A 127593-nucleotide genomic window follows, 5' to 3' on the forward strand; every position below is an offset into this window, starting at 1 on the left:
ATTATTATTGTAGGGATTAGTTTGATGGCGTTTTTAATTATAATGGCACTACCTTCATATATTTTAAAATGATCAATACTATATTACCAAATATAAAAAAAGTAAATGTAAAAGAGTTATTCTTTAGAACATGAATGATTAAAAAATCCCTTATTTAAAATGTATGCAATGCATTAGTATAGTATATTGTTTGACATGAATATGAGCTTGCTGATAGAATGTCTAATCCTCTAAATTTACATTAGAAAAGATAGCAAAAAATTATCAATAAATAAGTTTTATTTGAAAAATAATGTCTATGATTGTATATAATAGAAAAATTTGGCCATGTTTAGCAATACCACTTTATTATTAATAGGTCTATAATAAATAATATTTTACAATATATTTTGCCCTACATTTAAAAATTTAATAGAAAACCTCCAATAAATTGAGCCTGACCCCCCCTCCTCCTCAAAAAAATTGGAAGCAAACTGTTCCTACCCACCCCGCTTATGTAGACGCTGATCATCATATGAATCCTGACTTACTTATTAGAGATGACATTGCCATAACTGTTCAATTAAGATTGATGAAAAGATAATATAGTATTATATTTGTATTCTTCAATAAAGATTTGAAATCCAATTTATTCTTAAGATCATGGGCATATTATCTTCCATTTTTACTCTGATTTCCGAACCATTTGCGATCTAAGTGCCTCTAATATAAGCTGTCAATAGGAACTATGATGTCTACTAATTGCTAGGTATCGCAATATGGTTCTAATACACATTTCCAACTATATTTGTTGTGGGATAGAAGGGGATGTTTTTAATTCTTAAAAGGAAAAGTTTAAATATGTTATTGCTCTTCAATAAAAAAATATTTAATGGATAATTTCCCTGATCAATAGGTGTATTCAGGATTTTGCCAATAAGGGGGTGGACCTGGTATTTTCACTATAAACTTTATTGTATGGTTTTAGTTCCAATCGCAGGCCTTTGACCAGGTTATATTTTTTTAAAAAGATATTGGTATTTAACTTTTTTTATTGTTTAAAATGTTTTTTTTAAAATAAAATCTTTGAATTATAATCATTATTTTTAAAAATTGTTAATAAATAAATGTTTATAGTGATTTATTGTGTACATTTTTTGAGAAGTTGAGATGGGAGGGGGCAGTAAAATTTTTTTAAAATTCGCTTTAAATAATATTTTTAAACCCCCCGCGTCACGCTTATGCCTCGGTCCTATTTTTAAAAATATCATTTTTAAGAAAATGTATACAATAAAATTCGGAGCTACCTTTACAGTTTATATAGGAGCACCGCTCCATATCAACATTAATATATTAATGATGGGGTATAAATAGAATGAAAAATATATAAATTAATATTATGTAATAATGATTTAAGAAATTACGAATATTATATTATTTAACAGGATAAGTTTGATGTAATACATAATATTATGACATGTAATTATTTATAAAATAGGTATCACAGATTTAACGTAATCTTGCAATTTGTTAACCATTATTTTTCCATCTTCCAAGGCCTATTTAATAAAATTATTAATATAAAAATTCAGTAAAAAAAATGAAACCATTAAAATAAAAAATCAACTATATATATTTAATACCTCGACATAGCTAAAACACTTATGAAAACAGGAATATGCTTTAAGATAATCTTTGGCCGAATAGTAGTAATAGCCCAAATATTTTAAGGCGTGAGCTTCTTCAGCTGTATTTGAAACCTTTTTAAATCATGCACATAGTAAAATTTATTAAGTAATATATTTTGTCTAAATTTTATTTGTTGTCTTGTAGTATTTAATAAAATTTTTGGAAAATAAACATATTTTATTTATTATTCCTTTTGCAATAGAATATAACAATAGTTGTCTAAATAGGCCAAAATCGGCCCAAAAAATTAATAATTTATTTAAATACACATTTTTACGATGCGGATGTAATTATTTAGTAGAACCTCCTTACTAAAAAAAATAATCCGCGTACCCCAAACTCATTCGAAAAATTATTTATAAAAAAGTATTTTCTGGCATATTTACAAGCCTTCAATTTAATCGTATTACTAAAACTCTAAGCTATCGCCTTCAATACTCCTATCCTATGCATGTGCCAAGGCCAACTCGTGAATTACTTCATATCTTATAACATAGTTTAAAATTCGCACTCATATCGTTTCACTTAGACAGAGATCAGACATCACTCAGCAATAAAATGTATCCAGAAAATATTTCTCGTTATCACTTCAACCAACATGTGCTGTGGGGCAAGCTGACACCGTGTAACAATAATTCTTTTATTATTAAACATTTGCTAAAGCTTTATACTTCTCCAATTTTGTTTATCAATTTCCTTTTAACAAGCGAGCGTTACTATTTCTATATTTTTGCCATAAAAAATAGCAGCACCTTATATCATTTTCAACATAGATTTTGGCATCTTTCCACTTCCTTAGCCCGGGATATGGTATATATAATATTATGAATAAATTAAATTGAATATCATTTATTTATGACAGTAATAAACTTTACAAGTATTAATATAAATAGGTTAATCTAAATTCGTTACTACCTCCACCTCCCACACTCTACATATCAACTCACATTTTGTTCAGTGCATTGACCACCATGTCCTCTTACTACCTAACATAATTTTAAAGAATATGAATTCAAACATCTTTATATATGTCAGAGACCGGCAGGGGTACCATTTGTAAGACCAAGGATTTTTTTCCCCAAAATTTTTTTCGGACTGGTTCGAGTTTTATATTTTCAGGCCTGGCACGGATTTTTTTTAAAATTATATTTTATCCATTCTTATAGCTAATAATGGAGTTTTAATATTTGGTTTAAAAATATACGAGGCGGATAATATTTTAGCCAAAAAAATATTGCCTAATAAGCCTCAAGATTTCGATAGTATATGTATAGACCTTTGTTCCTTCTATGAGCAAAATCTTCAGGTTTAGGTAATATTTTTCTAGACGAAATATTGAGTTAGCTGTTTTTAAAAATCGGCTCAAAACGAGCCGTTTAACAACATTACCTCTACTTATAATATGTCTTACAATTATACATTGATAAATATTTAGACCAATCATAGATCTATTACATTGAGAAAAATAATTAGAGGTGAAAACTTTTTTAAATTTTCTATTATTTGAATTTACCCAAATAATATAATGCACCAATATATCAACCAGTCCAGTGGCGTATCTAGGATTTTCTTATAGGGAGGGGGATTCTTCGCCCCCAAGCCAGCTTTTCCCCGGCATTAGGCCGGGTCTTATGTTTTAGCTATTCTATTAAATTATTCATAATTTAATAATAATTATATTTCTATTTTTAACTATCATACTAAATCGTGCTTATAGATATTACAAGCCTATCTTTTATTATTTCAAGTTAGGTATATTATATTTAATAAAGTTTTTTTAAATGTAAAGTTGAAATAAAGTGTAATATCATTTTTTTTATAAAATTTGCTTTAAAAACTAGCCTCAGCTTAAATTCTCGTACAATATAAGTAGAATATAATTTTTTTATTGAAAATCCTAATAGTAGTGTGTATAAAATATTGACTAGAAAATAATTAAATTAACAAGTTTTTTTTAACTTCTTATCAAATACAATATTATACAAAATATTTTCTATAAATGTGATTTGTAATTTTCTTGGGAATGTTGCCAATTCATCAAGAATTTCGTTTGTAGATGGAACCAAATCTCTGTGAATATTTAACAGAACCAACCCATTTAGCCGAGATTCAGTACTTCGTAAATATGTTTTCAACCTTCTCAAGTTGGAAAAAGTCCTTTCATTCGTACATGTTGTAATAGGCAAACATGCAAGAATATAAAACAACTTCAAAATATTAGGAAATTGAGCCAAGGTTTCTTTACACCGATTGAGCGAATCAATATAAGTGCTCAGGTAAAATAGCTAAATGTAGTAAATTTTTATACCACAATTCTAATTCACTGATTAAATTTATTTCAGTATCAATCTCATAGGAATAAAATTTTGCTAAATATTTAACTTTACCAATAGTGGCATTAGAAAACGAAGAAGGATCTCTGGGTAATAAAACTTGAAGATTGCTAAAGACTTGTTTTTTTATCTAAAAACCGTACTTTTATTTGCGATAAAAAAGTATTTAAGAATGGGATGAAAATGGATATTTTATAATATTCTTCAGTTGCCAATATTTATTTTACATCTCAATAATAGCCTAGGTGCTAGATGAGGTTTAATTAGTGTTATATCATAAAATTTAGCCTTCGATTCAACGTCTAAATAAATATTATGAAAATATTTATCTACATTCATTCTTATTGTATCTACCTGTTCATATATATTTTCCGCCAAATGAAAAAATAATTTATTAATGCAACTAGCAGCAATGATAAACTCTGATTGATCAATTGAATTCAATAATTTTATCACTTCTGACGACATATTACTTTTTTTCATGCTCAGCCTTATTTAACTTTTGTATTTCTATTTCTTCTGTTCTACAAAATGGAAGTAAAAATGAAAAATATATAAAAAATTATAGATATATATTAATAATTAAAATATTATTAAAAATACTTATTAATTCTAACTCACTAATAATTTTGAATTTAATAGAATAAATATATATAATAATAAAATAAATTATTGTTTGATTTCAATCTTTTTGACTAAATATTTTTCCATATTATTAATATTTTTGAATAATATGTTGGAAAATTGATATTCAAATTTTTGTAAAATTTTAATTGGGGGGGGGGGGGGGGGTTAAAATTTTTATTAGCTTAAAATGTTATTTATGAAAGAAAACAGTCAAATTTGCGATGGGCCATTGGTTACGCGCCTGAACCAGTCCAATTTTTAAAAAAATCAAAAAAGGGTAGGCTGCATTCAGATCGAGTTTAGAAACCAAATGAAACCTAATTATTTTATCGGCCATCTCTGTTTCGATGACCACTTTTTGAAAATATTTTCCGGTAGAACAATCTGAACCAGTCTTGTTATTAAAATATATGCAGACTCGGTCTTCAGTGAGGCAATTGCTCGATTTAATGTGAGTATTGCACGTGACAAATATAGCTCAATTTGAGGATGCCGGGATATTATTTTTTTTTAAAAAAGATAATGCTTTAATATAAAAATGAAGACATGAAAAGAAATATATAACCTTTCTGTTCTTGGCATCTTGTAAATATTTATTGTAGGCCAGGGCGGCGTTCCTGGTATCTTGTAACGCTTCACAAGCCCTGAATAACATTTGAAAAGAAATGTTTACCAATTTTTTTAAAAATGATATGATACATAAAATTTCAAATCTATAAACATATAAGATGGTAATAAAAGTATAAATTAAAATAAAAATGATTGAGACATAATAAAAACAACTAAACTAGAATGGATAAGACAAAATAAATAGTTTATTCTTATATGAAATATAATCATTCTCATTTAATTTCAAGAATTAATTTTTTTCTTTGTAAATATTTAGAAAATAAAAATAGATGAAAAGTAATAAAAATAAATAAAAATCATAGTTGATATATATATATATAAATAAAGGAAAATAAAATCATTAAATTTTAATAATATTCATTAATGTAAATATTTATGACTATACTTTGCCAATTTAAAGGTGGCGGTCTCTTCCAAGTCTCCACCAATAAGTGCTCTTTGATAATACAGTTTAGCTTGTTTCATTTTACCTAGTGCTTCGAAGCATTCACCGAGAGCCATCAATAAACGTGAATCTGTTGGGCTTAAGTTTTTAATTGTGTTAAAAAATTAATTGATTAATATTTAACTGCTCGGGAAAAATCTTTGTAACTTTCTTTTTAGGTTAAATTCATGACTAATAAATCTAATATCAACAATAAATATAAATTCCTTTTATTTAAATAGAGCAATTAACAAGTGTATGTGATCCTAAGTAGGGTTGACAAAAATAGTGATATTTTTATATTTAAATCACGATTTTAATTAAATAACTAATATTTCAATTAGATCTATGGGATTTAGATTGAAAAATATCATATCATTTTTTAAATTTACCTCAGTTTCAATTAAAAAGCCGATGATATGAATATAATATAAATACTATATCTGTTTATAAAAAAAAATCTAACTAAGCCTCAGTTAGCAAGGAATTTTTTTTCGGAGTTAGTTGAAAGATTTTTTTTTATTGTAGGAAAGATCGGGTTAAGGACAGGGGAACGTTAGTCCACTCCAATTATAATTTTAAACTATTATTTTATAAAATTAGAAATTCAAGCCTAATATAGATAATTAAGTCATACATGATTGGCTAAAAAAGATTTAGTGTTTTAATTTACACAGAGGAAAGTGTGTTTTAGCATAAAAAAAATAATTGCAAACTTTATGATTTAGATTTATAAATAAAGCTTTTAAGACCTTAATAAATTTATGGAAATTTAAATTCAAAATCTGACAATTTCCCAGCATCATAAAATATGGGTTAATGTGATTCTGAATGACATTTGTAAAGTATGGGCTAGATCATAGGATGGTTATTCATAAAATAGTTGGCGCTATTAATTATTACATATTTATTTTTTATTTTGATTAAAACAAATGTAAATAATTTTCAATAAATATTTATCAAATCTAAAATATTAATATTTCATATAATATAGTTTAAATGATATTTTATTTTCACAAAAATTCTTAAATATCTAAATTCAATTTAATTTGCTTAATTACTGTGAATTATAATATTATTAACAAATTAATATACTTTAAAACCTTTAGTATTACAGTGTAAACATCATTTTTTAAATATATTTTGTTCTCATTCAATTCGAACATCATTAAAAAAAGTCATTACCCTTATTTTTTTTACCATTCTTTCGAACAAATTCCCAGTTAAAGGAAATAATTTTTTACACATAACTTATAATTTTAAATTTTTTTTCTTGTTGTTTTAATAATATATGAAAGTCATAACTATGCAAGGATTTATACATTCCTACAATTTAATAGTAAATATTTTTTATCATTCATTTAAAAAAATATTTATAAAAAGTAAATATTCATTAAATTTTCTTATGCACATACTATTAAATTTTTTAATTAATATGCTTTTTATTATTAAACAAATTTTTAGTATTTTCTAAATGACCAATGATAGTCTTTTTAGAAAATATAATTACTTGATATAATTTTTTTAAACCTCCTTCATTAAAAGAATTTGATTCTATATTATGTTTTAAATCTTATAAGGCATAATTATCCCCGTAAAAAGGATATATGAGTATTCTTTTCTATAAAAAATCATAACTTTCTTTTTATTTGAAAATAAGTTTAAATATATATTCTTTTTATTAAAAATTATCGCTTATTTCGAGTATTTTATATTTTTATGTAAATACCATTGGTGCATAAAGCAAGAAATTAATTTTAACAGATAATTTATTTACAAATTTTTAAAATTCAGCTGATTTTTATTGATTAAATTATAAGTTTAATGTAAAAATATTTTTTATAAATGAGTCTATACTTTGAGGTAAACGACTAACCCAATATTTATGCCAAAAAATATTATATAAGCCTCGAGATTTGGTTAATAGATGTCCAAACCTTTTTGCCATCTATGATAAAAATCTGCAGGCTTGAGTAATATTTTTTCGTTAAAATATTGGGTTAATCGTTTACCAGCATATACTTTGAGGATTGCGAAGATATTTTATTTATTCAAATTAGTTTAATATTATTGGACGAAAATTATCCCAACCTACCCCGGTTTTCCCTACTTGTAATGAAAATTTTTTGAGATTTATGAAAAAGATATTTTAAAAATTATATGATTTACAAATAATTTGCATATAATTGAAATATATAATTTCACTAATATATTTAAAATAACAGAAAATTTCGGAATTACCCTTCATCAAAATATAAGTAGGAGAGATGTGGCATAAATGACCATGAAAACTGGCCAATAAATAGAATGTTCCCTTTTATTTTTTGCTTGCTAAACCTCCTAAATATTGGGGGGATGAGGGTATCCATATGATTATTTTAAGATACATTTGAAAATTATAAGAAAATGTTTTTAATCATAATACGAATACAATTATTCGATTCATACAAATATTAAATTAATTCAAGATTTTCATATCATTATTCGGCTTAGTTCGTTTTTTTTGGATAGGTAGAACAGTGTTTTAAAACTTAGTAATAAGAATTTAAGAAATATTTTTATAGTTAATTATACTTTAGCATATGAGCTCGTTTATAGTAATACAAAGAATAAGAAGGCATCATCATAATTTCGTAGGTCAGCCCAAAGCCGTTCCAAACCCTATAATCGTAAGGATTTATTTCTAAAAAATTATACATAAATAATGTGATTGTTATGGTGACTTAAAAATTTCCTACAAACATACTAAACTTCAAGCTATATGCACTAAATTAGTTAAAGGCCAAAGCCAATATAAAAATAAAGAAGGACTAAACGACTTGATAGAATGGTTAAAGATAAATTGATAAGTTTTTTATTATAATTTGTAGTGTTGCGAAATTGGCTAGCCGACTCTAAAAAGGCGTAAGCCAAGATTTTAGGTAAAAAAATAAGCTAAACCTAAAAATCGGCTAAACCTAATTAGTCAAAAAATTTGCATTGGCTAATCTTCTGTCAGCGTTCCTTATCTAGCCTAAATTACTATTTATATTTTTATACTTAATGTTAATAATATTTTATTAATATCAACAAAATAGATTAAATATTTTTTATTTATATTATATTATGAAATTAAAGGTAAGATTATGAGATTATGGTCTGAGCCATAATTACCATTGGCTATCTTTTATTTATTTATTTTTTAAAAAATACTTTTTTGTTGATTGATATTTTTATTATCGGTAACCATTGGTTAATTTTTACATATATTTTTTTGTTGAATGATATTTTTATTATTATTTATCCATTTTTCGTAAAAAGATAAATAAAAATGAGATGAACAGGATAAAATTTAAAATAGGGAGGGGCAAAATGGGTAAAAAATCTTATGGATTATAAAAATCAAATTTGTAATTTAGATACCTTTTCAATTTATTTTTCTTACTTAGATTGCATACTTTTATGAATTATAAATTTTTTTAACAGATTCTTCTTTCTCAATGGCCACTTATAAGCTTTATTTCTAATAATTACATATTATCTCTGAGCATAATAAAATTCAACCATCATATTACAGATAAATAAGACAATGGTAATTTTGGCGCACAAACCATAATCTTACTAAATTAATATGATTATGTTATGAAAATTGACTTATATTTATTTGATGTTTTTTTTAATAAAAATTTTTTATGTTGCTATTGTTATATTTATTTTGTTACAATTTATTAGTAATTTTTTGCCAAAAATTTTAAGCAAAAAAATATCTTTGGAGTTCAAATAGGTTTTTAAACATATTTTGATTTGATCAGAATTTTAAATCTTCTTTGTAAATAAATCTTTTTTGAGGAATTGTAAATTTTATAAAACAAACTTTGAGGTGAAATCTTATATATATTTTTTTATCATTTTTGTAAAATTATCTTTTTTTAATGTATAAGAAGTGTAATTTTTTTAAAATATTTAATTAAACTTTTTTTATGATTTAAAGATAATATATTAAAATGTCAATTGTATTCGTTAACATTTTTGACATAAACGGGTAAAAATATATGCATGTAAAGATGTTAAATTATAAATTCAATGAAGATGTTCCTTGGAATGGCAATTGTCATATCGGTATTTTTAAACATATTAGTTTTTTTTGATGCAAATGGTTAAAAATATTTATTTTTAACATGTTAAATTAAAATTTCATACAGATCTACTATGGAAAATTGACAATTATAATAATCGTTACTTTTAAATATATATGAATTTTTTTGACGCAAAAGCCAAAAATATGTATTGCTAATATGCCAATTATAATTTCACTAAATCTGATTTCTAATTTATTGTATTTTTTATTTTATAGCTTGCATTCCAAATTTATATTTTATTTGTTTTAATAAAAATTAATAGAATATTACTAATATGTGTTGTTTATGTGACTCTGATTTGAGTAAAAATGCAATTCCTTAGTCTATTCCTGAGAATGAAAACACATAAATTTAAATAGGAGTGAGACAGAAAATAATTTAAGAAATGAATTAAACTATATTAACAATGTTAGAACTAAGAGTGCCCAAAAAAATGTATTATAAATTAAATTAATTAAAAAATTTTAAAATAAATAGAACGCAGCGGTTGCTGCTAAATTATTAGGCGATGGTGTCGGCACGCGGTAGAACGCTGATAAAAAAATTTAAAAAACCGCCGCCGTCAATTGAGGCTTTGGGGCACAGGTCAACGTATATCTAAAATATATAATAAATAATTCCATTTCATTCGTTAAAATAATACAAATCTGTAAAATTATCAATATTAAAATAATAAGTTAATTATTTTTCTTTCCATCAGAACATGTATCGGAATGTTTCTTTCAATATTATACATATGTCTTAGTTGTTACATGTTCTTTGAGCCTTTCTTGTTTATATTTTTTCTTGTCCTCATCTTTGATACATAATTAAAGAAGATTGTAAGCTAAAGATTTTTCTATAATCTATATAGATAATCAGAATATCTTTTTAGCATAAAAATAAATACTTTCGAATAAAATATTTTTTTACAATCATTTGTTTATCCAGTTATTTCATTGAGACTGGCAATAAAGAATTAGCTTATAATGTTCTTGTAAAATCTCTAGAATGAAGTCAAAATTCTGATGTATCATCCAAAAATAGAAGATTAATATTTTTGTAAATTAGGTTAAATCATATCAATCATAATATTTCATCAAAAAATTTATTTTACTTTGAATTTACATTTATCGATAATAATTTCAAGTTCGTAGATTTACATTTTTAAAATTTGTAGCAATCGGGTTATCATATCCACATGAAAACTATAACGAATGCAATATGATTGAAATTTACTGTATTTTGTATTTTTTGCCGCGAATTTGCGTTTGAGCTAACTGTGAGGTTAGCCTATATAAAATCAATAATTTTTTCTCTTTTAGGAATATCCAATTAACGGAATTCTTTGATATGGAAATTTGTCCCTCAATTGCAAAAATTCCATCAATCATATTTTCATGCTTATTTTGAAAATTTTTCTTTCTAATTAACATTAGAGGTCCTCTATTTTGAGTAAGCTCAAAAATACCAGTATTTTTATATTAAGGTAGATCGACTTATGGGTTAATTGAATTAAATTTCTGCCAGAATCTCCTCTTAGATGAACTAATAATAATCTCACGAAATGGATATTCTCGATCATAAAAAAGCTTAAAAGGCTATAATAAGCAGACAATAATTAATTTTAAATATAAGATAGATAAATTAACACGGGCAAACATTTTGATCTTAGCAGAGTGGACAGATATCCAAATATAAGATGACAATTTAAAAACACTTATATTTTTCTTATAATTTATAAAAATTAAAATTCAAATGAAATGTCTGCCAGTTTTTGTTATCCAACCACTTCCATCGATAAATTAATATCATATATTTTATTTCTGTATTAATTAAGGATTTTTTTTAAGAGATTAATAATTATTTTTGAATTTTGAAAACTAATGTATGCTAAAAATTCAAGGGTGGTTAAATATCAATGAGGTGGGTTAATATTTTCATTTGGGAAATATGTCAAAAAATTGTTAATACGCAACCAGGGCAAATCTAGGAACAGGAACCAAATCATTTTATTCCCAGAGTAGATAATTAATTGTTCAAAATGTTGTAAGATTCATTTTTAAAGGGTTTGATTAAATTTGGAATGAGAAAATGTGTTAAATCCAAGAGCCGAAAGCAGACCCTGGAACATTTTATAAAAAAATCAAAACAAAAATCCTTAGTTTAGCTTCCAAAATCTGATAGATAAAGAACAGAAAAAAGGAGATTAATTAAAATATTTTATTTTATATGCCGCAAATTTTTTTTTAATAGACGCCCTTCGCATTGAGCCAAACCTTTAAGGTAATAATATTATACTTAAGTGATAGGTTTAATATTTCCAACCATTTTTATGCATGAATAAAAATTTAAAAAAATAAATAAAGAAGTTTAATTACTAGATGCTTTATGATAAGCGTATATGGCGGCAGAAGTATTTTTGAGCTCATTGTATTCGTGTCCTATGAGAACCCATGCGGAATAAAAATCAGCGTTAAGAGTTATAGCCCTTTGGAAATATATGATGGCTTTATACCGGTCTCCCTTGAGACTAAAGTAATTTCCTAGCCGAATAAATTTTGGAAATAAAAAATTTATTTTCTAAGTTGTTTCTTTACGCTTTGAAAAAATCAATAATTTTTTTGTCACTTAGGTGACTTCATTTATTTCCATTTTATATATAAATCATGTTATCTTATCATTAATAAGGACTAGGGAGATGCAAGAATTAAATGAATTTAATACTCTTTAAGTTAATAGGAAACCCTAAATTTAAACTATATTCTACAAGTATGATTTTAACTAATTATTAATATATAGCTTACCTATAACACAACAGGCTTCTGGCCTAAAAGGGTCAATATCCTGGCAATGTTGAGCTAAAATACTTAATTCCTCGTCTTTCTCCTATAAAATAGATTTTAAAAATAAAATTAATTTAATAGAAATAATTATGATACCGAAAACTCTTTAAAAATCTAAATTAGCAATGAACAGCTGTATGTGTTATAGCTTTTCTAACAAAATGACAAGATGGAGTCTTCGACATCAAGCTCTTGCAGCTTTTTCCTAGATCTAGAGGAACCTATTTTGAATGCTCTTGGAGAAATATCAGAATCACCAACACATTTTATCTGAAGCTTATACATTATTAAATTTAATAGTTTCAATATAAGGTCTTAAAAGGCTAAGAATTAGGCGCATCAATTATTTATAAACAGCAGAGTTTAAGGATATACTTCTCCAATCCTTATGTTCTTGGGATTAAAAATGAACGCGGGCCTGATTTCCTATTTATGGCTCGTCCGCTCATGGTGGCAAAAAAATTTTCGCCCTTTCAAGCCTATTGCTAAAGAGTATTAATCCGACTTGCCAAAAAACTTTATTGCTACTTTTACGCTTTTTTGAATTTATTCTATCATAGTTTTTTAGTTCTTTAATTCCATAAATTAATCGCCATAAACAAAATTTTTATTAAAAAAAGAAAGAATGTCCATATTTTATTATTTTAATTGTGTTCGTTTCCGCTAATAAGCATGGTTATAGAAAATTAATCTTTCACTGGAAGCCGAACTTGCCGGGGCTAATAAAATTTTACTAGCAAATTTTCTCAAAAAAGAAAATGAATTTTCCTGCTTTCAAAACTTCAAAATATTTTTATTGTTATTTGTTTTATGAAAGATGTATCTTTTAAGTTCAACCTTACAATTTTCATCGGTAGATGTTGTCGCCTCATCAGAATCAGAATAATCTAGAAATTTTTGAAATGTTTCATTTAGAATATGCTATTTTTTATGTGTGCAGAATAATTTAGAAAAGTTAAAAATAATAGTTGGCCTTGTCTTATGCATATCGTAGAATTTTAAATCATTTAGCATTTTTAAAGTTGTTTTATAATATATCTGCCTTTTCCTCGTCTGTTAAAAACTTAATACTTTTGAAATTTGGATTCAAAATTCCTTATGTAGTGGCTGCATAATAAATATTTACCTTAAAAGAGATAAAGGATACCATTGCGATATATTAAATAACATAATACAATATATTTTGATAATTGCATACCGGAAATGCTTTAAGTATAAATGGTGTAAAAAATAGTGCAATATTTTAAGCTAGCTAAGCCATTCTTTAAAGCAAAATATATTAACGAGATGGAACTCTGTAAATATTATAATACAATTTTTAAAAATCATATCATAAAATACAAGTTTATCTGTGTCATATATATATATATATCTATTTTGGGGTATTTAATTTTGCGTATTCATTGTTATTTTGTCAAGTCGTCATTATCAAGATTAATATATTTTATTTATGATTAGAGAAGATTATTAATAAATTTATATTTATTTTTCAAAATGTTCAAGATAATAAAAGACATTAAAAAAGGTAAAATCATCATTATATTATTTTATTTAAAATTATTATATTATTTTTCTCCATTTGTGAAATATTAATTATAAATTATTCTGTCGCATATATAAAACTTATTTGGAAATAATCTGTAAGAATAAGTAGTATCAATAAACAAATTATCTTAGAATTTAAATTGTGTGTCAACTTTATATATTTATTATAAGCGCGAAGGGTTAAAAGAATTACCAAAGTCCTCCTAAGTGAGGGTGCTGAATGTAAAAAAAAAGGGAATACCAAGGTCCTCTTAAGTGAGGCGGCTGAATATAAAAAAAGGGATTACCAAAGTTCTTTTAAGTGAGGGGAATGAATATAAAAACAGGATCACCCAAAGTTCTCTTATGTGAGGCGGTTTAATATAAAAAGAAAATTAACCGTCCTCTTATCTGTAGAAGGGGGTATGGAGAGACCATTTGCATTCGCCTCAAGAACGCTAAATGCAGTTGAAAAAATTATAGCCAAATAGAAAGAGAAGCTCTTGCCATCATATTTGGGGTTACAAAATTCAAAGAATTTATATATGGAAAAAAGTTCATATTACAAACAGACCACAATCCATTAATGAGTTTATTTCATCCAAGAAAAGATATACCAACAACATCTACTGCCAGAATACAAAGATGGGCTTTATTATTAGCAGTTTACCAATATTAAATAGAAATCAAAAGTAGTAGACAAATAGTAAATGCTGGCTATCTAGATTACCTATAAAGGGAACCAATATCAAAAGAAGAAACGCTAGATCAAATACAGATGGGAGAAACACCTTTAAATGCAAGCGAAATTGTAAGAAACGATGCGAGATTATATACTTTCTAAAGTATACAGATATACAATAGATGGATGGCCAATAAACTATGATGCATGTTTAAAAGAGTATAGCCAAAGGAGAGAGGAAATTATAACAGAGAGAGGTTGTTTATTATGGATAACTAAAATGATAATACCACAACAATACCGAAACAACGTGGACATGATACATCAAGGACATATCGGAATGGTAAAAATGAAGATGAGAGCACGACAATACGCATGGTGGCCTAATATAAACCAAGATATTATAATGCCAGGGACAACACGATATGCCTCAAAAGACAGCAATTCAAAATTGGCCAAAACCACCAAAAGCATGGCACCGTGTTCATATTGATTATGCTGGGCCACTTCAAAATCATTATTAGTTGGTAGTGATAGATGCTAGCAGTCACTGGCCAGAAATAGTTCCCATGACTAGCACTACAACCGAAAGCACGATAAAAATATTAAGAAATATTTTTGCAAGATTTGGATTTCCCAAGATAATCGTTTCTGATAACGGACCCCAATTCAGCAGCAAAGATTTCAATGATTTTTGTGAAAAAACGGGATTCAATTAGTGCATGGAAGTATCATCCTCAGACAAACGGCATGGCCGAACATTTAATTCGAACTTTTAAACAGAGTATGAATAAAAGAAACGAGAGGGATTTATAAACCAGTCTAGATTTTTTCCCTACAATTACAGAAATACACCAGAGACAGAAACTGAACAAAGTTCTGCTGAAATACTATTAAAATTTAAACCTAGAGGATTGTTAGATCAAATATTCGATCGGGGGAACAAAAAGGAGAAGTTAGAATACCACAATCAAAAATTCAAAATTAAGATATGAAGCACGGATATGATGCACGATTTTTGTTATATTTTTACAGTAAGGCCTGACATATGTATGCTGCCCGATATTTTTTATCTTTTTACAGTAAGCCTTGTCGCACACATGCTGCCGGATATTTTTTTACAATCTGCTTAACAAACAAGAATTAAATAGATAAGCGAACATTGATAAAAAATCATCCACCAGTTAGATATATTTTTATCACTATTCAATGCTCAGATAATCTGAGCCCAGATTCTCATCCCATTATAAATGAAGTTTATTTACGGAAACAAAAATTAATGAAATCTTATCAACCTTCAGAAGGTGACACAGTAACAAACCCTAAGAAATAATACAATGTCTTTTTTAAAAGAAAGATTTATTATGCAGCCACGACATAAGATAGGCTAAATTCCAAATTTCAAAAGTCTTAAGTTTTTAACAGAAATGTAGATATATATATAAAACAACTTTAAAAATGTTAAATTTAAAATTCGACGTTAAGCATAAAGCCAGCTATCATTTTAACTCTTCTAATTCTCCTAACCCATAAAAAACAGTATATTCGAAATGAAACATTTCGAGAATTTCTAGATTATTCTGATTCTGATGAGGCGACAACATCTACCGAAGGAAATTGTGAGGGTGAACTTAAAAGATTCATCTTTCATAAAACAAATAACAATAAAAATATTTTGAAGTTTTATAAGGACCTTTTTTGAGAATATTTGTTAGTAAAATTTTATTAGCCCCGGCAAGTTGGGCTTCCAGTGAAAGATTATTTTTCCATAGCAATTGCTTATTGGAAGAAACGATCACAATCAAAATAAAAAATATGAACATTCATTTTTTTTAATAAAAATTTTGATTTGTAAATTAATTTATGTTATTAATATGAAATATTAAAATTATGATAGAATAAATTCAAAAAAGGGTAAAAGTAGGAATAAAACTTTGAGAAATTTTGAAAAAATTAAAAACCGTGAATTTCGAGGGCGTGATTAAAGTGTATGGAAATGGCATGAGTTATCATAACTAGTATTAAACATTAGTGGGCTAGGTTAAATTTTCAATTGCTCATTAGAGTCCGTAATTTTATTGTTAACGAAAAGTCTAGGTATATTGTCGACTTTGAAAGAAGTAAATGATTTTAGCAGCTTTAAGGATCAGTGTATGGTTCTCTTATGTATAGTAATAACAGAGGAACTTGTAAAAATGCTACTCGTATGATTCTAAAGTCCATTAATATTTCTTATTTTACAATAATTTTTCCCATTTTCATTTTACTTTTATACCATAAGGATTTATGTATAAATAGCAAATAGCTAAAGACTACTTCATAAATTGTCTATCAGTCCGTGAATAGTTTTAGTCGTGTAAGAAATTCAATTTGAGACTGCGTGAATTGTATGAAGAGCTGGATTAAATTTCCTTTATGACGGATTGTTCGGAAAAAAATCTATTCCAATTTTTATTTTTCCACCGAAATTGTAAATAGTTAATTGTGACATATTTTTTTAAAGGATTCAACTCTATGTGATTCTTGGATACATGCAATATCAATGCGCGTAGCAGAAAGAAGAGTTTTTAATTGACTAAATTTGTTGTCATTGAGAGCTAACATTTAGTGCGACGATTTTTAGTTTTTCAGAAAATGATGATGGATTTAGTTTGAGGGTCATTATCTGCTTAAAAAGGTATTTTAGGATCAGGGAATATAGAAAAATGAGAAGATAAAATAACTAGCCTAGCGATTGATAATGGTAAAAGTTAAGTGAAAATGATTTATGAAAATTTAATTTCTAACAATCCAATTGTCAGAACTAGTAAAGTGAAGCTCTTGTACTTTTCCCGGGAAAATAAATATAGTTTCATTAAATGTTACATTTTTTAAAGACAATATATTCAATCATTCAAGAACCCTTTTTTAGCATTGATTTTGATGGCATCAAAAAAATCACATGGTGTAATCCGTTAATACGAGTATACTATTTAAAATTCTGGCGAAGATCTTAAGAATTGATGTTTAATAAAACATCATGAATGAACTAAAAAAATTGATTTCGTAAAGGTAAATTTGCAAAATAAAATTAAAATCTAAATGTAAAATCTTATATTGAAACTAAATATGAAAACTCCATCATATCGATTAGAAAATGACATAACACTTTGGAAGTAATACCCTTACCTTTTTGCTTGAAAAAGCTTTCATAGGTAAAAGACAACTGTCCATTGCTGAGTTAATATTTAAAAGGACATTTGATTCCATAATTCAAATACTTGGAGAGCTATGGGTTCCTAATATGATAGGAAAGTGCAAAGGACTGAATTAAGGAAGCCGAGGGAAATATAATCATTTTAAAGATATTAGATAGAAATATTTTTTATATTTTTATGATTAATGGTCTTTAGTCTTTTAACTGTAAGCCCCTAAAACCTAATCTTGCCAAACTCGGATAGGCCAGAAATTTTCTTGAACTGGGTCGCATATGGATCGTAATCTTAAAATTTTTCCGGATCATATAAGAATCGGATAAAATTTTTAATTATCTCATTTTTTTAATATTTTTTATTAAGAATAACATTTGGCGCTTAAAATTTTTTTCGATTTCGTCAAAATATCTTACTTTTTCAACAGTTCAAATAAAAAAAAGAAGATATTCGGATCGGATCTTTGAAAAAAAACTATTGGATTGGAAAGACAAAATTTTTCTCGGATCGGGTCTGACCTAAAGGTAAGTCAGATAGAGGGTTCTAATATACATAAACCACTGCTTTTAATTATATATTTTTTTTTACCAAAACATACAAAACGTTGGAATATATATCGATATTGTCTAAACAATAAGGGTCTGTGATTTGTAAATTTTGAAACGATTTTAAAGATTGCTCCATATCTTTAAAGTATATATAAAAAAATTATAAGCTTTTAAATTTGAAGGTAACATCTAGAGAGTACAATGTCGATAATAAAAGAAATTTCCACTGATTAAGTGAATGCTATATTTTACTTCGATAGTTTTTTTAAAAAGAATTTTTAAATATATCCCAAAACCTTGACTTAGTTAAAAATTAGCTATTAAGACTAGTAAAGTGTGAAATTATGGCCTTAAAAAGGAAGCTTAAAATGTCAATGTAAAATAATTTTTAAACCCTTCATTTGAAAGTGAATGTTAGCGACTTGGTTTCTAATATATATGCATTTTTTAAATCCGGAATCTTCTAGTAATTGGTAAATATTAAGTGCCATTTCCCATTTGTTATCTCTAACTAAATAACGAGAGACAAAGAAATATGTTATCCAATGCTTAGGTAATTGCATGGTAGTTATCTTAAATAATAAGAAGTAAAATAATGAAAATTACTAGTTTTTTAAAAAAAAATGTATTACATAAATATCAAAATATTTTATCAAATTAAAATTGTTAGGAAGACACTTATTTTCACTTAAAATACATTTAATATATATATCGCTTGTGTATGTTGTATTGGGATATGAAATTATTGGGGATTCGGAATATCTCATAAATTTGGAATGTCTGATTTGATTGGAAATGCATTTCGTAATATGTAGAGTAACTACCCTGTAAATATTAGACACTATTTTCCATCAAATTTTGTGTATTTTTCAATTTAAATGAAACATCTTTATAAAAATGAAGATAAACTAAGTTAGTTTAAAAAGTTAAACGCAAAATTGTCGGAAATACATTGTTGGTTCTAAACCTACTGGAATATTCCGGTTAAATCAGAAATATGTCTTCTAAAGTAATATACCTATCTTATTGGGATTTGGAATCCACGGGGTTCTGGAATATCAATATTTTCTATACTTGTTTATGTAGTTTGTAAATTTTGTTTTGATTGCAATTTAAAATAACTAACAAAAATACCTGTTTTTCAAGTAGAACGTTTTTTATATACAGTTTAAACCTTTTCATAGATATTTAATATTCATTATTAATACCAATTTATCATTTCAATATGCTAAACACGATTCTATACTAATTTTTTAAAATTTGAGCCCTTTAAATAGGGGTAGAGTAAGAATGTTTAGTTTAATAAAAAAAAATCGATAATTAAAATTGTTTAAATAAAAATTAATATTACCATTTTCTGAATCCCTTCGAAGATCTAAACATGAATCTGCATTCATTTTTTTAAAAAATAGAGAATAATTATCGAGGATGCGTATGGCTTTGTCGGGAATGCATATTTTAGTCATCCAAAAAGTGTTTTTTTAAAAAAATTTACTAATTTACCAGTTTTTTTTTAAATTAAAAATAATATCTTAATATTATCTCAACAAGCTAAACACGATTCTACAATAATTTTTTAAAAATCTGAGCCTTTTAATAAGGGCAGCGTAGCGATTCATGTTTAACAAAAAATAGGAACACGTAGTTTGGTCAAAAAAAGTGTTTAACAAAAGCCCACTAATATAAGAAAATTTTTTAAAATTAATATTATTGTTATTAAACAGCTAGATTTAGCTAATTTTAAATCTAGCTAAAATAATGTTATGTTAAGCCTAGTGGTTTCGTTAATAGATGTCCAAACCTCTCTGCCATTTATGAGCCAAATCTCCTTTGCGTAATATTTTTTGTCTAAAATATTGGGCTAGTCGTTTTTAAAAATCGAGCCATATAACAACACTGATTAATATTAACATTTTAATCAAGGTTGCGTAGGGATGTGTATTTTAATCATGTAAAAAAAGTATTTTTTTTAGGATTTCATCAATTCACCATTTTAATTAAAAAAATTTTTCTAGATTAACTCGATAAGCTAAACACAATTCTATAATAATTTTATTAAATTTGCGCTCTATAATAGGGGACGCGTTGTTTAAGGGGTAGCGCATTTTACTCATACCCATTTTTATTAAATTAAAAAAAGCATCTTAATTTTAAATTAAAGCCTTTTGGGGATTCATAGTTTAGTCCAAAAAAATATATTTTAAAAAAAATTAAAATTGTCTCAAAGAGTTGTAATGATTCTATATATTTTTTTAAATCTGAGCCTTTTTAATAGGGAATTCTTAGTTTAGTCAAAAAATTATGAATAACAACTTCTGAATTCTCCTGAGTAGTTATAAATGCCTCTCTATTCATTTTTTTAAATTTGAGCCTTTTTATTGAGGGATTCTTATTTTAGTGAAAAAAATTAATTTTTTAATATAAAATTTTAAAAAAGTTAATATTAACACACTGAATCCGATTCTATATTTATTTTCTTAATTTAAGTTTTTAATAGGGGATTCCTAGTTTAATCATTAAAAAAAATTTTTTTTCGTTTTTTTACTAATTTTTTTAAAAATAAATATAATATCTTTATTTATATTAAAAACTCGTATAATATATAAAACTATATTAAAATAACATGTAAAAAAATTAAGTAAACAATTTAAAAAAGACAAAAACAAGAACACTATATATTTTTTTCAAATATATAGAGGTGGGGGGGGGCTCTTATTGAGATCTGAGGAAACTAAGATTGTTGCCTAGGAATAATGTGATTAGAGTTGATTATAACTAAAAGATGATCCATGATCACCATTTATATGAAAATTGTTTTTACCTAAAATCTTTAAAAAAAAAGATAGCCTAGGGGGCTAGAGACCCATAAGAAATAACTATTGGGATAAAGTGAAAATCAAAAAAGTTGTGGTACTTTCTAATTGTTGACCTTTCAGTTGTAATAATTGGATCATTGTTTGGGTTAGAGGAAACTTGGGAGACACGAGTGGAATCTCAAATAAGATGTTTTCCTCTAAACCAAAAATGTTTGTGAGCCCATTTGGTCTTTTACCATTAGACAGGGATAAGTGAACAGGTTCCAGGAGGTTTGGGCAGTTGTTAGCCAACCCTAATTTGTTTAATATTATAGAGTTAATACCTCTATTCAACTCCATTTTTTAGAATATAAACAGATTAAACCATATTGGCCCTTATGATTGGAGTCTTTCTGGCAAACTTTACATTTATGGGGTAAATATAGGTCACAGCCAAGTTTATACCTTATGGTGACCCTCAGCTCCTAATTTACCAATTTTATTTAAAATTATAAAAAGCATCTTCTGAACCTTTGAAGAGTTATACATGATTCTATTTATTTTTAATCCAAGTTTTTATAATATAGGGGATTTTTAGTTTGTCAAATAATTAATTCAAAATATTATATTTTTGAAAAACATTTTCTGAATCCTCTTGAAGAGTTATACATGATTCCATATTTTATTTTATTTTTAACTTGAGGCATTATTAGGGAATTCTTAGTTTAGTCAAAAAACAAATAGTTTTTTTTATTATCCCACTTATTTAAAAATAATTTTTTTAATTAATTTTTACATTTTGAATCAGATTGAAGAGATAAACAGAAATCCATTAATAATTTATAGTCCATAATTAGCAAGGATACATATTTTAGTCATGAAAAATGTTTTTTTTTACCATTTTTTTTTAAATTAAAAAAAACATTTCCTAATTCATATTAAAGAGCTAAACAGGAATCCATATTATTTATATATAATTGCTTTAATATGAGATTCATAGTTTCTGGGGTAGCATATTTTAGTCATACCTAGACCTGTGCAACCGAAAATGCCGCCGATTTTCATGTCGGTGGCGCACAGCCGGCGCAGAAATTTCTTTCATTAATATACCTTTTTATTCTAATAATTGGTCAACATCACTCTTGTAATTTTTTAATGTCAATCAGGATTTTGATAAATTTTTATTTTCTACTATTTTAAAATCATAATTATATTGACTCATTATAGAATTCAATCAATCAAAAATCTAAAATTCTAAAAGTTACCATAATTTTATATATTTTTAAAATGGATGCATCTACATATAATAATTCTATAAATAATTTTATATCCTAACTCTGGATAATAAAAAATCCATAGTCTGGAAATTTTTTGCAAAAGAATTTGAGAAATTATTACTGCTCTAAGATATAAAACTGCAGAAGTTGAATTTTAATTTGAGGAATATAAAAGAAAATGTCAGTACAATAGATTTAACATCAGACATGTTAGATCTTGACAGCATTGATCCATACTCGGATACCCTTTTTCAAATTGGCAATTCCAATGATAATAATAACAATAATTTTATGCATATGAAAACCTTAAAATTAAATATCCCAGCACGTTGGCATAGTATATTAATTATGATAAAAAGCATATCTGGATTAAATAAGAATTTTTAAAAATGTTTTGAAAAGAATTGGGAAGCACTTTCTCAAATTATGAATCTGATCTGGTAGAAGAACTATTAGCATTTCTTTCAAAATTTAAGGAAACTGTGGAATTTCTTTCAGTACAAAAAGGGCATACTTTAAATTTGGCGTTACTTTTTAGGAGAAATTGAAACACATTTAATGATAGTTCTGAAATTATTTCATTTAAGGAAAATATACTAAAAAAAACTTGCATTACGATTTCCGGTTTGTAATCTGCAAATAATATTATATAAGTATATTCTTTTATTTTTTATTTAAAATTATCTAGGTATTGGCTTCTCTTTTAGATCCAAGATTTTGAAAATTGACAATTGTGTCAAAGTATTTAATAGAGCAAAATTGCTCAGCTTGAGAATTTATAATAAAACATCTTAAACTTATAGAGAATAATGATAAACAGGTAGTAAATATAGCTAATGAGGATGAAGATTATTAAATTCAAGTTATTTGACAAAATTGGCAAATAAACATTCAACAAATATAAATTCTGATTCCAAGTTAGGTGACTTAGAACAAGAATGCCACAGTTTTCTTGGATAACGACATTCACAAGATATGGACGTTCTAAATTTTTGGAGAGAAAAGAAGAGAACTTCCCAATCTTTCCTGTCTCGATAAAAAAATTCTTTGCATTCCTGCGACTAGCACACTCAGTGAAAGAGTTTTCTCTACTGCTGGATTGACGTTAAATTCAAGGAGATCATCATTATGTCCCGAAAATTTAAATAAAATAATTTTTATACAAGATATTATAAAATTACAAAATTGATTTTGGATATAAGTTTTCTATTAAATGAATATTAAAAAATATGCCGAGATATCTGTAGTATAGTGTATATTTATATGTTTTTTTAAAAAATTAATAAGCAATTAAAAAAATTTATGTTATAAAAATTTATAACTGCGCCGATTTACGCCTATTTTATTGACGGCGGCTAAAAATCGGTGTGCCGCCAGCCGTTGATTAGATTTTTGAAAATTGTGCCGGCTGCCGATAGTTTTGTCGGCGCACAGGTCTAGTCATACCCAATAAAATATATTACAAAGCAAAAAAAAATATATAAAGTTTTCAATCAAAAATTGATATTATATCAGATTAAATATTTATTATCTTATTGGAACTATATATTTAAGATTTTAAGTTGAATGTGAAATGAAACTTGTTCAAAAGTTGGTATAAGATCCACCATTTCAAGCCAACTTCCCCAGATATGTGGTTCCAAGTTTATGGATTCAATAAATATTTTAAGTGCTTCATCTCGGCAATTCATCTTAACCAAAATAATTCCCAGGCTTAAAATAATTGTTAACAATGTGTTTAGGTAATAAATAACTATTACTTTTACTAATTGAAAGTTTATAAAATATGAAAATATAACATATAAATAAAATATTTATTACATATACAAATGATACCCATCTGCCTTGTTATTTAAATATAAATCATTTAGTTCTTTATAGAGTGAATTATAATCATTTTTGTAGCCATTTAAATCATCTTCATATATGACTATATAAATAAATATATATATTATAGCATGATAATGGCCTTTACCATGAGAAAATTGAAAACTTGGGTTTGATTTAAAATTAAGTGCCTTCAATAAAGAATGTATTTAAGTTTAAAATGAATTATATTTACTTGATATTTAGAATAAAAATATATAAAGGATATCAGAGTATCATCCTTATCTCTAGCGTAATAGCTTGCTCTTTCATATTCTTTTACATCAAAATAGCCTTTTGCCAATATGTAATTTTTGTTAGATAAAGCTTGTTCCTAAAATATAACATAATATAAATAACCATTATTTTAGAGTATACTGTTTAAACTTTATGTTCAATATTTGGTGTTGTACTATCATCTATAGAGAATAATAACTCTGCAAACCTATGAGACATATATTTATAATCACATGAAACAATCAAAATACCATTGGGAATTTTTATATAGGCATCTATTTAATAATTTTTGATAAGAATTATATATTTCATCGGGTAGTAATTTTATATCAAAATCTAATTTCTTATTCAAAATTGAATCAGAAACGACAGACATGCCGAAATAAATAATAAGAAGCGTATGATAAACTTGATGAATTTCGTCCAATCTGTTTCAGTCAATCATTATCAAAAAAACGCAAAATAAAAATCAAGCTTAAAAATATTTTGATTTATTTTAAGATGTGCTAATAAGTATTTTTTTTTAAAAAGCCATTTGTTATAATTATTTATGATTCGCTTAATTTATGGATTATTTTTAATTATTATTATCAAGTTAAGATTTCTAAACTGTAGAATATTAATAATTAATTATTGAGATTTTAGGAATGTGGATCAGAAAAATATGTTAATTTTTTAAAAATAATTCATGTTATTAACAAAATCATGTAATATTTATAATAAATTTAATTTATATGTTATATACTTATTAATAATTAAAATTTATGAACATTTATAATTATTCTAGTTTAATTTTAGGAATATTAATAATTTTAAAATTTATAAATATAAATAATTAATCTAGTTTAACTTTAGGAATATTTTTAATTATACTTGAGAGTTAAAATTTAAGAATATTAATAATTATTCTAGTTTAAATTTAGGATTATTATTAATTATACTTGAGAGTTAAAATTTAGGAATATTAATAATTATTCTAGTTGAAATTTAGGAATATTAATAATTATATTTGAGAGTTAAAATTTAGGAATCATAAATATTCTTAAGAGTTAAGATCTAGGAATATTTTTAATTATGTAAAATTAAAGAATATAATTATCGAGATTTCAGTAATTTGGATCAGCAAAATAATTTAATTTTTTTTTACAATTTAAGTAGAAAAATTTATGTAATATTAACATTATGTTATTTATAGTTGTAATATTATTAAGATTTATAAATTAAAGTATATCAATATTTCGGAGTTTGAATTTAGAAATATTTATTATTATATAAGAACCAATGATATATTTATAAGAACGATGATATCTTCACTGCTGCAAACTTAATGGATACTTCTGAACTACGAGGTTAAAACCAAAAATTTATTTGAGCTATCATTATTAAAGGTATAGGTCGTTACTTGTAGAAATAGTAACAAGCATAGATGTAGCCAATATTTTCTTAGAAAGTGGGGGGATTAATAAATTTCAGAATGAGTGTGTGGGGGGGGGGGAGTAGGTGGTTCACGCCAGAGTCTTTTTTTGTCGGACCTTTGCTCCGCTTTTGCCCCTATGGGTTTTCTTAGCTCATATATAACTAAATATTTTTACAGGATAGGTAATTATAATGAAAACAACTTATTATAATGTTTTAAAATGTATTAATTGGTTATGAAGAGATGGTATCAAAAATATATAGGTCTGGAACAAATGAAAAATATATCTTTATTAGTATGTATAACATATATTTAAATCTATATATATAGATACATTGATGCAAAACATTTCTTAAATTATATGTTTGGTGTATCATTTTTTTTTAATATAAATCCTTTTTTCCAAAACAATATGAATTATAGTCATTTAAAAATTTATTGTTTATATTCTTGCTTCTAAATGTTTGTTTAAATTATATAAGCATACATTTTTGGGCGACTGGGACGAGAATGGGGCTAAGGGGGATATTTTTTATTAGCTTACGTGATACGTATTAGCTTAAAATGATATTCACAAAAATGATATATATCTGAAAAGGGAAATATCCCCTTGCCCCCCAACCCCGGCTAAGCCTATGCACTCAATGACTGGTAGATATGAATGATTATTTCAAAATTTGTATTATTAAAACATATTTTAAAGCATATTGAAGAGTTAAATATTATTCTATATTTAATATGTTATATATATAACTGAATAAAGAATCTAAATCACTTCATTTTTTTAATAATGAGTATTTATTTTAATTTAAAAGATTTTGCTTTTCATAATCAAAGTTGATATGGTGTGGATTGTAATAGCAAGGGATTAAGATCGCTATATTTAAACATACTACATTTAGTAAAGGTAATTTCAGTCTAAGGCTCGATAGCAAATTCATAGACCGCGTTAGCAGTTATAGGTCTATGCATGCTATAAAGAGTTAGGGGTTAAATTCAATAATATATTACACCAAACAATTAGGGTCACTAGGGTGGAGTTCAGGGGCTTGATACCCCTAAAAATTTGAAGAGCCTCCTAAAATTATGATTTTTTAAAAATACCTACTTAATTTTGATAATGTTAGCTAAAAAAAGTCATTTTGGATAATGTTAGCTTAAAAAAAGTTATTCAGAAAATAATTTTAAATTTTTTTTTGAGCAGGTTAGTTAGTGAGGCCTGTACTAAACCCACAACATAAAAGCGCGAAATCTATAAGTATCTTTTACGTTTTTAGCGAACTACGTTCAGGTTTCTTAATACCAAGCTCGTGAACCGCTTTGGAAATTATTTTATATAGTTTAATGCAATGGTATTAAATGTTATACTACAACATTATATATTTAAAATAAATAAATTTTTAACAACTTTAAAAAAAAAATTGTCAATCAATAACACCTTAATAATTTGTCTATCTCATGGTTTTTGATCATATTTATTCCATTATCAATGGTAGCTGTCAGTGGCGTAGCTACGGGGATGCAGGGTGTCGCTAGTCTTTACAATCTCAGGGGGCTCAACTAAAAATTTTATATGGGGGGCTTCGCCCCTCTTACTCCCCAATTTGCGGGCCACCGGACCTTCGGCCGGGTTATATATTAATATATTATACTTTTTTAAAATTTACTAACTCTAAATAATTATTCTGAATGTCATATATTATATTTTGCATACAAAATAAACTAACATATAAAAATAATACAAGACATTTCTAAAAATAATATTTTTTAATAGAAAATCTATTTATTACAGTATAAAATATTTTCGATTGTTGATATAAAATGATTTTGCGTCTAAATAAATAAATGATAAAAAGGTTAATTAATTCCTATATGCCTCAATTGATAATAGTTTTTGTAAACTAAATAATATAATATAATTTTTAGCAACTTACATTGACAAAAGATCATGAAACTAATATAACTCCCTATTACCATTTTAGACAATGTTTTATAGAATGGACTAATAAGAAAAAATTTAGAGACCTTACCAAATCTACAATTCTTGAAGAAGAGAATATAAACGACCAATCCAAATCATAAAACTATATGATGGTTAGAGCTTCCTCTTAGACGACATGATGGAAGCTAGATAAGTAATCGAGAAAATTTATGTATGATATTAAACTTCTAAAAGATTATCTTCCATTTTCAATGTTATATAAACGACTACACAGTTGACCTATTGCTTATCTAAAATGTGCGATCATATGCTCTCAGCATCTGTAGTAATAAACATAAATTACTAAGCCACACAAATAATAGATATTGGTTAATTTGCAGTACTATCCATGACACTCACGATGGTAAATCATCACAATTTATTCTGTTAGATAAATTGATAAAACAAAAACATTAAAACTTTTAGATGAAATTATGCAAATATATTGAAGCCTTGAGTTATTTACACGGCAAGGATGCCATATAAGAAATGAAACATTCTGTAACTACAAAATAAGAACCATAGTGATAACATGAAAGCAATTAAAATTTTATATAAAAGCAATTAAGATTTTATATATTATTGTCGCTACATCTCTTGTTGGTATATTATATCTTAAAATAAAAGTAGTTTGTAATAATATCAAAAATATATTTGTATTAATTAACTCAAATCTATTTCGCGAAGAAGAAAAATATAGCTTTACTAAAAATATGTAAAAAAGAGAAGAAAAGATATATAATTTATTACATCTATTGTAGGATGAATAATAATACGTTTAACTTTAATTATATTTTAAATAAATAGATGGCGTTAAATACTTGTAAGCAAATTGTTACTTATATTTATTATCAAAAGCATTTATTAGTAAAATTTTAAAAATATTAACTGTAATATATTATATAACTGTCAGATACGTCTGTAAAAGTGGCATTTTACCTAATATTTTATAAAAAATTATATATAATAGAGGATTATAAACTGTCTACTTACTTTTTATAAATAAATCTCTTATACTTATTTGGATTTGGACCTTGAAATAATTTTAGAAAGAGACATGATAATTAAATTTAAAAATCAATAGTATAGTTGATTAGTGATTTTGAACTCGGCTAAAATATTAAATTATTAATTTTCAATTAATAAATAATTATATTTATTAGGGTTATATAATAATTTAAATAATAAAAGTCAATTAAGCTTCAACTGTTAAAGCTAAATTAGTATTTAGTAAGTGATATTGTTATATTTTTAACACAGAATTTGATTGCAAGCTGACATAGTATAATTTATATGTAATAATCTAATCTAATAATTAAAATAGTATTCATTTAATAAAAATTAAGATAGTCTTATTAATTTTTTAATAAAATTAAATCTATATATTACTCAATAGAATTATAAAAGTAATTATTCAGAGGGCAATTAAAAAAATTTATTTTTAGCTCAAGGAGATATTAATGAGCAATTAAAAAAAAATTTTTTGCTTCAGGGGGCTCGATCCACTGCGCCCCCCTCCTTAGCGACGCCACTGCGGGGGTGGTTTTTGGGTTCGGACCCCTCCCAGAGCTAGATCTTTTTTCTAGATTATACGTTCAAAAGAATTAAATGTGACTTTATATTAAATAAATGCCATTAATATTTATGTTTTTCTGGTTTTGATGTTTGTGGAAGGATATTATATTACTATTGAAATTATTCTGGATAGTATTCTTATAAAGTCATTGAATAATCTACTAAATTATAATATCATATTATTGATATATATTATAGAAGATATGGTTATGATTTGTAAAAAGGGCCGAAGGCCCGTTAAAGGGGCTCCCTCTCTAAAAAAAATTCCTAGCTACGTCACTGGTAGCTGTATATTATTTTAGATATCTGGCAAAATTATAAGATTAATTTTTAATATAAGAAACTATTAATTATTAAATGCAATGATATACCAAGCGAATTTTCACAGAATAACTAATTAAATTTATTTCTAGATTTACCATCAAATACACTTGATTTGTTACAATTATTTAATCACAATGGATTCACATAATCATCATAAACCCATAAATAATTATCACCATCAAAAATTAACTATTCTATTGAAACAAATTTCTAAAAAGATAAGCACACTATTAACTAATTATATATTTTCTTATTTCTCTATTCTTACCAATAAACTATGCTAATTACTGTGAAGCTTTTAATAAAAAATTTCTAGAACATTTTATAGAAATTAGAATTCAGTGTTAAGGGAGAATTCAAAATAGTATACCATTCATATTATATTCAGAATCCTCTTCATAGCATAGTGGATCCTCTTATCCACAATAGGTACCTTCAATTAGGGTAAATTACCGCCAAACAGTGGATGCAAATTCATTGCACTGGAGATGCTCTCTATATGGAGGTGGAGTGCCCACTTAATTGTGGGATGTCTCCCAAGTGTATGATACCATACGATATTATTTTGGAACATTTTCATTTAATAAAATTAAAAAAAAGTTGTTCCTCTCATGATTTTTAGCTTGATATTTTCTTATGCTTATATTAATTTTTTGTCTCTAATAAATAAAAATTTTATTATATTTTACGACAATCTGGGTGTTTAAAAAAAAGAAATAAAAACTAATCACAATCCAAAAAGATAAATCTTGAATTTATAATTTTATTTCATTATATTAGCGTCAAAAAAAAATTATTTCAATTTTTAAATTTGTAACGTTTTAGATAAACTCCCGATTTAAATACGTGATAAAAGCGTTTTCGCCCTCTGGTTGTGGATATAACAGAGCTACGCTAGGTTTTCCTCAAAAATCCATCAAACTGGATAGTTAATTAAGGGGAGAAAAATGATGAGCCCAACACATGTTTGTGGTCAAGCCGCACATACTTGTACGCGCAACAGTCCAAGAACTGTTGCTTAAACGTCTATAGGCTAATAAACAAAAAGAAATGGGCAAAACAAAAGCCTATACCCAAGAACTGTAAAAATAATTTAATGACTTTAAGGGTGGGTGGTGACTAATTTTAAGTTTAACATCTAATGTAAGCCTTGATAATTACTATCAATAATTGAGAATGTGTTCATATCAATTGAGATTAGAATTTATTCATGAAAATAAGAAAAAGCTAATGGGTTTACCGCAAATTGTTTAAATAGATGAAAATTCCAGTGAATAGGCAAAAACTAGTCAGTAATAGGTTTAAGACTATCCAGCAACGAACACCACACAACAAAGGTTATTTTTTTCTTTTTCCAGAGAAACAAAATACTCTATGGAGTGATAGGATTATATAGCGAAAAAGGTCTTTGATAATGATAAAGATATGAGAGAAAGGAACTATGACGCAGAAATAGGAACCAGCTCCGTAAGTTTTAGGAAATGGAAAAGTAATTGTTGGCCAGGATCAATAAAAGGCATTATGGCTTGATTGTTATATAATAGTCTATCACTCACGGAAAGACTCTACTAACAAACATAATTTCAAAACCTCGCCACCCCCCTGTCGACTGGTTTCTCCATAAAAATAGATTCTTATTTAGTGATATTGGCATTTATGACTGACATGTTTTTTTTTACTGATATTGACATATTTGATTGAAGTGGGAGTTCGTTTAAATCAGATTTATGAAGAATCTATCAAGATCAATTGTAAATATTGCTGACCTATAAATTTTGCAAAGTAGTAAATAATATATCCTTCTAATATCTTAATTTAATTAATTTTAGATAAAGTATATTAAAACATAGTCAATTGCTGGCCTACAATGAAAATTATTTATATATATTTGATAGCATTATAACAACGATTAACTTATAAACTGGCATAAAAACCTATTATTCTACCAATACTCAACTTTGCAAAGTAAATGATTGTAATTTTTCTAATAATAAATTTTAGCAATTTTAATAGAATATTTATTTATTTTGAGTATACCTACTAATTTTTTATTTCAATTAAGCTATTTAAATATTTTCTAACTTAAAAAATTATTGCAAATTTACAATAAATTAAATTTTTGGATATGATCTTGGGCCTGATAATTTTTCATTCCAATTAAGTTTATTTAAATCTTTGCTAACTTAAAAAATATTGCAAATTTTTTCTATATGATAAATTTCAGTATTGCAAATAAAATGATTGCCTAAATACACTGAAATATTCTTTATTTTATTGTAATTAGGTTTATTTAAATCTTTGCTAACTTATAAAAATATTGTAAATTTACAATAAATTAAATTTTTGAATATGGTCTTAGCATGATAATTTTTCATTCCAATTAAGTTTATTTAAATCTTTGCTAACTTAAAAAATATTGCAAATTTTTTCTATATGATAAATTTCAGTATTGCAAATAAAATGATTGCCTAAATACACTGAAATATTCCTTATTTACATTGAATAATATATTTATTGTATTTAAGAAAATTTAAATCTTTGCTAACTTAAAAAAATATTGCAAATTTACAATAAATTAAATTTTTGGATATGATCTTGGGCCTGATAATTTTTCATTCCAATTAAGTTTATTTAAATCTTTGCTAACTTAAAAAATATTGCAAATTTTTTCTATATGATAAATTTAGAAAGAAAGAAAGAGTATTGCAAATAAAATGATTGCCTAATACACTGAAATATTCTTTATTTTATTGTAATTAGGTTTATTTAAATCTTTGCTAACTTATAAAAATATTGTAAATTTATAATAAATTAAATTTTTGAATGTGGTCTTAGCATGATAATTTTTCATTCCAATTAAGTTTTAAATCTATGCTAACTTAAAAAATTTTGCAAATATTTTCTATATGATAAATTTCAGTATTGCAAACAAAATGATTCTAAATACACTGAAATATTCTATATTTACATTGAATAATATATTTATTGTATTTAAGTTTATTTAAATCTTTGCTAACTTAAAAAAATATTGCAAATTTTTTCTATAAGATAAATTTCAGTTTGCAAACAAAATGATTGCCTAAATACATTGAAATATTCTTTATTTTCATTGAATACTATAAATTAAATTTTTGGATATGTTCTTGGGCCATTTATTATATATATATTTTTTTTATTCATTTCAACAGTTGTTTTTGATACCAAAATTATCCTTTGTTTCCCCAATCAAATGACGAAAGACGATAAATCAAGTAAATAAATTTTGTTTAGTACATTTCTATTCATTTTAATAGAATTGGATTATATCCTTACCAAAAATATCCATCATCTATGTCTTCCAATAAAGGCTTAAGATGCAATCTGCGAGTTCAGGCCTCGAGATATAAAATTTGTAAGGGTAAAATGCATCACCATTCTCATAATGGTGAAGTTCTTCAAATGGTTCACAGTGGATGTGATACTAATGTGTCAGCAATATCTCTTGCTGCCCATTTTGGTATCACCAAGACTTACAGCAAATTGGCTGATAGGTAAAATATATAAAAATTATATTATATGATCAATAATATATTTTTAAATATAATACACAATAATAAATTGTTTCACCATTTTTATAATAGTGAAACAATTTTAGATTGTAACAGAAGAGTTTAACTTCTTTAAAAAGTTATAGTGGAGTGGATGTAATACTAATGAGGCAAAATCTTTAGCTGACCATTTTGGTATCACCAAGACTCACAGCTACTTGACTAGTAGGTAAAATATTTCTGCATAATAAATCTATTTATTATATCATGTATTATATTTTTAGCTTCTGGTGGCCAAATATGAAATAGGATGTGGTTTATTTTGTAAAATGTTGTGATATTAGCCAGCTAGCAACACAAGATTTGACAAAACTAACAATGAGTTGCATTCAATTCCTATTCCAACAAAGTTATTAAAGTTGATTACATAACAAATCCTTAATTTGAAAATTTTTATAGTTTGGTCATTATAATTGTTTCTAATTTTTGTTTATGTATTTTATATTTTCATTTGTAGCCTTATTAATGATCTGTCCATTATAGCTTATATGTATGTGGCACTTGTTTTTATTAGTAATGTTGGTTTCATATATTGAACCATTTAAAGTTTATTGAATTTTTTTACAAGAAATATATCATATATTCATTTTTAGTTTCTTTAAGGTTAATATAACATTCCAAAATAAGAATATAATTTGCATATAATATAATAATTAAAACTTATAATCTGTAAATATAATAAATAAAATTAATATAGTCCCCTTCAATCTCAGGTAAAAATTGATTTTTATATCATAATTTCATTTTTTAGCTAATTTAGATTTTACCTCATTCTTTATTATTATGTTTTTTTTCAGCTGCAATCATAAATAATGGTAAGCAGCTTTACTTTATTACATGACACCTAACCTCCTAATGGAGTATATAATATAACAACAATCTTTTATTTTACAAAAGGTATGGACACAAATAGGTGTTGATTTAAGTGCTTTGTCTGAGAGTGAGGATGGCTATAAATACATTGCTGTAGCAGTTGATTATTTCAGAAAATATATTGTAGCCATGCCTTTAAAAAATAAAACAGCAAAATCGGTATTGCGCTTCCTTTACTCGTTACTATGCACACATGGTAGGGCAAAAGTATAATAAATTTGGTAATAAAATATTAATATTATATATAGAATCAAATTAATGATCAAGGACGTGAGTTTGTGAATGAAATAAGCAATAATTTTCACAAACTCATAGGGACCATAGGCAAATGGCATGGTTGAAAGAGTGAATAGGACAATCCAAAATGCACTACCAAAGTGTATTAAGGATAATCAATTAATTTGGACAGATGCCTTGCCTGGCATAATATTTGCCTATGACACTTTTCTACACGAATCTTTGAAATTTACACCATATGAGCTGATGTATGATAGAAAAGCAAAACAAGCTTATGGGGTATGATAAATCTCATTTTATAATATACTATATATTATGTCTCTATTTAAGATTGACGAGGAAGAAAATATTGATCCTTACAATGTACCTGAAGCAGATTTGGAATCTTGTTTTCAAGATACAGTTTCCAGGATTAATGATATTCATGAGATAGCTGCTGGCAATATAGATCTTGCTCAGCTTAAACAGCAGAGGGATTATAGAAGTCGTAATGCTGGTAGAAATAACAATTATTTAGTCAATGATCAAGTGCTTATTTGGAACAGCCGTCGGGCTGATAGGAAAGGTGGTAAAATGACCAGACCTTGGATGGGCCTTTATACAATATTTAGGATTCTTAAAAGTGAAATTTATCATTATTATTAAATTATTTTTAATATTTAGGCAATGTTGAGCTCATGAATGCTAACGGTAGCATTTTAAAGAGCAAAGAAAATATATGTAATATAAAACATTACTTTGCAAGAAAAGGTATATAATTATCTTAATTACTTAGTAATATACATATATTTTAGATGATAAAAACTCTGAAGTAGTGAGTTATAATGAGGAGTTAAATGCTCAAGTCACTTGAACTGTATTATTTATAAAACTCACAATAATTTTTTTAAATATTTAGTGTCAAAATTACTCAACACGATTATTGGGGAAGAGAATAAGAATTGTGAAGACCAAAAATATAAAATATTTATTATTATATGTATTTTTAAGATGATGCAGATTTTAAGAGGATAAAGATATTAAATGATGAAACGAAGATGGTAGAGCTTGGTAGCCATCGAGAAAATAGTAATATTTTTATAAATCGATATAATTTGTTTTTTAAATTATTAGTTATGCCTTCTAATCCTAATATACCAGCTGTAATTGACAAAGTAGGACTGTTTATTGAGAAAGGTATTAATATGTGTTATTATTTAATTATGCATATTTTTTAGATAATGAATTGACAGTAGAGACTGTAATTTCTAAGAAAGATGATGCAAATCTATTTCTTCCCACCAACAGAATATGGAAAATTTATCATTCTGAACGTTTTCATTTTGCGATCAAGAAAAGATATCCAAAATATGATAATGGTGTAATGGGAGATAATTTTTCTACCGAGCGGATTATTGGTGATGGAAATGGTCTCTTCAGGTATACATATTTAAAATAAATTATTGTTAATCATTATTGTAGATGTATAAGCAAAGAAGTTTGTGATGACGAATGCCAATACGATTTTCTGAGACAGCAATGCATTCTCTTTATGAGAAGCAAGGATATTGTTGAGCAGATGGAGGGGTTTTTGGGAGAACCCGTAACAAATATTTGGAGAGAACAGGCATGGCTCAAAATGCAACTTATGGAACAGACGTGGAGATAGTTGCATTGGCAACTATGCTTCAAACAAATATAATTATCCATACCATTTATAAATGGGCATATTACACGCCAATTAAAAAAATTAAGATACATTAAAAAATTTAATTTGAATATATATTTAAGAAATTATCGCAAACATTTTGACCGCATAATAAATTTTAATTAATCTTATTTATATCGTATATATTTATATCGCATATCTTATTTATATCGCATATCTTTATATCGCATGTCTTGTTTATATCGTACGTCTTGTTTATATTGCATATCTTTATAACGCATGTCTTATTTATATTGTATATCTTTACACGACAGTCATAAATGTCTGTATTAATAAAAATATTATATTTAATCTTTACATATCAGTCATAAATGTCAGTATTATTTAAAATATTATATTTAATCCTTACACGTCAGTCATAAATGTCAATATCACTAAAATATTATATTAAATCTTAACATGTCAGTCATAAATGTCAATATCACTAAATTGGAATTTATTTAAAACGGAATTCATTTAGAACGTTGCACCGGTGTATTATTGTAGAAACAATACCATCTAAAATCAATACGGTATTGATTCTACAATATTGTAAAAACAATACGGTATTGATAATTTATGACCGAACCTCAGCTTTTACGAATCAAATTGAAATTTTTTAAGAATACCGTATACAAATTGTTACTACCGTTTACAATTGAAATTTTTTAAGAATATTGTATACAAATTGTTACTACCGTTTACAAATTTTTGAATATCCATATATAGAAACAGGAGAACAATCAAATTGAAATTTTTATACAAATTGTTACTACCGTTTATAATTTTTAAATATCCATATATAGAAACAGGAGAACAAATTAGTACACAGGAGAACAAATTAGTATATTTAAATTATAATTATAAATTTATATCAATTAATATAGATACAGGAGAACAAGTTAGTACATTTTATTTTCTATTGCTATACTGTAAATTTTATTTGTACACACAATTAATCCTAAATCATGGTTAGACCTCGTATTACTCAAGGAACGTTTGCAGGGAATAGACCCCCTCTTGATACCGCTAACCTACCTCTAGGACAGAGCCCGAATTAGGACGGCACTAATCTCATTCTTACGCCTGACAATTCAATGGACGCTGTCCCCGTCGATCCCAGTACCCGTGCTATTATCTTAGCGATGAACGCCATTTCCGATCGCATGGCAGCACTTTCTACACAAGTAAACCAGGACCGACAGCGACAACGTACCCCGTCACCTAGACACACGTCTACTCCGAGGGAAAGAGCCCCACAAGTGATTGGTACACAGACTAACGAGGCGCCGCCACCGCCAGCCACACCAGGAGCACCGCCTACGTTGCCCTTGGTCCAGCTCGAACCGCCAGCGACATCCGCTGAGGCCTACGATAGACTTATGAAAGTTTGGGCAGGCTTACAGCAAGATCTCTTAGAGCCCAGATGCAAGGCTAACGACAGAGATCGTCACGAGATCAAGCACATCGCTGAAGTGTTGGAGCTCCTGTCGCCGGAATCCGACATCAGAATACTGAAGGTTCAAGCCAAAAGAATTCGAGTGCTAGCGCTGGCCATCCACTGGAACTGGAAGACCGCTAGAAACAATGATGCCTCGTATCAAGAGAAATTCTTATGCGGGGAAAACATCACCGTTTATCAGGACACCTTGCCCTTTCGAGACAGGAACCGAACAGGCCCCGCTACCTCCAGTTACCGTAAGCGCCCCGAAAGGAAGGATGCGGCCCCCGCCAGGGGCAAGAAAAGGAAGTAACGACTCGGTCGCACTCCCGATTCCTCTTCTATCATCTTCCTCCTCTTCTCTACCACTATCTCTTCTACCTCCTTCTACTAACAACCCACCGGTACATCCAGGGGTTACCGGTCCGAGCAACGGCCCACCGGCTCGAAGGGCGGGAACATCTCAGCCCCCTAGCTGGCTAACTATAGTAAATAAATTTCTTAGGGAGCTGAGGCATCAGATGTTTTCGCCGACAGACACTGACAGGGACAGTGATGCACCGGATTCCGCAATAGACAACAATCATACCCCTGTGTGCAACATCCCTGAAGTTAGCCCTTCGTCAGCATCGGATATTCCCTCATTCCTATCGGAGGACTCTGGAATACCCGAATGGTGGACACCCAGTCCCCTCTCTGACTCACTACCATCGAGTAGTTCGGCGGAAAGCAGCGAAGCTCGGTCAATCATCTCGGAACTACAAGACTCCGTCTATAGCACCGATGATGAACCTGGTATGCCCCAGGGAGGCGCCTCAAGCACACCCAACATTTCCGATATCCTTAATGGTATCGTTGTCGGGGGTCCTAGAAGTACCTTTTCGGACGAACAGCTAGCCGCTCGCCCTAGCCTCAATATTAGCAACGCAAGACTTACAGTGGGACCACTGATGTCACCCTTCACTAGAAGAGTTGCTGAGAGAGGATTTCGCCCGCGCATCGATCACCTTAAAATAAACAATAATAATAACATATACTTCAAACACAATACCCGCGCGGGCGTACACAATAAATACCACGACATCGTAAGACAACTCATTGTCGCCAATGTCATCGAGCCGGCTGACGGGACCAAATTGTTCCCCGCTTTTCGTGATTCCCAAAGGAAATGGGCGCCCAGAGTTATCAGCGACTTTTCCGAAGTCTCTAAGAACTTCCTGCACTACCCCTTTCGTTTGAGATCATCCCGCTTGTGTCAGCCACGCTGCAGGCGTCTTATGCCGGCAAAATGGACATTAGGTCGTCTACCCATGGGAGCATCCTTCAGCCCCTACTGCCTCCAATCCATAATCCTAGATGCATGCGCTAAAACCGTCAAGAAAGCCAACTACAACGTCTATTTGGACGACATTCTGATCTATGGGCCCAACGAAAATGACGTTAAGTGGTCAACTCGATCGCTACGCTGCACTCTCGAAGGCTGGGGTTTGCAAATAGCGCCAGAGAAATCAGTGTTGGATCCTACACCGCGGATCACCTACCTAGGTGTTCCCATTAACTTGACCAACAAAACTGTCTCCGCGGATACTGGTACGAGAAGAAGACTACTCAAGTGCCTAGAAGTCTTCCGGCGACACTCTTACCAGCACCTCGACATAGAAATTGAGCTTGCAGCCAGGGTCCTAGGGGTTGTCAATCACTACGCTTACACCATAACGGGTATGTCAAGGCTTTTTTCCCCCTACTACGTCACAATGAATAGCGGACAACTAACCCCAGTAGTGGACACCTTCCTAGCTTTCACCAAAGCGCGCCTAATCATCGATGTGTTAGCGACACCCATGCCCTTACATTACTATGCAAACTCACCCGTATACGTCGACGCATCTAATTCCCACATGGATATTAACTTCTGGGAAACCGACAACCTCTCGGTAGCATACAGTGAAGCATACCTCCTCTTCAACATTCCAATACACGCAATATCCCATATCAATGGCAAAGAAATTTTAGCGGTCGGCATGGGTGCAATTATGGCAATACACCGTAACAATGTACACCCAATGGTCTTCACGGACTCATCAGTGGCATACTATACCTTTAGGAAAGGAGGCTCGCGATCCCCATCACTAGAAATCATCATCACTCAGATTATGATCAAATTAGGATTGCCCAACTTCACTGCCATCTCCCAAAATATACAATGGATCCCCACTGAAGACAATCCAGCCGATCTACCATCGAGAACCTGGATGGCACCAAGGAGACACTTAGGACTCTTCGAAGGCCCCATATTGGAAGGAGCAATCTTACTTCAGCAAGACGACGAATCTCTATTCGGGCCCCAGTCTAGCCAAGATACCCCTTCGCTAATATCCAACCTATCGATACCTGATAATGACGCAACTACCGTCTCGTACAATTGGGATCAACTATCCATTTCTTCCCAAGACCTGGCCTGACATACGTCAATCAAAAATCACAGCAATAAACAACACTTAGCTAGAACGATTCATCCCTCAATATTTATTTACATAAATAGTTATTATTACGCTAATTATATTCATTGTTTATTTTCTATTGCTATACTGTAAATTTTTGATTGACTTATTTTAACAATAAAGGCCTTAGGGACATCAAAGACATAAAGGCCAAGATGTCCGGTTATCTCCATGTTTTGCCTGAAAGGGCAAAACATAGCAAGGAACCTGTAGGATTGTGAAAGCAATACCCATTGTAGTTTCAATACCGTATTGATATTATCATTGTAGATTCAATACCGTATTGTTTTTACAATATTGTAGAATCAATACCGTATTGGTTTTAAAATACGTTTTCATCGCTTCAAATATATTGGCGGCCATTAAAATTGTAAAATATTTATTATTATACATTTAATTATCGCTTCAAATATGTTGGCGGCCATTAAAATTGTAAAATATTTATTATTATACATTTAATTTTCGCTTCAAATATGTTGGAGGCCATTAAAATTGTAAAATATTTATTATTATATATTCTTTTCATCGCTTCAAAAATATTGGCGGCCATTTTCGATTTGTAAAATATTTATTTTAAATAGATTTAACTTTTTTGAAATTTTTTGAATTACATAGATTAAAATATATATTGTAAACATGTTAAATTAATTTCAGTGAAGATGTACCAAAAGTGACAATTGTCATATTGTAAAATATTTATTTTTTAATCGCGTCAAAAATATTGACGGCCATTTTAGATTTGTAAAAAATCTATTTTATATATTTAATAGTTAAAATATATTTAAATGATTTTCTATTCTTTTATATAATTTTTTTAAGGAATTTATATTTTACTATTCTTTATATCCTGTATATTTTTATTTTTTTTACTCATATTTAATAATTTTCTCCTTATGGTTAAAATGATATTGTTTGTTCAACTCCATCCTGTAGAAAATTGTAATTAAGAACAATGTACACAAATTTTCTTCATTTACCATCTTATTATTGGGATCAAGCCTTAAAATTTTAATAAACAAGCTTAAGCTAATCACAGATATGAGGGTTTCTATTACAACAAAGGATCTCAATCATTATCTCTATCACTATTATTATGCGATCATTGCCTGTTGGCTCATCTTAAAATCTTCATTCCTATCTCAAGCCTTAAAATTTTAATAGACAAAAGCTAAATTAAGTCAAAGCATCTCAATAAATATCTATTACTGAAATATGTTTTAATCATTTCCTGTTGGCTTCTTAATCGTCATTTCATTTTTTAGTTGCATATATAATTTTATTTCTATCTGATTAAAATTACATTTATATTTATGGAACACAAAATATTTTATAAAATCAAATTATGTTTTATATTATTCTTTTAAACTGTAATAACTATTTTTAGTTGTATATATATTTTTTATTGCAATAAAAGACTGATTTCTTAATACTATATAAATAAAAAGGATATATCATTTTATTTCAAAAATACAAGAAAAATATTATAAAAAGAAAATATATCCCAATAACGGAAACATGATTATTACAAATTGAGTATATATTATATTATAACACGATTAAAATGATCAGAAGTCGCATTTATTAAATATATATTTAAATTAAAATTTTTTATACAGTTATTTTTTAATAATGAGGAGTATGTAATGTATTTCATCTCATTTCCATTTTTGCAATATATAATGATAGGTGTTTGAAAAAATGTGGCAGATGCTACAATATCTAGTTCATCTGCCCACGTTCCAAGTTGATATTTTTTTGTATCAACTATATGTGTGATTATATCTTTTCCAATAAAATCACTAAAAATATCTTTATTTTCAAAATGCATCATATAAGAGGTAATAGACCCCCTTATAATTGCATGGTGATCTTCACTCCCTGAGATTTCTTTGCTTAAGCACCGATAAAAACAATTACCGTCACCAAGAACTATCTCAAAATTAGGAGGATAACTTAAATTTTTAGTTTTATCATTGCTTTCTGTTAATAAAGAATATGGGATGCCCAACCTCTTAGCATGATATTTCTTCCATGCATAATTGGTGGCAAGGTAAGGTAACGGAGAAGTATCAGGCTCCTTATATAATATTATCTTAATATCGGTAGAATCTTCTTTTGCCTCATCTCCGTTATTAGATTGTTGGATGTAGGGCTTAAGGTTACACCCGTTATATTTTTGCTTTAATGGAGTATTATCTTTATTACTCACACTATAAATATCTTTATCATGTATTTTATCAATTACATATGGACCAAGCCAAGGATCAGACATTTTTCCACCCTTTCGATCCGCACGACGGGAGTTCCAGATTAGGACCAGTTGTCCAACTTCATACGATTTCAAAACCTAATGTTAAAGGTTTTAGGAAATGAACAGACCCAGTGGATTAAAGTTCTTCCAGGTGTACTGTTTGCAATGAGAACAAGTGTACACAAATCAACAGGATTTACCCCATTTTATATGTTATATGGTCGGAATGCAAAGCTTTCATCAGACTTAAATTCCACAACTAAGCCTGATATTGTTAAGGAAATAAATAATGATCCTGAAAACTCTTATGTAAATAATATTGATAATGACTTTGACGAGAGTGAATTGTTAAATAGAATAATGAGCATGTCAGTCGTATGGAAAAAGGCGAAAGAAAATATAATTGTTGCCCAAGATAGACAAAAAAGAGATTATCAAAAAAGGCAAAAGGATAAAATATCGTATGAAGTTGGACAACTGGTCCTAATCTGGAACTCCCGTCGTGCGGATCGAAAGGGTGGAAAAATGTCTGATCCTTGGCTTGGTCCATATGTAATTGATAAAATACATGATAAAGATATTTATAGTGTGAGTAATAAAGATAATACTCCATTAAAGCAAAAATATAACGGGTGTAACCTTAAGCCCTACATCCAACAATCTAATAACGGAGATGAGGCAAAAGAAGATTCTACCGATATTAAGATAATATTATATAAGGAGCCTGATACTTCTCCGTTACCTTACCTTGCCACCAATTATGCATGGAAGAAATATCATGCTAAGAGGTTGGGCATCCCATATTCTTTATTAACAGAAAGCAATAATAAAACTAAAAATTTAAGTTATCCTCCTAATTTTGAGATAGTTCTTGGTGACGGTAATTGTTTTTATCGGTGCTTAAGCAAAGAAATCTCAGGGAGTGAAGATCACCATGCAATTATAAGGGGGTCTATTACCTCTTATATGATGCATTTTGAAAATAAAGATATTTTTAGTGATTTTATTGGGAAAGATATAATCACACATATAGTTGATACAAAAAAATATCAACTTGGAACGTGGGCAGATGAACTAGATATTGTAGCATCTGCCACATTTTTTCAAACACCTATCATTATATATTGCAAAAATGGAAATGAGATGAAATACATTACATACTCCTCATTATTAAAAAATAACTGTATAAAAAATTTTAATTTAAATATATATTTAATAAATGCGACTTCTGATCATTTTAATCGTGTTATAATATAATATATACTCAATTTGTAATAATCATGTTTCCGTTATTGGGATATATTTTCTTTTTATAATATTTTTCTTGTATTTTTGAAATAAAATGATATATCCTTTTTATTTATATAGTATTAAGAAATCAGTCTTTTATTGCAATAAAAAATATATATACAACTAAAAATAGTTATTACAGTTTAAAAGAATTATATAAAACATAATTTGATTTTATAAAATATTTTGTGTTCCATAAATATAAATGTAATTTTAATCAGATAGAAATAAAATTATATATGCATCTAAAAAATGAAATGACGATTAAGAAGCCAACAGGAAATGATTAAAACATATTTCAGTACTAGATATTTATTGAGATGCTTTGACTTAATTTAGCTTTTGTCTATTAAAATTTTAAGGTTTGAGATAGGAATGAAGATTTTAAGATGAGCCAACAGGCAATGATCGCATAATAATAGTGATAGAGATAATGATTGAGATCCTTTGTTGTAATAGAAACCCTCATATCTGTGATTAGCTTAAGCTTGTTTATTAAAATTTTAAGGCTTGATCCCAATAATAAGATGGTAAATGAAGAAAATTTGTGTACATTGTTCTTAATTACAATTTTCTACAGGATGGAGTTGAACAAACAATATCATTTTAACCATAAGGAGAAAATTAATAAATATGAGTTAAAAAATAAAAATATACAGGATATAAAGAATAGTAAAATATAAATTCCTTAAAAAAATTATATAAAAGAATAGAAAATCATTTAAATATATTTTAACTATTAAATATATAAAATAGATTTTTTACAAATCTAAAATGGCCGTCAATATTTTTGACGCGATTAAAAAATAAATATTTTACAATATGACAATTGTCACTTTTGGTACATCTTCACTGAAATTAATTTAACATGTTTACAATATATATTTTAATCTAGGTAATTCAAAAAAGTTAAATCTATTTAAAATAAATATTTTACAAATCGAAAATGGCCGCCAATATTTTTGAAGCGATAAAAGAATATATAATAATAAATATTTTACAATTTAATGCCGCAACATATTTGAAGCGATAATATATAATAATAAATATTTTACAATTTTAATGGCCGCCAATATATTTGAAGCGATGAAAACGTATTTTAAAACCAATACGGTATTGATTCTACAATATTGTAAAAACAATACGGTATTGAATCTACAATGATAATATCAATACGGTATTGAAACTACAATGGGTATTGCTTTCACAATCCTACACCGGTACCGTCGTAGACTTCTGTTTGATACACTACTTTCCACGAAAAATAGCTCCGTTACTAATTAGCTACCTTCTCAAAAAATAGCGATAGCTATTAAATTTTAAATGTATAGTAGCTATTTTAAAATTATGCCTGATTATTTCCTTAAGTAAGTGGTGAATCAATAAAATATCACTACCTCAATTATATATTTTTTTTATAATCGTAGTTAAATATATATTCGAATTTAAAATATTTTAATAATATTACATAATAAACTATTAATTATAATATATAATTTAATTAGTATATTTTGTATATTTAAAATATGATGTCTTTCAAAGTTATCAACTAACAAAGTTTCACAAAAAACATCCTTTGCCAGACTAAATAATCTCTACTTTTATGAAAAGTAGTTTTAAAAAAGGGAACTCTTTATATATTATGAGATCCAAAAATTTGTTAGATAATCAATTATTATTAATATAATTATTTTATCATCCTCATCAAAATTAAAAGAACATGAGATTTTCTCGTTATGTTAGGTGATTTTTTTCAATATTGAGTTTGATATTATAACATATATTCTACAGATAAGTTTATCTTTAATTATTGAGTTCATCTCTAATTTCTACCATGCCCAATTTATTTTAAAAATTGCAAAAGCATAGTGGTGATTATATTTTCATTATTATAAATATATCTTGAAATCTAAATAAAAAAATAGATAAAATAAATTTATATAAATTGAAAGCATTATTGATTAATCATACCTTTTATAAGGAGTTCTACAAATGGTTGGTAGTATTCTAAACCATACATACTTTAAAGTCTTAGGGATAGTTGAGATATTGTTGGGATATAAAAACCTTGGTAAATATAGATTTCCCCTTGGAGAATATAAAGACTTCATAACCTATAAAAATCCAGTTTTGTGTAATTCCATTTCATTGTAAATAAATCATAGGCTAAATCAACATTGTTAACTGGAGATAAATGAATGATTTTAATTTTTTTTATATCATAAGCATATAATATTTTTATTAAATAATAATCTTCATTGATTGATATAATGGTAGAATTTATTCATTTAAAAAAAAACTAATACTCTAATGTAGATATATAATATTATTTTTATAAAATCTAACAACAAATTTATTCGAAAGTCTCTTCTTCAATTAACTGACCAGAGGTACTAATATTCCCAAGAGATTCAATATATTTTGAATTTGATATTTGTTTCCTAAGTTCTTTATCCGAAATAACTTTGGCTACAATTTGTTTAGCAAAATCGAAAGGACTATTATCTCCAAAAATACATGATGGGTGTATGATTTCATCAACTTTAGCATTATCAGCCATTGGTTGGGTTTGCTTAATTTTTAATATTGATGTGTCCAGATGTTTTTTACTTATCTTCGTTTTTTTGGCATTCAATTCAATAGTTTTATAGATAGGCAATGCACATTCTTTGGATTTGGAATCTTCATCTTCATCGCTATTTGTGATTCCCAAACCCAATATTATATCATCCATTTCATGCTCCAAATTTATAATATTATTATCTGAGGGCGTTGGGGTGTTACTAAATTCTGTATATTTTAACGAGTCAAAATGTAGCTTTAAGTGATCGAACTGGAGAATAATACTTTTTTTGTACTTTCTATTTTTTGAAAAACTATGGCCAATAAGCGCACTTCGAATCTGCCAAAATTTCATGCGGAGTTTTAACACAAGCTTTAATTCGTTGTTCAACAAGGTCATTTTGTTTTTCATTTCTTCATTTAGAGACTATAAAAAAAGTATATAATTAATAGGTATAAAAAAAGTTTAATTTTTTTCAAAAAAATTTGATATCAAACTGCAGATTCATCTTCATCATAGGTCATCAAACTTGTATCTTGATACAGTGAGTCCCTACCTATGGTATTACATTCAAAAAACTAATGATAAAATGTTTTAAAAGGGGGAAAAATTATTGTTATAAAACTTGATCTTCAATTGAGTATTCTGAGGTAACATTTTTATTGATATATAATTCTGGGAAAAAATGAAGTAAATCAGAAACAACACTGTGTTTACTTTGCTTGTCGTTTTTATGAAGAAAACGTTCATGGGAAATAGTTTTAATAATCTCATTTTTCGATGCATCATTACTTCTAAATGCTAATATTTCATTCAATAATCTACTATTTATATTGAATTTAGATTTTAAATCATGTAAAATATTTGTTGTTTTAGAAGATTGGATATTTAATTGGCTTAAAATATTTAACCTATTGTGGGAAAAATTTATTTAAAGTAAAAGTAATAAATAAATATTAACTTTGCTAGATTATCTATTAAATTATATCTAAGGGCTTGTATATAAAATTTTTGAGTATTTTCTGATATAGTTAGATTATCTAATTTATTAATATCAATATCTGGTAGATCAAATACTTTTTCCTTGAGGTATCTTACATTTGTTTCATATTGAGTAATAATTTTGTTCAACTTATTCTTCAGGAAAATTCCCCTAAATATGCTGATCATCAATTCAATATAACTCATATTTGGGGATTGAATTTTCATATAAAAAATATATTTAAGATATTCACTTATGGTAAATTTATAGATTTTATACATTTGAGTTATTTGAACATGAGTTATATTTTCATTATCTTCAAAAGTAGAAGATTCTCCAACCATAATATCACAATTTTTTTTAATGTATTTAAATGTGGCCTGTATTAAAACATGTAATTAATTTTTAAATAGTTAAAAACTTTTTGGGATGGATAATGGTAACTTTGGTAAGCTAATAAATTAATAACTTGTTGAATAACCAAAATAAAATCTCTCTTCATATTTAATAAATAAAATTGATTGAGGGAATTTATATATTCTAGGTCATTTAACCTAAAAAAAAATATACAAGTATAAATAAATGAGAATTATACTTAGGTGCATTGTTAATTTTTTCAAGTTGCATTATAAATTGGGAGCCCACTTTAATTTTAAAATTTAGACTTTGCAAAAAAGTTAAAAGATTTTCATTGAATAAATAATATTTGTTGAATACGTAATTATATGTTAAATTATTTGATATAGAGTTAAGAATAAAACATGTGATTAGGAAAATTAGTATAATGTAGAGGTTTAATATAATTTTTAAATAGAAAATATTTTTGTTTATATAATATTTCAGTATAAAAAGGATAATAGCAATAAATCTATAAAATAAAAGTATAACATGTTAACATATTATTTCTTACATATTAACATATAAAAGATCCCTAAAACTAGTGAATACTTTTACATATTTAAAAAAAAAGGTGCTTTTGATCTATAATATTTTTTTAAAGTATAAAAATTCATTTATAAAACTTTTCTAATAAATGACTGAATCCAAATGCTTACTTTTACATTTTCATATTTTTCAAAAGGTTCACAGTACTTTTTTAATGGTAAATGCTAAAATAAAATATACATGTAGCTTTTAAAAAATATTCTACATCTATATCATAATCTTCAAAATTCATTAGATTTGAAAAAGCATATCCATATGGAATATATAGACTAATGATAATTTACGTCGTCTGACAAAATGAAGTTATTACTAAAAAATGACCACGTATTTGCGGTGATCAATCAAATTTTAAATATTATTTTAAATCGGTAAAAATTTTAAGGTATATATGAAGTAATAAGTGATAATCATAGCTAATGATTTTTGCTTGAACTAATTAGATGGAATCGCAATAGGCTAAAAAAGTAATCGTGGAAGAATTATAAAGGTTAAAAAAAGTTTTAGTTATATTAGACAATAACATTTATCCATTCTTATAATAATACAGGAGTTTTTAAATATGCCATCAAATATTTGGTAGGGAAAGAATGTAGCAATGCTTAAATTTATGTTAGATACAATGACATATAATAATATCTGCGACGATTCATTCATTAAAATGCATTTTTAAGCATCGTTAAAAGCAAATCAGCTAGACCCGCCATTTTTGGCAACCCTTATGATAATTAATTTCATGTTAAAAACTATTCTAATTTTTTATGTCATTGGTTAGATATATATATATTTCATAAATTCAGGAGGCTAAAAAAGGAAACGCTTAAGAATAATAAAGAAAAAAACCTTAGTTACAACCAGCGCCTACATGACAGGATAACTGGATGCAAACCGCCCTTAAAAATCTATACCTACCTCCTAAAAAATTTCCGCAGCCTCCGTCGGCATTTCAACATTATTAAATACACCCTTTAAATTATGGTACTCTTCTCAAAATTTTAAAAAGAATAACTTAAATTATTATTGCTAACTATCAAAATATTGTTAACGTAAAATAATTATTTTTTAGAATTTTAATTCAATAAAAAACCTAAAAAATTTACATAGAATAGATTATTATAGTATAATCTTTAACCCGTTTATATTACAATTAAAAGGATAGCAAAAATTGATCCATAAATTTGAAAAATAATGTTTATGATTGTTTGCAGTAGAGGTCTGCATTGGGCGGGCGGACAAAAATTTTTTGGCGAGCGGGTTAAAAAAAATTTTAAACTAAGGGCGGATGGGCTGGTTAAGAAATTTTAAAAAAAATAATTTTTGTGAATTTTTTTGATATTAAAAATTAAAATTTTCTTTTTTGGTATCATAAAAACTTTTTTCATAAAACATAAACTTTTTTATATATCTAAAACTACTTTTGTAACAAAAGATATTTGCCAAAGCTATCAAGATTAGCAAGAAAAATATTGGCAATTCTTGCAACTAGTGCTTCTGAACGAGGATTTAGCATGGCTGGAAGGTTTTTAGAACAAAGAAGAACGTATTTGAATCCAGGAAATGTCGATTCATTATAATTACATATTATCAATTTTGTATATAAATATTTTATTTGATCAATTTTCCATAATTTAAATTGAATATTTTTTTATGCTCAATATAGTAATTTCCTAAATTATAAAACTTTTTGTAGCGGTATAATTATGATATTTTTTATTAGATACTTAAAAAGAATGACCATAATTAAATTTTATATTAGCGGGCTTGGATTAAATTTTTTTTATAAATAATGGGTGGGCAGCTAAAAAATTCTAGACTATTAGACGGGCGGGTATATTTTTTTGAAAACAATGGGTGGGCTGGGCGGGTTAATTTTTTTAAAACATTAGGTGGGCGGGCTTATGGTTCAAAATCTCGCCCAATACAGACCTCTTATTTACAGTATATAGATTTGATTGATGTTTAACATATTATTATAATAAAATTATTAATTTTTATGAAAATATCTTTTGCCCTATTTAATCTAAAAATTTAATAAAAAATTCCCAATAAATTTCTCGTACCCCTAGTCTACTCCCTTCAAGGAAATTGGGAGCAAACTGTTTCAACGTCCACCGCTCATGTAGACGCTGACTACAATACATACTAGAATTCTATTTTAAAATAAATTAATAAGATATTTTACCAGAATATTCTTAAATATGCCCTCAATTTATTTAGGGAAAGAATGTAGCAATGCTTAAATTTATTTTATTATAATTTTTATGTTATGAGAATGTACAAAATCAATAGTAACCTTTCCCAAGTGAGTAAGTTAAAAATTAAATGTAGCTAAGGAAGGGACTATAAATGCCTATTCCAATATTTCAATTTAAAATACAGTAAAACACGTGTATTGTTCAATAACCAGTTGTTTAATTTATCAAAACTATTTACTTTCTAATAGTAGTTAATAAGAATTTTATTAGTAATCAAAATCTTAAACAAATTAGGGGGTTATTCGAATTATAAAGAGACCAAAAAACTGTTTAATAGAATACCGATTATTTTTTCATATAATTTGAATTCTTAATGAATTTGTATAAAAAAAAGTAATATTAAATTATTTTTTAAAATCTATTAAAAATAATATTTCTGGGTTTTAGTATAAAAATTTAAGAATGATATCATGTAAAATGATTTAATATTAAATTATTTTTTGTTTTTTTAAAGATAATAGTCCTGATTTTTAGTATGAAAATTTAAGTACGATAAAATCAAGGAATATTTAAATACATGCTAATAACAATATTTAATTTTCAACTTTTTTTTTTTATTTATTTTTTAGATTTTTTATAGTTAGCATAAAATTATCTCTTTTTAAAACAGCTTTACACGCATTATTAATCAGGAAGAATATGTAGGTTCATATTTTATCTCCAATAATGTCTAAAAATCGTTTTGAAGAAATTTGGATATTTACATCTGTCCAACAATTTTGATATTGATAAAACCTAAATTAGCAGGTTAGACCATTTTTATATATTATCGGTTAAAATCTACAACAATTTGAGATATTCAAATAAAATTTAAGTCTGGGTGAACAAATGATCCACTATAATGGAAATCAAACCATATAGATCTACATGCGAGGAAAGCAAGTAAAATTTGGTGTAAAAGTTTGGGTTTTATCTCATCTGTGCATATCTTTTTATTTTGATATTTATACCGAGGGCAACAATAAAACTAGTCCTCTTGGTAGTCCTGAGAAAATTAACAGTTTTCTAGAATTCAATAACATGCATTATTCTTAGATAATTTTTTGCTAATACAAATTATGCAGAATGCTTGGAGAAGCGGTTTAGTTGGTATAGGAATAATCTACATAGATCGGTTAGTTGGATCAAAACGAATGGAAAAAGTCTTAGATGATCTTTTGAAACCTTCAGTGATAAAAAGATCGCCTTGTTATTGGAATGATAGCCGTCTAGTAACAATAGTCGATAAAGTTCCAAATATAAGGTATATATTTTCGATCAACTAAATGGTTCTACCGTATAAGATTGTAATAGAAACAATTAGCCTCAAAGGCAATTAAATATATGATGAATTTTAAATATATATATTATTAATTGTGTACGACGATTAATTGTTTGTTTTGTAAAATATATATATATTGCGGTACAAAAGGTAAAAAGTTGTTAAATTTATAATAAAAATTGATTTCATCACAATGGTGCAGTCGTTTCAAATGGAGAAATATAATATAAAGGAGTGCACATATGGAAGTTTATTTATCAAAAATGGAATTCATATTTAAAATGGCAAAAATAGAAGATAAAAAATCATTTTGATTAGCGAATATTGGATTAGAGGTTTATTCTAAATTATTTAATTTGTGTTTGCCAAAGACATTAGAGGAAATATCATATGATGACATAATTAAACTTTTAAAAAATTATTATATGAAGAAGACAAACTTCCTATTAGAAAGAGATTATTTTTTTAAAATGGAACAAGAAAAAGATGAAACCATCGTAGAGTATATTGATAAATTAAAGATAAAGGCAAAGACGTGTGAATTTAAAGATATGTATAATACAGTATTGCGGGACAAATTAGTGTCAGGAATTAATAATGGAAAAATATTAATGAAATTAATTAACACGCAGGACTTGACATGGGAAAGTGCAATACAAATCGCGACCGCAATGGAGACTATAGAAATGATGTCGTATGAAAAATTATCTGCAGGGAAGGAGATAAATAAAATCTCAAAAACAGTAACAAGGGAGCAGTATGACAAGAAACCAGTACCAAAAATTATGTGCTATTGTTGCGGATTAGGAGATCACATAAAACCTAAATGCCCTAATTTGAATGCCATCTGCCATAATTGTGGGATAAAAGGACATTTACAAAAAGTATGCAGAAGGAATCGTGGAAAAAAAGAATATATTCGAACGATAGATGTTCCAGAAAATGAGCGAGAAAGTTTTGAGGATTGGGGATTTCCAGAGGAGTCTCGAGAAAAATTTGAGGTGAAATTATTGATAGATAAAATTTATATTAAATTTTTAATTGCCACAGGATCGGCAGTCTCCATTTTGAATATAGAAGACGTTTACCGTTTAAAAATACCAGTAACAAAAACGGATATTATTTTAAAATCTTATAATAATGTAATGATCAATATTAAAGGTAAGTGTATATTACCCGTTAATTATATGAATAAAGTTATATATCATGAATTTATTATTGTAAACAATGGGATTAACTTGATAGGTAGAAACCTAATAAACAAATTAAAATTAATAAAAATAAATCAATGTAATATAGTTAATGAGGTTTGGGAGGATAATATTGTACATAAATTTTCCTTATTATTCACTAAAAAATTAGGTTTACTAAGAGGTTTTAAGGCCAGTTTAGCGGTAAAATCTAACCCACAGTTTCAATGTATGAAAAGTAGACCGATACCATTTGCGTGGAAGGCAAAACTCGAAACGGAATTACAACGACTGGAATCCATGGGAGTTTTAGAAAGACTAAAATACTCGAAGATCGCTTCTCCGATTGTACCCTTATTGAAGAAAGATGGATCTTTACGAATTTGCGGTGATTTCAGACAAACGGTTAATGCAAATATTTTGATAGATAAATATCCTTTACCCAGAATTAATGAATTATTAGCCACACTAGGTAATGGGTGTAAATATACAGTATTAGATTTATCCGAAGCGTATTTTCAAATAGAGCTAGATCAGGAGGCAAAAAAGCTGTTAGTAATCAACACGCCTAGTGGATTGTATCGTTTCACACGACTTCCGTTTGGGGTAGCCTCAGCGCCAGCGATTTTTCAACAAGCAATGGATTCATTATTAAAGGGATTACCTGGAGTAGCGGTATATTTGGATGATATAATAATTACGGGGAAATCAATTGAGAGTCATAAGAAAAATTTGATAAATGTATTACAGACGTTAGAAATAAACGGTATGAAATTAAATCTAAAAAAATGTGATTTTTTTAAAGAAAAGATTGAATTCTTAGGTCATACCGTTAGCGAAGAGGGAATTACGACAAAAAATAAGAATGTCAATGCAATTTTAGACGCACCATTTCCAAAAAACGTCAAAGAATTACAAGCTTTTATTGATATAATAAATTATTATCAAAAATTTATAAACAATTTTTCGACTATTGCCGCTCCATTATATAGGCTTTTAAGGAAAGATGTGCCATGGAAATGGACAAATAATGAAACAATTGTGATTAATAAATTAAAAAAATTAATATCAGAAGCACCAATTTTAACACATTATAATCCGGAAAAACCGATAATTCTAGCTGCTGATGCGTCTCAACATGGAATAGGATCAGTTATATCTCATATCATTAACAACGAGGAAAAACCGATTGGATACGCGTCTCGAACATTAAATGCTGCCGAACGAAATTACAGTCAGATAGGGCTTTAGCAATTATATTTGGATTAATTAAATTTAAACAATATTTAATTGGCAGACATTTCATTATCATTACTGACCATAAACCCCTAATATCGTTACTTAATCCACATAAAAGAATAACAGATATGTCATCAAGATTAGTAAGATGGTCATTACTACTAGCAAATTATGATTATGAATTGCAACTTCGAGGGACGAAAAAAAATAGTAATGCGGATATGCTTTCCCGGTTTCCAATTGACGGTAAACCATCTGCTTGGGAAGAGTTAGATATTAATTTAATAGTATCGGATGCTCCACAATTTATTTCAGCGGTAGATATAAAAGCACACACAAGAAATGACCCGGTATTATCAAAGGTTTCACGTTACCTTACAACTGGATGGCCAAAGATGATAGAGGAAAATCTTAAACCGTTTTTCCAGCGCCGAAATGAACTCACGATGGAGGCAGGGTGTATATTATGGGGCTTAAGAACCATAATTCCCAAAAAATTACAAGTAAATATTTTATCTTTTTTACATATGGGGAATCAGAGTTATACTAAAACAAAATTATTGGCACAAGAGAACGTTTGGTGGCCGAATATTAACGAAGATATCGAATTACACGGTAAGAATTGTGAATTATGTCAACAAAATAATCCTGGCAATAAAACGATCATAGGGAAATGGCCCTCCGCAAATAAACCATGGGGAAGAACTCATTTAGATTTTGCCGGACCAATTAACGGAGATATATATCTAGTAATAATAGATAGTTTTAGTAAATGGCCTGAAATACAAAAAATGACGACGAATAATTTTACTGAAGTAAGAAAATTGTTGTTAAGACTTTTTGCTATTTTCGGTTACCCCAATACGATTGTTACGGATAATGGCCCCCCATTTCAAAGTAGAGAATTTAGTTTATTTTGCAAACAATTATCAATTAAAAATGTATATAGTGGCCCATACCACCTTAGAACCAACGGAGAAGCGGAGCGATTAGTACAAACTTTTAAAAAATTTAAAAAAAACATATTGATTATAATAAAATACAAGATTTTTTGTTTAATTATCGAAATACGCCAATAACCACAAAACAATTACCAAGTTAAATTATGCTTAAATTTCAACCCATAGGACCTTTACAATTAATAAAACCAGTTTATCCTCATCCATATATACCTCAGTTACCAGGTTTTTTTAATATAAATGGAAAAATATATGCAAAGGATTTTAAAAAAGATAATTGGATACCAGGTATCATCGTTAAAAGAACAGGATTAATGACGTTTTTAGTTGAAACTAAATTAGGGGTATGGAGAAGACATATTAATCAGTTAAAACATAGGTTCGACAACTCAGAATTAAAAAATAGAGAGGAGGGAAGAGAAGAAGAAACGATGCAAACTACACCACAAATGAATGAAAATGAGCCCATACAAAACTCAATGACTAAAGACATTGATCCTATACACGAATTGGTGACCAAAGACATTGACCCAATACAAGACTCAATAAACAAAGAGACCATCATAAATGATAAGATGAAAATCGACAGTAATGAGCAAACGGTGGTAGAGAACGAAAGTACAAGCAGCCGTTATCCAAAACGGATAAGAAAACAATTTATACCGTTTCAAATCGAAAGCCCAAAAAAGGAGAGAATAGATGTAATAGAAACAATTAGCCTCATGGCAATTAAATATATGAAGAATTTTAAATATATATATTATTAATTGTGTACGACGATTAATTGTTTGTTTTGTAAAATATATATATACTGCGGTACAAAAGGTAAAAAGTTGTTAATTTTATAATAAAAATTGATTTCATCACAAAGATATGGGCGGATATGATCATTGGATAGATTTTTAAATGATTTTCGCCAGAAACTGCGAAGCAAAAAGTCCTATTTTCTAACTTTCTTAAATCATGTGTTGTAGTAGCCACTTGGAGACTCCATATTTCTTTGGATGGGAATGTCTTACCTTCTATGATTGGAAATGCACCTAAAAAACAATATTGTCCTAGTCAATCAAAATTCTCATTAATTCAATCCTAAAGGTAGAGAAAAGTCATATGCCAGTTAAAGCTAATCATCAAGGTCGTCGCAAATGGTAGAAGATAAATACGACATATAAATATGTTGTACTGATTCATACATATAAAATTCTCAAAATTATTTCACCAAAAAATAAACTCGTTTCCAATGTTTAATTTTTGGAATATTCAAAAAATTATATAATTTTATTTTGAAATTTTGATATATAGATGTGTTTATACTAATGCATTAATTTTTAGGTTTTTTATTTCTTGGTAATTAATGGATTAAGACAAATATGGTAATAAATATTTTTAATCAGACCTCCATGGTTTCAAATTTTCTAGCAAATTTTTTTTTAAAAAGTCAGATACAGCTTCTAATTCTAGACCTATAATAAATATATATACTTTACATAAGTTTAAGGTGATAAACAAAAGTGGTGATAATACACCCATGATTAATGATTTATTCTTGGGCAATACAATGATAAAATAGATTTAATAATATAAAAAAATCAACATAATTTTTATTAAATAATACTAACATTTATCAATATTTACTATAATCACATTTTTTATATAAAATTTATTATAATTGTATATATTAAATCTTTTCACCTTTTACCACATAATTCGCTGGACTTGAGCTGAGTCTGACCAATAAAATTTTTTGCCACAACAAAATAATTTGATCATTAAAATGTTAATTATCAAATAAAATATAGTTTCTAAAATTAAAACTGATATAATAGTATTCCATGATATATTCTTGTATTTAAAAATATTTTGGGACATCCTGAATAAGAAGAAAGGGATTATAAAATATCTGAATTCAAGTAGACCTTGGAGAATCAAAACAAATGAGACACAAATAATGAAGGATATTTTCCATGATTTATTCATTGCTTCTGCGTATATCATTTGGAGATAAGTTTCAGAATAATTCCTATGATATTGCTTTTCAAATGTAATTTGATCTGATTTACCCTTTTTTGGAGATTTTAAACTGAAATTCATAGCATAGATACTGATTATGTAGAGTGGTATTAATAGGTATTTATTGTATGATGCAGAAGCAAAAATATTTTTCCAAATATAAAAAGTTATGTGTCGATTGTCGGCTAAAAGATATGGGTGTACGTAAGTAAAATATTTTACCAAAAATATACATAATAATAAAATAAGACATGTTGTGGAGACATATTTAATCAATCTAATAATCTTTTCACGAGATGGAGGAAATAAATGAATAGAATTTTTTGAATAATTATTATTAGCTATATTTAACAAGGGTAAAAGTATAGTTGTAGGAAAGGTTAAAAGGGTGACAAAAATCGAAAAATAAAATAGCTGAGGAATATTGATGCAAGGTTTGTGTGCATTTTTATCTCCTAAAACTAAAGAGCCACCATTATACATGACCCATAAAGCAAATAACATGATTGGTAATATAGATGGCCAAGTGAATTTTAGGATTAATAAAATGATATTATTATTGGTATTGGTCAATAAATGCTTGGTTGATTGATATAGGTCATCCAAAAGCTCAATATTATATATAGATTTTAATATAATAAAGTCTTTGCCTTGTTCTAATGATAAATTTAAAGAAATTTTAGGCTTGTCATCAAATAAAATATCCCCTAATTGTTTATGATAACTTTTCAGGTAATATTCTTTCTCATCACCATTTAATGTAATTGTTGGTAGTTTGGCTTTTGTTTTATAAATGCTGATTTGATAAAAGATAATCAAGGATTGAAATTGAATTAAAAAACAAAATAATATCCAAATAACATTGGTTTGTCGCATAAATATAGCACCAATATTTAGCACTAACAATAATACTTTTTGAATGTTTTGTCTATGAATGGATATATCAATAGTATTGTGTGATTTAACAGTATTTAGAGTTAAATTATAAACACACAAAACAAAAAATAATGCTACTATGTCTGTGTAATAAAAATGTGAGAAAAAAAATGATACTGGAAATATAAAAAGATTGAATGCTGTTAGAGCAATTATCATCTTTAATTTTGGATCTTTGTTTAACTCAATTGATTGGTTAACCTTTAATATATGAAAATAAGGTAAAATAATTATATATATAAACTATGTAATGTATTAGTTTTTAAAAATTCATATTATAAGTAAAAGATAAAATATGCAATAAAACTGTATAACTAAGCTAAAAACAAATGTCAATTTTTGCTGACAAGTATAAAAGCTTCCACAGTAAAACTTCCATATAGTGACTACTAGAGGACAGTCCATTAACTGGCAACTTTACATAGGGGGTGAAAGAATAAATTGAGTATTTTTTTCAAATAAATAGTATCTTAAGGGTGTAAAATAGTCACTGTAATGAGATGCATTTAAAGATTTTACTAATTTTATATTAAACACTACGATAAAATCAAAAGGTTATTTTTTATACCTCTATAATGACTCTATATATATTTGGCAGTGTTAAGTATATCAACCAGAAATTTCCAATATTCAACCAACAATTTATACTTCTTAGATAATAAGGCGATGCAAATATATGCACTGGCAAATTTAATAAAAAACTTGACAGCAGTGAATATATTAACGAAATAATATATAATCCTGGGAATGTAGTGATTTTGTTATCCCACTAAATCAATTTTATATAAAATACAATTATATATATTATTTACTATATCAAAGCGGAATTTATGGTAATGATTAGATTGAGGTACATGAAATATTTCATCCATATATGGTGATGGTTGAACATTATTCAGAAAATTAAATAAATATTTATAGCAACAGAGAATAATTATAAATATTATGAAGCATGTTAAATTCCTTCTCATTTTTTAAACTAACGTCCTAACATATCAGACTTCAGACTGACACTTGATTGTAACATGTTAATTCTTTTGATATAAGTTATATTTAAATCTTCATAAATAAAGAAAAGCTAGAATATTGGGTATTGATAATGATAATGTAATAGATTCTTTGTCCATCGATTAGTTTGGTTCTTTTATGTCCTTAAAACACTTTATAACAAAGTTATAAAATTTAATCTTTATTCTTTTTGTTAAACGATTTAACGTAATTTTTTTATTTTTAAATTATCTTCTATCTTAAAGTATCCATTAATTTTAATATTGAATTTTTTCTTATTTTTTTTAAAAACATTATATGATTTATGTTTCTATAGAATTAATTATTAACATAAAAATATAATTCGCACATAAATGATTATTATGTACATTTAAATTAATATATTAAAAAATTAATATAGAATCAATTTAGAATTTTTTATATAGGATATTAAAAAAAGGATCAAAAATGAAACACATAAAATTCAAAATATTATCATTATTATTTTTTGCTTTTATTACTATAATTATTTTAGTTGTTATTTTAAGTTTACATTAATTAATAAATCTTAATATCTAAATCTTTACTATCTTCAGATAAGTTCCTGTAATGGATTCGTCTTCTTGATCAAACTTTATATTGAGGTTATATTTTATTTTCAATATTTAATCAATATTTACATAAAATATTAATACATAATTCAACAAATTTAAATGATTGTCACTTTATAATCTTTTTCTTTATGTATAAAAAATAATGTTAATTGTTTGATTTAAAAAATATAGGATTTAATATAGCATTAGTAAAATAATTTCTTAAACTATTGAACGCAAAAATAACGATAAAATTATAAACGATATGAAACGTGATTTAAGCCTTTAAGGCATGACAAATTTAACAACTCTTTTATAGAACTAAAAACCATTCAAAATCAGTTATTTTAACAATAAATATCAGGTATAGAAAGAGATATTTTTTTTTATAAAAAAAACGTGTAAAATAGAAAACAATTTTTATGAAAAATTTTTATTTAAATTTTAGATTTATTTAATTTTGGAATTATTTATAAATATTTTCAAGTAAATAGATCAATCCTAATATTCTGGAAAAATGAAAAGATAAATTTATCAAGCTCTATGAATTCTTGCTTAAGACCACGCAAGCGTAAAGAGTGGCTCACCCCTTCAACAATACAGATAATAAAAAATCTAACAATAAATCTACAATCAATATGCTAAACACCACAAAAGTTACCTACTGCATAAAAACCGCTAAAAGTATTTTTATTGCCAACTTATCTAGATCTATACATTTAATTTTCACAACAATATTATATACAAGGCTTTCCAATCTCTCAAATTACTCGCTACTTTTAAGTCCAATCCTTTACCGAGATTACACATAGAAAACAATAAAATTATAAAGGTCTCCAAGGAACAATTAGCTATATGTGTTATGTTTTCGATTATATTCTATTTTATCACTTTTTATTATATATATATATATATATATATAACTTTATTTTTCCACTTTTGTTTTAACATATAAATCTATACAAATCGAAATTTTATTTTTTCTATTTTTTTCCCCATAAAAGAGAGTCAAAATCACAAATCTGAAAAAATCGATAAATAAAAATGTTAAGAGAAAAATAATCACAATTCCGAGAAATCAATAAATAAAATTGATAAAAAAGAAAAAACAATAATAATTCCGAGAAATCGATAAATAAAATTGATATTCATAGAAAAAATAATTTTTTAAAATAAAAAATTTCAATAGGAGTCTCATATATTTCGGCTTTGGTCCTCGTGCATCTTTTTTATTTTCGTGTCCTGCCTCCATTTCCTTCCTCTTTCTAAATCGAAGCTGGTGGTCTTGGATATGAATTTAGTCTTGTTGGAATTGTAAATTTTTGCCTCTTTGGTAGCTCTATTTGTTGAATTCTTTTGATCGCCAGTTTCCTATTTTTTCCCCGATTTCTTCTAATTTAGTCTCCCTCCTCTAAAAAATTTTTGCCGCCCTAGGCGATGTTTCTCTATTTTTAATTTCACCTTGTTTAATTACAATGATACTCTTTCAGTAAATTTAAAAATAATAACTTAAATTATTTTATCTCTACTATATACTTTCGACATTATGTGAATATAAAGGAGTTATTTTTTAGATAATAAATTCAATTAAAACCCTCATCATTTATAATGAATTGATTATTATAGCTAGTGATCTGCATCGGGCCTAATTTTTCAAGCCCGGCCCGAAATTTTTTTAAAAAATGTTTTGCCGGCCCGGCCCGAACCCGAAATTTTTTTAAAAAGTTTTACCGGCCCGTCCCGAACCCGAAATTTATTTTAAAAAAATTTACCGGCCCGGCCAGGCCCGAATTTATTTAAATATAAAAATTAATTTTTATAATTACTTAAAATAAAAGACATATGTTATATAGCGTTTAGTTTCAATAAATTAAATCAAAATTTTTTATTTTACATAAAAAATTCAATATAAAATTGATAAATTTAGATATATTTAATAAAATTTCCAAGGTCTGACCCGAACCGGCCCAAATTTTTTTTAGAAATATTAGGCCCGGCCGGAACCCGATTTTTTAAAATAGAATTAGGCCCGAGTCCGGCCTAGTTACTTTTGGCAGTTACATTGGTAAAAATATAACTAGTTACAGTTACTAGTTACAATTTCTAAAATATAATTAGTTACAGTTATTTTTTAGCAAAAATGTAACTAGTTACCTTAAAAACACTAATTTTTTGGCACTCAGCAAACACAAAATAAAGAAACACCTACAATACATTGTTAGACATGGTCTTAACTAAAGCCGGAATCGTTATGATAAATGAGGCTCATTGGCGTACGCAGCAGGGGGGGGGCAGGGGGACAACCCCCCTCCCCCCAAGCCAAAAAATGCAGATACCGGATATATTTTTTAAAAATATTATTGTTTATATTAATTTATATTTGTTAATATTTATTTATATCTCATATTAAATATATATTTAATTATATTTATTATCACATTTATTTACTAAGTTATTTTATCAATTAATTTCGATTTCAAGTTTTCCGGCGTAATATTTACTTATTATTTTCAAATTTTTAGTTGTGTAATATTTATCTACCATTTTCAAATTTCTAGTCAAATAATAATTATTTCTGAAACTTCTTGTCCAACAGGGAAAAATAAATTGCAACATTGTCTAACGAGATAGAGTCTCTGCCATCAACCAGTAACAGCTTTTAAAGAGTTGAGCCAATTATTTGCTATTACTGAAATATCACAATGGCCTGAAAGAAATATTTCCTCAGAAGCAAGAAAATTATTGGATTCAATGCTTATTCCAAATTTTATTTCTCATTAGAATGTATTATTTAATTATACAACTATTTTAGTATTACTTTTCAAAAACATGACTGACTTGATTAAGAAGATGATAGCGGAGAGCATTTTATAAGAAATCAAGGAAATTAGGGCTAATGTTGATGAAGAATTTCATATTTTATATTTTATTGTTGAGTCAAAGCAGAGCTATACGTGTTTAATATTTGTCTCCCTCGACTTGTAGCAAGGCAAGCTTATCGTTAAAACATGAGTATATCTTAAATACAGATACATTTATAACCCAAATAAATGAATTTTTAATTCATCATGCAGCACTTACTAATCTGCAAATAACTTCCACAAAAGCCTTCCCAACCTTTTTTAGATGGTGATAGAAAAAAAAAATTTGTTAGATTTTTATAATGAAGATGCTAAAGAATCTTATGATGCCTTACTAGCTGAATAACTATGTTTATAAGATTAACTATGGTTGATATAGTCCCAAAAAATGCTATGGATGCTCTGCATTATTTCAAACACATTTTAGATTAAATTCCCAATGTATTAAAAGGGTTTATAAACTCTTCCCATTAGTAAACTAATGAGAGAACATTCTCTTTTTTAAGAAGAATAACAGAGGCCTGCAGAAGTACCATTTGCAGGGCACGGCCCGGATTTTTTTTAAAGATTTTTTACGGCCCAGCCTAGGTTTTTTTTAAAAAATTTTCAGACCCGGCTCGGCTTTATTTAAAAAAATTTTTAGGCCCGACTCGGCTTTTTTTAAAAAAATTTCAGACCCGGCCCGGTTTTTTTTTAAATAAAATTTTCAGACCCGGCCCAGATTTTTTTAAAATAAATTATATTTATTTTTGATTTTTATAGCTAATAATAACGATTTCAAATATAGGCTATTTTAAAAAATACAGCCCGGATTGGGTGTTTTTTTTAAATAATTCAGACCAGGCCTGGGTGTTTTTTTAAAAAAATTTTGGGCCCGGCCCGGGTATATTTAAAAAAAATGGCCTGCAGGTCTCTGAAAAACATACCAAGATGTACAATATCTGAAAGTAGATTGAAAGGTTTGGATCTTTTGAATATTCATAGGCATTTGACGACAAGCAAGGATGAGATAATTAAAAAATTAGCTCAATCACAACGAAGATTGGATTTTACATTGTAAATGTATAACATAAAAAATGCAATTATTCCTAAGAAACTTTTTTTGTATAGGCTCAAAAAATTCAAATATCTACTTTGGGTAATTTAAGTGATTCTTTACAGATAATTTTTCTATAATTCACATTAATTTAAAATTGTGTATTAGAAATAGTTATTAGTCCTAATAAATTTATGCTTGATATTTTTAAAAAACAATAATATTTCTTAAAAAATTTTATTATCCCCCCCCCCCCCAGACCAAATTCCTGCGTACGCGCCTGATGAGACTACTCTAGCACCTGCCTTTTCTCTCTCCTCTTCTCCCGGAGTTTAATGACAATTTATGTTTTCGGCACAGGTTATTTTGGAAACGATGAATAGAATGAAGTATAATGAGGTTGATGGTAATTTTTTTTTTTGATAACTCTTTTTCTTTTCTTTTTTTTTCTCTACTGGACAAACGATATTGACAACGATAATGATAATCATGGAAACGTAAATAATAATGATAACGATCCTCGTTCACTATAATAATAATGATAACGTTATGATCCCGAGCATCTCTTGCTTAGTACAGAGAAGAATTTATGGAGACATACAAAGTTGACTCTAATGAATGGCTAAAAATAATGAAGGAAAAAATAAATAAAACAATAAAAAAATAGGAAAAAAGAAAAACAAAAAAACTAATAAAAACGATAATAAGCTTCATAGCATATTCAGGGACCAACTCTACAATTATAGGGAACTTACATGCCGCTGGAACAGGACACGCTATATAGACATAGCGTTATCTTCCAAGATTATATTTACCTAACATAAGACTTATTTTACTTCTCTTAAATGATCAAACCAAGCGTCAAGTATATTATTATTAATATTATTATAGATGCATTACATGGTCTTACAATTTTTAACACTATCCAGCCGGTAACGGAACTAATAGATCATCTCTTTCTTACTCCTCTCTTTTTTATTATGCTAGCTAACTATATAGTGGTACCGTCCACTATAATAAAATGGGTATACATTATGTATAGGATCCATATATTAGTGAAGATACATAGTGCACGCTACAACTCCTGGTGGGTGATGAAATTGCACTTCATGCAATTTCTGACGTGGTAATAAATGAATGAATGAATGAATGAATGAAATATTCAAAACTAGTGTTGTTAAATTATTGAGATTCTAATTCAAAAATATTTATAATTATTTCCAAGAAAAGGTTCATTATTTATATATTTTATTACATAGATTGTATCTTAAGGCTTTACATTAAAAAAATGTAATGGTATAAGCTAAAAACCTTTGTGGGCTAAAGAAATATTCTATTCTATGAAGTGCTTAAATCTTTGTACTGCGTTTACAACATAATTTTAATTGCCCTCTCATTGTTTTTAACATTATCTAGCCCTACAAAATGAAATTGATAAACTATTCAATTTCTTTTTTTGTAAAGACAAAGGCTATTATGTTCTACAACCATATGTATTACCACCTGACAATTGGTGAGCATATGATCTCCTATTGTTGTTCGAATAAACACTTAATAATCCCCTAGGCTCTCGATATTTTCATTAGCAAAAATATAAGCCCATACATCGAGGGAAAACCCTTATATAAGGAAGATATTATTTGTGTTTATGGATTTTTTTCTTTTTTACTTCTTACAAGGGCTTAACATTTGCTCAAAATTAAAAAATCTTCAAAGTTCCTTGCCCTTCGAAGATAAAAAAATGTGAAGATATATTTTTTATTTTCCCCTTAATTTCTCAGATGTTCTTTTAACTAAAATAGCATAAAATGAGCATTTGAAGATTTTTTCTGCCCAAAAGAAGTGTTGTTAAACGGCTCGTTTTGAGCCGATTTTTAAAAACGGATAATTCAATATTACACCCAGAAAAATATTACGCAAGCCTGAAGATTTTGCTCATAGAAGGAACATAGGTCTAGACATATTTTATCGAATTCTCGAGGTTTAGGCAATATTTTTCTGGCTAATATAGTGAGTTAGCCGTTTTATAAAATCGGCTCAAAATGAGCGATTAACAACACTACAAAAGTTTGAACAAAATACTTTGAAGATTAGAAAAATTAAAAATCATTTAGTAAAAAAAAACTTAGAGTATGCTCAAAAAGATTTTTGAGCAAAATAAAAAATGTCTTTGTAAAAAAAATCTACTTTGATTTTCCCTTTGATGTTTTTTTAAAAAAAGAATTAAAAAAAATTTTTCATATTTTTTTTAAAAGTAAAATACATCGAGGGAAAACCCTTATATAAGGAAGGTATTATTTGTGTTTATGGATTTTTTTACTTTTTACCAGGGCTTAACATTTGCTCAAAATTAAAAAATCTCTCTTAAGTTCCTTGCCCTTCAAAGATAAAAAAAATGTGAAGGTATATTTTTTATTTTACCCTTAATTTCTCAGATGTTCTTTTAGCTAAAATAGCATAAAATGAGCATTTGAAGATTTATTTGCCCAAAAGAAATGTTGGTAAACGGCTCGTTTTGAGCCGATTTTTAAAAACAGCTAACTCAATATTTTTGCCAGAAAAATATTGACTAAGCCCCGAAATTTCGATACTATATGTCTAGACCTTTGCTCCTTCTATGAACAAAATTTTCAGGCTTGCGTAATATTTTTTTGGATAAAATACTGAGTTAGCCGTTTTTAAAAATCGGCTCAAAACGAGCCGGATATTACATATTTTATTATTTTTTTTATTCTAAACAGATATTTAGTATATTACAAATTGAGACTATAAAAAATTTGGGTAAATAATATTTTGAGAATATATTATATTAATTGTATTTATAAAAAAAATAAAACTGATATTTTAATTAATAAAAAATATAACATATATTATATAATAATGTATTTATTACCTATTATCCTTTGCGTATTTATTCCATGGCAGGAAAACTATAATTATATTATGTAATAAATACTAAGAGTGTTAGCTAGTGTTAACTTTCACCCAACATTATATTAATCATAACTATATATAATAATTATAACCATATCTAATTGACGAATATAATAATTCATATTGTAAAAATTTTTTAAAAAATTTTACCGCCCGGCCCGGGTATTTAAAAAAAAAATTTTCAGGCCTAGCCCTGATATATTTTAAAAATTTGCTGCAGGTCTCTGATAAAAATAAATAGGAAATTTTTATATATTCGGAACGTCCTGGAATACACGTTCAGGTTTCCGTTCCATAAATTTATTCAAAGTTCAGTTCCCTGAACGTTCTGTTCTATGTCCCTATAACAGATGTTGTATTTTAGGGATGTGCTTTGAAACCAAATTCAAGCTAAAAACGGAGAGAAATCGTTCTTCTAAAATATACAAATATTTTATAAAAAAAAAATTTTTGAATTGAATATCATAATATTTTCGATTTGTTCAATTTTACAATAATTTATAATTATTTTCAAATTATATTTTCTAAACTTAAAAATATTAATAATTATTAAAGTTCTGATTTTTGTCAAAACTTTGTTCAAAAAAATATAATGCTAAACCCCACAATTTTTAAATCGTTTAAAAATATTTCATTCTATATAAGTTTAGTTAAAAAACACAAACAATGGGGTTAAGCAACGTTTACATGACAGGATATTCACTGGAAACAACCCCCCCCCTCTAAAACCTATACCTGCCGACGGGAAATCCCACATTATTAAATACACGTTTTAAATGATGAAGGTACATCCTTTATATAAAAAAGAATAACATATATTAACTATCAATCAAAAAACTGTGAATGTAAAAAGTTATTCTTTATAACAAATTCTTTATCATAAATATGAGTTAGCTAATAGAATGCATAACCCTTTTGAATTACATTTAAAAGATAGCAGTAAATTATCCAGAAATAGGTTTTATTAGAAAAATAATATTATGTATATGTCGTATTGGGATATGGAATCATGTGGGATTCGAAATCCCAACGTGGGAATTCAAGATCTTAAATCCCCACGTTTTATTCCATATCTTTTTTTAAAAATATTTAAAAAATATTCCGAATCCCCATGAAAAAAATAATAAATATAATTACTTTTTCTTTTCTTTTTTTTGCGGCTGGCACCATATAATTAAAAGGCCAAAATAAGGGATTTTAAAAGAGAATTTAAAAAAAAGTAAATAGTATTAAATTAAGGCATATAATGAATGAAAAGGGATGAGGTTAAGACTTTTTTGTTTTAAAAAATATATTTATAAAATATCTGAATTATTGCAACAATTATTCAATGCATAAGCAGTGACCCGAACCGTTATTTATAACGGTTCAGTTTGGTTATGGTTCAGTATGTAAAAAATTTTAATGGTTACGGTTCTTGAGAAGAAATTTATAAAGGTTCGGTTCAGCTAATTATAAAGGTTTATAAAGGTTCATTACGGTTATAAATTTTTATTTTATTGAAGCAACATCATCTTCTAATTTATTTTTATTATAAGCATCTATGAATTATATATATAAAAAAATATATAAGATTCAAAATAACTCATTTTTAAATATATTATTTGAACTTATAAATAATATATTTTCAAGTATAAATGGATTCCTTTTTGTTCGTTGTGACGATAACACAAATTTTAGCCCCGAAAAAGCCCTTTATACAGAAACATATGTTGCGGGAACAGCCAATACTATAAGAGCACGTTTATAAAAAAAAATGATAAAACACTAAAATATTAAAACAACTATAGAAAAATATGTAAAAATATATAAAATTACTGAATAAAAATATATATTAATAGCATCGAAGGCTCTAAAAAGAACTTAATTTAATAATGAAAATAAGTATAATTGTGTTTAAAAATTTCCAATTGAAGTTTTTGTTTAAGAAATAAGGATTCGCAATTTTCGTTTGTTATGCTAAAAAAATTTCGTGATAAAGTTTTTTAAAAAATATGTAGACTGTGAAAAATTGCCGTTAGTTGAAATGACTATTGGCGAAATATAAAGTTATTTAATTTTGAATATTTATTAATTTTTTTATTTTCCCCACAAGTAAGAGGGTTTGTATTAATTGAAAAGGATGATACGCAGATTGCATCTCAAATAAGGGATTTCCCATTGGACCAGGGGGTGCAAGTTAAGCCATCGGATCTGATTTTTTTTTATAATTATACCAATATCAATATTATCAAAATAAAATTTAAAACAAATAAAACAAATAACAATTGCAATATTTTGAAGTTTTGGAAGCAGGAAAATTTATTTCCTTTTTTGAGAAAATTAGAGAGTAAAATCTTGTCAGCCCTGGCAAATTCGGCTTCTAGTGAAAGGTTATTTTCTGTAGCCAATCGCCTATTAGAGGAAAGGCGTTAATTGAAATTTTAAAAATAGACATTCTTCTTTTTCTAAGTAAAAATTTGGATTTATAATATGTATTTATTTTTTGTTATTATGGATTATGGAATTAAAGAAATAAATAGAATAAATTCAAAAAAGTGTAAAAAATTATAGTATTAAAATTTAGAAAAATTTAAAAACACCGTTGAATTTTCGGACGTGAATCAAAATATTGTTAGTGGTAAGCGTGAATGGGCGTGATTATTGCCACCGTGAGGGGGCGGGCCGTGAATAAAAAATTAGGCCCGCACCTCTTTTCGCTTTCTTTTCCTCTAATTTGTCTAAATTATTAATTTAAAAATAATATTTATTTTTTACATTTAATTTATATTAAAACCATTTTTTCGAGTATTTAATGATTTAAAGCATAAAAGTAATACATATTAAATATCTCTAAAAAATAAAATTTTCTGGTGCCAGCCAGGTGGCAAAAAATATAATTTAATTGTTTTTTTAAAAAAAGATTCCAAATCCCCTTAAATATTTTTTTTTTTAAATTTATTTTTGTTATAAATATCTGAACCATAACCGAACCGATATAATTATTTTTTGAAGGAGTAAAAAGAACCTTTATAAAAAACGGTTAAACCGGTTCAGTTTTTATATTTTAGAAATGGAAATAATTTGAATATCCAGAATTATATAAACGTGCTCTTATAGTACTGTACTGGATTTTAATATTTTTTATAACAAAAATGTCTTAAACTCATCCCTTTTCATTTATTATATGCCTTAATTTATTATTATTTTTTTTTTATTCTCTTTTTAAATCCCTTATTTTGGCCTTTTAATTATATGGTGCCAGCCGCAAAAAAGAGAAGAAAAAGTAATTATATTTATTTTATTTTTTCATGGGGATTCGGAATATTTAAAAAAAAAGATCCCGAATAAAACGTGGGGATTTAAGATCTTGAATCCCCACGTTGGGATTCCGAATCCCACATGATTCCATATCCCAATACGACATATATAATATTGATCGCTATTTAGAAATCTATTTATATATAATAGGTTTATATTTAAATTATAAATTATTATAGCAATATATTATTCATAAACCATTGAAAAATGTAATAAAAAACACTCTAAATAATTATGCTTCACCCTCGTCCCCTATTAATGCCTAATCCCAGACCCCTTTATAATATTTTGATGCAAATTGTTCCTGCCCCCCACCCCCTTTTGCTCATGTAGACGCCGCGATCAGGGCTAGGATATAAAATAAATAAGCTATTGTCGCCTAAAATTTTTCAGCATGGTCTATACACCGTCAGTTTTTTCAGGCAGCATCCATCTTGTTTTATCTCGCGAATGGGTCTATTTTTCAAAACGGTTCGATTAAGATTTTAGCTAAAATAATTTTATGTAAGCATCGAGATTTGGCAAATAGATGTCCAAACATTTCTGCAAGCTATTAAAATCTTCAGGCTTACATAATGTTATTTTGTTTATAATCTTAATCGACCCGAATCGGGCTTTTTAACAACACTAAAGTCTAATTCATAAAATATTATATAGTTTCAATTTATTTTTTATTTTTCTGAGCTTTAAATTCATTATTTTCTAAATATTAATTTATAACATAAATAATATATATTTTTATACACCCTGTATAAATTAATATAAAGGGAGTAACTAAAACGAAACATTCCCATGGTGTCAATTTGAGTTAGGACATTAACTATTTTATATTTTTGTAAAATTACAAATTTGTTTTACTTTCAAAATTATTATTTATATATTAGGAATATTAATAATGCGTATTTTCGAGTTCATGATATCGTTTATCTTTCGAGAATCTCCATGCTATCAGATAACAAAACGTTGCCACTAGTTTAGAAAGTGTTAAAATGCCATGGATCACAAATCGTAATTTATCAGTGTCGTAAAATAAGCATGAACCTTGGCGGTAGCAAGAACTATGTTTCCAGACTAAGCATGTTTTATCTATTAAGGCGCCAGTTATCAGAGGGCCAGGAAGAAAAGCTAATAAATACATTTATTAGTAAATATATGTAATCTTTGAATTGGAATGATCTAATAACCCTCAAGTTATATTATTTCACCTATCATTAAGATCACCACGGAAAATCGCCCCTTAAATATTTTTCAAGATTTCATAAATACAATTTAAATCTAATAACAATTATCACTCCTTCACCCCCCCCCCCCCCCCCCCATTCCCCTAACTCTTATTTCCAAAATATAAGTAAAACATGTCATTATAAACAATTTTTTAAAAATAAGAATTTATAAAAATAATGACTAGATATGTAAAAATTTGAAGCGGGCCAAAAATCGGAAAAAATTTATCCCCTCTCCTTTACAAAAATCTTGGATATGCATCTGTATATAAAAATTTATTATTATAAATAAAACAATCAGCTAGAATACAGGGTTTGCGCATATAAAAGAGAAACAGATGTAGAGCAACGCAAATTAAGATAGTTTTGCCACAAGGGAAAAAGACCAGAGGGATATATTTGAGAAAAGGTAGAAACGTATGGTAAATAAAAAACATAAAGGAACTTGGTAAAGCAGAATATGAGACAGAGAAGAATAGAGAGAATGAATCTGTGTGATAAAGGGATCTCTACAAATGAATGACATCATATTCTAAACTAGATAAAAAAAATATTAAAATACTTCAAAATTTTAATTAAGGATTTTGATTTTAATAACTAATTATTATTATTAAATATTATAAAATATATTGGTCAAAGACAAATAATCATTAAAGACATGTTTGTTGAGAGTCAATATAATATCTAAAGCAAATTAAAAATGCCTTATTTTTTATACAAAATTTTATACCTATAAGACTCATTAAAAAGGAAGAGAATCCAAGTGCGAATGGCTTTTCTTCTTTAGTAACACACCTAAGATAGATGAAATATATTATATAGACATATGTTTTTTTATAAAATTAAGTACTGTATATTTAAATGTTTCATTGCTAACGTTTTCATGATAATTTTAAAGTAAGGCATCAAGATTCACCCCCTACTTCAAACTTATTTTTACTTCCTCTTAAAACATCCTAAAATATGTATGGAGACGCCTCCCCCTCTCAGTCTCTTTAGACAAGACTGCCATACTCAAATTAGTTTAAAATTTTATAAGTATTATCAAACCTTAATTTGACCATTGTAACGGCTACTATTGAAGGAGCTGCTAAGAAACTTCCAAATGCCATTATTATCAAATAAGGTATGAATTGACGGCAGCCTCTTTTGCATAGTCCTGGAGTAGCGGAAGAAGGATTAGACAAACTGCCATTTAAATTGTTAATTTGTTTCTCTAGACAGGAACAGTTTGTATACGCCTTTTGGAAAGAAGCATAAATATATAAATATTTTACGGAACAATCTTGTATTTTTTAAAAATTATTGATCACTTACAAATCCTAAATTAGAGGTTTAAAAGATTTTGTAACTTTTTAAAATTTGATTAGATATGTGAGCTAAAAAAATGATCGCTATATCTACAAGGATATCTTTAATTAAGAAAAAAAGGACAACTGCCAACTTTTAAAGATTTTAATGTATAATTAAGTTATTAATTTTACTTTAATTTGTTTATCCCTAATGTAGCTTTCACAACCCGCAAAGCATGGATTGTAATATAAACGATTGTCGTTATTTCCGCACACAGGTTCGAAATATTGCAAATTGCAACTGCAATTTTTATTACAATCATTGGAAAAATTCCAGATTCTAAAAATGATCAATATATTTATTGCTGTCTAAAAAAATACTATTTTAAAATCACTCATAATTATATCAGTCCTCTACATAAATATTTATTATTATCAAAAATGTCTCAATGAAATGATATTTATTTATTTAGATATACCTAGTTTCTTCTGATATGTACCCGGATAATCTAATTGGTTCGCATCTAAGATTCATCAAGATAATAGCCTTAATTGAAGTTATTAATAGACCAATGATGGAAATAAGCAAGGCTCCTCTCAATTTTATATTCAATTTTTTCATTATATAACCACCTATCAATATACCAGTACTAGATGAAAACACTCCTAAGGCTCCTTTGTTATATTATAGAAATAATAACACTTTTGTTTTAAATAATTTATATAGATATGCTTGATGCTTTTGGGGCATCAGCCTCTTCACATATATCCTCAAACAGATTTCGAAAATATTGAAATCATATAATGTAACTAAAAATAAATTTTACATAAAAATGGAATATTACACAAAAATCTTGTCATATAACAATTTATTTATATAAATTTATTATGATATTATATGTTGATATTAATTTACTGATCTAACAAAATGAGCATGTCACTCAATTAGCATTAAACTTTTTATAGTAATTTTGGCCTGATATAGACTAAATTAACATTTCTTCAATCCCCCTATACGGCATCTACGTAGAAGTTACGGGGATAAATCAATTCATTCACAATAATTTCAATTTTTGAAAATATATATTTAAATTTTTGTAAATAATAAAATATTCGAAACCTGCAATGATATTAGCCTGAGATGCGGATATAGCGAATTGTGATTCCATAAATTTGGGTAAAAATATCATATAACCAACTATAGAATAGATACTTATACATTCACCAATGGTCGTGATCATGTAAACTGGATTCTTTAGCAAATCATTCACTGCTTTTAAAATGCCTTTTTTAAATATATATACATATTTTATATAGTATCCATTGAAGGTTTAAATGCTTTAGATGAAAAAAAAGGTTTATCGGAGTTAGCTGCGCTTCATAAATAAAACTTTAAAAAAAAAATTGTATTATTAAATATTTTTCCATTCAATTAAAAGAATAATAAAGAAGTTAAAAGTTTAATTCTAACATCAACCAAATATCCTATATCAAGTTATGAAATATGTCATAACTATATCAAACTTTATCAAATAAAAAAAACAATTATACTAGTAAATTTTTTAGTTTCTCGAACTTTAACCAATAATGTGTCACCATCACTTTTTTTGCTGAGATGAGTGTAAACTATGATTTTATTTCCATTAAGGCTCTCGAGTTTCTCTTTACGATCCAAAGAATTAATTCCTTGGCTTTTCATGTGCTTGGGATAAAACACGAGAGGAATCCCGATTACTATCTGAAGGCATATGATGAGACAAAAACCTAGCCACCATGCTCCTATCCATCTAGGGTCTCTTTTATCCAAGCCTGGGTCTTGAAAGTTAATTTTTTGATCGTATAAAAGATCATTAGTATATTCTTCCAACTTAACAAATTTTATTCTCATTCATTTTAGGGATCTCCCCTAAATTAAAGATTATTGTTATGGCGCACTATGCCAGTAAATAGTTACATATTGAAATGATATTTAAAATCAATTAAAATGGAATGAATTTGCATAAAGTCCAATGTCTGATGTAAAATAGTGGGGTCAGTATATATTAAACAGAGACAAAGGCCTGATTTTCACTCGGTTTGCTTTAAAAGTATAAGGTCAAATTTCACAATTTTTCTAATTTATTAAGATATATATTATTAATCTCATATGCTTGATGTCTATAAAAGACATATATCAGGTAAGGTTAGCTACAAAATAAATAAAAATAATAATATAAGCTTAAAAATATTATTTGTAGCATGTGACTATTTACCGATACCTTGCGTTCCATAACAATAGACTAAATTAAATGGATGCAAATAGTTATTACCTTATTCTTAAAATCCTTATATATTTTAATATATATTAACTCTTGACTTTAAACTATCCTATGTTTAAATCGGTTTTGGAAGATAACTTTTTGCTAATCTCATTTATTTACATTAGGAGTTTTTAAAATATACTTTTTACATTTAAATTAATACTACCAATATACCGATACACTTTTGCTTTTTATAGTACCAATATAATTTCAATTATCTCAATAAAAAACAGATTCTCAACTATAATGGATTTATGCTAGAATTCACACTTTTCACAAAAAATTGCCTACTTTTAAAAATGGCGAGTTAGCTCATAAATAGTACCGGGTTCAAACCCCTACTTGGATTAAAAAAATTCAGTTTAATTTTTTACTGAAACCAGTTGGATATTAGACATGTAGTCCTCCCCTACCCCTTCAATGAAATCAAACTGCAGTGAAGATTTAAATAAATTGACCTGATTTTTATCATTCTATAACTTATCGGATACTACCAAGTCACATAAATTAATAAATTATTTGTATTATATATCTCATAATAAAATATGGTATTTTTATAAATTACTATAACGATGCGCACTTCTGTCACTTTGGTGATGGGGTGGGGGGGGGTGTATGAAAGCAAAATCGTCATTAAAATTGAAGGTGTTGGGGAGTTGTGAAGGTGCTAACGTCATTAGAAGTTTTTAAAAATCGGCCGAGGGGTTAAATGGTTAATGATGCTTACTACCAAGTGAATGTATGGAAATATTCTAAATACCAACCTAATTTGCTATATACCGACCAAAATTTATTAAAATGTAATAAGATCCTTATTATTTAATATATTAATACGGAATCAAGTGGTCGAGTCCGGCCTCCTATATATTATCCCCCCAAGGATGGAACCACCAAGTTAGAATAAGAAAAAAACATGATCATTGCCGGGATTTGAACCCGGGAGAATGGGATAAGTAAACCAAGCTCTTGCCTACTAGGCCATAGAGGCTTTCCAAAAATCACGATTTTTTAAATATATATTATAAATATATTTGGTAGTGCCTATCTAAATGAAAAATGAACAAAATTCAAATTTGATAGATGGTACCTTAAGGTACCAAGCATCATTAACCGGGTTAAATATAGGTGATAGAATTTGTTTTTTAAAAAATATTTTGATTTTAATTTACTTTCTTCGTTAATTTTTATTTCCTTTATATGCTATTATTATTTATGATTTTTTTTTGTTTAAAAGAGTGGCGTGTGTATGTGAGAGGGGTTAATATTGCAATGGCTTATGGGGGTATGGAGGTGTCTGCATAAAGGTGAGTTTTAGCGTTAAACATCTTAATAAATATTTTAAAAGAGAGTTTTATTTCAACAATAAAATTCATAAAAACAATAATATATTATTATATATTTTTAAATAATGGCATTTACATTTAAAATGGCTATAATAATATACCTTTTAGGGTTTCGTGAAGTCCTGCGCACAATGCACTTAGCAAAAATCCAAAAACCGGACCTAAAGATCTCACACAAGATACAGTGGCTTGAAATATAATATGTTTATAATTCAATTTTAAATATGTTTGTGTAATAATTTATAGTTCTTATAACAACCAGAATAGTGACTTTTAAAATACCACTTCTGTGAAATTGATCGTAAAAGGTTGTCAAGCTCAGCATCTTTATTATTAGTTATTAAAGTTTGGTATGAACTCAAATTTTTATTCACGGTCCGTCCTCCCATGCTGAAAATTAAATCATGCTCATTTATGCCCATTTACGCCCGATGCTAAATATATGTAACCCTCTCGCTCAATCATGAAAAACAAAATTTTGTTAACGCCCGTAAAATTGATGAACTATTTTTAAATTACACCTGATTTTTATTTATTTCAACTTAATTGAATCGAATTAATATTTAAAAGGGATCTAAATATAAGTATACATTATAAATATATATGACTTTTAATAGCACATGAAACATGATAGTTGTATGACAAAAATCGCAATTTTGTTCATAGCAAGAATGTGTTGATTCAAATTTATTTTTCGATTGCTTAATGATTTCACATTCATCGTTTATATTATAATTATCTTCTGAAAAAATGTATGCATTATTAAATCAGGAGTTGGGGATTTGTTGTAAAATTTGTGTGAAAAATGAATGTTTATAAAATTTGAAAGAAATTTTAGACAAAATTATGCCTTTTTTAAAATAATTTAATTTAAAAAAAATTATATTCATACCCAATTTTACCCGAGTCATTCACTTTTACGGCGTGACCCAGCCTATTACGCGAATTATCACGTCCCGCGCCCAGTTCTAGTTCTTATATTATTATACTTAATTTGATTTATTATACTATATTTTAATATTTAATTGGAAAACATTATTAGTATTAATTTTATTTATTTTTTATTAAATGTTTTTAGTTCGTAAAAGTTCTTTAATTAAATTAGATATCATATCTATTCTCTAGATTAAGCCAGCAAATGATTTCAACCTTGAGGTTAAGGTAAAACATTATGTTCAGCCTCTGTTTAAGCAAAAAAATAAGTGTAGACTTTAACTAAGTTGTTTTTGAGTGAGCTGGAGTGGAAGTAGGTAATTTTTAACAACATCGCTCTATGTTAAGCCAAAAAAAGATATTAACATCGTGGTTAATCGGTCTTGGAGCCTGGTCGAGCTATAGACAATTGGAAAAAAATCACGGGTATATATAATATAAAACCAGCTAACAGATATTTTGTAATTAATTATTTTAAAATTAATTTTTGATTTGAGAAATATGGATAATAATAAATTTGCTTTTAGTCAAAATAATTCAAACTTAGAAGTTGTACCAAAAAATATATACTTTTAAAGTTATATTTTAAAATATTGTTTTAAATCTAATAATATGAAAAAACTTTGCGCATCAAAAAGATAAAATGCGAAATAAATAAAATAATGATATGGCCTTTTACAATTTGTATAATAAAAATAAAATATGTGGCAAATTTAGACAAAATTATATAAAAAATTGGCCAATATCTCATAATATTTCCTTTTTTGTTAATTTGTTTTTTAAGAATCAGTATTTTATAGAACTTTTTTATCATTTTAATATTAATAATATATTTTTATGGTCCCAGTTTCATACAATGACACATGTCATTGGTTTCATAATAATTTTTAATAGGCTCTATAAAGCGTGTATTTCATTATTCGATTCTAATTAAGAGCGATATAACAAAAGGCGTTATGTTGTGTTGCTAAATCACCTAGGACCAACTCTTTTATGGCTTAGCCAAGCTTTTAACCTAACAAATTAAGATAGGTGACAAGTGAGAAGATTTGTTGTGGGTTCCAAATTTCAATTTAATTTTAAACTGAAATATTTAATATTTTTTACTAAAAAGGGCATATAAAAATTTTATCAAACTTTTTTTAAAAATTCTAATTATTGTTAATTGATTTTCCAGAAATTAATCCATAATTTGTTGTATAAAGTATTAATGGTAGTAATGTAATTCAGTCACCTACTTTTAACTTTTTTGCATGCTGAATGACTCAATATTAAAGGTATCGCTCACGTTACCTTTTTTTTAAAGTAACGCCTTTGAGTTGATTTTTATTAATTTTTTCTCAAATCCGCAATGACATGTTGGATAAGAAAATTGTCGTTGATATAGCCCAAAGCCAAGCCATATGGAGAATAGGACACGTTTTAAAGACCCCGACTAGTTTTGGAATTAACAAGATGAAGAAAAAGAGAAGATTGATCTACAATTTATGAAATCATTAGTCTATCTTAATAATAGAGCCGCTACAGCAGAACGTGGCAAAAATTTAATTAGTTTTTTTTATTCTATTATATTTGTAGATGGGATGCATATTATTGGAAACATGTATATTAATGGCGATCCTAACCCGGAAGTAAGAGATTTTATAAAAAAATCAATTTCCTTCAATAGGTTTTCTTGGTCACACAATCATCTTAAAATAAACGGCAATAATTTGGAGCTTACCAAAAAAAACTCTAATTTCATATTAGAAAATGAAAAAGATACTAGTCAGTTATAGTTGTTAATGATTTACAAGATATATCAGATATTGTTCCATTTCAGAGAAATCTGGTAAAATAATAACAATAGATTAGCCAGTGGTAATAAAAATACACTCAATCTGAAGAGCATGTACACCATAAAGTGCAGGTCTAAGAAATAGTGAACCCGAATATTTTATTTCCTCAATGATGCTACCAGACCAATATAAATTTCGATTATATTAGCATGCATAACTATATTTGTCCGTTCTTATATATTTTTTTTGAAAATTTTTTATTTTATCATATTTTATAATATTTTTAGATTTATAAACCCTGAATTAATATGATTTTAAAAACTTTTAGATTACATATTGTGAGTGGGGTGATATCCCTCGTTTGGGAAGTTAAATTTATTTTTCATCACACCATTAGCAGCTACGGTTCCTTCTGCCACAACCAGGAAATCTCACATCTCAAATCAAGCTAGGAATATAGACGGTTCCTATCTTCCAGTTAGATCAGAAAGTAAAGGAGATGTTACAACTGCAGCACCTCTAAATATTAAGTCCATTCTGAATGGAAATCTTCGACATATGGGTGCCCCTGTCTTAATAAAAATTTGTATTGTTTTTTTATTTTCTACATCATAGTTGTATAACTTTTGTACCATCTTTTTCTCACTGTGATTTTATTTATAAAATTTTTTTAAAAATATATGTATAATGGTCTGGGACTATTCTTGTATTGATCCACTCGCTCCATCAAATCAAACAGTCAATATACTCGAGAAAAAGGAGACACTCAAAATAGCAAAATATTCCGAAATCTCTCAAGAATATATTTTCATCCCCATTATTTCCACTACCCTTACTACTTTTGGGAAATATGCCTTATCCTTTTTCAAGGAACTCGGCTCCCACATTCGTCAACTAACCGGTGAACCCCGCGAGGGATTCTTCTTAAGGCAAAGGCTCTCCATCGCAATACACAAGGCTAATTATATTAGCTTCATAAGCAGTCTCTCCCCACAAGATTATCCTTCCTAACTTCAATATATTTTTTTTTATTTTTTTTTAACACCGTCACAAACATATCCTCCAATACTATATTTATTTATTTTTTTAAAATGTTTTTTTATATGTATATAAATATATATACAAATATTAATTATTCATAGAATATATTTATTTGAATCTTTTGTTTATATAATTTTAAAATATATATGATTACATAATTTTGAAAAAAATATTATACATCATCTAATATATCATTAAAATTATTAGATTAGATTAATACATATCAATTATATTTTCACTATATATAAATCCAATCCTAGTTTTAAAATAATATAATACAAATGCACATATTGCTATTCAAAACGAGCGAACGATCCCTGTATAATGTTATGTATAAATTATTTTATATTTTTGAAATAAAATAAATATTTTAAATATACTGTGTTTTAAAGGTATATTTTTTACTGAAAAAATGGCTAAATAAGCTTGATCATTCAAAGATGAAAGTCTGTATGTATTTTCATTATTTTCATAGAATCAATAATGTGGGAGCAATCTATGTATATTATAAGTCTATGAATAGAATAAAATATTAAAAGCATTAAAATATCAGCATTGCTGGATATTCTATTTAATGCATAACAATAAAATGGAGAATTAAAATAAATATTTTGAGTTTTCTCCAAATGTTTTTAAAAAGAGGGACGTGGGACATGCAGGGCCATGGTCTGGGCTTAGATCTAAAAAAATCTGCTACTGGGCTTCGGACAGGCTTGATTCAACGAAAAATGTATTTTGCAGGTCTCTAACTTACCTTGTGTTTATTCTGCCTTTGCTTGCTTCTAATTTGTCGACCAATAATGTATAAATTTTTCTTATCCTATCATTAAATAAAAAATAAAGGCTAAAATATTACGTATGTCAGGGCAAAATAAGTAAAATATATTTTATAAAAGAATTTGAAGCAAAAATTATAATTAGTTAGTCTAAAAAATTTAAAAAAAATAATATATAAAGGATGGCTCTCGTCGCAGGTTTCAGGTCCTAAAAAAGCTTGATTAATTAATCCAAAATTTTGAGGCATTATAAAGAAGGTATTGAGTTATAATCTTGTAAAATTCCATGTAGGTAATTCCTTATAAAGAAAAGATTGACTAGGAATTTAGAATTTAAATCCACATTCTGAAAAGAGCGGGCGATTTTTATTAAATTTATTTTTATCAAATAAATGACAAAAAATGTTCTCATTGTTATAAAAACTTGTTATTATGAAAAGCAGTGGAATTCTAGAATGTTTGTTCGTTTATTTTCCCCCAAAGTTGTATTTTTAAAATGTGCAAAGTTTCATAAATATCATTTTAGACAAGATAAATTGACATTGATCAGGCATCCTACGCTTTCTTTTCCCCTCAAAACACTATATAAAAAAATTATAAGGTAATAATTTTTTAAAATAATAATTATAGAATGTTTATTTTTCTTAAAAAAATGTGTAAAACCAAAATTTTTTTTAAAAAAAAGGTAATCCAGCCAAAAGCTTTCAAAATGCCGGGCAGGCATATAGCTTTTGAGCAAAATTTATGGTGAAAAGACCACCCAAAAGTCCCCAACCCCTTTGCGAAACCCTGAGTACGACTATAGAAAGTTAGGAATTTCATTTGACCAATAGGAAAAACAGTTGTTAGACGTCATTTGCGAAAATGGTAGCCCTATTGAGCTTAAATTGCTGTAAAAATGTGATTTTAGACTAAATGCGAAATTTAAAATCTCACTTTTAAACAATTTTTTCTGCTGTTATTTAATTTAATATTCCCCGAATACAGTTGAACATCTTTCTTTAATATCTCAAGATTTTAGATAGATATTTTGGACTGTTAGAAAGTTTCAAAGTCAAAGTTTCTACATTTCTAATGACAAGTGTTAAAATACCACATTAAAATAAATCCAACTTTATACTCCTCCGAAAGGTATCAAAATTATTTATAATATAAAAAATATAATCGTCCAAACCCATGTATAGAGGCACAGATTTCGAGTCTTTAACATTGTCATCTATATAAGCCACACCAAGGGGTCCTATCCAACTTCCTCCTATCCCTAATATCACCTCTCCCACACTCATTACCACGTAACTAAATTGATTAAAATCGGCCTTGTTACATACTTTACCAATTTTTCCTCCTCTTTTGTGCCCTTTTTGACATATGTAATTAGACACATGAGTATCTTCCTTTGAATTGTTTCTCATCAACGATAATACCTCGTGATTAAATATAAGCGTTTGATTAAAAAAGAGACTTTCGCTGTTGTTACTTGAACTAGAATATGAAAATGTTTTATCGTCGGCAAAGGAAATTTTTTTGTAGTCATCCCCGGGTCCGTATATAAAATACGGCAACGTCACTAAGAAGACGCCGATGGAAAATAGAATCGTCCCAATTCCCAATATAAGAGGCTTCCTAGAATTACCCAAATAGAATGACGCCAGTATAACAAAGGGAACATGCCCTATATCATTTATTGACATTAGGAAGCCACTTTTTTTGCTGGGAAAGCCAAAACGCTTCTCTATACTAGTGACGGAACCAATAAAGTTGGTGTGGAACATAAGGATAGATAGAATAGCTAATGCGTAATGAATAGAGAACAGTTTAATATTGGCAAACCTCTGCAAGCATTTAGGGTAGAAGCTTCCTAGACCACACATGTAATCTCCCTTCTTCTTAGCCATATTTCTTCTCAATTTACTATGCAAGATACTTTTGTTTGAAATGAGTGATTTTTGTCTTCCTTCATTATCAGGCTCATCGTTAACCAAACTAAACACGTTCGTGGCACTATCGATAGCTAATGGACCGGGGGAGCTGGCTAACATGGCTATATTAGTGTCATCATATGAATCATCTTCAAAATATAAATCGTTAATCGTGTATGTGCCATTCTCTTGCAATTCCTCTTGCTCAAGTGTAAGTCCGTCCTCTCCTAATGCCTCCAATGATTTTATGCCTTCCTTTAAATTTTTGACATAATTGGGATTTGAAATATTATTGGACTTGATCCTGGGTGCATCTTCTTCATTATTAATATTATTTTGGTCGTTTATATTAACAAATTCGTTGGGTATACTGTTAAGAAAATCGAGTTTAAATTTGAAATCGGGAATCTGAAAGCTGCTTTTGCTAGATTGTAAAGCATAAATTGGTTTTTTGGAGAGCATTGATCGGTGTTATTTGTAACAATATGATGAATAATTTTAAATTTAGGAATAAAATCAAATCAATATATTTAGTTTACTAATTATTTTTAAATATAAATATATACACCTTGTAATATTTTGGAAATGAAATACTTTTCCCTCCCTTTATCTTAATTAATTGCAATAACACTTTACTTTAAAAACACATTTAAAAATAGAAAGAAATATTTAGATGTAACAAAATTTTTATGAATAAATTTTTACTTAAATATAAATATTCACATGATAAATAAATGAATATATTTTTCCCCTTGTTTTTATTAAAAAATTTAAAAAAATAATGACTTAGGGGGCCATCATAACAAAATATTTTTGTTTTATTGTCTTTCAACAACAATAATTAAATTAAAAAATTATTTTATAACAATCATAAATTTTGCAATTAGCTTTAGTCATTATAATGTAAGTTAGTTTTTTCTTTTAGAAACTAATATAATCTTTGACCCTTTTATTTGCACCATTTAATGTCTATCTAATGGTAATGGAAAATAAATAATCTTAAACAAGATGTCTTTTTAAATGTATGATTTTTAAAAAAATAAAAAAAATGGGTTTTAAGTTTTTGGTTAGACTAATTTTAAGAATTTAATCATTTACCGACGGGCTTTTAATGAATTTTTTGGAGGAAAAAGATATTAATATGCTTGATATGCATAAAATAATATTTTGCGCAAGTTACAAGGCCTACAAATTTTCTTAACAAGCCCGCGAGACGAACAGTGCAAACCTCTACACTTCCATTAATATAAGGAACATTCTTAGTTAAATCTTTATTCTTAAATAAAAAAAAAAGATTGCATGTCAATATCGCAAAAATTTTAGCGCGAAAGGTATTCATAACTTCTAATATTTACCGCGAAAAGTTATTATAGCAATTGAATTACCGTGAATGTAATATCGTGAATGTATTTACAGCAAAAATATTATAGTGAGCGAATGTAATAAAGCCAAATTGTTATCACGAATGTATTACAACAAATGAATTATCGCGAATGCATCTCCGCAGAAGCATAGCGAATGTATTAGCGCGACCGCTTTATAGCAAATGTTTTATCGTGAATAATTATTAAGAATGCATTATCGCGAATGCATGATCTCAAATGAATTACATCAGTATGAAAATTACATTTTTATATGAACCTGAAAATGAATCTAAAGTGGACTAGGTCAAAAGAATTTTTTTTGAAAATAGGGCTAAGGCTTTTGATTTTTTAAGCTCAAAAATATAAAAAGAATCTAAACAATAAAATAGATTTCTCTAGGATTAGGTTTTTATATTAATTATTTGTTTAAATATGTGTTTAGTTATATTTTTCAATTTAATTTGGGACAGGACAAGTTGAGACCTAAAATCAAAACATGGCTAGGCTCGGGCCTAAAAATAAATAAAATTTGGATGGAGTTCTGGCCGAAATAAATTAAATTTGCAAGGCCCTAATAATAAGTCCTATTTTAAACATTGAGACAAACAGAGAAATCATATATATTATTCTTTGACAAAATTTGCTTTATCTAGCGAGGGATTTAAAGATTAATTTTATTATTTCGGTATTTTGACAGTATGGATGTAAATTTTTATCTAACATTGTTTATCTAATTCAAAAATTACAATTTAGACATTTTTTTATAAAAAATTTGTATAAAGTTCTTTTATTGCTTAATCAAAAAGATAATGCCAAGGCTTATCACAACAAGACATGATACAATATTCAGCATCATGGGTAGTTTGTCGAATTGAATGACAACACATCCCTCTCTGATGATGAAATTGCTAGTATTGTGATTCAGGAATTGGGAAAAACAGTAGAGTAATAATTTCTTTAATTGATTCTTGTTAAGTTCTTGCTTTCAGGCGAGTCTTTTTTTTTATTAAAAATAATTTAACTCTTTTTAAAACAAATTATAGTATATATCCATTTCAGTTCAGTTGTTATATTTTATTAATCTGTCATAATTTTATCAAATTGGCGATAATAATCTCGAAATATTTTAAATTTTATCAAGTCTGCTTAGAAAATTAAGACAAAGTGTAGTCGTTTCTCCTAAATCATAAACTATAACAAAAAATATCTCAGTATTATTAAACAAATCTCATTATTAAATGAGATTAACTATATAAAATATCATACGATAATTGTGTAAATTAAGTATTTTATCAAGAGAAGATCTGATAATGATAATATAATACTAAGAGAAGAAAAATTGGAATGCCCAAGTTTAATTCCTAATATCTCTGGGAAAAGTGGAATATTCGTCCAGTTCAACAAGCTTTAAAGAGACCTCAAAGTACTGTCTCTGCGCTAATGAATATATTTGAAAAGTTAAATTTTGATAATATCTGAATTTTTGACTTTTCCGTTTAAATTTCGATGTATAAAAAATTTAAATTAATTTTTTTATTGAAAAAAACTAATATTTTAATTTTCACAAGTATAGTTTTTTTTAACTTAATGATCAACTTATCTAGGGAAACAGGAGACATAAACAATAAGGATGATGCCAATTTATACTTTTTATTAGTAAGTAACTATAAATCAATATAACACGAGTAAAAATATAAATTATTTATAAAATGTTTAATTGCATGAAATATGGGCAATAGCTTTAAAAATGTTAAAGAATTTGATAGTCCATAATTCGAAACATATCTGAAATCGTTTTTTTATATCTTCATATTTCTTTGAGAGATGCGGTTTTGTCCCCATTATGACCTTAAAAATATAAGGCCTTATGTCTTTGCATATCTTTTTGAATCCCTTTCCAAAGTGTTTGGTGAGAACATTTGTATAGGGATTGAACATAATGTCACCCTTCAACACAATTTGTTGTTCGGGCGACATCTTCTAACGTCGAATTGTTTTGTTTCATAATCTTACATGATAGAGAGGAGCTGCAAAATTATTTCGTTGCCCTATAAATATATAAATTTACAACAAATAATATATTTTTTTACTGGGATTTCTACGTCCTTAGGTCTTCTCAAAGTAGGAAATTAGCTCAGATGAGCCATTCAATTCTCCAAATATTTCTGCCAAGATATCAAATGAATTTCCAACATCATCCTCTGGGACATCTGCAAGGGCCCGATAAACATCTGTTATACAATCGAAAGTCTTCATTGTACTCATACATATCTTTTAATTTCAAATCATTTATTTTTAATAACGCTCTGTTTTAGATAAAAATAACATCCAAGGATATCTGCAAGTGGACAAGCTACCCTAGACGTATTTATCGGTGCCTGTTTGAAATCCACAAATCGGATGTGCCCCTGGTAATAATTGTTTCAGATCCTATAAAAAATTTAAATTATATCTCTTAAAATATATAATATGACTATGTTTATCATCCTTGCATATGTATGAGCCGTTTTATTTGGTAATAAGCACCAAGAGGATTCGCGCCCGGTTCAATTTGAAAGAGGTTGGTATATAGTTGGAGGAATATTTAGGTACAGTTTTAAAGGTACCACCACATATCCATATATCCGATCTTGGTAATCCTTTGAGCAGTTCAGTTCGTCCGTGTTAAATATTATAAATCTTAAATTATTATTATTCCCAGGCCCGAAATTGTATTTGAGCATATCCCTGGAACATTACAGACATATGAAAGTAAAATCCGTCGGGATTGGAGTCAATATAATGGTTGTGCTTGATTTTTTACGACGTCGTAATGATCGATAAAGGGCTGAAGTATTTGGCATAACCATCAATGTATTATTATCATAATTAAATAATGTAGTTGCGTGGACCAACGAAGGGCTAGAATACTCACTTAATCTTGATTTCATCTCTGATATAGCTTTTCTAGCATTCGATTTGGAAATGTCACCTTCATGAGTATGGTCAAGGGGACTTCTTAAAATATCATCAAATTTTGTTGTTATAAAAGAATTGCATTTTTGATATTTATATTCCGTGCACCTCCATAATATTGATATACTTTTATTTGTTCTAAATTTTGTATATTCATATTGATATAAGAGGGTAGGTTTATTTTTTGATGTAAATCCAATTTCTAACATTATAATTAATAAAAATATATTCTTTAAATATATAATAATATAGAAAATTAAGCTATATATAAGAGAAAAAAATATCATTATATTTATAGATATATATAAAATCTTAATTTTTAAAAATTATAAATCTTTGTGAAATAACGATTGACTTAAAAAATATCAATAGATAATTACATTTTTTTCAAGAATTCTAAAAGATAAGAATTTTTTTTATTGTTAATAATAAACATAACAAAAACACCACACTTAAATTTTCTAATTTTCTTATTTATAATTTTTAAATGTCGCGTGATAAAGTGTCGCATGATAGAGTGTCGTCGTGATAAAGTGTCCTCATGATAAAGTGTCCTAGTGATAAAGTGTCGCTGTGATAAAATGTCGACGTGATAAAGTGTCTCATGATAAAGTGGCACGTGATAAAGTGACTGCAAATCATTGTATACACGATAATACATTCACTATAATGCATTCGCGATAATGTATTGGCGTTATTAAATTGGCAATAATATATTTGCTGTAATGCATTCGCGATAATGCATTCCTAGTTATGTCTTCACTCTAATACATTCTCTATAATACATTCTTTATAATACATTCTCTATAATATATTCTCTATAATACATTCTCTATAATACATTCTCTATAATACATTCTCTATAATACATTCTCTATAATACATTCTCTATAATACATTCTCTATAATACATTCTCTATAATACATTCTCTATAATACATTCTCTATAATACATTCTCTATAATGCATTCGCGGTAATGCATTGGCTATAATGTTCGCTTTTGTTTTCGTTATAACACATTCACGATTATGCATTTCGCATAAAAAGTTTCGCGTTATTGACGTTATTGTAATTATTGTTGTTTTAAAAGTACTACTGAAAAGTAATTTTTACAATAATTACAGCAAGTTAAACAATTTTATAAGAAAGTTATTTTAATATATTTAATTTTTTTTACAATAAATCATATTATTAATGTATAAATTCCAATTTAATATGCATATCACTTATACTATACAATCGCTAAAATTTCTAGCAAAAAAAACAGAAAACATTCATTTATGTTGTGTTTCCAAGAAGGATCCATAATTGTCTCTAAAAAGGGTTTTGTAACACAATATAAATATCATCTATCTTTTTTCTAAAATAAATTTTGCTAATTAACCTGAATAAGATTAAACTTAACATATATAGATGTATTATAACTAGACCTGTATACGCTGACAAAATTATCAGCGGCTGAAGCGAGTTTCAAAAATATAATTGGATGCCGGCGGTGCGCCGAGTTTTGGACGCCGTCATCATAGGTGGCATAAATCAGTGCACCGTTATAAATATTTTCATAACATATATTTTTTAATTAACTTTTTTAAGAAAAATTAAATTAGAATATACACTAAACTATAGATATCTGGTTTATTGAAGAGAAAACTCATAAATTAAAAATCAATTTTGTAATTTTATAATTATCATGTATAAAAATAATTTTATTTAAATTTTCCGGACAAATGAAAATCTCCTTAAATTCAACGTTAACCCAGCGGTAGAGAAAACTCTTTCACTTAGTATGCTAGTTGCCAGAACCTAATTTTTTTTTAGCTAGCGTGAAAATATTAGGAATTTCGATCCTCTTTTCTCTTCAGAAATTTAGAAACATCCATATCTTGTGAACGGTGTTTTCCGAGAAGAAAATATATTGTTCTAAATCACTTAAAGTGAATCATAATTTGTTCTTTGTCAAATAATTTTAATTTAATATTTCCTCCTAACGTTTAAGATGTTTTATAATAAATTTTGACGCTGAGTAATTTTGTTATTTTATATACATTGGCACAATTTTCAATTTTTGTCAGGTTATTTATGAAATAAAAAATAAATTAAATAAATGGACATACATATATATTATTACTTAAAGATCACAAACCATAGTAACACTAGTTTTTAGCATATTTTCCTTTTAAGAAATAATTTCTGAGCTATCATTAACATTACTATTAAATTTGTTACAATTTTCCTTTTAAAAAAGGATGCCAAGTTTAAGGTAGGCCTTTTTATGCAGATAGAAATTCAATTATTTCTTTAAATTTTGAAAGAAAAGTTTATAGTTTTTTCATTAGACCTAATTCATAGTTTGAAATAGTGTTTCCCTATTTTTCCAAAACGTTATTAATTAAATTTTTATTTGCTCCAGATAAATTTTCAAGCATAATTAATATACTATACCACTAGGTTGGGGTATTTAATTTTAACGTTTTCATGTGTTGCATTATTGTTATTAGTGATCTGCATTGGGCCCTAATTTTTCAAGCCCGGCCCGGCCCGAAATTTTTTAAAGAAGTTATGCCAGCCCAGTCCGGCCCGAATTTATATAATATAGAAATTCATTTTTATAATTACTCAAAATAAAAGATATATGTTATATGGTGTCTAGTTTTTATAAATAAAATCAAATATTTTTATTTTACATATTGATAAATTTAGATATATTTTAAAAAAATTAAGGCCCGACTCGACCCGAATTTTTTTAAAAAATATGGCCAGACCCAGCCCGAAACCAATTATTTTAAAAATAATAGTTCTAGCCGGGCCTACTTTTGCAGATCTCCAATTGTTATTATCAATTTGAAACGGGTATTAGGGTATGCTATCAATATCTAGCATATTTGATGTTAGATTTATTATACTTTATTTCTTTAATCTGCCTCAAACTCAATTTCATCAGTAATGTCTCTTATCCTTTTAATAAGATTTTCAATTTTCAGTTTTTTTAAAGTTTAAGTGCAAAGCAATTACTTAACCTTATGTGTGTTAAATTAATATCTAAACAAAATGATTTAACGTTATAAATCTGAAACTATTTTAATAAACACTTCTAGCTAAAAGTAAAAGTACAGACCTAAATTTTTCAAATTAATTACGATAATTTTTCCAAATTTGAGAGTTTTATTTCTTCCCCAAATTCAATCAATGATATAAAACTTGAGTTACTTATTGTCACGAACTGACACACTGAGATAACAAAAACTGATACTGAAGTGAGAACTAACACACTGAGATAAATTTGTAAACTTAATTTTTTTCAATATATTTAAAGTAAAATAACACCGTCAGAGTAAAACATTTTATTCATAACTTAAAAATTTTCGAAATTAAAAAATACGAATAAAATTTTCTTATTTTTCATATATAAAAAATATATCCTTCAAAACATTATACATAATAATCAATTAACTCAAAAAATAAAAATAATACAATATGACAACACGCCCCCCTTCTCTAGGAACAAAAACCCGTAGCAAAATAATACATTTTTCGAGTAACTATAAAAAAACAATCAGTGTATAAAAATTCAATAAATAACTCACATATATTTCGAGAATTATTTTTATGTTTGCATCGTTTCTAGTCCCTTTCTGATCCAAAATTTCTTTTTCCTTATTATCATAAATTTCCTGTAAATTATTTACCAAATTTTCCATTTTAAAATTCTCAGAAACCATATTTTTCACCAATTTATTTTCAATGTTTTTAACATCCATCTCCTCTACGGACGTTTTTGATATTTCATTATTTTCATTAACTTTATTTTTCACGATACATATATTCCAAGAATTATTTTCTAGTCCAAATTTTGATATCAAAGCCCCATAATAACACCAATTTCTTCTTTTAGTATCCAAAGATCAAAAAATGCACTCCCTCTTTTATTAACACTGGTAAATTTATTCTTCTTTAAACCACAATTTTAGCTCCATTTAACTGTTTTACTATCATTCCTCATTTATTATTTGCTTATCGGGCAAAAATTTATAAAATTCCTCTGACCGATATAGCAGCTCCTATATTCAATAACATTTTAATTTCGTTATTTCCAACATTAATTTCCACACATGGACATTCATCATAATTATTATTACTTTTCCCCACTAAAATTGGTACATTACAAATTTGCTGGGTCGCTCATTTTCCTTATTTTTGATAACCAAATCATTACTACTTTCCTTTCTTACCTATTGATTCCCAATTAATGTATTCACCCTATCTAAAATATTTCTGCTGCCCCCTAACTTTTATGCTCCAACAACTTCATGATATTAATTTAAGAAATCTTATAATGAGCCACAGCGTATAGATGACAGGATTTTCACTGGATGCAAGCTCCCCTCAAAAACCGATGCCCCCCCCCCCCCAAAAAGTCACCCACATTATTAATCACACTTTTAATTACAATGGTACTCTCTCCATAAGTTTTTTAAAAAAAATAACCTCATATATTTAAAAAAAAATAACTTCGATTATTTTGGCTCTACTACCAACCAAAATATTATAAATATAAAAGAGTTATTTTTTAGATCATGAATTTATTTAACACCCCCCCCCCCCCTTCTCATTTACAATGAATGCATTATTATAGTATTTGCTTGGCATAAATATGATTTAGTATATCTAAATTACATTTAAAAGATATCAGAAAGTTTTATTTGAAAAATAATGTTATTGATTGTATGCGCAATATATATATTTGGTCAATGTTTAGCAATATTATTATATTATAATAAGTCTATAATAACAGTATATATTTTTATAGCAATATATTTTGCTCTATTTCATTTAAATTTAATAGATAACCCACGAAAATATTTATCCTACCCTCTCAAAGCCTTCTATTCCCTACCCCCCCCCCCCTTAAAAAATTTGGGTGCATGTTCCTACTCACCCCCCCCCCTACAGTGGCCCATACACTTTTTGAGAGAATGAAGCAGAATACCCTTATAAAGTACCCCTTTGAAAAGTATCCCCCCCCCCTCGAAAAAATGATAATTCACTCATAAATTTCAAAAATAATTTTTATTGCATCAATTTTTAATATATAATATAAATAAAATGCAAAAAATATAACTTTATAAATATTATTTTTAAATTAATAATTTAGATAAATTAGGGGAAGAGAAAGCGAAAGAATTTATAATTTCATCAGTATTTAATTGTTTAAATAAAATTTTTTCCATTGATAATATGGTTAAATTATTGAGAAAAGAATCTTACCTGGTACTACACAGTCTTGTTTTAATTAATTTAATTTTACTCATGACTCTTTCGGCAGTACATGAGGTTCAGGGAATGGTTAATAAATATTTATATAAAATTCTTAAATTAGGGAAAGCAGAAAAATTTAAAAGTAAACGATAAGGTAAAATAAATGAATAGTTTTTCCAATCTAAATCGTAAGTCCCTGAATTATCATCATCATCAGAAGAAGCTAAATAATATATTGGTAAAAATATTTTAATTAAATAAATTTACAATTCTCAGAATCTGACAAATCTTTAGATTCTTGAACCTCTAGGTCATGAGTAACAATTACATTCCCCATTTTGGCCATCTTATAAATATTTCTAAACTTCAACATTTCTTCGAAAATTTGACTTGAATTTAAATTGTAAAATTCACAGATATCCTCGATATCTTCTTTAATAATTGATTTTTCTGCCATTCCCTTTGGCCTAAAAAATGATGTTTGATGTAAAAATTTCATGGAATCATCATTAAATCTTTCGTTAAACTGCATAAAAAATTTTAAAAAAACGTACCCCCACTCAAATTTACTGAAGCAGTTGCTTCGGACCCCCCTCCCGTTGTAGGGGCCCCTGCTCCCCTATCCCGCTCATGTAGACGCTGATGAGCCACTATTTATAACCTCACTCTTTCTTGCCTGATTAGGCCAGGAATAACAAATAATAAATATTATATGTGAATGAATGAGAAATAAATATTTAATAAATCAAATTTTTAGTCATTTTTTGATTTAATCAACAAGCAGTGTTTATTTTTATTATCCTACTCCCCTTTAGATCCTACCCCCTTACCCCTTAAAAAATTCGGAATCGCTCCTTCCTGCTCTTCTCATGTGGACATTGTTTGTAGCTAAATATTTACAGATGTTATCCGATTCTGAAATTTCACTTTTATTTAAAAGCATACTTTGAAAAATTAAAACTAGTTAGATTAAAAACAAGTCTATTTGAAAAAGAGGGCAAAATAAATTAAATAAATTAAATTTTTTATTTTATTTTACAAATTCTTTTCTATATATATACTTCATCTAAAAAGAAATTGACCTTCGAAAGCAAATAAAAGAATCTATCAAGGGTCCAAGTTGAATGAATATGATGGGCTTCCACAATTGATAAAGATATTCCTAATTAATTTTAAATTCTTTAACTGTGTGGAGACTGTTTATAAATATTAATGGACCTTCGATATCAGAATGGATCCAGATCCATATATTAGAATATCGAAAAGAAATTATCGCGGGCGAAGGAAATCTTTTTTTTTTAAAAAATACAGCCCAAAGAAAATGAAGAAATAAAGATGGATTTTTTTTTATTCATATTTATATACATATTTTATAATTTGTATAGAATATAGATGGTATTAAATTTGTTACATTATTAAAATGTAATATAAATAAAGTATTATAATCATTAACGTAATCAATGGTTGGAAAAATAACTATAAACAGTTGTTCTCAAACAACTTGGGAACAGAGGAGAGAGGAGCATATACAGCAGGTGGAAACAAAGCCGACTCATTAATCATTACTACAGAATTGAGGGAAGATATATTTGGCGTTGTGCAAACATTGAAAAGCCATTAGGCAGTACCAAGATGCCGTTTTCAGGGAAATAATAAAGGCTGATTCTGAACTAAACATAGAAATATTACCCACCTTGTTAAGCAAGGTTTGGAAGAGTGACTGTGCTCTTTATTGATAAAATTCCTTATAGTTAAAAAGAAGATTTATTTAATAATTGAAGAGGAACTCTATGTATAAAATTTTCACTTACATTATATTAAATAAAATTAGTGATTGAAGGGGTTAGTGGACTTACGGTTATTCAAGATAAAACGTTGAAAATATCATTAGAGGCGACTTTACACAAAAAGGAAATCTATATCCTAGCAACAGACTACTCATGAGCTTTTGACAGTGAATCGTATGATATTGTGAGAATAAATATCTAGCCATATGGTTTTGAGGTGTTTATAATCCTTTGAAGCTTCTTAGATTAATATGGCTGCTGAAGATTTTTCCCAGTATAAATGGAGATTGAATCGCTTTTATGAAATTATGAGAAGCTTGGATATAATCTTTTTATGCATATTTTAAATAGAATGACATTTTTACGTTAATAATTTTTTTATTATACTCATTTTCATAAAATTAACTCTTTTTTTTACTAATTTTACAATTATAATAAAAAAATTTACTATCTTAAAAAATTTACTATCTTAAAAAATTTACTATCTAAAAAAATCAACTTTAAATAGTATTTTAAAATATGAGATTCGATGTTTTAGCAGCAGTTTTGATACTTTTATGATTTGGTAGAGGTAGCATAAAAGTAGTCAAATAAGACTTGTGGCATCTTAAATAAGATGGAATGACTACTGTGAAATTGTAAACGATTACAAAAGATAACTTTTTACCCTCAAGTTCTAAGGGTGAGCCTTTGTTTAAATGTGTAATACTAATATTAAGTGCTCTTTTAAACTTGGAAACAGAATAGATGGATCCCAAACGAATTATAGCGACTTTGGGAGAAGTGTCCTATTTCTCGATTTTTTTCAATTTTTTTGTGTTAAACGTTAATTATTAAATGAAATCTGCCCATCTATAGTATTGTTTATTTATAGAATCTTAACATTTTTTCGGACACATTTTTATACAAAGTAAAAAATCTAAAATGATTTAGAATTAAAAAATTAAAGAGTGCTTTTTAACACTTAAAAAAATGAAGTGAAATTTTGTCTCTAGATATCAATATATAATTTTATAAAATTTCTAAGAAATATCTAAAAAATAAATTGAAATAAAATTTTCTGGTAAGATATATATAAAAATAAATGTAAAAATAAATGTAAAAATAAGAAAATGTATAATTAGTTAAAATAGAAATAGTATATAAATTGGCCTAGGAATCGGCGGCTTGGGAGTCATATTAGGAGACGGCTCATCGAGTCGCTCGAGCCTGAACCATTTTTACGGTCTATCTAACACAGGGGCGTCGCTAGCCTTTACAATATCAGGGGGCTCAACTAAAAAAAAATTATGGGGAGCGAAGCCCCCCATGCCTCTTAATTTGCGGACCTTTGGCCGGGTTTTATATTAATATATTATACTTTTTTTAAGTTTGTTAACTCTGAACAATTATTCTGAATTTTAATTTTCTCATTTTTTATATTATGCATACAAAATAAACTCCCATATAAATAATTAAAACAATACAAGACATATCTAAAATTAAAATTTTTTAATACAAAATCTATTTATTAAAGTATAAAACATTTTCGATTGCTGATATAAAAAAAATTTGCGTCTAAAGAATTACAAGTGATAAAAAAGATTAATTAATTCATACATATGCCTCATATGATAATAGTTAAAAACCACATAATGCAATAATATAATTCTTAGCAACTTACATTGACAAAAGGTTATCAAAATAATATAAATCTCTGTTACCATTTTAGACAATGTTTTATAGAATGGACTAATAAATAAAAATTTATAGGCCTAAACCACATCAACAATTTTTGAAAAAGCGAGTATAAACGACAAATACAATTAATAATAAAAGCATAGTAATAATTTATTCCATTCCAAACAATTATAAGAAATTTATTTATAAAAAGTAAGTAGACATATAGTTGATATTCCTCTATTATATAGAATTTGTTACAAAATACTAGGTAAAATTCCACTTTTACAGACATATTTGACAGTAAGAGAATATATTACAGTTAATAATTTAACACATTTTACTAATCAATGCTCTTAATAATAAATATAGCAAATTACTCACTTTATAAAAAATTATATTTGATATATTATATTATTTAGTAATTTTATGGATCTATTATTAATAATTATATTACATTACACTTTTGTCTTAAGACTTATCTTTAGCTTATATTCCATTTATAAAAAGCATTTTCGGTTCATTTTATATATTTATAAATTTATTTTCCAAAAATGTATAAATTATGATGAATAGTTTTATAAAAAATATCAACTTTTACATTCTTTCTTTCAAATTATTGTTTAAGATATATGCATACATTTCTGAGGGTCGAGGAATGGGGGAAGGACTAAAGAGAATATTTTTTATTAGCTAAAAATGATATTTACAAAAAGTGATGGGTGGGTCTATTTATCGCTCGGCTAACCACATAATAAATCATTTATTACTAAATATCGCTCGACTAGTAAATGTCGCTCGACAAACCATATGATAAATTAATTATTACTAAATATCGCTCGGCTAGCCACATAATAAATCATTTATTACTAAATATCGCTCGATTGGGAAATGTGGCTCGGCTAACCACATAATAAATCATTTATTATTTAAATTACGCTCGGCTAATTACATAATAAATTTTTTATTACTAAATATCGCTCGGCTTATATTTATATATTAAATTTCCAAACATCTTCCAGTGGGTTTTCACTTTCCTAATATTAATTGAGAATTAATTAGTTTATAAATAAGATAAAAGTTTGGACAGGTGTAAAAAATTATCTATTAGATATTTTAGCTTCAATACTTTTATAAAATTAAAAGTGCTCATAACATTTTTTATTTATTAAAGTAAAAGAAATAATATTTTATCCGCTAGTTGGCGTCTTTAAATTTTTTATTATAAAATTTAAAAATAATATTTTTGAATGTGTTTAATAAATTTCGCCATATTCTATTAAATATTTTTAATTTTTTTATTATAAAATATAAAAATATTATTTTTGAATGTGTTTAATAAATTTCGCCATATTCTATTAAATATTTTTTATTTTTTATTATAAAATATAAAATATAAAAATAATATTTTTGAATGCGTTTAATAAATTTTGCCTTATTGTATTTAGAAATTATATAGGATAATCATAATTATCCAATATTTCTAGAATATCGAATATATTTCATCAATATATATCAGAGTTGTAAAACCCCCCCTTCTAAAAAAATTGAATCTCTGATTCCGGTTCAGGGTAGTATTGTTAAATAGTCGAGTTTTATTGACCCTGAACTCGAGCCGTAGTCGTAAAAAACGGCTCAGACTAGTGCGGCTCAATAAGCCGTTTGAGACGATTCTATATTTAAAAATATTTTATATATTATCAAAAATATAAAGAATTATACAAACTATTATTTTATATATATGATCCCCAGAGTTGTTAAAATACACTTTTTAAATGGATCTAGATGCAAATACACCCATTTTTTAAGTTTTAAATTAAATATAGGGGAAAATAAATCCTTGAAAAAAAAACCGGAAAAAAATTCCCAAATAATTTTTGTTTAAATTTTCAAAAATGACCCTGCCGCTAAAATAACGGAAATATTTCTAAAAAATTATATTCAGTATTTTCTGAAAGTTGAGTATTTATTCTCGACGTTTGAGGATTTTTTTTAGCATTATTTCTGTTTTAATTCTAAGCGATATAGGGCAATCTCAAAATATGAGAATTGATAAATCGGTTGGTAGCTTTGATACTTCATAATTTAGTAGATAGCATAAAAAGTATAGATTTGTGACATCTTGGAAAGAAAACATGATAGATTTTTATAGAAATAGATGAAAATTATGATTTCAACTTTTGAAAAAAAGATGGAAACAAATAATATTTTTATTATTTAATTTCTTTTGGGGAAAAAAAGGAAAGGGAGGGAAATACAATTGAAAGTTATGCTATTATGAGAAAAAAAAATATGTAAAAAACGGAAGTTATTAATATTAAAAAAAATAAAACTCAAATTTTAAGATGCCAGCCAGGCGGCAAAAGGATTCAAAAAGTATTAATAGTTAAAAATTAAAATAACATAATATCAATCACAATTCACTTCAAAATAATCATTTATTACACATCATAAATTTTTTTTTCGAATTCATATTCACAATCACAATTCACTTCAAAATATAATCATTTATTTATTACATATCATCAATTTTTTTTCAAATTCATATTCACAATGGAGGATGCTATATTAAGGTTAATATTCATTTACTCTTCATATTTTCTTTACCTATGAAATGATTCACAAAATATAGTCAATTATTTTATTATGGTTTTTACTTTTTATTCAAATAAAGATACATAGGTTGTTACATGCTGTGACCCTATTAAAAAAGGGTTCGAGTTTATTTGCAAAAAATATCTGAACCAGGTTGGGATTCAGGTTCGGTGCCCAGAAAAAACGTAATTTAGTTAAAATAACAGATACAAATTTTTTATTAAAATTAATCTTATATTTAGTTTAAGAATTCACCGTAAAAATATTTATCATTTGGAGTTCTGGTGACCATCATTTAAAAAAACAATATGGAACTATATAATATCATTCTAGGGCCATAATTTAATAAAATTTGACAAATCGCTGTTTTTATTAGGAAATTAGACTGGTAGGGTAGTTTTTGAATTGTTTTAAAAAATATTAATATAAATATTAATTTTACCCAATGTTGTGTGCCGACTCTGAATATTCGCACAAGGGTTCAGACAGAGCACTCACATTTTCATACATCCAAATTGGAAATCAAAGATTTTGGCAATTTTATTTGATATCAAGAAATTTTATTTAGTCAATTTTAATAAAACCTTGATATGGTTACATTTTATAAAAATCTTATTTGATTTAGGGTTATCTTCGTTCTTTTTATTTACTCAAGATTCATCACTTGAAAAAAAATTAATTTTTTCTTTTTTTGCAGATTAAAAAGAGATCCAGCTATGGCCTTAATAGAAAAAAATAAATTAAGAGATCCACAACCAATAACGTTAAAGAAAATATCAAAAGATTCTATAAGTGAAAAAATTATACAAATGGCGCAATCTCCAATCTTAGAAAATTATATTCCGCAGGAAATTGAATCTGATGGTAATTGCTTTTACCGGGCGGTTTCAATGTCATTATATAAAACACAAATACATCTTATTTTTTTTAAGACTGATAACGGCAATAGAAATAATTATGAATCCTCAATATTATGATAAAAACCATCCTGATTTTTTCCAAAACTATAAAATTAATCCAAATATATGGGTGAATGAGTATTATGAGATACTCGATTCGGCTCTAAATATAAATGTTTGGGTTGAGCAAATTCATATATGCGCATTAAGTGCTGCTCTTGGCAAACCAATTCACGTATTTTGCCCATCAAATTCATTAAAGGCTTTTACCGATATCCTTTATGGCAGGGGTGTAAGCCAGAGTTTAAAGCCTCATATTTTAATCATGTGGACATCTACCATATGTCCAAATGATATATTTTATATTAGAATCAATCACTTTGTATCTCTCATACCAAATAATTATATTAATACATTAACAAAAAAACCCCAACTGTCCAACAATATCATAAAAGATTTATCATTTTCGATAGAAAATATTCTAAAAAAACCATGTAGCGAAGATATCCGATTAAAATCTTTACCTTTTTTTTTAAACAATATTATAGCCGAAGGAGGTCATCCAAACTATGGGTTTTTTTTAAACATTGTAAAATCCATAAAAATTTTGCTTTCTCCCAATAATATATTGCACGAAATACCTTTAGGTATAAAATATAATATGTATTTTTTAATTTCTAATAATAATTTTACAAATTATAAGAATAAAAATTTATATATAGATGATTGTGGGCCATGGACAGGCTCAAAATCAAGCTCAAGAAAATTATATTATAATATATATAATGATATTGTTCAAGGTCCGTATATTTTTAAAGATGGCCTATTTAGGCAGGCACTCATCTAGGTGGTTCTAGAATTTTTAAAAAAATAGAACCTCAACCTTTAACCAAAAATATAATTGTTCTTTATAAATACTATAGTATTTTAAAGAGAAGTAAAGAGTATAAACGCCGAATTTTAAAAATTAATTTTATTGAAAAGCCTAATTACGATTTCAAAGATATATATTTAGTGGAATATATAGGACAATGGCCAGGTCCCGCTTGCCATGGGAATTCCAAATAGATTGTAAATCCTTATGTACGGACTTCAAATCAGTTATTATCAAACATTAGAAATCAAATAAAGGACAATCAAACATGTCGCAATATTTATAATAATTATATATTTCAAAAAGACCCAATTAAACCAAAAAATTTAAAACAAATTTATAACTTAAATTATAAACTTAAAAAAGATACAAAAGTACCTCTAAATTTTGCGGATAATATTTTACAAATTACTAATGGCCTACATATTTTGCCATTTATCCAATCAATAATTCACATCAAAGAGAAAACACCATCGATAATTTGTTATACTCATTTTATTATTAAAACTATTAAGTTTTTGTCAAACCAATCTGACTTCTGTATATTAGGCGTTGATAAAACATTTAATTTGGGTGATCTATACCTAACTGCTATAGTATTTAAACATATAGCAGTTAAGAGATATAAAACAGATGAATCCCCTATATTTTTAGGACCAATATATTTGCATGGAGATTCTGATATGACCACTTATCATACTTTTTTCTCTCATTTGCATTCTGTATTTTTAAAAAATAAAATAAATATTAAAAATATCATATTTGGTAGTGATCAAGAAAAGGCTATAGTAAAACCTATTCAGGAAATATTTAAATTTAATACTCATTTAATATGCACACGTCATTTAAAAGACAATATAAGAAAATATTTGTCGGAAAAACAAGGTGTAAATGCTGTTATGTCTAAAAAAAATATACAGGATATTTTTTCTTTTAATGGGATTTTATTTTCTCGGAATGACCAAATATATAATGAAAAATTAAACGATTTATACAATTATTGTAATAATGAAAATTTAAATATTTTTTTTCCATATATAAAAAATAAATTTTAAAAAGTAATTTATGAACATGTTTACATTCCCCTAAAAAATAAAATAATAAATTGTTTATGGACAAATAACAACTACGAATCTATGAACCATGTTTTAAAATCATATATAAACTGGAAACAACGTCCTTTTAAACAATTAATCGAAAAAATTAAGGATATCACAATGTTACAAGAAAAAGAATTTGAAAGATCCTTCTCAGGAAAAGGAGAATATATTTTAAGTAATGAATATCGCAATTATTTAATACCCGAATCGATAGATTGTCATGATACATTAAATAATTTACTTAATAGTCAAAGCAAAGATAAATTACATTCATTAGATAAAACTTTATCTGTTTTAAAAGGCTCAAAAAAACCACATCAGCGACGTAGAATTAAAGCAAAAAGGACTCGATAAAATATTTTTTATAAATTTTAATTCCTTATTTTTCCCCAATTTTCCCCTGCTCATAATCTATTTCATCAATATATATAATTTTATTATCCTAAATGTATATTTAAATCTTCTCTGCCAAACAAATTATATTTTATGAACGCAATAATTATATTATAATAACATTATATATCAATTTGGTAAAAATAATTATGATTTATATATGAATGAATAAAATGAATTTCCATCGTTATTTATCTGATTAATAAAAATTGCAAAATCTAAAAAAGACTACTAATTTTTTACCAAAATATAGATAATGCTATAAAAAAAATCATAAATATTTTAATCATCATGATAGAATATGGTGAAATTTATTAAACACATTCAAAAATATTATTTTTAAATTTTATAATAAAAAATTTAAAGACGCCAACTAGCGGATAGAATATTATTTCTTTTACTTTAATAAATAAAAAATGTTATGAGCAATTTTAATTTTATAAAAGTATTGAAGCTAAAATATCTAATAGATAATTTTTTACACCTGTCCAAACTTTTATCTTATTTATAAACTAATTAATTCTTAATTTAGGAAAGTGAAAACCCACTGGAAAATGTTTGGAAATTTAATACATAAATATAAGCCGAGCGATATTTAGTAATAAAAAATTTATTATGTAATTAAATATAAGCCGAGAGATATTTAGTAATAAAAATTTATTATGTAATTAGACGAGCGTAATTTAAATAATAAATGATTTATTATTTGGTTAACCGAGCCACATTTCCCAATCGAGCGATATTTAGTAATAAATGATTTATTATGTGGTTAGCTGAGCGATATTTCCCAGTCGAGCGATATTTAGTAATAAATAATTTATCATGTGGCTTGTCGAGCGACATTTACTAGCCGAGCGATATTTAGTAATAAATGATTTATTATGTGGTTAGCCGAGCCATATTTTCTAGCCGAGCGATAAATAGACCCACCGAAAAGTGATAAATTTTTGAAGGGGGGGGGGAAATCCCCCTCTTGGATACGCCTATGTTGGTTAGAGCTTCCTTTTAGATGACATGATGGAAGCTAGATAAGTAATCGAGAAAATTATTGTGAGATATTAAATTTCTATAAGATTATCTTCCATTTTAATGATATATAAACGACTAATGCAATCATTTGTTCTCATCCCTTGTAGTAATAATCTTAAATTACAGCAACACAAATAATAGATGCTGGTTAATTTGCAGTAATAGCCTTGACACTCACGATGTAAACTAGTATGAAAATCTATTATGTTGGATAAATTGATAAAATAAAAACACCAAAAATCTTTGGAAGAAATAATTGTGCAAATGTATTGAGGCCTTGAGTTATTTACATGGCAAGGATGCCATGTTAGAAATGAAACATTTTGGAACTATAAAATAAGGACCAGAATAATATGATGAAACAATTAAGATTTTATATATAGTCGTACCACCTCTAGTTGGTATATATACCTTAAAATATAGTAGTTTGTAAAAATATCAATAATAATTAAAAATTTAACTCAAAACTGTTTTTGAAAAAGAAAAAATAGCTTTCCTAACGTAAAAAAGAAAAGAAAAGATATCAAATTTATTACATCTATTGTAGGATGAATAATAAAATGTTTAATTTATAAAATTATTTATAACTAAGATGGCGTTAATTACTTAAAAGCAAATTGTTACTATACTTATTATCAAAAGCATTTATTAGCAAAATTCATTATAAATATATTATAACTGTCAAATACGTCCATAAAAGTGGCATTATATCTAATATTTTATAAACAACTGAATATAATAAAGGATTATAAACTATATGTCTACTTACTTATTTTTTATTATACTTATTTGGACCTTGAAAATAATTTTAGAAATAGGTATGATAATAAAATTTAAAAATAAATATACAGTTGATTAGTCATTTTGAACTCTGCTAATTACAATTTTAAATTTTTTAGTTTTCAATTAATAAATAATTATATTTATTTTATTAGGGTTATAAAATAATTTAAATAATAGTCAATTAGCTTCAACTTTTAATGCTAAATTATTTAGTGAGATATTGATATTCTATTTTTAATACAAAATTTGATTGCTAGCTGACATATTGAAAATATAATTTATATGTATTAATTTAATCTAATATTTAAAAAAGTATTCATTTAATAAATATTTAAATAGTCTTATTAATTTTTAAATAAAAAATTAAATCTATATTTTTCTTAATAGAATTATAAAAGAAATCTTTCAGGGGGCAATCAAAAAAATTTAATTTTAGTTTAAGGGGTTAATATTCCATTAAAAAATTATTTTTTGCTTCATGGGGCTATTCATATTTTCCAGGAGCTCAAGCCCCTGCGCCCCCCCCCCCTCACGACGCCATTAATTTAACAACACTAAACGATTATTTACGTCATACGTCATAATAAGCGCAATTGCCCTTTATCGCTATATAAAACAGCAGAGCTACGCTTGGACTATCTCATCCCATCTAATTGGGTTAAGAAATTTGGGGGGTAGCCTATGAGATGAGCCCATCCACAATTTTTGGGCAGGCTGCAGTTACCTGTGCGCGCAACAGGCGAAACCACTTGCTTAAACGCCTACGGGAGATAAGAAGAGAGAGAAAAGCCCGTACCCGATTAAGTAAAATGTATATTATAGTGAGGGGTATTGGTAAATTTTAAGTTTATGGTCTATATTGAATTTGTTTATTAACAACCTTGCTTTTTGTAAAATATTGAGATATAATGTTCATAGAATCTGTAAATAAATATGATTAAAATAAAATAATATTTACCGTTCTATCACTTCAAATTTTCCACCGGATCTAATGTGCGAATAATATTTACATATCTAAACGATTATTTACTCATGTTTTCGTCTAAGTGTCTATCACATTTATTTCTGTTAATTCTTTTTGATGACAAGATATCATTTTTTTCTAAATCTAAATGGCTGAAGTGTATGCTCATGAATTGTCAATAAGCATAATTGCTCAAATATGTCAATATACTGGATGGACCTCTGCATCTAAAAGTTCTTTAGAAATTTTGGAAGATATATTGGAAAAATTTTATCATGAAATGGGCAAAATTATTAGGTGTCATATGGAACATGGTACATTTATATTTCTAATTTTATTAAATTGTTTTTATAAAGCGGAAAGAAGCAAGCCCACACTTGGTGATATAGTTTTATCATTTGATGCTTTAGGGATATCTATTAAGGAAATAAATGAATACATGAATGAAATACCAATAATGCCTTTTGTGCAACATGTTACATCATTTCCCATAAAAAAACCAAATAAATTAGACTTTTTAAAGTTTAATGATCTTCCATCATATATAAATGAATATCTACCTCCACTGCCAGTCAATCAAGGTAAATCATACTGATTTAACATTATGTAAACTTGTTTTTAGAATATCCAAATCCAATTACAGAGGCTAAGTAAATTTTAAAATAAACATTATTAATTAAATTTTAAATAAGTGATAATTTATTTTTAAATAGCCCTATATCCCAAGAAGATATAACTGAAATTACTAATATAGATGATGATAAAAAAAATTCTACCATGATACTAAATAATCAAATTATATTAACAGATTTCAATACTAAAAATCAAAATAAATCAGAATATGTAAGTATAAAAACAGGCACCTTATCTAAATGTAAATTGCCTCCAAAACCACCTTCTGATATAGATGGTAATTCTTCGGATTATTCTTCTCTAGATGAAAATGATGGCAATAATCATGAAGATGTTACTTATACTAACTTAAATATAAAAATCAAGGCTGAAATACAACCAAAAGAAAATTATTTGACCACTTCATCTCTAAATCTAAATGAAACTCAGATTTTGACACCTATTAAAAGAAAAGTTGGGAGGCCAAGAAAATATAATATTGAAGAATCACTAGCTATTGATTTCTCAATAAGTGAAACTTCAAAGAACTTAAAATTGATTAAAAATGAAATTGAATTTGGCCAAGAATTAAATAAAACTGATAGTAATTCAGCTCTAGAAAAAGGTAATTTTTTGATAGTATTATTTTGCCAAAAAAATATTTGATTAAATTTTTTTGAAAATATATAAATGACTATACTGTAAACTCCTTTATCTAAAAATTAAGAGCAACAAATAAAAAATTATTGCTACAATTAGTTCAACAAAGAGTGAAGGGTAAATCAGAAATTTGCTCTTAATTTTATGAGTAAATTTGTGTTAGCCTTAATTTATATAATATATAACGGAGACAGGGGTAACTTGGTTGACAGGGTAACTGCTAATGCAAATAACTTTATAACCCTTAAGTAAAAATAGTAGTGATAAGCATTGGGCCTAATTTTCCAAACCAAGCCTGGCATAAAATTTAAAAAAATATTTCCCAGCCTAATACTGAACAATTTTTATCATTTGTCCCCAAACACTGACCCAAAATAAAAATTATTTGTACATCCAGCCAGCCCCAAAATTTAAATATAGAAATTAGTTTTTTTCCTAAACATATTTACCTATTTTAGAAATAGATTAATCTTCATTCAAGTTAATGAACTTGTGGTATCTTAAATGAGAATTGTCATATTTTTTTATAATGTCTTATAGTTTATAAAATTTTTCTGAATATAATTAAGTTTTTTTCATCAAATAATTATTCAATATTTTACTTTTATTCTTTCTTTCTTTTTATAACAAAAATGATTTTAAATTTTTTATCTAAAATAAATGATATATGGTGCCTAGTTTCCTACAAATAAATAAAATTTAATATATATAGGCATTTTGTTATGTGTCAATTTTATTTCATTAAATTCACTCATATCATATTTCAAAATTTAAGCCTGATCTAGCTCAAACTATTTTTTTTTAAATCCACCAGGCCCAACCCAATACCCATTTGGACCAGGTATGGTCCATTGCAGACTAATAAATACCTTAAATTTTTGTGAAGACATATTTTTGCAATTTCTTACCTATGTTCATTACAAAAAATTACAAAATTTTTCTAATTGCAATGAATAGAAAAAAACCCTTCTTTTATTTAAGTTACCAAATTTTGGTATTTATGATAAATACTCATGATAAACTCACATATGTTAAATTAAATTAATTTTGGAAAATTTTAGATATGAGATTTTGGGGCATGATTAACATATATGACCTCAGAAACTACGCGCTCTCTATCAAAGAAGCATAATTATTTAGCTTTATAAGATGATTTAGAAAATGTTTTTTTAATTTAAAAAAAAATGGTAACATAATAAAAAATATTTTTTTATATGACTAAAATATGCGCCCCCATACGCGCTGCACTATTCATAAAAAATGAACTCAGAATCATGTTTAGCTCATTAAAAGGATTCATAAAATGTTAATATTAAATTTTAAAATATTTTTTACCTAGTGGTCTTTTGAAAATACACTTGTTTTTTTACTTAAATTCGCGCTCCTAAGCACTCTCGGTTAATATATGCTTTTTTTAAAAAAAATGAATGCAGAATCATGTTTAGTTTTTCAAAGAGATTCAGAAAATAGTAATATTTTTTTTAAAATTTTAATTACCAAAGAAAATATTTTTTTGACTAAAATTTACGCTCCTACACGCTCTCGGTAAATATACTCTATTTTTAAAAAATGAATGTAGAATCATGTTTAGCTCTTTGAGGAAATTCAGAAAATGATAGTATACATTTTAAAAAAAATTAATTATCGCAAATAAATATCAGGGTTTGTATATATTAACAGTTAGCGTTAGATGTAACAAATAAATTACTACTATCTGGAGAAAATAGGGTAACGGTTACAGTTACCATTCATAGGAAGGCTCTTCCTTACATAATTAAATTGCAATAAAATAAAAATAAGTGAAAATAGGATATAATTGCAATAATAAGAATTTTGGCCGAAAATTGATATTGAATTCTCATAATTGATTAATTACAACATCTCGTTTATATTATATTTTTAGGAAATCAAAAAAAAGGAAAATGATAGAAAAAAATACCCATCAAAAATATTTTTTCACTATATTTTAGGAAAAATACTCTTTAAAAAGAAAGGTGTAATTTCAATCTTTTCACAGACCCATTTAGCGATGAAAAGTGGAATGTTATTACCAATATTTCAGATAATTTATTATAATGAGCTTTTTAGCCTATTTTATTCTGTTTGTGACTGTCTTAATAAAGATGATGTAGGCTGAAAAATATGGTAGCAAAAATATACTTTACGTTACTAATACGATTGTAACTGTTACAGACACATTTTAAATATTATAGAAATATTAAATTCGTAACGTTTAATAGATTGTAACTGGTATCATCCCTGCCAACTGACGACGCATTAAATATGAAAACAACATTTTAATGGGGAGGGGGTGGGGGTGGATCTATAAAGATGATTATAAATATTTATAATTTATCTTCAAGAATAATGAGTAAAGGTTTTCAACATTATCTACATGTAAAATTAATTTTATATATTTCTCATTTAAAAAATTCCAACCTTAAGATAACCATTTAGATTCTGACCACTCAAATAGTCTCACATATAAAACTACTTCAATGGACAAATACAAATCTAAAAAGTATATTTCAAAAAATTATCACGATATTTACTCAAGAAATAAAGTCAAAGGAAAACATTATAAAAAATATTTGAAGAATACTACATCCCATCATTACGCTTTTCGTCATTTTAAAAAGGTATTATGTTATACAGACCCTAGCAACGAAATTTTTATTTTGATTTTGAAGAGAAGGTTCTATAAATATATATTTTTTTAGAAAACTAAATAATTTGCACTGAACTCTAAGAATCTAAGAATAAATTTTTAGACCTACCACTAAAATAGGGTCCTATTACGGAACTTTCTTTTTTAGTTTGTTTATGGAATGATGATTACGTTTTATAAGATTTAAGGAGCAGGATTACTTTTAAATTTTAAGATTTTTCTTCTAGTTTCGAACTCGAAGAAAATTCAAAATCCAATTTTTTTTGTTTAATAATATTTTTTATTGAAGTCCTAATTAGTCGCAACGTTCTCCTTATTAGATCTCTAATTCAGATCTCATTAAATTTATTAACGCAGAAACGTGGTCGTAAACCAATCATCAAAGTATTTGACGATGAAGATACTAAGGATACCGAGGTGATATTAACTCGTCAAAAATCTGTCTCCGTTTCGCCGGTTAAAAGCGTAGGCAAGGAAACAATGTAAATAATATTTTATACTACTAATTATTTGTTGCATTACATTGTTCATGTAAATATATATCATGTATTAGGATATAGAATTCATTGGGATTCGGACTCTTAATTTTAAATCATTTACAGAAAACGATTTTTAAATCTGAAAATCATATTTGACCGGAAATATATTCCAGCATGCATGGACTACTCACACTATGGATTTCAGTGAATTTTATCGTAAACCTTCGAATCGCCCTTAACTCATATAGATTTTTAATAAAAAAAATTAATAGTAAAAATTAGCGGAAATTCATAGGGTCATTACTCTACATATACTGGAATACATTTTCTGTCAAATAAGATGTTTTGAATTTAAAAATAGCCCTCAATAAGTAATATAAAATTGAGAGATTTCGAATCCCATAGATTCCATATCCCTGTCTGCTGAAAATGCGATATCGATTATATTTTACATCTGCTTCCAGTTTTTATTCTTAATTTTGTTAGCATTTATAAATTAATAGATCATTTTAATGAACTTTTATAAAATTATATTTTACTTTACGTATATACTATCAATAATTTCAAAAGAAGCTAATAGCATATAAAGCTAATGGGCTTATTCCTTTTTTTAAAATATGTGTAATATTTTTTTAAAAATATAGAGGATCCAATATTAATATTGTATCATAAATAATTTTGTATCCGCCATTTTTATATGTCGAATAGATGATAATCCGATATAAAAAGATTGGCACATCCTTAATAGTTAGGGTTGACAAAAATCATATTTTTAAAAAATGTAAAATAAAATTTGAAATCCCGATTTTTTGATTTAATCAAATTTTATAATATAACAAAAATAAATTGATAATATGTACAAGAGAAAAGTTTTTAATAGGATATACATTTATTTTCTTATGAAATTTTTAAATTGTTAAATATTGAATTGAATAAAAAGTACTTTATCCTTGTATTGCAACTCTTTTTAGTATCAAGATATATGAATATCAATCGATATCAGCAGATTGGAATAATTATATAGTAAAATGAGGTATTAAAATGTTTTTTTAAAAAAGAGAGCTAATAACTATTTATAATACAAACAAAAAATAAAATTGATTTAATCATGCCAATTTTACTAATAATAATAGTCGTGTGTCTTTATTTTACCAATTAAAACTTTAATTTTTTTGTCTAAATGGGCAAGATAGAATGCAACTGGTTCATTTCAATCTAGACGCCCGAGAAAACTGCTAGACTATAGAATCTACAGCATAAATTAAATCAACTCGACTTTTTTAGATAACATTATTTTTTTCATCCATTCTTTATGTATGACTAGATTTTTTTAAAATTCCTTCCTGATTAAAATTTATCTTTAAATCGGGCCTACTTTTATTAACGGTTTATTTATATAACCTTAGAAAATTGTAAATTACGTGAAAGAATTTTTATTTACCCCCCCCCCCCCTCCTATCCATTTTTAATAATAATACTTTTTCCTAATTTATAAACTTTTGTTTCTAACAAAAGTCGCAAAACTGAAAAAGACATAGCAGAAAATGACGATGATGAAATGAGTGATCCTGAATTTCTTTTGTCACCTTCTCAAAAATATCACTTCCACAAACAAAATCTTTTGCCCAAAAAATCTTTAAGCAAATCACTCTTTCCAAACTCACAAATATCATCACCAGCTAAAAGAATGAAGCACGAGACTCCTTTATTGTATGCTAGCTGCACCATAATAGATGCCCTTAAAAGTCAGAAATACGAGGAGAATAATACTATAAATTTCCTCGAGAATGCTGCTAAACTGGATATAACAAATTTACCGGGTGAGAAAATTTATAAAGAGGTTGGAATCAACAAAGATGACACGGATCATGTCGATAAAAGTTCCTCTATAATCATAGAATCTGCTATTGGTGATGATTTTTTGAATGTAAAGACCGAAAATAACGCTGTAAGGTCAGATCTAAAAAAATCACAAGATTCTCAGATTGGGCAACAACTTGGTAATTTTGCTTTCAAATTATGTATATTATATATTCTGTTTCTTTGGTAAAGAGAGCAAGAATTTAATTTTTTTTAAAGTTTGATTTGCTTCATCTTATTATTTTTTAAAACCATTCAAATAAATTAGACATTGCAGACCTACCCTTAATTTCAAATATGTCACCTAAGCCCCAATTAGTGTTACCTAAAATTCATGAACCGATTAACTCCCCTCAAAATTTATCGGTCTCGAACGATTTGCTCTCTTCACAAGACTTCTATTCCATATCAAATATTCCGAATACATTTTTAGGGATTGATTCACCATCCATATTATCGCCATCCACTAAAAAGGCGAAGAAAAAAAAGAAAAAGAAAGACAAGGATAAGAAGGATCGACGGTCACCTAGAAAGGGTGAACATAAAAAAAGTAAATTACACTTAAGTCAAGCTTAATGAATATTTGTTGTGATTGGTTTAAAAAAAGTAAATGACAAAATAATATAGGCCCATAGAAACTCCTTGGGGAAAAGTATTTAAAATGTGTTTAAACTTTAAAATATAAAGGACCGGTTTGTTCCTTTTAAGATTGTTGTAAAAGTTTGATAATGGGTTAGAAAATTATTTAATGGTTCAGTTCACTCTGGGTCCGTGGTTTTAGCTCCATTATAATTTACTTCACGAGCTGGATTTAAAAAGAAAATATCATGTCATCTTATTATGTAAAGTATAATGGGGCTAAGGTTACTATTGACCATAACTAAATTTCAAATTAAAATTATTTTAAAATGACCATATATTGGGATGGGCCAAATAATATAATTTAGACCAGGCCTATATTATAAATACTCCTGGAAAGTTTTTTCTATATTTCCAGGGTAGACTGCTTTTGAAATTTATAGCGCTCTGTGTCACCGATATTTAAATTTAATAAAATCAATTTATTACAAACGTATCATATAAAAAATATCTCGAAAATTTTTTAAGCATAAATTTTTCTTACTTTAATGAACGTATCGCCAGTACTAAAAATTTGAATTTTACCTTTTCTAGAAGTAAAAGGTTATAAATATTTTCATTTTTTTAGAGGACTTGAAGGGTTACCTAATGACAATAAATGTAGCTCTCTATCAATTACAATTTTGCTACGAAATGCAAACGTCATCATTTTTTAAACGTTTTTATCCAGAAAACTAATAGAGCTTAAACAATTAAATTTTGATTTCAATAATTCTCACTACCAACCTAACCATTTTGAAAAATTTTATTTAGTTGAAAAGTCGCCGAAACTATTCTGATTACTTGGAATGACCGAACTACTTTTATAATCAGTCACTTTATGACAGATTTCTGTTCTCATTTTTAAATATATTTTAAATGATGCATTAAACATGATGGATAGGTGAATCCGATTACAAATATACCTCACGTTCATCCCTTTCAGATTTAGCTTCCGAAAATCCCAATATGAATCTCGATTCTGTTACACTGTAATATATAAAATATTGGATACTCATTTTAAATATATTAATAATCAAATATCAATTTAGTAAACCAAATTCCTATATCTTTTTAGACCTTAGCATTTAGGTGTGTTAAAATTTAATATTGTTTTGATTAAAGTGCTTAGTTTTTTTAGGTTCAAAAATAAAATATACATGATCAAATAAATTTAAGCTTGCTTAGCAGGCTTTTACCCTTCCACTAGTCGACAATCTGTTTTAATATTTTTTATTTCTTTTGATTGTCATTAGAATTGTTTTATGATCAATTATAGAATTTTAAATTTATAATTTTTTTAAAATATAGCGTTGAAAATTTTGCCAAAGAACGTCAAATATTGCCGGCAAGATTGGGTATTTTTGCACCTCAGTTTACTACCACCACTATTACGAACGAGGTATTTGCTCAAATCCTTACAGTATATAAACATTTTTTTGTAATATTGTTAAAATTGAAAATAAAATATTTTTTTGTTCATTTAAAGATATACGAATAATTATTTTTTTTAAATTAGTTGTTTAATTATTATAGGGGTTTAACTCCACTTTTGGTCAAAGAGAGTTTTCTCCAATTTACACGTTTATAAAAACCTTCAAGAATTAATTTGAAATATATGTTTTTTGTTAATTAAATTGTAAATGTTTAGATGGCATGATATGCTATTAAAATTGATCGAATGATTTTTTTTTATTATCTAATAATATAATATTTTATGTGATAAAATAAAATATATTTATATTTTTTGAAAATCTCTTTTTAGACTGTACAACCAATGCAACGCTCAGATAAAGCCTTCCAAATAACGTAAAAATTATCTCATTTTTTTCTGCGAATACTTTTTTCCCCATCAAGGTATTCTTATATATTACTCAAAACACAGTTTCACTAAAAAAAAATTATTTGGAATGTTTTATAATCGAATAAAAAATGTTTCTATAATGTATCAATGAGATCAGTTTCTATTATATTTTTGATACACTAATCAGGATTGCCAGAAGAAAAATTTATTACGGAAATTTTGTTTTTACCTGGCTTATGCTAGTGTTACGAGATGGGGATATTTTGACTTTATTTTTAAGAATGATGAAATATTGTTGAAATGATAAGCCTCGCATTCTGAATATAGATCTGTGAATGTTGAATTATGTATTATTGAAAAAATAACAATTCAAATATTTTAAAAAATGTATCAATTGTTTCCAAATGACATCTGCTTCAGCCACCTTATTTGCGTCATTTTTTGATTCCAGGATATTTTTTTGAATAAGATTTAAGGTTGAAATGTTTTGAACCTATTTGTGCTTTATTAATTTCATGTCTTGGAACATCATTTCTCCACCCCTGTTACAATTAAAGACCGTGGAGAATAACATTTATTTCTTATGGCTCTTAGTTATCTTCATTAGCCAGAGATATTTATATTTCTTACTACTTATTTGTAACACTATTTTCTTTTTTATATCATTATTTGACTTGGTCTTTGATTCTAAAACGAATATATAAAGTAATAATCAATTTAGTTTAGATTAGATTAAAAATTTTTTAATTACTTTAACACAAAGCTACCTAAATAAAATACCTTAAATATGCCTATTTCTCAAAAGAAGGATAAAAGAAATCTATATTATTATCAGATATCCGAATCTGACATTCGCAAATATCTAGGTGATTTACACAGTTCACCTATATAATTATTAATTATTTAATGTTATGGCATTTTTAAAACCTTTTTGAAAATTTAAATCCTTGTTAATCATAATCATATTTTCTATACAGGAGGAGGAGTGGGGGGGGGGGTGATTGTTTATGCCACTATTTCTCTAAGTTAATTTCAAGAATCCCATCATTAAATATCTTGATATAATGACACTCGAAAACCATCCATTGATAGGTTTTGTTACAATTGAATAAATATAGAGGTTTCCTAAAAAAGAGGAGAAAAAAAATTTTCTATCAAAAAAGGAAAAGAATTTAAGGTAAGGTAAGAAAAGGTCGGATCGAAAAAGTAAAAGGGTCAATCGAAAAAAATAAAGTATCATCAAAATCGGAAAATCACTATATTCTATTTTTTGATATTTTACAAAATTAAATAGCTTTAATAAATTTTCTTAAGTTGATATATTTTCTTAAACTATGTTGATTTTTTTTTATTTTTGTAATTTCGGATCATCTTGCAAAATGCCATTCACTTACTATTTGGCCATTTTTATTTAAAAAAAAAATTATCGTCCTATAAATTAAATTGGTATGCAAAAGTAGTGGTAACCTTATGACTGGGAGCATTCGATCTAATTATTTGGGTAACTGTCCTTTAAAATGCATATTAAGGCATTATTGAAAAATTATGATTCTAAAAGTAATTAGTTGGTGCAAAGGTATAAGAAAAAAATGTTTAAGTTATTTTAAAAATTTAAAATAAAGCTATTAAAATATGAAAAATAATGAAAGAAAATTATAATTTTCGGATCTCAAAAAAATACCTTATCTAAGCGATTTCAAAATACTTCCTCCCTCTCAAGATAGTTTATCAGGGGAAGACGAACAAGAAAATTTTGATAATGAAGGAGTGAATGAAGAAAGTTTCGAAAATTCTGACGCTCAGGATAATAATAATGAGGATATCAAAGAGGAAATACAACCCCTATCAGATAGGCCTCGGTCTCCTATTGTGCCAATAAAAATTAAGATATCTAAAGAAAACATGAAGGCGGTAGTGATATTGCCAGAGAAACCTCCTCGAACTGCCAGTAAAATTTATCGTCTTTTTCAATAGCTTTAATTAATTTAAGGAATATTGAATTAATTTGTTATTTTATAAAAATATATATAGTCGAAAAATCAACTAATACAAGCACACCCAAAAATATTGTTTCAAAGACCGAAAAATTAATCAATTTAGAAAAAAAATCAGATGGTTCAGGAAAAATTTTCAAAATAGAAAAAAATTTTTTATCATCAAATATCGTAAAAAATGTTACACCTTTGCATCCTATGATCTCCGGCAAAAAATCCGAACGCGAGCCTATATACACGCCTTCCAACAGTGAAGCTGACAGTGATGGGGATACTGACATTCATCTTACTGATGCGAACAAAGTTAAGGATTTTCCTACTATCGGCACTGTAGATCAAGCTAGTTCCTATCCTTATTACTATGACATGCCTGGAGGAGATCAAGGTATATGTGTTCTTTGTAATATGTGGGTATGGATAAGTAGGAGATTTGGAAAGTGTTAAATGTCATTTATATAATACTAGACTGCTAATCGATTAATGCATTTAAAAAATTTTAAAATCGAGTATTTTTCTTTGACATATTTATGGAGTTTTTAATGATAAATAAAGTATAGCCTTTCATAGACCTTCTTCTTCTCCGTTTTAAGGCGATTTCCAGATTTACCTAGGTAGGCCAATTTTTGACGGTCCTGAGCATCAATATTTGTAAGATTATTGCTTCTCATATCCGCCGCTAACACATTTGTCCACGTCATCTTGGACCTTCCTTTAGATTTTGATCCTCCTACTTCCATCAAGGCGCATCTCTTTACCAAGTCATCTTTTGTCATGTGTTCCACATGCCCAAACCATCTTAATTTATTTCGTCACATTACCACTCCAATCATTTTTATACCCAAACTTGCTCGCAATTCCTTGCTAGTTTTTTTCACTCTCAGAAATACCCGACACATCTATCTTATCATCCTCATCTTTGTTCTTTCTAAATTGGCTTCGTTTCACCGCTAAAAACTAAACAACTCCTTACAGCTTACGTAGACTTTTCCCCTTAACTTCAGAGAGACTTCTTTATTTGTTAGAATAGACCACATATCTCTGAACTTCTTCCATGTGACCCTTACAACAACGGCAGAATCTACACCATCTGCGTTTAGCATATCGCCCAAATAACAAAACTTATTCACTTTACCTAGGATTAACCCATTGCCAATATCCAGACCACCATTTTTGTTATCATTATTATGTACTCCTTTTATGCAAGTTCTAGAAATAAAGGGTCATTCTTGATAACATCAAACTCCTTTTTCCGCTACATCTATTATGTACCCATTTCTGGCATCTGGTTCATTGGATTGAATTTCTAGCAACTCCTTTCCCACATACACCACAAGGCCACTTACCGGATTCCTCTATCTTTAGATTTTATCAACCAATCATTACCTTTGTCTTTGCTGCACTCATTTTCAGGCCCTTTGCTTCCATAGCCATCTTCCATTTGCAAATTTTATCCCGCAATTCTTCCTCACTGTTTGCGATTAATACAAGGCCATCTGCATATAATAGCTCCCAGGGAAGCCCTTCACACATTTCTCTAGCACCACATCCATTACTAAGATAAATAATAAACACAGCACGGATCCTTGATGAAGTCCTACCTTCACTTCAAATCTTACACTATCTCTATCATTCGTTGGTACTGCAGTTTGTTCTCCCACATACATTGCCATCACTGCCATAACCAACCATTCCTTCATACCTGATTTTCTCAGCCCATCTAATAACCTCGCGCAGCACCCTGTCAAATGCCTTCTCCAAATCAACAAACGCATAATACAGTATCTTTTCTTTCGCAAGATACTTCTCCTGTATTTGTCTCACGACAAAAATTGCATCTGTCGTGCCTTTCCCCGATGTAAAACTAAACTGCATTTCATTAATTTTTGTTTGTTCCCTTATCCGCTTCTCTAACACCCTCTCAAATACCTTCATTCCATGTTCCAAAAGTTTAATAGCTCTGTAAGCCTTGTATACTGTAATTATATTTCTTCGCCAGTCCTCAGGGATAATCCCTTCTGTGACAATTTGATTGGCTAAATTCATTAACCATTTAATCCCTAAGTTATCAGAACCTTTAAACATTTTTGATACCACTCTCGTTAACCCAGATTTCTTTACTTTTTCCATCTTTTTCACTGCTCTCTTTATTTTGTCCTTGCCAAATTTACTTCCTGGACCTTCTACCTTTCCACAACTAACATCATTATCCCATTCATTTTCTTCATTCAAAAGTCCTTCCATGTAGATCTTTCAGATATTCTTAATACCACTATTATCAGTCACCATTTTTCCTTCCATATTTTTCAAACATTTAACAACATCCTGCCTCTTTTTTGCCATCTGCTTTACCCCCGTTTCTCATCCACAGCTTTCGCTACCTCAGGGTTCCACTACCAAGTTTCCTTACGGCCCTTTTAATCCATATACCTCCTCAGTTATCATCACCCAGGCTTTCTTCATGACTTCCCACTTGTCATTTACCCCAGATGCTTGTGCCACCTCCGCCTCCCTTACCAATGTCATATTGAATTGACGTCTAGCACTCTTCCCCTTCAAACAAACTTTCTTTTAGTGATCCTGGCGCCTTTAAAAGTGAAATATCTCCATAACTAGTCGATGCTGATTAATACATTTCTCTCACGGTATCACTTTCACATTTTTTACTATACATCTATCACATCTCCTTAATAACAAATAATCCACTGCACTTTTGGTACTACCCGCATCAGCTTCTCTGATTCTTTCTTAATGGCTATTAATTATCATAGCCATTGATAGTTAACATTTCTTAAATTATTAAAAACCACAATTTCTAGTGGATAAACCCCGAGCTCCAGACTTGGAATCAACTATAACCGGTTATGGACTAAGTAATTTCATTGAAAACTCCAGATTCATCAATCATAACAGCCAGACACGTAATTCTTTGGAAGGCAGCGATTCTTTGGACGATTTGGATTTACTCAATAGAAGGAAACATATTAAAACTTATGCCACGCCGAACTTAGCCATCATCAATGTATCTACAACCAAATCTTCGCCAATAGGTAAATTTCAAAGAAATTATATACCCATTTTTAGTTTCTGCCTTTTTCAAATTACCCCTTAGATACCTTAAAAAACCAAATATCTCGGCCCCGCCCTTGGCTAATAATTTTTTAGGTTACGGTCTAAATTTAAAAAAAGGTTTATAGGGAAGAAATATCAAACTCAATATATTTATTTTATATTTTAATTTTATGTATTAAATTGAAATATCAAACTCAAAATATTTATTTTATATTTTAATTTTATGCATTAAATTGAAATATCCAGTAATAACTGATAATTTAATGATGTTTGTTTATCTATTTTATTCTATTGCAAAATATTCTAAGAAAATTAACAGTAAATATTTCCTACCTCCTGATTTTTTAAAAATAATTTCTATTTTTAAAAATTTATTTTATTGTAATCAAAAATTAGGAAAGAATTATAACATTTGCATTTTTTGGACCACGGGTCAGGCCTATATTTTATTGACTATATTGCCTCGGTCCAGCGGACTCAAATCAACCTATCCAAAATTTATTGTTTAAATACAATATAATATTCCTGACAATTTAAAAACAGATTAAATACTTTTCATCGAATATGCACTATATATTTTTTTCTATTGTTTTAAAGCCAATCAATTTGATTAAACTTTTTTTAAATGTGTTTTATATGAGGATTAAAAAGAATGAATAAGTTCACTCTCCCCATGGTTTTAAAAAATTTCATTCGTCTATGATTTGGAAAAAATAACCTACAAAATAATTTAATTTTTTTAAACCCGTTTGCCCAATAATTTTTTTATTAGTTAAATACCAATTTTTTAAATTAATCATTTCAGGATTTAAATAAATATATATGTTTCGCAGATAATGGCCACTGAAAGTTTAAAATTGTTAAATGTCGCTCTTATTATTGTATAATCATATATAAAACAATTTTTCAAAGTCATTACATAAGGATATATTATACTTTAAATATAGACGTAGAACAAACGACTAAAAAACCATCCCATATTAAAAAGGGCAAAAAGATTAAAAAAAGCACTCCCCACAATATTAACAAAATTACCTTAAACTCCGAAACGTACTCTTCTTCCTCCAAACGTAAAAGATCGGTGTCTTCTATCGATGATAATGAATTTGAAGATACGCCTAGTATCCAGGATGTCAACGAGCTTAAAATTCTCGGGAAAATATCAAGTAAAAAAATAAAAGTTATCATATTCTGAGAGGGAATATAGTAGGGAAGGGTATAAAAGTTATATTGAGAGGGAATAGAGTAGGGAAGGTTAGACTAGAGGCCTGCAAATTTTTAGCCCGCAACGCCCGCCCATACTTCTGGCGGGCCTGTTCGGGTTTTCTAAAATTTTTCAAGATTGGGCGGGTTAAAAATTATTTTTAAAGTAATGGGCAGGTGAATTTTTAATATTTTCGGCAAAATGAGCAGATCAGACTTTAATTTATTAAAAATAATAGTTTTATTTCATAATATTGCATATTATATAATGTTTATTAAAAATTTAAAATAAATAAAACCAGCCATTAAAATAATTTTTTAACATTAGGCGGGTGGGCTGGTTAAACATAATTTATAGATAAATGGACAGGCGGGTAAATCTTTTAACAAATTATAGTGGGTGGCGGGCTGAGAAATTTAAAAACAACTACAGGCATGCTTTTTGGCTAAAACCAACCATTGCAGACTATATTAGATTATTTAAATAATTGTTAAATTAGATTCGGAAAAATATCGATTTAAACAGCTAAAGCTTGTGGGTGAGACCCACGGCTTTCCAAATAGGCTAAACACCGATGAAGTAATCGACACTCTAGATTCCATAAATTGTTAATTTTTGTTTACTCTTAGTTATTTTTAATTTTTTTGAAAAATTTATGTTCATTATTAAACATCATAATTTATCCTTAAAAATAAATAAAATTTGGTTAGGTCCTCATCTTTCTAATCCACTTCCTTCTTCATCTTCCAAACCATTTCAAGCATCCACTAACATCAATGTAACTTCTCCTCTCCTACCCATACCTAACATTATTCTTTCAAACGTGAAGAATAATTTAACGAGCAATATGCTAGCTGGGGCCGATTTTAATCTCATAGCTAACACTAATATCAACAAAATCCCACCACTATCCAATTCCTCAGTTGAAAGGACAGTTATAACAGAAACCTTGGGGTCTGTGGTTATAGTAAGTTTTATTTTTCATATTGAAGATTTAATACATTTGGAACATTACATTTATTCTAATTATAATTATTAGCATTACTATTTTTGCTTGCGATCTACAATATTTAACATAGACTTACAGGCACAGACCAAGACTCATGTATACGGATCTGGTCATAAATTTAAAGAAAATAAACCCGGACTGGGCCTATTTTTTTTTACAAAACCTGGGCCAGGCTAATTTTTTAATTATATTTATTAATAAGAAGAATAAAGTGGAGCGTTTATAAATAATATATATACAAAACTTATGGCAGGGCCAATTTTTTAAAATATATCAATTTAAATAGCTGGAAAAATCATCATTTATTTTTTGTTCATGTTTTAAATTTCCTTTTAAAATTACCCACCAAATCAAATCTTAAAAATCTGCACTATGTTTAAAAAATATTTTGAAAATTTGATTTCTGCTAGTTTCTGGTGATTATATAATCTCAATTATTTAGGATGACAAATAATTTGGCTATTTGCATCGGAGCAATTATCCTTAAATAATATTTTAAAAGTTAAAATTCATATTGAATTTGTCATCAATATCAAAAAAAAAAAATAAGTCATAATTATTTTTTGATTGTTCTTTATTTAGTATAATGATAGTTTAGTTATTATTCCTAAAATCAAATCCCCTTCCATATCTTACAAACGAACGATTAATAAAATTTATAAAAACAGAATGAAAAAGGTGAAAAAATATGGATATGCCCAGCGTGTACTCATCCAGACGATGGCAGCCCTATGATAGGGTGCGATAGTTGCGATGATTGGTATCATTGGTAATTTTTTTAAAAAAATAATGTACTAATAAGAGCATTTTTTTTCAAAATTTTGCCCTTATTTTTGTAATCTAACATACGTATATTTTTAAAAAAAAATGTTTTTTTTACAAGGGTTTGTGTCAATATAACGGAAGCGCCCGCTGAAAATGAAAACTGGTATTGTTCAAGGTGCTTAGCCAAAAGTATAATATCTTCCTACTCGTCTTCCAAAAAGAAAAGACGAAGAAAAAGATGAGAAAAATAGTTCGTCGAAAAAAATGATAAAAATTTTGGTAATAATATATATATATAAAACAGACTCAAAAATAATATTTATAACGTTAAATTATATGTCTTGTTATATTCAATGACAAATAATTAGTGACATTATTATGCAAATTTATTTTTATTCATATTATCTAAAATGCGAGTGTATTATTAAAATATTTATTCAATTTTTTTATAATATAAATAGCACAAATAAATTAGTATTATATTCAAAATTATATTTAACATTAGAAGGTACTTTAACCTTTTAATATAACATTGGGCTTATTAAAAGCTCACATGAAAAAATGATAATCCTTTATTCATTTAAATCTTGATGGTAATTTAAATCCTTAATATATAATTTTTATAGAATGCGCCTTTTAAATTTTTTGGGAATATTTTTAAATTGTGGGTAATTTTTTTTGGCAGGTCCTAAAAGTGCGGGCCTTTGGCCAGGTTAGGGAATATGACTTATTTGGCTCCTTTCACTCTCATAATTATTACTTTATTGTTCTTAAGAAGGTCAGTATCGTTTTAATATATTTTTCAAAATTTGTTAATTTAAACCTCTTTGTACTGTATTTGTTTTAATTATTATATAAAGGTAAATGAGGGAGACCAAATTTTATAAAATAATATCTTAATTTTATAAATCTATAAAAATATACTAATTTTATACAAACAATCAATCTTTATTTTTCAAGTAAAATATTATATGTAAAAGTTGGATGATTTTATGCGAATAGTATTGATAACGTTAATAAAAATATACATTTTTTAAAAAAATATAGAAAATTCTAATAATAAATAGTTTATATTTATAATAATATTAATTATTTTTTATTTGAGATTTAAATTTTCGAATTAATTAAAAATTTATCGTCATTATTGAGAAATTTATAAAAGTGGGGCAAGTCTAATTCTCTTTCTCTTATGCCTTTGCATGTTCGCGTATTATTTTTTAAGTATGGGAATTTATCTATATTAAAAAAAAATTTAACCAATTTTTCCTGCTTTAAGATAATATATTTTTAAGTAAAAGAGAATCACAAAAAATAACACAAGATATCAATGTCTATCGGTTATTAAATTGTAAAATCCATCCCATTAATACATTTTTAAATAGAATTCGTAAAATCATATTTTGATCGTAAATATTGGAATATTATTATTATAATTTTCCTATGTCCTCTCGCTACGTCCTTCATATCATTGAACACAGTAGCGTACGCAGGAATTTGGTGGGGGGGGGGGATAATTAAAATTTTTTAAAATAAAATTATTGTTATTTAAAAATATCAAGCATAAATTTATTAGGACTAATAACTATTTCTAATATACAAATTTAAATTAATATGAATTATAAAAAATTAAATATATAAACCGATATATAAAAATAAATTTGATTTAAAAAATATTAAACGAATATAACCGGCGGCATATAAATACTTTAAATAAATCTGAATTATAAAATATTAAGTGGATATAACCAGGATATGATGACTATAAAATAAATAATCCATAATAGAAATTTAAATTTTTTTGAGCTTTTAAAATTTATATATAAAGTATAAAAAATCTAAATGTTGGAAATATGAATAATTATATTTTTTATGTAAAAGAAAAATGTATAAGACATTAAAAAATGATAGCACAAAAAATATTATAGAAACTATATTTTTATAATGTAAAATCCAATCTTCGTTGGGAGGGAGCTAATTTTTCAATTATCTCATCCGTGTTTGGCGTCAAATGCCTATGAATATTCAAAAGGGCCAGACCATTCAACCTACTTTCAGAAGTTGTACTTTTTAGGTACGTTTTTAATCTTCTTAAAGAAGAGAATGTTCTCTCATTAGTTGCAGTACTAATGGGAAGAGTTGCTAATATATATAATAATTTCAATATATTGGGAAAATAATCTAAAAGATGTTTGAAATGATGCAAAGCATCATAGCATTTTTTGGGACTATATCAACCATAGTTAATCTTTTATACCATAGTTGGCATTCAGTTAATAAAGCATCATGAGATACATTAATGTCTTCATGATAAAAATCTTGCAAATATTTTATTTTTTTTCTATCACCATCTGAAAAAGGTTCAGTGGGCTTTTGCGGAAGTAATATCTGCAGATTGATAAGTGTTTCTTGATAAATTAAAAACCTTTCATTCACTTGGGTTATAAATGTATCCAAAAGAGGTATAAAGACATTTATTTTATAATATTCTTCTATTGACCCTATATTAATATTTGGACGATAAGTTTGCCTTACTGTAAGTCGAGGGAGACAAATATTGAACTCGTATAGCTCTGCTTTTGATTCAACATTAACATATAAAATATGAAATTCCTCATCAGCATTAGCTCTATTTGAATTCTAATAAAATTGTCTCTGCTATTCTCATCATCTCAATCAAATCAATATCAGGTTTTTGAAAAGTATTACATAAAATAGTTGTATAATTAAATAATTTATTAATACATTCTAATGTGAAAAAAAAATTCGGTATAAGTATTGAATCCAGTAACTTGCTTGCTTCTGAAGAAATATCTTTTTCAGACATTGTGATAATTCTATAAGAGCATTAATAATCGGCTCTTCTAACTCGATAAAAACTGTTACTGCTTGATGTCGAAGACTCCATCTTGTTGGACAAGCTTTTTGCAATTTTTTTCTCCTTGTTGGGCAAGGAGTTTCAGATATAATTCTGTTTAAAATATTTTGACGCTTGGAGTATCTAAACATCTCATAGATGCTAGATATTTTACCTGATATAAATATAAAAAATTTAATTTAATAATTAAAAACTTAAACAATTTGATATCAATGGTAAAGAACATGAATCCAATATTGCTAAGTTGAGTGAATGGGCAGCACAGTGGACATATATAGCTGTTGGGCATTTTTTTAAAATAAATGCCTGAAGCCCATTGAATTGTCCACTCATTGCACGTGCTCCATCATACCCTTGCCCACGTATTATATTTATATTTAGCTATATTTTTTAAAATAATTATATAATAAGATTAATTATTACTTTTAATTTTTTAAGATTCACAAATATTACATCAGCTAAAGCAGACCCAGTCATGCTTGAAACAGGAATAAATTGGAGAAACATTTCCTTGATAATGTTTTTATGAGTATCTACATATCGCGCACACAACGACATCTGCTCAATGCCAGCAATGTCCGTGGTCTCATCTGCCAAAATTGAGAAGCATGGGGCAGAATTGATTTCAACAATCAATTTTTCTAAAATATATTGTTGCAAATATCAATTATCTCATTTTATATCCTAGGGCTGAGATAAGTAGCACTTTTATTGGTACTAATGAGGCTCTCCATTAATGCAGGATCTCCTAATGCTTTAAATTTTAAAAGTCCACGGAAATTACCTTCGTTATCATTATTATTAAAATTTAAGCTTCCTGAATCCTTGTGGCCACGAAGTGCTAGGCCTTGCAAGCCACAATATATAATAGTCTCAATAGTTAGTTTTATCTTGCCTCTATTTTCTTTTGCAATTTTAACCCTATTTTTATCAATTATTGATGAAATGGGAATCATATCCCCCTTTTGAATTGATACTTTTGAGGAAATCATCAGTTCACAGCTTTTGTTTATTAAATTATCATACTATACTTTTTTGCTTTTTGGCATGATTTTCACCTTCAGCGTTTTTAAAAAAAGTCTAATATCCAGACTAGAAATTTGAAAATTATAATACCGGGAAATTTAAAAATAATAGATAAATATTACGCCACAAAGAAAATGAATTAATTGATAAAGTAAATAAGTAAATGAAAAAGGTAATAATATAAAAATTTAAAAAGAAATAGATATGAATAATTATAATAAAATATAAAAAATAATATTTTAGAAAAATATGTCCGGCATCTGCATTTTGGCTTTGGGGGGGGGACAAGGTAATTTCCGTGGACTTTTAAAATTTAAAGCATTAGGAGACCCCCCCCCCCCCCCCCCCCCCCCGCTGCGTACGCCAATGATTGAACATATTTATTTATTTTTATCTAAAAATAATGAAAAAATAATTACGTTATTTAAAAATATCAAAAAAATAGAAATAAATATTTTGTATGCACAGTATTTCTTCAAATCATTCTATTCTAAATTCAACTCCAGTATTCAATTATATATATGTGATTTTCAGTTTTCCACCTATCTTAATAAAGTTTGCACAATTTTTCTTCAAATTTTTCTATTCTAAATTCAACTCAACAGTATTCAAGTAAATTCAATTCTAATGGGTCACATGAAATTTTAATTACAATATTGTGCAGATTTAAAGTAAAATATAATATTCAAGTAAAATTAAAAATAATGGGTTACACATGAAATTTTAATTATAGAGTTGTGCAGATTTGAAGCAAATTATTTATTGTATTTTAGATATCAATTAGAATGACACATGGTGACTTCTCTGGGGGTTCAGTGGATTATTATTTAAAAAAAAATTTTGTTATTGTACAAATGCTGATTTATCTGTCATTAATAAAAGAAAAAGATGACAGGTTAATCAACTAAATAAACGTTCCAGATATTGTGAAATCAACAAAATCTATCAACATTGCAAAATAAAGTTAGTCATATATATACACTAAAAATCGGTTTCATGTCAATTCAGCGAAACTTTTATCGCGAATGTCGTTTATCGCGAATGGATTTTATAGCGAAACTTTTATCGCGAATCCATAATAGCGAATACTATTCCGCGAATGCAATATCGCGAATTTTTTATAGCGAAACCTTTATCGCGAAACCTTTATAGCGAATACATTACCGTGAATACAATATAGCGAAACAAATATCGCGAATTTTTTATAGCGAAACTTTTATCGCGAAACCTTTAATGCGAATACATTACCGCGAACTTTTATCGCGAATCAATAATTGCGAAAATTTTATAGCGAAACTTTTATCGCGAAACATTTTAAGCGAATACATTACCGCGAAACTTTTATCGCGAATCAATAATCGCGAAAATTTTATAGCGAAACCTTTAAAGCGAATACATAACCGCGAAACTTTAATCGCGAAAATTTTATAGCGAAATTATTATCGCGAAACCCAAATCGCGAAGACAATGTAGCGACAATTATTTCGCGAAACATATATCGCGAAGATATTATAGAGAATTTAATATCGCGGTAATTGCTAATAATGACTAATTTATTTTGAATCATTTTTTTATAATTATATTATTTGAATAATATTTTTTTAATTCACATAGTTTGTAATTTTCTTATAACCTTAAAAATTTTTACAATGATTAATTAACTTAGACTGGTTTATGAAATTTGTTATTGAAATACACTTTTTTCGCTATCCTATCCTTTCCTTCGTTCTTATTTTATAATAATCGCGCACAAGGAACTCAGCTTTATCAATATATTAATCATTGAGTTTATTAGTTAAATCTTGATATTTATTGGCGAAATCGATATCTGGGTAGCATTCCTATTTATTGTCTGATGACTTAATATTTATAAATTTATCAATCAATTTTGGCCAGGGTTAGCAAGTCAGTCAAATGACTAGATTTTGACGGGTCAATTGAACGGGAGAATATTTGACCTGGTCAAGTGGTCATATATTCTATAAGATCTGAATATAAAAATATGTTTGAAAAAGAAAAAACGATATAAATACATGTGAAATGTGATCACAATACTTATTGAGTTCCTAATATTAAGGAGAGCATTTTAATCATAGTGAATTTAATGAAGTATGTAATATAATAAAAGAATTAGGCATACAAGGTGGTGATCAAAATATTTCAAGCTATATCATAAATTTCAGAAATAAAAGCGGCTTGTTTAATAGAAAATCATGGGGATAGCAGTAACTTCCATAAGAAACAATCAGATTTCAAACTCAAGCAGTGGAATTAGCTTTGACCACCATGGCCATTAAGAGAAGTGACATTACTAACAATTTCTAGATCTACTTCTTCTTCAGAAAGAAATTGGTCTATTTGTGTCAATAATCTTACTAAAACAGAAATCGATTGAAGATTTATACAAAAAGAAAATTGATTAAAAAATATTAAAGAAAATGTGGATATTCAATATAAAATAATATTTATTTGATTTTAACTATATTTGATCGGTCAAATGTATAACCGTGGTTTTGGCAGTCACTATTCTTAAACAGTGTAGATGAATAAAGTCTACAACATTACTGTTTAGAATATCAATTTTGAATGGCAATTCAAAAATAAAATACATCTAAGTGAAATAAGGGATTTCCCCAATTTAAAATATTTATTAATTTTATTATTTTCAATCTTTATAGATATCTTTTTATCTTTTCTGTTTATTTGAAAGGGGGGGGGGAGGGGGCGTG

The 127593-nt window shown here is 27.2% G+C and overlaps 7 protein-coding genes across 15 annotated transcripts; 3 read left to right on the top strand and 4 right to left on the bottom strand.

The window, feature by feature from the left end:
- Positions 1-1114: 1114 nt before the first annotated feature.
- LOC135923622 (cell division cycle protein 23 homolog) lies at positions 1115-25126 on the bottom strand. Its single transcript, XM_065458468.1, has 15 exons — positions 24997-25126; positions 24896-24953; positions 24705-24842; positions 24618-24660; positions 24464-24572; positions 24223-24355; positions 18965-19142; positions 18611-18708; positions 12587-12668; positions 12161-12325; positions 8257-8365; positions 5644-5781; positions 5194-5272; positions 1623-1739; positions 1115-1538 (listed from the first exon to the last, which is right to left on the bottom strand). The coding sequence occupies exons 1-15, from the start codon at positions 25119-25121 to the stop codon at positions 1467-1469; spliced, it is 1644 nt and encodes a 547-aa protein (XP_065314540.1). The 5' UTR covers positions 25122-25126; the 3' UTR covers positions 1115-1466.
- An 8263-nt stretch (positions 25127-33389) lies between these two features.
- On the top strand, positions 33390-35592 carry LOC135924142 (uncharacterized). Its single transcript, XM_065459191.1, has 7 exons — positions 33390-33572; positions 33663-33798; positions 33854-33978; positions 34527-35018; positions 35070-35361; positions 35403-35489; positions 35534-35592. Exons 4-7 carry the CDS (start codon positions 34836-34838, stop codon positions 35590-35592), a joined length of 621 nt encoding a protein of 206 aa, XP_065315263.1. The 5' UTR covers positions 33390-33572; positions 33663-33798; positions 33854-33978; positions 34527-34835.
- A 53-nt stretch (positions 35593-35645) lies between these two features.
- On the top strand, positions 35646-36593 carry LOC135923577 (uncharacterized). The gene is made up of 5 exons (XM_065458407.1): positions 35646-35682; positions 35730-35807; positions 35853-35915; positions 35957-36158; positions 36201-36593. The coding sequence occupies exons 2-5, from the start codon at positions 35777-35779 to the stop codon at positions 36385-36387; spliced, it is 483 nt and encodes a 160-aa protein (XP_065314479.1). The 5' UTR covers positions 35646-35682; positions 35730-35776; the 3' UTR covers positions 36388-36593.
- On the bottom strand, positions 36535-48668 carry LOC135923576 (uncharacterized). 4 transcript variants are annotated; one of them, XM_065458403.1, is made up of 11 exons: positions 48605-48668; positions 48477-48563; positions 48365-48435; positions 48050-48322; positions 47876-48008; positions 47434-47834; positions 47190-47383; positions 47098-47147; positions 46970-47050; positions 45881-46898; positions 36535-36711 (listed from the first exon to the last, which is right to left on the bottom strand). In XM_065458403.1, exons 1-10 carry the CDS (start codon positions 48629-48631, stop codon positions 46263-46265), a joined length of 1953 nt encoding a protein of 650 aa, XP_065314475.1. In that variant the 5' UTR covers positions 48632-48668; the 3' UTR covers positions 36535-36711; positions 45881-46262. The 4 variants fall into 4 exon arrangements, with proteins under 4 accessions (XP_065314475.1, XP_065314474.1, XP_065314477.1 ...); XM_065458402.1 differs by lacking the exon at positions 36535-36711 and adding an exon at positions 45496-45818; XM_065458405.1 differs by lacking the exons at positions 36535-36711; positions 48050-48322; positions 48365-48435 and adding an exon at positions 45496-45818 and having other exon boundaries at positions 48510-48563; positions 48605-48645.
- Positions 48669-56947: 8279 nt separating this feature from the next.
- On the bottom strand, positions 56948-59246 carry LOC135923973 (putative Dol-P-Glc:Glc(2)Man(9)GlcNAc(2)-PP-Dol alpha-1,2-glucosyltransferase). The gene is made up of 3 exons (XM_065459011.1): positions 59059-59246; positions 58815-59015; positions 56948-58447 (listed from the first exon to the last, which is right to left on the bottom strand). Exons 1-3 carry the CDS (start codon positions 59215-59217, stop codon positions 56996-56998), a joined length of 1812 nt encoding a protein of 603 aa, XP_065315083.1. The 5' UTR covers positions 59218-59246; the 3' UTR covers positions 56948-56995.
- An 11600-nt stretch (positions 59247-70846) lies between these two features.
- On the bottom strand, positions 70847-83024 carry LOC135924143 (solute carrier organic anion transporter family member 2A1-like). Its single transcript, XM_065459192.1, has 10 exons — positions 81818-83024; positions 77008-77025; positions 76217-76303; positions 74024-74287; positions 73593-73757; positions 72952-73147; positions 72665-72773; positions 72231-72421; positions 71911-71975; positions 70847-71082 (listed from the first exon to the last, which is right to left on the bottom strand). The coding sequence occupies exons 1-10, from the start codon at positions 83022-83024 to the stop codon at positions 70847-70849; spliced, it is 2538 nt and encodes an 845-aa protein (XP_065315264.1).
- Positions 83025-104358: 21334 nt separating this feature from the next.
- Positions 104359-121381, top strand: LOC135925491 (uncharacterized). Of its 6 annotated transcripts, none has more exons than XM_065460846.1 (18): positions 104359-104535; positions 104578-104802; positions 104844-104871; positions 104914-105458; positions 107939-108132; positions 108519-108643; positions 110156-110640; positions 110769-111050; positions 112023-112110; positions 112430-112541; positions 112884-112927; positions 114614-114870; positions 114954-115301; positions 117733-117963; positions 118933-119151; positions 119900-120156; positions 120867-120967; positions 121082-121381. In XM_065460846.1, the coding sequence occupies exons 1-18, from the start codon at positions 104370-104372 to the stop codon at positions 121203-121205; spliced, it is 3831 nt and encodes a 1276-aa protein (XP_065316918.1). In that variant the 5' UTR covers positions 104359-104369; the 3' UTR covers positions 121206-121381. The 6 variants fall into 6 exon arrangements, with proteins under 6 accessions (XP_065316918.1, XP_065316919.1, XP_065316921.1 ...); XM_065460847.1 differs by having other exon boundaries at positions 112430-112520; XM_065460849.1 differs by having other exon boundaries at positions 110934-111050.
- The last annotated feature ends 6212 nt before the right edge of the window (positions 121382-127593 follow it).

This window comes from Gordionus sp. m RMFG-2023, chromosome 2 (genome assembly GCF_954871325.1).
Source record: "Gordionus sp. m RMFG-2023 chromosome 2, tfGorSpeb1-WG-v2, whole genome shotgun sequence".
NCBI classification, from domain to species: domain Eukaryota; kingdom Metazoa; phylum Nematomorpha; class Gordioida; order Chordodea; family Parachordodidae; genus Gordionus; species Gordionus sp. m RMFG-2023.

Excerpts from the sequence above, each read along its gene's own strand:
- LOC135923576 (XM_065458403.1), bottom strand. The coding sequence starts at position 48,631 with ATGAATTTTGAAGATTATGATATAGAT. Across the intron at positions 48,323-48,364 it reads GATCTTTTATATGTTAATAT|ATTTATTGCTATTATCCTTT; the intron begins GTAAGAAATAAT and ends TTTATTTTATAG. Across the intron at positions 47,835-47,875 it reads ACCATTATCCATCCCAAAAA|GCCACATTTAAATACATTAA; the intron begins GTTTTTAACTAT and ends GTTTTAATACAG.
- LOC135924142 (XM_065459191.1), top strand. The coding sequence starts at position 34,836 with ATGGTTGAAAGAGTGAATAGGACAATCCAAAATGCACTACCAAAGTGT. Across the intron at positions 35,019-35,069 it reads AAGCAAAACAAGCTTATGGG|ATTGACGAGGAAGAAAATAT; the intron begins GTATGATAAATC and ends TCTCTATTTAAG. Across the intron at positions 35,490-35,533 it reads ACATTACTTTGCAAGAAAAG|ATGATAAAAACTCTGAAGTA; the intron begins GTATATAATTAT and ends CATATATTTTAG.
- LOC135924143 (XM_065459192.1), bottom strand. The coding sequence starts at position 83,024 with ATGCTCTCCAAAAAACCAATTTATGCTTTACAATCTAGCAAAAGCAGC. Across the intron at positions 74,288-76,216 it reads ACTTCACGAAACCCTAAAAG|ACCCAGGCTTGGATAAAAGA; the intron begins GTATATTATTAT and ends TTAACTTTCAAG. Across the intron at positions 73,148-73,592 it reads TCAGGCTAATATCATTGCAG|GAGCCTTAGGAGTGTTTTCA; the intron begins GTTTCGAATATT and ends AATATAACAAAG.
- LOC135923622 (XM_065458468.1), bottom strand. The coding sequence starts at position 25,121 with ATGTCTGTCGTTTCTGATTCAATTTTGAATAAGAAATTAGATTTTGAT. Across the intron at positions 8,366-12,160 it reads CGCTTATCATAAAGCATCTA|AAATAAATCCTTACGATTAT; the intron begins GTAATTAAACTT and ends ATAATTTTTTAG. Across the intron at positions 5,273-5,643 it reads GCCACCTTTAAATTGGCAAA|GGCTTGTGAAGCGTTACAAG; the intron begins GTATAGTCATAA and ends AATGTTATTCAG.
- LOC135925491 (XM_065460846.1), top strand. The coding sequence starts at position 104,370 with ATGGCTGAAGTGTATGCTCATGAATTGTCAATAAGCATAATTGCTCAA. Across the intron at positions 108,644-110,155 it reads AGCGTAGGCAAGGAAACAAT|TCGCAAAACTGAAAAAGACA; the intron begins GTAAATAATATT and ends TTCTAACAAAAG. Across the intron at positions 114,871-114,953 it reads GAAACCTCCTCGAACTGCCA|TCGAAAAATCAACTAATACA; the intron begins GTAAAATTTATC and ends AAATATATATAG.
- LOC135923973 (XM_065459011.1), bottom strand. The coding sequence starts at position 59,217 with ATGAGAAGGAATTTAACATGCTTCATAATATTTATAATTATTCTCTGT. Across the intron at positions 59,016-59,058 it reads ATAAATTCCGCTTTGATATA|TGGGATAACAAAATCACTAC; the intron begins GTAAATAATATA and ends AAATTGATTTAG. Across the intron at positions 58,448-58,814 it reads TATATAGAGTCATTATAGAG|GTTAACCAATCAATTGAGTT; the intron begins GTATAAAAAATA and ends CATATATTAAAG.
- LOC135923577 (XM_065458407.1), top strand. The coding sequence starts at position 35,777 with ATGGTAGAGCTTGGTAGCCATCGAGAAAATA. Across the intron at positions 35,808-35,852 it reads TGGTAGCCATCGAGAAAATA|TTATGCCTTCTAATCCTAAT; the intron begins GTAATATTTTTA and ends TTAAATTATTAG. Across the intron at positions 35,916-35,956 it reads AGGACTGTTTATTGAGAAAG|ATAATGAATTGACAGTAGAG; the intron begins GTATTAATATGT and ends CATATTTTTTAG.